The sequence below is a fragment of the Anabrus simplex genome, chromosome 14 (genome assembly GCF_040414725.1).
Source record: "Anabrus simplex isolate iqAnaSimp1 chromosome 14, ASM4041472v1, whole genome shotgun sequence".
NCBI lineage: Eukaryota > Metazoa > Arthropoda > Insecta > Orthoptera > Tettigoniidae > Anabrus > Anabrus simplex.
In genome coordinates, this window is record NC_090278.1 from 49,462,740 (window position 1) to 49,606,918 (window position 144,179).

At 39.3% G+C, this 144,179-nt stretch overlaps 2 protein-coding genes and 1 long non-coding RNA gene across 3 annotated transcripts; all 3 read left to right on the plus strand.

Moving 5' to 3' along the window:
* The first annotated feature begins 5,864 nt into the window (after nucleotides 1–5,864).
* On the plus strand, nucleotides 5,865–7,124 carry LOC136885197 (gamma-secretase subunit Aph-1). Its single transcript, XM_067157614.2, has one exon. The coding sequence runs from the start codon at nucleotides 6,023–6,025 to the stop codon at nucleotides 6,764–6,766; it is 744 nt and encodes a 247-aa protein (XP_067013715.1). The 5' UTR covers nucleotides 5,865–6,022; the 3' UTR covers nucleotides 6,767–7,124.
* Nucleotides 7,125–73,541: 66,417 nt separating this feature from the next.
* LOC136885542 (uncharacterized) lies at nucleotides 73,542–105,960 on the plus strand. The gene is made up of 3 exons (XR_010861555.2): nucleotides 73,542–73,975; nucleotides 97,871–97,937; nucleotides 105,851–105,960. It is a non-coding gene; the product is annotated as an uncharacterized lncRNA (long non-coding RNA).
* A 4,426-nt stretch (nucleotides 105,961–110,386) lies between these two features.
* LOC136885632 (zinc finger protein 716) lies at nucleotides 110,387–119,179 on the plus strand. Its single transcript, XM_067158329.2, has 3 exons — nucleotides 110,387–110,527; nucleotides 114,467–114,555; nucleotides 116,319–119,179. Exons 1-3 carry the CDS (start codon nucleotides 110,387–110,389, stop codon nucleotides 117,019–117,021), a joined length of 933 nt encoding a protein of 310 aa, XP_067014430.2. The 3' UTR covers nucleotides 117,022–119,179.
* Nucleotides 119,180–144,179: the final 25,000 nt, after the last annotated feature.

Here is a 144,179-nt window from a genome sequence, read left to right on the forward strand (position 1 = left end):
AAGGAATCATTTGGGAAGGAGAGAAGAGATTTGTACATGTTAAGAAGGGTAAAATGACCTCAGACCCTGTTTATTATACAAGGGAAATAAGAAAATTAAAAAGAAAATGTAGAATAGTAAACAGGAAAATCAAAGAGGGTAGGGAGAGTCGAGAAACTAGAAAACAGCTAATGAGGGAACTGATTAGAGTGAAAAAGGAAGCAAAAGAGAATTATATGAATGGCATACTTCAAGAGGGTAATGACCAGAAAGGGAAATGGAAAAAGCTGTATTCATATATCAGGAATCAAAAAGGAAAAGGAATCCAAATTCCTACAATGGTGGGAGAAGGGGGTGAACACCATTTAACAGATACTGAGAAAGCAAACCTATTTAGTAGGGAATTTAGAGATTCAGTAGATGATTATCAAGAGTTGGAAACCGAAACAGAAGATAGAGAGGGAGAGAGACAGAGGGAAACAAGAAGCTTCTCATTTACAAATGAAGATATTTTCAGAGAAATCCAACTGCTTCAGCAAGGAAAAGCAGCAGGAAGTGATCAAATTACTGGGGAGGTATTAAAGACAATGGGGTGGTACATAGTGCCTTATTTAAAATTTCTCTTTGACTATGTCATAAATAATAGTGTAATACCAAAGGAATGGAAGGAATCTATAATAATACCAATTTATAAAGGAAAGGGTGATAAAAGGAAACCAGAGAACTACAGACCAATCAGCCTGACCAGTATAGTTTGTAAAATACTGGAGAGTTTAATATCAAAGTACATCAGAGGGATATGTGATGATAAAAATTGGTTCATGAGGAGCCAGTATGGATTTAGAAAGAAATTTTCTTGTGAGGCACAACTGGTGGGATTTCAGCAGGACATATCAGATCAATTGGATTCAGGAGGTCAGTTAGATTGCATAGCCATAGATCTTTCCAAAGCCTTTGATAGAGTGGAACATGGAATATTATTAAAGAAATTGGAGGGAATAGGATTGGATGTAAGGGTTACACGTTGGATAAAAACATTTCTAAATTCAAGGGTTCAGAAAGTCAAAGTAGGAAATAATGTATCTCAGGAAGAGAAAGTTTGGAAGGGAATTGCACAGGGTAGTATAATCGGTCCGTTACTTTTCTTAATATACGCAAATGATTTAGGGAACAATTTAACATCAAAAATAAGATTGTATGCAGATGACATAATTGTTTATAGGGAAATAAACAACATTGAGGATTGTTCAGAATTACAAAGGGACCTTGAAAGTATCCAACAATGGGTTGAAGAAAATAATATGAAGGTTAATGGAGGCAAATCAACTGTTACAACTTTTACAAACAGGAGCTTTAAAACTGAATTTGAATATACTTCGGATGAGGTACCGGTAGTTATCCCAAAAGTTGGCAAGTGCAAATACTTAGGTGTGAGATTTGAAAGTAATTTGCACTGGAAGGGTCATATTGATGACATTGTTGGGAAAGCATACAGATCGTTACATGTCACAATGAGGCTACTAAAAGGATGCAACAAAGAATTAAAAGAAAAAAGTTACTTGAGTATGGTTCGTCCATTATTGGAATATACAAACAGTGTTTGGGATCCTCACCAAGAAGCTATACAAATAAAATTGTTCGTGTCTGTTTGTTTGTTTGTCTGTTTGTTCCACCATCACGTCGAAACGGCTGGATAGATCTCAACCAAACTTCATATTTAGAGTATACTCCTCCCGGGGAAGGTTTCGATATGCATATCATTTTAAAATCTTTGAATACACGGGGGGTTTATAGGAAAACCAGAATGGTTCTTCTACCATCACGCCGAAACGGCTGGATAGATCTCAACCAAACTTCATATTTAGAGTATACTCCTCCCGGGGAAGGTTTCGATATGCATATCATTTTAAAATCTTTGAATACACGGGGGGTTTATAGGAAAACCAGAATGGTTTTTCCACCATCACGTCGAAACGGCTGGATAGATCTCAACCAAATTTCATATTTAGAGTATACTCATCCCGGGGAAGGTTTCGATATGCATATCATTTTAAAATCTTTGAATACACGGGGGGTTTACAGGAAAGCCACAATGGTTTTTCCACCATCACGTCGAAACGGCTGGATAGAACTCAACCAAATTTCATATTTAGAGTAAACTCATCCCGGGGAAGGTTTCGATATGCATATAATTTTAAAATCTTTGAGTACACGGGGGGTTTATAGGAAAACCAGAATGGTTTTTCCACCATCACGTCGAAACGGCTGGATAGATCTCAACCAAATTTCATATTTAGAGTATACTCATCCCGGGGAAGGTTTCGATATGCATATCATTTTAAAATCTTTGAATACACGGGGTTTTATAGGAAAACCAGAATGGTTTTTCCACCATCACATCGAAACGGCTGGATAGATCTCAACCAAATTTCATATTTAGAGTATACTCATCCCGGGGAAGGTTTCGATATGCATATCATTTTAAAATCTTTGAATACACGGGGTTTTATAGGAAAACCAGAATGGTTTTTCCACCATCACGTCGAAACGGCTGGATAGATCTCAACCAAATTTCATATTTGGAGTATACTCATCCCGGGGAAGGTTTCGATATGCATATCATTTTAAAATCTTTGAATACACGGGGGGTTTATAGGAAAACCAGAATGTTTTTTCCACCATCACGTCGAAACGGCTGGATAGATCTCAACCAAACTCCATATTTAGAGTATACTCCTCCCGGGGAAGGTTTCGATATGCGTATCATTTTAAAATCTTTGAATACACGGGGGGTTTATAGGAAAACCAGAATGGTTTTTCCACCATCACGTCGAAACGGCTGGATAGATCTCAACCAAACTTCATATTTAGAGTATACTCCTCCCGGGGAAGGTTTCGATATGCATATCATTTTAAAATCTTTGAATACACGGGGGGTTTATAGGAAACCCAGAATGGTTTTTCCACCATCACGTCGAAACGGCTGGATAGATCTCAACCAAACTTCATATTTAGAGTATACTCCTCCCGGGGAAGGTTTCGATATGCATATCATTGTAAAATCTTTGAATACACGGGGGGTTTATAGGAAAACCAGAATGGTTTTTCCACCATCACGTCGAAACGTTTTACGTTTGATTTTTCTCTATTAATGGATGTTAAATCAATTTGGAATTTTCACATGCATAATTCATACCTTCGATTACTTATATGAAATACAGAATCATCAAACTCTTCACGAAAATTGGCCCACCCAGTAGCCATATATGAGCCAAATGCTATGTATGTAGCTGTCACATAATTATCCGAAAAGTAATGTAATGTGAGATAATCTTACAAGAACGTTACCCTGTTCCACGTTTCTAACTCAATCTGACCCAAGAATAGATGACATATCATAGGACCAGCCATTTAGGCCACTAAATCCGGCGTGTCTTATGGTATAATCCTTTGTCGATATGACGTACGTTTAGTAGCAGTTAATCTGTAAATGAAGGTCTTCAATATTGTAAACACGCATATACTTTCGTATGTCGATCTATATATATTCACTGATGTCGATTTGTAGCGATCGAGAAAGGGTGGGTCTGCTATTGTAATCAGTACTCCCCACACTGACTTTGACTGGCAGTATGAAAGGGTTCCTTCTCCAACTCCTGTGTAACTCTCATTAGTAAGGAAGGTCTACAATTGTAATGAATAGTTCACTTCTCGATTTGACTTGCAGAAGGCAAGTGAGCATGCAGTTTTGTTTAAAACTCCCCTACCCGATTGTGTTTGGCAGTAGGCAAGGGTGCCCGCCATTATAAAGAAATGTCCTCATCTAAAATGTGACTGGCATTTGGCATAGTGGCCTGCTATTTTGATGGAAACTCACCAACTTGGTGTGACTGGCAGTAAGCTGGCTGGCAGTAGGAAAATGGGCCTGGCATTATAATGATAACTGCACAACTCAATTTCGAGTGATAGTAGGGTAATTGCCTGCCATTATAATAGAAACTCCTCAACTGTAATCTCTCTGGAAGTAGGAAAGGGGGCTGCCATTTTAACGAAAACTCCCCAAATCGATTCTGTCCGCATAGTAGGCAATGGGGCTTGCAATTATAATGTAAACTTCCCAACTCGATTGTGAATGGCAGTAGGCAAGTGAGCCTGCCGTTATATCACAAATCCATACCAAACACTTTACATTGGAAACAACGTACGGGGACCTCCCCATGCTCTTCCTCGGATAACGCTAAGAGACTTGCAATTTTAAAACAATCTTATTTACTGCATGCACACTATTTACTTCGATATTCGAATACAATGTAGAATACCGTAGCGAAGCACGGGTACATTCGCTAGTACCTAATAAAAGAAATAGATAGTGTGCAGAGGAAAGCAGCAATATTTGTAACAGGGAATTTCAGGAGAAACAGTAGTGTATCAGAAATGTTAGAGGAACTTGGGTGGGAAACTTTAAGTAAGAGAAGGGAGAAAACTAGACTTATAGGATTATATAGAGCCTATACAGGAGAAGAAGCATGGGGAGATATCCGTGAGAGGCTTCAGTTGGAAAATAATTATATCGGCAGGACTGACCACAAATATAAAATTAGAAGGAATTTTAGCAGAAGCGATTGGGGTAAATTTTCATTCATTGGGAAGGGTGTGAAGGAGTGGAACAGTTTACCAGGGGTAGTGTTTGATCCTTTTCCAAAATCTTTACAGATATTCAAAAAGAGAATAAACAGCAACAGAGAAAATAAATGAAGTGTTAGAGGGCATTCGACCAGTGCAGGTTATTGTAAATTAAAAAAATGTGTGTGAATAAATTAATTCCATCCCCTGGTCTAAGGAGTTTGGACAGCCAAAGTAGAGGACTGCCTGTAGGGGTGAAGTACAGTGGGGACTTTGAGGGCCCTGGGACCGCTACGGTAGCTGTGAAGGCCCTTCAGGAACTCTGAAAAGTGGTGGCAAAAGGGGCTTTGGTTAAGACGCAGCAGGTCGTTATGCTACTTAGGATCCAGAATCGGTAAAAAAAAGAAAAAGAAAAAGTAAATAAATAAATGCAATGTAAATATTAATCTTATACCAGTTGTATACTATCATTTGAAGTAATTCTACATACTGTATATCAGTTGTCTATATTTGTAAGTAGTACAGGAGAGATTATAAGTAGAGTTTTGTAAACAATATAAATTTATTAAGGATGAGCTGTGTGTTTAATAGAAAACATTGTTAGCGTAAATTGTATAATATTGTATTATAGGAAAATTTTCTTCTCTTGTTAATTTAATATTTAGTGCTTGACAATAATGTATTTTAGTGTACCATTTGCCAGCGAGGTAGACACCTCATTTGCAAATAGAGAGATTTTGATTTTATTTGATATTATCGATTCAATTCAGATTTCATTTCCATTCAGTTGGCAGTACTACTGGAACCGGAATTACTCCCTCCTTACTCCTCAAACCCGTACACAAATCTATCGATAAAAAGTGCGCAGATAATAAGTGCAAAAAAAAAAGGAACAAGATCAATCAACGAATACAGTAAAGACAATTAACTATTAAACTCTTTGCACATTTGTGCGCATTTTACTTATTATTAATATACAGTATATATATTACACGGTATAAGCAAAATAAATGCTATCTTAAAACAATGAACTACCGGTATTATATTCTTTATTGAATCTTTCATCTTCCAGCTGATTGAGTACTTGGTTAAAACATGGCTCCTGAACTGGACTTGGCTACACTGTCTTTATATAGTCATTAAACATGTAAACATACAAGCAGTGACCTCTAGTGGCTTTTGTTACACTTAGCTCTAGCGGACAAATGTGAAACCATATACTTTATTCCTCGTATGATGGTGACGTATCTGTTCGTAAAACTCACTGCACGCGACATATCTATGAAAGATGAGATAAACAAGAACAGCTGACTATTTGACATGTTTGATGTTGTGAAGTAGACGAGTTCCGTTGTATTCATCTCGCGGGAGTGGCCAGTTTTTTTAAAAGTAGTACATTGGATAGTGTGTCGCTCTCATCATGACGTACAAGGAATTTTTTGGCTGTACATTTCTGGCCTTCGGGCCTCCACTAGCAATGTTTAGTTTTACCATCGCGAAAGACCCTATAAGAATCATTATCTTGATTGCGAGTGCTTTCTTTTGGTTGTTATCTCTTTTAATATCATCGCTGCTGTGGTTTGCGGTAGTGCCTTTAAAGAACACTCTAGCATTTGGTCTCGTTTTCTCGGTTCTTTTCCAAGAACTGTTTCGCTATTTCATGTATAAACTTCTTCGCAAAGCAGAAGGTGGTTTGAAGAAAGTAACTGATGTGGAGACTGAGATTTCGTCCAATAAACATATTTTGGCTTATGTGTCCGGCTTGGGATTCGGCATTATGAGTGGTGCTTTTGCATTAGTCAATGTATTGGCTGCTGCAGTTGGACCAGGGACAATGGGACTTAAAGGTGATTCAGATCTTTTCTTTTTCACCTCTGCTGCAACAACTTTGGTTTTTATTTTGCTGAATACGTTTTGGGGAGTGATAGCATTCTCTGCACTTGATAATACTAATTATCTTCAGTTGATATGGGTCGTTGGAAGTCACATGATTGTATCTTGTCTTACCCTCCTTAATAATAATGTAATGTATGCTGAAACACTCGTGCCAGCTTATATCATATTGGCTATCACTGCTCTGTTGGCATATTATGTCGCTGGCGGAACCTTCCGGAGTTTTAAGGCCAGTTTATCTTGTGGAACTCTTTGTCATTCCAGGATGTAAACCACGTCTAAGTATTAACAAATGATTTGAGTCATGAAACAGTGTATAATGTGAGCTTCATGAAGAGTCAGTGCTTTTTTTAAATAACTTTTATATTCACTGTTCATTGCGATATTCCATATTAACAGTGTATCATAATAGTAGTAACAAGTTCATGACATTCTTGCTGAAATATTTTTTATTGTGAAACTTATCAATGTTCAGTGCTTCTTAAGTAATTTTTATATTTGACTGCCATATTGCATAATCATTATTTAATGCCTCATGACTTTCAGTACTTACCGTACAGTGTTTGACTGCAAGTTAATTGATCTCATTTTCTTTATTTTTCATTAAAAATATAACCTCATGAACTGTATACCTCTACGTGTTTTGAATTTAATTCTTTATAGGAAATTGTCTCAAGGTAAGTGTACACTACGTGATTATTCAGATCTTTATTTCAAACATCTTTATACATGTTCAGACAGTGATGGTAGGGTATGAATCTTGGTGGAAAAATAACATGACTGGACTTGTCTTGTAGTGAAATCTCAGGTGTGTAGCCAGGTGAGGAGGGGGGTGTAGGGTGGGGGTTAGTACACCTCCCTTCCATAGAATTTTTACAAAAGGAAAATAAAGAGAAACTGACAATAAACTAAATAAAAATTCAGAGACATAATTGTAGGACCAACAGGTCTAGTGAATCTATTTTCTAGGGACCCTTAAGAGTTGGATTTTAGATTGTAAAGTGAATATACCATTCACTGTAAAACTGTTGACCTTGATCATACTGTTCTTGTTCTGTATTTTAATGTAAGATTTTGTAGTGTACTGCAATCTGAATATCAACATAATTCACTTGTATCAGTGTCCTTATAATGACAAGTCTTAACTGTACGCACCAGATGCACAAGCATCTTCGTGTTCTATGATCATTTTGTAACTATAAAACTATAACCCCCACCTTATTGGCCCATCCTGGCTACGCAACTGTGAGAGCAAACCAAAATTATTGAAAGGATTCAAGCATTGAAGGTTTTTTCTTTTCTTTTTTTTTCTTCCAGTTGTGAGATAACCTGCATTTTGCCTCATTATGACAGTGGGCTCATCAGTTGGAGTGCCACATGGTTGAAGCAGGCTAAACAAAAAACTTGAATATTAATAATGTTATTGGTTTTATACTTGAATACTTTCAGTTTCTGTTGAGATGACTATTTAGGGTTGCCACTTGTCCTGTGTTTCAGGCAAAATAATGTGTCCCATGTTATACATTTTCCTTTATTTTTCAGTTTCAAAATTTAAAGAATAAGTAATTCGAAAGAAGAAAATTAGAGGTAAGTTCAAGCAATTGTATGATCAAGCTTTTAAGTTATCTCCTCCAGTAGTATGACAATTTTGCAGCAAAGCTAAAAGTGTTCAGTTTCAAGAAAAGCATTCATTTTGCTTGCCTGAAAGGTACAGTCAAATGTATTCAGTTAACTTAAGAGATTGGAATGGAAGAGTTCTGCATTTTTAGAGATATCCCCTTGGATATACTGGAAAGTGATGAAGTGTTTACAAAGTATAATGAAGCGATTGTAAAATGGGGATAATCCCACCTAATCAATACTGCTTATTAAAAGTACAGTGTATTTATATTTGAAAATACACTAATTTGCAGTACCAATTTCGATCTGTATAGATCCTCAGCTGCCTTAAGAACATGAGATAAAACGTGTACAAATCATTGGACATTACTTAGATTAAGAATGTGATTAAAAAGCATGATGATCATCAATAACAAGTTGAAATCAATTTTAACGACAAATTATAATCAATAAAATTTTAATTGTGTTCATAGGTCCCTTATAGTGCCCGTTACACCTTTTGTAGTTCTGTCTTCTTCATAATTGAGATGCACTTAAATGTCCTGGTGTGTTGCTGGTTGAACACTTCATATCTTGTGTGAGGTTTGTAGCGTCATAATTCCGCTGTCTTGTGAGGTGTGGGCTTATCAAATATGGTGCTGAGGTGAGTTACTTTTTGTGCTGGCAGGGCTGTCTTGAAGTTAAATGAGTTAAGCTGGTGTTGACTTATCTTCAAATTCGCCTTGGAGATTGATGTTAGTAAAAGAAACACACCTCAGCACTATATTTGATAAGCCCACACCTACCAGAATAAGTATCACACAAAATATGAAGTATTCATCTAGCAACACACGAGGACTTTTAACCCTCCAAGTGGCAAACTCCTGATATCAGGCATTTCGATAATCAAATTATTATTTATCGAAATGTGCTAATTACGAATCAATTAAAGGAGAAATGTTCTGTCATGAAATAATTTGTATAATAGAATCTTGCACTAATCTGGTGTAAATCGTTGCCAAAGTAGCGTCATAATTCCGCTCTCTTGTGCTAGCTGCGACATACTCAGCGGCTGGCCACACGTATGTCTCAGCTCAGCCAGCTATATTTAGTCACCAGTTTTCCTTCTGATATCAATCTGAAGTGTTGATATGCACTCATGTCGGCAATACTGAATCATTTCCTCACAGGAACAGTGAATAAATTGTCAAAGGTACTGTCTCTAGGTACAAAACTTGAACCTAGGCAAACCATTTACTTTAGACAAGGTGACGTTCTACTGATTGCGTGTAAAGAGACGAAAACATGGAAACCAGTTTATTGTCTCACATATGGATGTCACGCTGAGGACAATGTTGTAAGGAGTCGAAAGGGAAACGAAGGGTTGAAACCACTACTGATTCATAAGTACAATATTTTCATGGGAGGTGTAGATAATAAAGATAAGTGCATTTTCCATGCCACTTGTTCCAGACCCACCAGAAGGTACTGGAAGCAAAATTTTTTCAAATCTTCTAGATATCACATTATTTATAACAATAATGTTATTTGCTTTACGTCCAACTATCTAAGCTTTTACGATTTTCGGAGACGCCGAGGTGCCGGAATTTAGTCCCACGGGAGTTCTTTTACGTGCCAGTAAATTTACCAACACAAGGCTGACGTATTTGAGCACCTTCAAATAACACCAGACTGAGCCAGGATTGAACCTGCCAAGTTGGGGTCAGAAGGCCAGCACCTTAACTGTTTGAGCCACAGTGACATTATTTGACGCATACATCCTGTACATAAAGAACACTGATAAGAATTTAGCAAGACGAGACTTCATGGTTAGTATAGGTACAGGATTGCTAAATGAATAGTTCCCAATTCCAGTTGTGAGGCCAACAGGTCATGCAGGAGGCTCCTCTCATGCTCTCGAAAATTTGCCACAGAATAACAATCGCCTATGTGTTGTGTGCTTGCTAGAAAAGAAGAATTCTACATGCTGGTGTTCAGGATGTAATGGTGGTATTCACCAGGGGTGTTATAAACTAATGCACTTCTGGATGCCTGTCAACCGTGGAATTAAGAACAGTATTATAAACTATATACTGGTACACAACTATTTACTATGAACTGGTGCTCCTTCTGTATATGTCATTTTTTAAAATTTACCTAAATATAAACATATTATATATAGTAAAACTTTTGCAAAAAGAAATAATATAAACAAATTCAAAATATTTTTGTTCTTACACTTTTTGGATGATAAATAACAGCTTTAGTACCATCATCATCATCATCTTATTCCTTGCACTTTTGAGGATAAAACGGTGCGCTGTTTATGTATGTATAACATGTCAACGATTTTTTACACTTTATATTAAGAGTCTGCAATACCGGTAAAATATCGCTGCCACTAAAGGATAAATGACCGCCACTTCGAGGGTTAAGGGCATCTCAATTAAGAACATAGAACTGTAACAGGTGCTATATGGGACCTATGGACACAATTCAAATTTTCTTGATTTTAACTCCTTATTAATGTTGTTCATCACACTTTTTAATAACATTCTAAACTAAGAAATGTCCATTGATTTGTACATGTTGTTTTATCTCATGTTCTTAAGGTAGCTGAGTGGGGCTGTAGAATAACACCCACGGTATCCCCTATCCTCGCCGCTAGATGAGGGTTTCATTCATTCCATTTCTGACCCAGTCGAATGACTGGAAACAGGCTGTGGATTTTCATTTATTTTACAGGGTTGTAGTTCTTACCCATACGCTTTGGTTCGCAGTTGATCTATTGTTGACATGCTGTTATTATACCGAGAATAAATTTTATTGAAACAACTATCTAACATGTCTTTCCTTTCACTCGCAACTACCACTCAGATCCCACGATGTGTCACGAAACCCCAGCAGGACAGTCCCTCACCTGTTCCCACCTGTTTTCTTTCTATCTTCAAATATGCCTCAACACATTGTACCGGAAACACCGCTACGAGAAAGCAAGTTCGAAGTATGGGATTTTAACTTTGCGCGAGGTGAAGGATAGGCAAGCCCGGCAAACTCCACTGACGTACACAGCAGTGACGTGGCCGTCGTAGTCATATTATTTGCCTGCCCTTTTCAATGGTTTTATGAACATTTAATAAACATGTTATGGTATACCACAGTTTGTAGTCAGAATTCATCCATTCTGACGTCATCATGTCGCCTGTTTGGTAAAAACAAAAAAACCTATCCATATATTTACTTTTTTTTTAAAATCCTGCAGTTCTTGATGTAAAACTTGGTATTATGTCATAGAAGGCAATGTTAATTTTAATTGCAGTTCTTCTATATAAAATGGTTGTCTTGTGAGCTTATAGGTTAGTCTCGAAGAAGCGTATCAATTTATACAGTCAATAGCATTGTTTTGCTTACCAATTCCTTTTTGTACTGTATGTGAAAGACATTTCATATTTCGAAACCAACTTTCAACCTATTAGGTCGTGTTACGAACATTTAGTACGTGTTGAAGAGGTGTTAAGTACAGAACAAAAATGGCCAACCAGACACCAGTGGGATTCGAACCCACAACCTCCCGATTTCGTGTCGGTTGCTCTACCAATTGGTGTCTGGTTGGCCATTTTTGTTCTGTACTTAACATCTCTTCAACACGTACTAAATGTACGTAACACGACCTAATAGGTTGAAAGTTGGTTTCGATTACAATGAGGTCGTGAAATTTCAATATTCATTGACTTGGCCCTCAACGGGCAACTTAAACGCACTCTACAGTGTGATGGTAGTAGTACCAGACCTGTAGCTCAAATCCTTTCCAACAGAACAAAGATGGCCTAGGCCACCATAGCTCAATTGGTAGAGCAACAGACGCAAAATCGGGAGGTTGTGGGTTCGGATCCCACTGGTGTCTGGTTGGCCATTTTTGTTCTGTACTTAACATCTCTTCAACACGTACTAAATGTACGTAACATGACCTAATAGGTTGAAAGTTGGTTTCGATTACAATGCGATCGTGAAATTTCAATATTCATTTCATATTTATTTATTTACTAGCTGATGTACCCATGCTTCGCTACGGAATTCTAGATTGTATACAGAATTGTAGGTTAGGTAGAGTACATGTTGTGAGCAAGACTGTATTAAATTGCATAGATCTTTCTGTTCCCCTCGAAACGTGACGGATAAGTCACCAAACGTCTTTTCTCATATGAAGACTGCGTTAGGGAATTTTCATTGTAATGGTAGGCCCGCTTGCCTACCATCATTAACAATCAGTTGGGGTTTTCTCTATAACGGCAGACACTCCGTCTCCATCTGCCTTTTTACATCCTCAGAAAGACTGTCTTACTGGTTTCTCCAACTGAAATGAACATAGGTCATTAGAACGACGTCAGTAGGAATGGCATGAGTAAAAGCAATGATTTCACATGAAATACTCGATCAAATGTTAAACCACACATTTTCTCACTTTTAACGAACAATACTACGCTGCCGATCTTACAGTCCAAAGTTCCAGAGCTGGAATGTGAACACACTTAGTTTTTTCCTTGGGGGGAGGCGGGGAATAGTGAAGATTCCCAGGGCAAAATCTATGCCCTTTTACTAATCTGTTTCCTAGGAGTACCCAATGAGTCTGAAAATCTAAATTCACTACACTGGCGGCAGAAAAATATATCTGACTTGGAGGCAAATTCTTCCTCCAAGCCAGAGGAGAAACCCCCTCTTCACTGCTAATTTTGAATAAGATGAATGTAGAATTTAATAAAAGTGAAGAGGAATAGCCCTTTTTAAGAAACAGCTCTTTTCAGGGTTGAATTTTGAGTTACTTAGTGAATTGTGGTGCTATAATTTGGAATATGCCTAAATTGTAATTTTAGACCAGGTACTACTACTACTACTACTACTACTACTACTAAGTGAACCTTTGCCTTAACAGGGCACACAGCTCATTCAAACCAGCACGTCAGAGTAGGGATCGAATAACTGGAATACTATGATGAAGCAGTGAGTTACATACCAGCAGACCGGTATCAGAAAATGTATGAACCAGAGGAATGACATGCTAAAGAAGAAAGTTATCTAACTCCCCAGCTGTTTCCCGCCAATATTCCGTCAGGCTGTTATACTTGGTACGCAGCAGTAATCCCATGTATCCGAGTTGAGCAGCAGCATAAGAGACGAAGAACATCACCACAAACAATGGTCAATATAATGTTATTGTTGATCAATGTTATGCACTTTCAATATTTTTTTATTTTTTTTATTTTTTTTTTTTTTTTGCTAGGAGCTTTACGTCGCACCGACACAGACAGGTCTTATGGCGACGATGGGATAGGAAAGGCCTAGGAGTTGGAAGGAATCAGCCGTGGCCTTAATTAAGGTGTGGTGTGAAAATGGGAAACCACGGAAAACCATCTTCAGAGCTGCCGATAGTGGGATTCGAACCTACTATCTCCCGGATGCAAGCTCACAGCCACACTTTCAATATTGTAGGCCTTCACATTTAGTTTTCTTCCAACTTTCAAATACCACTCTTATCATAGTCGGTACGGTGAAATTGAATAAAACATAAATGGTCGGAAATTGTATTCTCTATAACCTGTTATGCAGTACTTTTTGATAGGACCAATAACATAGGTATTTAAAAATTAGTTTTTAGGTGCCTTCCCATAAACTACAATTTCATACAGTACAAATAAAATTGTTTATAACTTAGCCTGTATTCTCTTATTCCCCAACTCTATATACCGACTTTCATTAAATTCTGTTAACCCATTTTCTCGTGGCTCGGAGTTGATATGGACTTGCCAACAAAAACACAAATCCATGAATATCTGTGTTATCAAAGCTGGTACGGTAACAATGTTTGACATAAATGATCGGAAATTTAATTCTATATAACTAGTTATGTAGTATTTATTGATAGGACCACTAATAATATAAATATTTGAGAATTAAATTTTAGGCCTTCCCCTAAACTACCATTTCACTCAGCGTGAGTAAGATGATTTATAGCCTAGATTGTAGCGGCACATCCCCCGGCTTCACATACCGATTTTCATTAAATTCTCTTCAGCCGTTTTCTCGTGATGCGTGTACATACATACACACATACATACATTATCATTATAGACTGTTATGCCTTTCAGCGTTCAGTCTGCAAGCCTCTGAGAATTTACTAAACGTCGCCACAATCCTCGATTTGCAACTAGTGTTGTGGCCTCATTTAGTTCTATACCTCTTGTCTTTAAATTGTTAGAAACCGAGTCTAACCATCGTCATCTTGGTCTCCCTCTACTTCTCTTACCCTCCATAACAGAGTCCATTATTCTCCTAGGTAACCTATCCTCCTCCATTCGCCTCACATGACCCCACCACTGAAGCCGGTTTATGCATACAGCTTCATCCATCGAGTTCATTCCTAAATTAGCTTTTATCTCCTCATTCCGAGTACCCTCCTGCCATTGTTCCCACCTGTTTGTACCAACAATCATCTTGCTACTTTCATGTCTGTTACTTCTAACTTATGAATAAGATATCCTGAGTCCACCCAGCTTTCGCTCCCGTAAAGCAAAGTTGGTCTGAAAACAGACCGATGTAAAGATAGTTTCGTATGGGAGCTCACTTCCTTCTTACAGAATACTGCTGATCGCAACTGCGAGCTCACTGCATTAGCTTTACTACACCTTGATTCAATCTCACTTAGTATATTACCATCCTGGTAGAACACACAACCTAAATACTTGAAATTATCGACCTGTTCTAGCTTTGTATCACCAATCTGACATTCAATTCTGTTGAATTTCTTACCTACTGACATCAATTTAGTCTTCGAGAGGCTAATTTTCATACCATACTCATTGCACCTATTTTCAAGTTCCAAGATATTAGACTGCAGGCTTTCGGCACAGTCTGCCATTAAAACCAAGTCGTCAGCATAGGCCAAACTGCTTACTACATTTCCACCTAAGTGATTCCCTCCCTGCCATTTTATACCTTTCAGCAGATGATCCATGTAAACTACGAACAGCAAAGGTGAAAGATTACAGCCTTGTCTAACTCCTGTAAGTACCCTGAACCAAGAACTCATTCTACCATCAATTCTCACTGAAGCCCAATTGTCAACATAAATGCCTTTGATTGATTTTAATAATCTACCTTTAATTCCATAGTCCCCCAGTATGGCGAACATCTTTTCCCTCGGTACCCTGTCATATGCTTTCTCTAGATCTACGAAACATAAACACAACTGCCTATTCCTCTCGTAGCATTTTTCAATTACCTGGTGCATACTGAAAATCTGATCCTGACAGCCTCTCTGTGGTCTGAAACCACACTGGTTTTCATCCAACTTCCTCTCAACGACTGATCGCACCCTCCCTTCCAAAATGCCAGTGAATACTTTGCCTGGTATACTAATCAATGACATACCTCGATAGTTGTTGCAATCCTTCCTGTTCCCTTGCTTATAGATAGGTGCAACTATTGCTTTTGTCCAATCTGAAGGTACCTTACCAACACTCCACGCTAATTTTACTACTCTGTGAAGCCATTTCATCCCTGCCTTCCCACTATACTTCACCATTTCAGGTCTAATTTCATCTATTCCTGCTGCCTTATGACAATGGAGTTTATTTACTATCCTCTCCACTTCCTCAAGCATAATTTCACCAACATCATTTTCCTCCTCCCCATGAGCTTGGCTGTTTGCAACACCCCCATGATGCTTTCCTTGTACATTGAGAAGATGTTCAAAATATACCCTCCACCTCTCCAGTGATTCCCTGGGATCTATTATGAGTTCACCTGAATTACTCAAAACACTGTTCATTTCTTATTTTCCTCCCTTCCTAAGATTCTTTATTACTGTCCAGAAAGGTTTCCCTGCTGCTTGACCTAGCCTTTCCAGGTTGTTACCAAAATCTTCCCATGACTTCTTTTTGGATTCAACAAATATTTGTTTCGCTCTGTTTCTTTCATCTGCGTACAAATCCTTGTCTGCCTCGGCCTTTGTTTGGAGCCATTTCTGATAAGCCTTCTTTTTATGTTTACAGGCTGCTCTCACTTCATCATTCCACCATGATGTTCGTCTTTTCCCATCTTTACACACAGTTGTTCCTAACCATTCCCTTGCTGTTTCTACTACAGCATCCCTGTATGGCACCCATTCACTTTCTATATCCTGAACCTGCTAACTGTCTACTGTTCGAAACTTCTCACTAATCATATCCATGTACTTCTGTCTAATTTCCTCGTCCTGGAGATTTTCTACCCTTATTCGTTTGCAGACAGATTTCACTTTCTTTACCCTAGGCCTAGAGATACTTAGTTCACTACAGATCAGATAGTGGTCTGTATCATCGAAAAATCCCCGGAAAACTCGTACAATCCTAACATTTCCTGAATTCGAAGTCGGTTAAGATATAGTCTATTATGGATCTGCTTTCCCTAGCCTCCCATGTGTAGCGGTGAATAGCCTTATGCTTGAAGAATGTATTCGTAACAGCTATACCCTCTAATTTTACAAGAATTGTCCGCATGTGGGGGTGGTTGCTAAGGTTTATACGCAATAGCCGCTTACCTACAGATCTGCGTCAGAGAAGTGAATTAACTGTGGAAGAGTATGCCACTGCAGAAAGAAGAGTTGTTCGGTTTATTCAAGAGGACTCCTTTTCTGGGTTAAGGGACGACAGACTGCGAACGCTCAGAGTGTTTCAAGACCATGAAGGAATAATTAGGCTGAAAACTAAGATCACCTACCGAGATGACCATGAAGACTTTCGTCAGCCTGCAGTACTTCCATCACAACACGAGGTAGTGAAGAGGTTAATCATGACGGAACACAAGATACAAGGACATGTAGGATTGCAAATGCTGCTAAATAATCTCAGGGAACGCTATTCGATTTTAAATGGTCGGAAAGCTATCAGGTCGGTTTTGTCCAAGTGCGTCATATGCAAGAGACACAGTGAAAGACATCTTGAAGTTATTTCACCTCCACTTCCATCCAGTCGAGTACAGGATGCTGCCGAGTTCGAGATTGTTGGACTGGATTTAACTGGGCCCTTATATCTACAAGGTGGGATTAAAATGTCGGTGTGCCTCTTTACTTGCGCAGTGTTTAGAGCTGTCCATCTGGAATTGGTATCATCAGTCTCGACAGAAGCATTCTTGCAAGCACTCCGTCGATTTGTGGCTCGCAGAGGAAGATGTTCTGTTATCTACAGTGATAATGGGACGAACTTCACTGGGGCTTCTAATTTGCTTCAAACTCTGAACTGGGAGGATATATCTAAGTACAGCACTGCTAGGTGTATTGAATGGCGTTTCAATCCCCCCAGTGCACCTTGGTGGGGTGGATGCTGGGAGCGCTTGATACGCCTACTCAAAGATTTATTGAAGAAGATATTGGGTAGGTCATGTCTTACTTATGAGGAGATGACTACATTATGTGATTGTGAGAGTTTGATGAATTCTCGACCTTTGACTTATATCATGGAAGAAGGTTCTGAGCTAGTGCCTCTCTCCCCTTCTTTATTCCTGCAAGATATAAGGGAGATTGGTGTTCCTGATCTCGATACGATAGACACTCAGAGCCTCAAAAGGAGGTATAGGTACCGACAAACTTTGAAAAGGGATTTGAGGAAAAGATTCAGAAGTGAATATTTGGGGCAGTTAGTGTTACATCGTGAAAAAGAGGGCACCCGTACTGTAGCTGTGGGGGACGTTGTGTTGATTGGGTGTGACAATCTCAAGCGTATAGACTGGCCATTGGGATACATAGTTGAAGTTATACCAGGTAAGGATGGTGTCATCCGAATAGTGAAGCTCAGAACTGGTCAGGGCGAGTTATTACGTCCAATACAAAGGATTTATCCCTTGGAAGTGTCTGCTGATGACCCTATTGTGCTCTCTAGAAACAGTGATTCTTCAGGTGTACCAAAGGATGACAACAGTGGTGATCCAGTTGTTACTCGAAGTGGTCGAGCGGTGAGAGTTCCTGACAGACTTGATTTGTAAGCAGCAGATTTGTATTTGTTGGTATTGTTGAGTAGCCTTCTGCTACTCAAGGTGGGAGTATGTTGCATCAGGCTTTGCTGTCAATACTGTCAGCCATTTGCTGGCAGTGCCACATGCTGGACAAAAAAAACAGTGGAAGCGAGTAATGGCCGCTATGTTTTTGTAAAGTGATGTGAGCTGTATAAAGAAATGTTTTTTAACATTAAATTCAGTGCAAACCAATTGTAAGACTTAAACATTAAATTCAGTGCAAACCAATTGTAAGACTTCCTTAAATGTGTTCCTGCGTGTAATGGTATTACACAACAGATAGGTCCCCATCGAAATCCATTTCGTTCGTCAAGTTGTTTCCAAGGAGTCCCTCGCCTGTCAAATGGGAGTGGGACTCCATTACTCCCATAGGTCCGAGGCTTGCTTAAAGTGTTCTGAGTTCGGTAAATTCATGAAGCAGGATGCTGCCCTACTTGCACATTGTCCAAGTGAGGATCTCTCCTCTAACGGGTTATGGACCACAGGTGAATTGTGTAGTCCTAGCCGCCTGAGCACAAGAAGGGCCACGACTCAGAATATGTCCGAGATGCCCACTCCCATTCCATAGCAACTGGTATCCCAACTGTCAGGACCACTTACTAGGCCACTCAGCCGTTGCCCATGGTTCACGAACTAGGACATGATTACAGTAACCCATAAACAGACAGAAATTACAGAAAAGTAAAAAGTGCATTTCCTTCTTACTATGGACATGACTGATACAAAAATACCATTCCTTTCAAATTCTGAGCAATGTACAGACAAAACTCTTATTTTATATATATATACAGATAGATTTATTTAAGTATTATTGTGAACATTACAGGTTTCCCGAATTACACCGTTCACTACTTTTTAAATATTATCAGCAAGTAATACAGAAAATTAATAGTTTGAACTAATAATAGAACTTAATTACAAAATAAAGTGATATAGGAAGAGCAAACAGCATTAATGTTGGTTACATTTAGTTGCATCAAGTAGCAGGATGTAGCAAACTGGTGTTCCGCCATGCAAAAGATGTCTATATCGAGATGATGTACTAGAGTATACTGAGTCATAATTCTGTATAAAGGGGAGTTCTGGTGTGAGTCTGTGTTCGTTTTCGGTATGAAGAATATGTAAGAAGTTCGTAAATTGTACTAATGAAGAATATGTTCCAGAATCTACTGAGATTTACTTTTCTTTCTCTGATTTTACTATCGTCAATTTTGTTATTTATTACTTTATGAAGGAAATACATACCCTGACAATTTCTTCTGTGAGATAGTTCCCTAGCAACAATGCTTTGAGTATTAGGGCATACGATTCGTAGTAGCGATAATAAACAGACATCTTGTAATAAACATATCTGAGAATATTTTTATTACTTTCTCAATTAGATTGACACATTCCACTGTGTATGGTTTCCAAATAGTCTAGGCAAATTCTAGTCTTGATCTTACAAGAGCATTATACAATATTATCAAGGTCCTATAAGAAAAGCTTAAGGAATTCTTGATAAGCTTAAGGAATTCTTGATAACAAATCCCATACATTTGTGAGCTTTGCTGACAAAATTTTCGATATGAGTTTTATTTAGGTCACAGGTAAATGTAATACCTAGACCACATACTTCACTAACTACACGTAGTGCTTTACCATCGATTTCGTACTGATGTTTGTTGCTAGATTTTTGCCGAGTAAAACTCTGTGTTTTACATTTCGTCGCTGCCGGGACAAAACCTCCTATGTGAAATATTTTAGCTTAGAACTTTGGCCAGTAAGATTCTGTCATCTAAGGTGCAATATTGTGTGAATATTGCCAAGGCATTCTCGCTCTTCATAATATATGTGCTGCGGGTCAATATATCTCCAAAAATATTATCACATAGGAGGTTTTGTCCCGGCAACGACGATTTATTAATAAAGTATTGAAAGGTAGGTTATTATTTCTGTCCACTGATTTAGTTCGTTCAAGTCCTTTTGAAGTTCAGTGAAGTCATAATTACTTTTGATCGATTTAAATAACTTTACATCATCGGCAAACAACATAACTTCGGAAAATTTTACTCTTTCGGGGAGGTGGTTCAAAAACAATAAAAATAATAATTATAATATGATTTATTACATAGTATTTTTTTTATAACCTGGTAGGTTTTTATTGAAAAATGAAGTCTATTTCATCCTAGTGGAAGCCCTATAATTGGGGAAGTTATAAAATAAAAAAATAGCAGCTGTGTGCATATTGGCGATGGCCATTCATAATGGTTTATAGTCCCATTAAAACAACGTGTGTGTTCCAACAGCTCGCAGCACGTGGCGCTGAGCAAAGGAGTGGGATCGCTATGTTTCCACATGATCTGGCTGGAGTTACAACTACAATGAAAGCCTCTCGCTCTGTGCTAGGCACTGCGGAAAATAATATTCATGTACTGGGATCATGAGAGTGTTAGAATAATATTAAATATCGTTGCTATTATTCCAAGGTGGCTCAGTAATAATTTTATCAGCTCACATACCAATAAGACATGCTCATAATTCCCCTCCCTCACAGGTTTTTGTCAGTCTATCTCCGGACGATTAATTTCATTTTTAGGTACATTTCAACAGCAGAATGGCACTTTGAGTGGCCTGCTCAACATTCTGGGTTCAAATCTGGGTAAACATGGAGGAAATACCTAAGAGTTTTTGTATACATAAAGAAGGAAAATTGTTCAGACCCTGCTATAGGCATCAGCACAATGCCAGCTGTAATTGAAATGTGAGTTGTGATAGGTAAAAGTCCACCTTTCACCTTGTCATTTCGAGTGCCTTTAAACTTGCGATCATTCGTTATGGGACCACTTTTTATTGAAATCCGAAGCAGAAACAAAATCTTAGGTATTCTAACCACAGCTCGTGATTCTTAATTTCTAAAATCTCACATGCTTTGTCCAAAATTCCAAAAACTGAAGCCCATCCACCTTAATGAGAAGGAAGCAAAGAAGAAGAATATTGTATGATTATTATTTTAAGAAACCAAAAATAATAAATATTATTATTATAATTTTGAAGGGTGCTGGTAACACCTGTTGTACTTCAATTCAAATATTAACTTTTCAAGGCATTTTCCAGTTTTGCTGACGTAATGCTAGAACTGGAAAACCTGCATTAATGTACCAATTTTTGAGAAAAATCTGAAATTACATTTTATGAATATTATACTAGCCTATGTAAAATTTACACTGCACTAAAATACTAGTCTTAATAACAATACACTTAGTCTATTGTTAGTACCTATAAATGTAAACACAATACAACTATAAATATTTAGCTGATTTCAAAAACGCACTAATACAGATAATGATATCACTTAATATTATATAGCCTGGCCACATTGACTACGGTAAACCAATTGGCAACATGCTACTTGCACCGGCCTCCTCACGGAGCTTTAAGACAGAGAGGATAGGAAAATGGAGAGCGCTTACCTAGCTGGGATTGGCTTAAACGGGAGGCATGTAATGGTTGCCATAATAACTGACATCCCCTACTACCATGCTGGGAGCTGTCACAACTTGCACATTGTTTTAATAGCACTATAATACCACACAGAGTGTCCAACAAGGGAGTGCACTCCCACCATTGCTATTCATTACAGTCATGGACAATAAACCTGAAAAGAGAACAAAATGGAGAACTGTACATGTTGGTGTTTGCTGATGATGTAGCCATCTGGGGAGAGACAGAGGAAGAGGTGCAAACTAGGTTGGATGAGTGGTAGCCAAGTTCAAACAATATCAGAAGAAAGTTAGCACAACAAAAACTGTTGCCCTGTGGCTATACCGAATAGCTCTGCTTAACGCCATCACGGGGAAACGGTGGCACATAAATTTGTGAAATTCAGTATTTAACTTCAAGACAAAAAGCGGAAAAAACTAAGCTACAAATTATTTTTATGAATTAAAGGGGACAGGGGATTTACAGGTGCTACTTTGGATTGTACAGAATCAGAGGTAAACACAATTATAAAGAATGAGAACGTTCCACTTAATCAATACTTTATTGGTATGTGGTTACTAAAACATATCTGATCCAGTGATGCTTTAATTATACATTATGTTAATGTCATGTTCTATGATCAGCTGAGGATGATCTGTTTAGTGGTCGAAACCGGTCCTGTATATTAATAAGATACAGATATGTTTTTTTAACCACATACCAATAAAGTATTGATTAGGTGGAAGGTTCTAATTCTTTATAATTGTGTATATTAACTATCAATACGGACATAAAACTAATATATTACAAAATCAGAGGTAAACTATGGTACATAAAAAAACTTAGCATTGAAGTGTAAGGCAAATTGGGGGAGAAAATAGACAAGTGATTTTATGGGCTCAAGGGCTGAGAGATTCATTTAATTGCAACTAAATTTTTTCAGATAATAAAGGCTACAAAACAGACACAACAAATAAATACTGCAGCTGACTACAAAAGATCATATTATTAATGTTAAAGAAAGAAATCACACACGTAGATTTATCGTATAACTCTCGCTTAACACAAGTCAATTATGCACTGACTTAAAGCCTAGATACACAAACGCAACAAATAAATACTGTTGTCATGTCGAAAAATGAGGGTGTCAATAGTAATGCAGATATTGACTGAAAGACAACACTTGATCATCCAGAATGTTTAAACATGCTGGTTCATGTTAGTAATCACCTTAGTTGGGTGCACCCAATCCATGTCACGAAAAACATCGCAGACCCACTTCTGGCTTGAACCTGACCTTGCATACATCCGGGATGAATTACTTAATTTGGTCTTTGGTGCACTACACAACGTGCATCATTGGAATACAGGCAAAAATGTGATTTGTCAGATCACATTACAGAAGTGAGCTGCTGGTGGTTCACACAACGAGGGACTACACGAGGCTTGCACCAGAGCGACACAGAAGAAGGAAAATGAAGGAAGGCAACGAAGCAATGGCTGTTACAAGTAACTATTCTATTCCGCCATTATGCTTCCTCCCTACAAAGGTTTTTATGAAAAAGAAAATGTTATGTTAGTTATTTTAATAATTTGCTGGCTAAAATGCCTCATCCTCTTTATCTATCTTTCATAATAAATTATGAAGTACAGTACAATATCCTTTAATCACGAGGAATTACGGGTGTCTCAGAGGGGGTGTGTTCTCTCTGTGTAGGTCCATAAGAGAAATACTGTTTCCTTAACATGGAATGAGCTATAGGCAGCATGATTTCCAGCAGGGGTACTGCAGATAAAGAAATAGTAAGCAGAGTGGCTAGTTGTTACAACTTCAACAAAACCCTCGTAAGACATCTACGTAGGCAAATCAATAAGTATCTACAATTTGCTCTAATTGTCTTTAGGTTGGTTCTATGGCGTTGTGTGCCCACCAGTCGCTAGATGCTTATAATGATTTCTCCAGGGGGTGAATAATTTTTTGTCCAGTGACCTTATGCATTATGTAGATAATCCCATATAATTCTGTATCATAATTGTACCACAATATTGTATACAGTAACAACCAATAACATAATTGTAATCCAATCACTAGAACCAACCAGAATGATTGCAATTATTTTATCACCAAGAACCAGTTGTAATATTTAATTAATAGACTAACTGTATAAAAAGTCCGGCCCCGCGGTGTAGGGGGCAACGCGTCCACCTGTCTCCCGGCAGCCCAGGGTTCGATCCCGGCCGGGTCAGGGGTTTTTAATTGTAAATGATTAATATCCCTAGCCTGGGGACTAGGTGTTTGTGTCATCCTTAACGTTCCTTTCCTCACATTCAACACTTTACACTTTTGCAATTCCAATTACACAGAGGTTCATATCATGCGGTGCAAGTAGGGGCAAAAGATCTCTATAGGTCGATGCCCTAAACAAATAGCATTTTTCATATTTAAAAAGAAAAGTATAACAACATGTAATGACTGTTTCACCTCTATATCCACAATAGCATCACAGAATGTAACAAAGAGCGCTACAAGAAACACGAATATATAAAGGAGCAATGCAACGGAATAATCCATGTAAGAATGTAACTTTATGTTAACACGCGAGAGGTCGCACAAAGGCAAATTGCTCACGCTTAATATTTTAATGAGCTGCTATTTTCCTTTTGCAGTGAATGCTCTGATAAAAATATAAATGTAAGACATTAATGTAACTTTTTGATGTACAGTACATAAATAATGTAAATAATCTAAAATTAAAAGGTAAAATTAGGCTTAACGCTGATGATACAAATGTATTCTATACTGGTGACAAAGTGGACTTGGTAATCAATAATATGCAAGAAGACATAATCGCAATAAGCAAGTGGCTCATTATCAATATATTAACTATGGACATCCAGAAAACAAATATATGATAATACCTATGCCAAGTATAAAAAAAGTTAACCATTCAAAGATATACACTGCCTGACAAAAATAGTTAAGCACCCAGAAGGAGTGGTTGAAAGTGAATGAAACTATATATGCTGAAAGAACATGTGCCTTTATTGAACTGATTACAATATGGGATGAAAGAGACAAGGTCAGTGGCGGTTACAGGTGAAATGTTGGCACCAAGTCAATAGGGTGTCGAACCTCCCCTGGCTGCAGTTCGGAATGGTGTCAACAGCCTTTCGATGCTCTCCTGAGGCAAGTTCGTCCACAGTTGTTGCAGCTGTCCCTCCAGATCCTGCAGGTTGCTACTGCGACAGAGTCCCCTTCCAATGTCATCCCACACGTGTTCAATGATGGAGAAGTCTGGGGATCTTGCTGGCCACGGGAGGACCTCATCATGGTCTAGGCAGTCCATAGACACGTGCTGTGTGTAGACGTGCATTATCTTTTTGGAACACTGTGCCATAAGGGGTAGGATGTGCGGTCACAGAATGTCTGTGACATATCGCTGTGCTGTCAAAGTCTGCCGAGGCATTATTAGGGGTGATTTGAATGCATATCTTATGGCTCCCCACACAGTGATACCATGCATTACGCCTATGTGTCTTTCTACAATATGGGCAGTATCTGCTCTCTGCCCTTGACACACGATGGTCATCAGAGGTTATGGAGAAGCGGGACTCATCACCGAACATGATGTAATGCCATTCGTCCTCTGTCCATACCTCCTGGGAAAGGCACCATTCCAAATGCAGGTATTGGTGTTCTCATGTCAATGGCAACCGATGCATGGAGCGGTAGGACCCCAATCCAGCAGATGCGAGTTGTCGAGACACTGTGCGGGAACTCACAGGATGTTGTAGAGTCTCCAGTACATGTTTGCGGATGGCGGGTGCTGAAGTTGTGGGATTCCACAATGCTAGACGCACCATACGACGGTCCTCCCTCGGGGTGGTGTTTCTTGGTCGACCCGAACCTGCACGACATGATTGAGTGCCCTCGTGTACCCACTGAGTCCAACATCGGGCCACTGTGATATCTGAATGGACCGCATACCTGGAAATTGTACGATATGACCAACCAGCCTCCTGCAGTCCCACAATACGGCTTTTGTCAAATGCTGTCTGTTGGTGGATAGGCTGTCTAACGTGTCTGCGAGGCATATGGGTGCTCTGCGTATTGTATGTAGTCCTCTCCGCACGTATTGCTTAACTGTCCGACTCACAGCAGTTGACTGGTAACTACTTATCAACAACACGACGGTACCATCACAAATGCACTCTGGTGGGCGTTCTGCACATTACAGATCCTTGTAAATCTAATCATTACCGGGCAAGTTGGCCGTGCGTGTAGAGGCGCGTGGCTGTGAGCTTGCATCCGGGAGATAGTAGGTTCGAATCCCACTATCGGCAGCCCTGAAAATGGTTTTCTGTGGTTTCCCATTTTCACACCAGGCTGTACCTTAATTAAGGCCATGGCCGCTTCCTTCCAACTCCTAAGCTTTTCCTATCCCATCGTCGCCATAAGACCTATCTGTGTCGGTGCGACGTAAAGCCCCTAGCAAAAAAAAAAAAAAATCTAATCATTCACTCACACATGAATGGTATGCATGTATACCAAAATGGGATAATATGATCCACTCCTTCTGGGTGCTTTTTTTTTTTTTTCTGTCAGGCAGTGTAATAAATAAGACAGAAATAACTGACACTGATCACTTTCAATATTTGTGTCTAATAATAGGTAAACATTTAAGCTGGGTAGAGCATGTTGATCACATTGCAAAAAAGGTAGCTCCAGTACTTGAACTGTTGAGAAGATTAACATCAAGGGTTTGACAGCGGCATAGGTCCTACCCTACCGAGGGCCCGGCTCAGACTGAATACTTTCACCCTCCACTCGCGTGGGCGCGCTGTTGTACATCACGTCACTCACCCTAAGCCCACATGACGAATACGGCAGCTCCTATTGGTAGAAACATCTCCCGATTGCTATTGGTCGATTTGAGTTTGACAACTTGGACCACGTGGGACGACCATGTTTTTGACGTTTGTGACATTTTGCTTCACTTTGATTTATATGCGTATATCTGTTATCTTCATTTGCGTGTTTGAAGAAAAAGTGCAAGATATTTGAGGTAAGCATCCTTACTGTTCTTGTTTTACTAATCTCCTGAGGCCAGAACATGAAAACATACCACACCAAGGCAAATGAATTTTGGATAATTTGAAACATAAGTGCGGCCAGTATCCAGTATTCGGGAGATAGTAGGTTCGAACCCCACTATCGGCAGCCCTGAAGATGGTTTTCTGTGGTTTCCCATTTTCAAACCAGGCAAATGCTGGGGCTGTACCTTAATTAAGGCCACGGACGCTTCCTTCCCAGTCCTAGCCCTTTCCTGTCCCATCGTTGCCGTAAGACATATCTGTGTCGGTGCAACGTAAAGCCAATAGAAAAAAAAAATTGAAACATAATCGCATAGGCCAAAATTTTCTGTTTATTTTATCGTTTTGTTTGAATAATGTTTGCGGATATTCCATTCTATTTTTAAATAAAATCATATTAAAAGGATACTAGGCTGCAGGAGGTTAAGTAAGTTAATAAGTTAATGATTGATAGTTGCTATTATTTTTGGCTGTCACCTTTTTATTACCTTTTTGCATGGTGGTTGATATGATAGTTACATAAGCCTACTTGAAACAGACACCTTAAAATTCAGTTGATGTAATGTTTTATTTATCGTTTTGATAGTATTGATATTAGCAGTAAAAATATAAACTTATTACAGTGTCCTTAATTATTTTCTTCTATTTCTTTTCATGTCTCAGACCATGCACGAAAAGTGTCAGATCTGTGGAATTTACACAGATAGCGAGAAGAAGGCCGGCAACAGGGAATCTTATTTCATCATTTCCCTGTTGCTAGACCTAACATTTGCAGAGAGTGGTTGGACGTTGTGGGAGTCGAACGGTTGCGGCAGCTTCCTCCGAAGCAGCTGAGGAACTGCACTGTGTGTTCAAGGCACTTTCGTCACTCCAGCTATCCAGGACCCCTATCAAGGATGCTGTATAAAGATGCTGCCCACATGTCCACAGCAACCGATTGGGAGGCCTAAGTCCACTGTAACATGATTTGGAAGGAGCAATAGAACACTAGAAGTTCAACGTACTCTGTTATAACTTGTTTGTGATAATAACATTCAAATAGTTCAATTGTGCAGTTAATATTTACCGGTCTGATATTATTGTTAACGCCCTGAGGGGAACGAATTGAAATTTATATTCATATTGAAGTTTTACGTAGTATTCCCCGCCCGGCTACTCATTCTTGCCACCCGCCTGACAAACATTTCTGGGGAGAACACTGGTGCTAATGTTATTAATGTTAATTTTACATTCAAATTAAACAATTTCAGTTTATGAATGCTAATGATTGTTTATCAATATATTTAATTTTGTATTACAAAACACCCAACAAGTAGGCTGTGCAGTGTGGTCATGTATCTATGAAATTGCGCTTGGGCAGTGGTGGGTTCGAACCCCGCTGTCAGCTATCTTGAAGTTGGTTTCCCTTCTTTGCAATAGGCAGCCAGATACTAAGGCCATACCTTAATTAAGGCCACAGTTGCATCCTTCTGAGGCCCATTCCATCGTTGCCATGAATCGATGATACATGAGCCTCATAGGCAAAAAAATAAGATCATTATGAAGCCCAGAACGTCATTATAATTGTTCATAAAGGTGGAAAACAAGTATGTTCAGTTCATGTTCAGTGAGTAATTCAAAATATGCCATTCATCTGCATGCTTCAGACTCCCATTTGTCTTAATTGCATTAATGACTTTTATAAATTCCTGCCCTACAGTTGTTATATAATCAAACACTTTATTTAAACTTCATGGGACATGTATTATTATCATTAATATTATTATAGGGAGATTAAGTACAGCATGAAGCATATCTGCTAAATGGGAAGTGAAAAACTGTAATGTGGAGTTATTTTCAAGAGCAATGAACCTTTCAAACACGTGGTTTACTGTACTCATAGTGTGTTCCTTTATATGAGATCATCATTTGTGTATAATTGTATGATAATAATCAAATACTGAAATGGAAGTGTCGTGTGATATTGTGTGAATGATTTGTGTAAAGAAGTCATAGTTTTGGTTAAGCATCCATTTCTACCAAAGGAGGTTTCACTGAAAATCTCGTAGTTTGGAGAAAATTTCTCATCAGAACACAGGAAATATATTATGCTCTCTCCTTTCTTATTTGCAGTTTGTAGTTGCTGGCAAGCTGTAGTGTTTACTGTGCACTATGTCTTCTGGTATGGGCTAGAATAAAATTGTTACTTTCATTGATCTGTCTCAGTCTTATACTTGGCTTTGACAATATGAAAGTGACTGAGGTATGAGTGACGCTAGTAATGCCATTCCTTATGCAGCCAGTCCTTGCTATGAATGGTGTGAAAATGTCGCTCATAGGGTCGGTTGGTGCACGCATTTCAGTGGGCTTGGCAGACTGATGTGCAATAGCAACTTCTGGCTCAGTGAGGAAAGCAACGGGAAACTACCTCACTCCTCATTCCCTAGTACTCCTCTTCAGTGATGCCTAGGCCATCTATGATGGCTAATGGTGAAGCTGTTGAGGATCCTACCAGCCTTTGGGCTGAATACCCAACATACACACTAGCACATCCTCCTATACAAAAGTATGTACTGATATGTATGCAATGTCCAAGTAACTAAATTAATATTTGTGAATTTTGTGATGTTGGTAACCCATTCATTTGATGTGATGGTAACAGTTGTACAAACATTCCTTATCATAGTACTGGGCGAGTTGGCCGTGCGGTTAGGAGCGCACAGCTGTGCACTCGCATCCGGGAGATAGTGGTTTCGAACCCCACTGTCGGCAGCCCTGAAAATGGTTTTCTGTGGTTTCCCATTTTCACACCTTTTCCTTCTTTTCTGTACCTTAATTAAGGCCACGGCTGCTTCCTTCCCATTCCTAGGCCTTTCCTGTCCCATCATCGCCATAAGACCTATCTGTGTCGGTGCAACGTAAAGCAACTAGCCTTATCATAGTTGTCCCCCTGTGGGTAGGGGCAGTAGAATAACAGCCACAGCATCCTCTGCCTGCTGTAAGAGACGACTAAAATGGGTCCCATGTGGGCTCTGCACTTGGGAGCTTGGGTAGGCGACCACAGAGCCCTTAATTGAATTTTGGCATTGCTTCCGCTTACTTGTGCCAGGCTCCCTACTTTCATCTATCCTATCTGATCTACCTCGATCACCACCTGTTCTTTTCTGCCCCCGATTGTATTATGTATGGAGGCCTAGGGAGTCTTATTTTCCCTCCATGGCCCTGGTCTTCCTTAGCTGATACCATCATTTTTCCTAGTGCCGGCCCCCTTCCATTTCTTCTCTCCGATTACTAATATATATAGGGGATGGTTGCCTAGTTGTACTTTCTCTTAAAACAATGACCTAGATGTTAGGCCCTTTTAATCAACAAGCATCATCATCTTAAGCAAGGAGATTTGTGGTGAGGGCGAGATGTTTGGTGGCCATGACATATACTAGGAACTGTCCCATCATTCGCTTTACTGCAGGCGAAAGGAAAACCATTCTCAGGACAGCCAGTGGTAGGGGAGCAGCCCGTTTCTGTGTCCCAAATGCAGAGGTGTAGAAACACGGTGGAACCATAGTTGGAGTGCATGCTGTCAGACCACAGATCAGCCTACTCTGCAACCACCCACATAGATTTCTGCCTTCGATATACAGTAGGTACAAATGGCACTGTCTGAAGTGAGTTTCCACTGTCTTCAACTGGCATTTCATCTAGGTCACAGCAAAGTCCCTTGCACACCGTAATGTTGTGGAAGTAGCAGCATATCGTTCATAATACTGTACTAAATTAGCAAACAATTTCTTGGACATAGCTCTTAATAGGTGGAGCTATGTTGTGACTTGGCATGGGAATGTTTTGTGCTGGATCAGCTGCCATATTATTGTATGTAGATCCTGATGCTACATACTTCTGTCAATTTATTGGAACTCCTCTCCTGCAGATGGACTGAAGGAAGCATTAATTGTACCTCCTGCATGTTGTAAGAGGGAACAATGACAGAATCTGTAAGCGCTCTCTTGTCTTTCAAACTCTCAAATATATTCATGATTCCATCCTTTTCCATGTAGCAGAAAAATTTAGATATATCCTACTGTCACATAAAATAGAACATTTTTTATTGTAAATAGTGTAGATCAATGAATACAAGGGATGCATACAATTTTGTAGCTTGACATTGTTTATCATCTAAATGCAGATGACTGATTGAATGATATGTTGTGTTTTCGTGCAGTATGTAGGAACAGAGTATGTGCTATCATGTCTTGGTTTCTTCAAACACTACTCTGCCAGAGGTTTGCCATCCTCTAGTAGATGCAAAAGAAGTACAAATTTCAATATTTCTCAGTGTGTGGCCCTAGGTGCCTCTTTTGACAGACTGAAAGATGTATCATATAGTAAGTTCGTTGGGAAAATACAAATGGTGTTGCTGAAAACTGTTGCAATGTCAGCGCAACGTTAGACTGCAATAAGAGAGAAAAGTATTATGTTGTAACTTGTCGGTTCCAGTCTTTCTTTCATAAATGAATGATTTTGTATTTATGATGTATTGAATAGTTTTCTGGCTGATGAATATTAATTGACGATTAACACTGCTGAATGTAATGTCATGAGATTATGATATACTATGATCACTAAAACTTTTGTGCAAATTTCTACACAATTTTATACCTGTAACACTGTGGATAGTAGGTAGAATATAGAATATGGATCATGTTTCATTTCAATTTACCTTTGAATCCTACAAACTCCCTCCTTGGCATATGAGTTTTCTTTCATCATTGTGGTTCCTGTGTATGGTTTTCTTTCTTACATTGTATTTATATTTTATCTCCTGCATAAGTGGCATATCTTATACTATTGACTGTTACAGTTGGCTTAAGTAGTGTTAAAGAGGACTGATGTACGAGGGGATGTTAGTGTCTATTTCTGTCATAGGTCTTAATCTGAGATAAGGATTGCCAATCCCACTCACCTTCTGGTCACTTCCTCCCTCCCTTTGTGAGTTAGCTTCCTTTTTCCTCAGCAGAAACAAACAAAAGCAGCACAGGCAAGGCCAGTCACTCCCATATTTCATGGCTTTGTGAATTAGTAAAAATAAAATATAGCTCCATAAATCAAATAATTATAACAAGCAGCACAAGCTGGTAAGCTTCTTTTCTCGAGCAAAAACATTATTAATAATAATAATAAAGCACAGGCCAACCTCCAGGTGTATTGTTGTTCAGAATGCAGTAGTTCAGAAAAAGGTAACAGAAAGAAGGAAAGAAAGAAAAGAAAAAATATAAGAGAAAGAAAAAAAAGAAGAAAAATATTTAATATAATATTTAAGAGTGGAGGGGGGGCGAGAACCTGGGGACCCTCCGTGCGCTAAATGATTTAAATCACCCGCCCAGTAATTTTAGTTCAGCCCTGTTTACACTAGAGGCGCTAGTGTGCAATTCCTGGCGATCTTTGCGCAGCCGTTGCGTACAGAAGTGAAAAATAACGTTGAGAGTCATCTCTTACTCGTTCTCTTTGATTTAACATATTTAGTCCGTAGAAAAGTTCTACTCACAGTATATTACTCATTCACAGTCACTTACAATACCAAACCAAACCCCATGGCACTACAGCCCTTGAAGGACCTTGGCCTACCAAGCGACCGCTGCTCAGCCCGAAGGCCTGCACATTACGAGGTGTCGTGTGGTTAGCATGACTAATCCCACAGTTAAAATTGAAATAATTGATAAAGAGATTCAACCTATTCAATACAAAAGAATAAGAAATGTAGTGAATTACATTCCCATTTAATAATTAGAAATGGTACCGGTTTCGACCCTAGTCCAGGTCATCATCATCCGATTAAGACGAAAAACAATGCATAGGATCAGTAGAAGAGGCGATATAAAAATGAAATGCGGGTAGACACTGCAAAACTTAGAAGAAGTAAAATGCAAATCACTCAAAAGAAAACAGTGCGCAATTCTCTGAGCGGTAGCATAGCACACGCAGCACTAGACAAAGTCCCACAATGTTTACGAATAGTGGAGAATGGTTAAATGAGCCAGTTTTTAAATACTGTCAGACATAAAGTCACATCACAATCGAACGCGTACGAAGATCCATAATCGTGCAGGAGTTAAAGATGAGTAGACCCATTGAAGCAACTTGCCAGCTCCCGGTGATCAGCGTGATGCACTGTGGTTTCAAATGCCCACAGTAAAATGGAGAATAGCTTGACGGTCTAGTAATTTTCCTCGGTCACGGGAATGTAAGTATATAGATAAATATAATACAATTCAATATAATTGAATAAGTAATTGTGCTCCTATAGAATTCTTAGAACTTTAAATGACGAATCCTCTCGGCCGTTATTGTTGGCTTTCCAGACCGGGAGTCACTTACAATATCTAAACATAATTTGGTTGATAAGGTTGAGGATAAAGTCGAGGGTTGAAAATCAGATGCAAGAAAATCAGTTTAGTTTCAGAATTGGAAGGTCAACAATAGAGCCCATTTTCATTATGAGACAATGGAAAAGCAAGGGGAGTATTGGGAATGATATGGTGATGACATTCATTGACATTGAAAAGGCATATGACAGTATCACCAGGAATGAAGTTTGGGACAGTCTGGTGCAAAAAGGAATTGGACAGGGATTAATAAAAATAATCATGGCAATGTACAATGTACAATGTTGTAGTTGCAGACAAACACAAGTTAGCAGGACAAGTTGGTTCAAAATCACTAGTGGGCTGAGACAGGGAAGTGTTCTATCGCCAATCCCGTTTGCAATAGTAATGGATGACATCGTGAGAACAGCCAAAGCAGCATATGGAGGAAGAGAAATGAACATGGTTTTATTTGCAGATGACGTTGTGAATTGGGGAGAAGAGGACATGAATGTTCAAGTACAGTTGGATGTGGTGAATGGAAAGATCTAAGAATGTGGAATGAAAATAAGTACAGAAAAGAGTAAAATTCTTCTTATTACTAGAGGGGAAAAGGAAGCGAAAGGTAAGATTAGACTTGCAGACAAGCCCCTGGAAGTAGTGGAGATGTTGAAATACCTGGGGAGTGAATTAATGGAGAATGCTCGACTGGATGCTTAAATTAGTAAGAGGATTCAAGCTAGAAGCTGTTTCTATCATAGTGTAAGAAACATGTTATGTGGAAAAAGATGTGCCAATGGAAGCAAAGGAAACTATGTACAAGATGTATTATGTACCCATAACAACTTACGGAGCAGAAACTTGGACAATGACAAAGAAGGATGAGAGTTGAATACAGGCAGCCGATATGAAGTTCTTGAAGCGTATGATATAGAAAAGTAGAAGAGACAAAATGAGGAATGAGAAAATCCGGGAAGAATTTGAAGTGGAAAAAATGAATGGTAGAATAGAGAAGAGCCGACTAAGGTGGTTTGAGCACATAAAGCGAATGAGTGATGAAAGAATGCAAAAATCAGTGATGGAAATGCCAATGCAAGCAAGGAGAGGCCGCAGACGACCACGACTGAGATGGAAGGGCACAATCCAATGCCGTATTAGAGAAAGAAATCTGGACTGGGACACAGTGTTGGAGGAGGAGTGGTGGAAAGACCGAAGAAAGTGGAGAGGAGCCATATTTGCCCCTACTCGGCTACAGTTGGGTAATGGGAAATGATAATGATGATGATGATAATTTGATCTCGTAAGAAGACAGTCCTTTATGAACTTATGGTAATACATAATAGAACAATTAAGATTATCTATAACCTTCCTTTTGACACACCCAATCACGTTCTAAATGCTAATAGTAAATTTAAGCCCCTATCTATGTGCGCTGATTTTAGATCAGCAATATTAATATACAAACTTCAACTAAACAATGTCCTGCACCCTAAATTCCGACATTCATAATTATAAAACATGACAAGCAGGTGACATAGCTCCTTTCCACTCATATAAGTGTGGCAGCTGCAGTTTTCAGTTCTCAGCCATTCAATCATATACTCATCTTAAAATCAATTTCAAATCTGTCAGTTTTCAAAACCGAATTAAAGAAAGTTCTATGGAATCAGTATCGAAGTAAGATGACTAATTTTTTTGAGAAGCGTTTGTAGGATTGAAATGTAAAATAAATATTAGAATTTTTAGATTAGCCTACATATCATTATAATATAATTAACTTATTTGCAACTAATGTATATGTATTATAGAATTTGTAGACACTTCCAAATTGTATTGTGCAATTCCTGTATATGAGCCTTTGGCTCGTTGGAATTAATTAATGAATTCATAAAAATAAAATTGTAAAATGTAACTGTATAATCTAACTATTTGTCAGAAAGAGCATCATGAAATGTAACAGAAGAAAATCCTCAAAACAACGTGAAGAATGTAATTGTACAATCTATGTAAAGCTGAAAAGGAAAAATAAAGCACTTTGCCAAGAGGTAAGGAATCCCCTCCCTCCTGCTCTTTCACCGTTTCTAAATCACACTTCTGTACTACTTCACAACACTCCAATGAGCCAAATCTCCTACCCAGAGAGAAGGCTTAACCTTTTGGGCGGCCCGCTCCTCCCCCTCAGGGAAGGGAATAAAAACTTTTACTCAGCTCAACTACAGCAAATTACAGTTTCAATCGGTGACGCTTCGTAATCGTACACTCATATTTTCACAGAAATATACTAGTACTGACTTTTTAATTGAAAATCCTAACCTGAACGGATCAAGCAAAAGTTAGAAGGTATTTTACCGGAGCCGAAGTTTTATCAAATACAGTAGAGACAATACGCGACACTAACGGATTTAGCCTGGTTAAATTGGGAGACCATTCGACGGTGGCGCTCCTAGTGACTTGACCTGAAAAGTCGCGCTAAATTCAAATATCAATGGAAATGTATATACGAAAATGGATAAATAAACTACCGTACGTCTAGAAAGAAAGTGTTATTGAGATATTAACTTCGAAGTTGCTAAAGCAATTCTGGATAAACGAATGAAGAATTATTTAAAAGGTTATTATTTAAAGATTGAAATAAGACTTATAAACAAGAGGTGATATGGACTGCTGTGAAATGGGTTGATCTTTCATTTATGCATTCTTTTTTTGCTTTAGCATTCCTGCCTGAACTTTTACGGTTAGATTTGTTTTGTTCTCATTTAAAAAAACACTGTATCATCACATTAAGACACTTGTCAATAAAAATATCGGCACATTCCTTACACACATGATGCAATGACAATTTTCTTCTTAACATGAAGCAGAAAGAAAATATATAAAATATAAAATATATATAAAATATATATAAAATCCCGGCTTTAATCTGAGAAGAGGGATAAAAGAAAGAAAACTATGAGAATGTTGTCGATAGTGATGCTTTGAGGAATATTTACGTACAATTAGAGTAAAAATGTAACATACCCTTGGCTGTATAGTCGAGGATTTTTAAAGTCGCTGGCCTGGAAATGATCTGAACAGATCTTATAATTATTATATAAGCGTAACGTCCCTTCTTTCTTGTACACCTTATCCAAATCACTTCTGTGACATTTCAAAACCCACAGTTCACACCTACAACAACACATCGGTATTGAAGGTTAACTGCTGCACTATAGACCTCGTGCGCATGGATGTTGCTGCGCTCTGGCGGCAAGTTGCTCGAATAGTTCATGTGACTTGTTCTCGTCAGTGAAGTGAAGTAACGCGATTATCAGGCTGCATTTGTTGAGATACAAAATCAAGTTCGAGATGGAAGAAAGTTCTGCAAAGAGTAGAACAAATTGTTCTGTGGTTGGATGTAACTATTCCTGTAGAAATTGTTCCCCTTTGACGAAATTCCTCGTGTTCCCAAACAATAAGCACACATTTGGTACCTAACTCATTTAGACAAAATTGTTCGTATCATAGGTGTCTTAGTGAACTTCAGTCCTCCGATCATTAAAGCAGACGACTAGTATATTTTAGGTAAAGGCCTAAACTTAAACATGATTATATAATTATTAAATTGTACATGATTCCATCAATTTAGTTCACTGTTTTTTTAATTTTTTTTTTTTACTTCTAACTCAAGTAGAAATTATATCATGTTTGAAATGTCTGAATAGTGGTAAAATCTATGCATGAGTATGGTAACAATGTAACACTATGCATAACGCTTGAAAATTAGCGGAAGGTAATGTTCGAAGTAAAACCTCCGTGCCGTGAGAATAATATTTGAAAGGAATTCTTTTCTGGAGACACCCACTTTCACACTTTTCTTTGGAGAATATACAAAAAAGTCACGGGAGTTGAGGTTCAAAATATACAATGATGCCTGGTGTAATATACGTGAGTTTCCTTAACTGTATATCACCATCAATGTCAATATACAAATTTGGAACATTACACATGTTCTCATCAATCACGGGCTTTTTCCAACACGAGTAAGGGAACTTAATCTCCAAAAGAGAGGATCAGTCCTGACCTAGCACTATCCCATCCAGGCTACTAGGGTTGCTCTTCGTTTATTAACAAACCCAGCTGTGACACGCAACATTGGGACGATAAACAGAACTCCTGAAGTGGCCTCTGCTCATTATCTCTGCCAGGACTGTTTATGTCCTTAGAAATAAGAAGTTGAGTTGCCAGTTTATTAAAATCTCCACTCTGCAGTGTCATGATGTTGTGTACACACTGGCTGGCAGATATGTGTAATTTTCTTTGATCGAACCACGCAGGATTTTGAGACTGAACCCTAGTCTCAATCGCAATAGCATACGTCTACGATTTTGTGACTTTTACGCTGTCATAATAAACATTCAGGACGTCATTTTGCAACGTGCACTCATAATAATTGTTTGGCACTATTGATATCTTGCCACTTGATAAGTAATTTATTCCATAGCATCTAAACAGTTTATTAACGTTTTGAAGGTCTAATTGCTGAAGACACTGAAGTAAAAGTCTTGTTTCGCTCTGTTCTACAGCATCATCCACGATAGCTTCAACAGTGGAATTGGAGATAATTAAGGATTCGCCTTCACACTCTGCCTTCAAAATTCTTGTAAAAGCACAGTCTATAAATTTAATTTTCTCATATAGTTCAGTGTTGCTGAATGTTTCAAATCCCTCACTTTCCAGTACTCTACAAACTAGCCGCTTACTGAATCTGTCCTTGAACATTTCTCCTAAATGTTCACCTTTAGAATATTCTGCGGCAACATTTTTAGGTTTTTCCCATTGTTGCAGAAAAGAAATCTTCGAAGTATCTCTTTCTGTATTAATACAAGTGCAAAGCGCAGCAATGTGCTTACAGGATTTGGAAAGTCCTGCTTTGTATTCACACTCGGCTGACTGAACATTCCTGTTGCAATCGATCTCTTAAATGTTAAAACAAGACTTGCATTAATTAATGAAAAAATAATTTACAACGGCAATGGACACAGAAAATGTGTACTTTATATTGAAGTTATATTTGAAATTAGTAGTCTGTAAATACATATGACTTATGGTGCAAAAAGAAAAGGTAACTATTACTGTAAGTTTAACTGCATAAGGCGTTTGATTAATGCTCGTTTCTCTCACACAGAAGCTGGATATTTCTTCTCCCAATCGTTCTTTCACCTGGAATATGTGATTACTGAAATATGAATTATTCCAACGAATATTCTGAAAGTCCACACAAATCTCTATGGTCGAAGACAGTTCAGCTTTAAATAGCTTCCTTCACTGTCACACTTGATTCTCCCGCACAAGCCACTACACACAGTCGTCACATGAATGTTCTGAGCGAGTTGCCGCTAGGAGCGCCAGCAGGTAAAATATCGCCATTCGCACGAGGTCTATACAATAAAATATGCGTATTATATTTTAAGCCAGTTAAAATATGGGTCGAGCAGGTCAGAAGATTATGAAGTACTATAAAAATATCTTTGTCACTGGAAGAATATATATGCAAACACAATATTACCTACTTACATTTTCTTGTCACGAGGGTAGCGAAAGAAAGACCACGCATTCTTCTCTATTTCATAGTTACTGCAGCCAAACACAGCACATACCTTTCCCCCTATGTTGAGAGGAGATCTCAAGGAATGACACAAGCTACTATTTAATTATGTCAACTCACTGAAAACGCATAAATAACACCAAAAACTTCACACACAAATACACGTGCTCTTATGACAGAATCAGGTAGTTCTCAGGTCTACCCGCTAGAGAGAGCTCTAATAGCTGTCCCTCGATATCTGGCTGAGTGTCGCGTATTGTCTCTACTGTATTTAGTTTTATTGTTTCGCTCAATTACTGCGTGTATGTACAGCGACGACAGATGTAGGAAAGTACCTATTCCTTAAACACAGTTATATTCGCGGAGAATGCCACAGAACTCCCGGAAACTCCACCAATAATCCAAGGGAAACTACAAAAATTCACAGTTCCTACCACCATGATCCTTGGGCAAACTCACGTGTACACAGCAACAAAATTATTGTACCGGTACTTCGCACTTATCTCTGTGTTCATGCTGGGAAACTTAACTATTTTTCAGCGTGTATTGTTAAATCCTTTACACGTGTAATCAATAAATAGACCCCGAAACTGTACATCTCAGAATCCAAAAATAAAGTGAATGTCGTAACTTGTATTAGGCTACCCACAATATTATTAACTTCATGAAATAGCTCTATTTGTATTAGCAAGACGATATGCAAATGGCTATACAGTTAACATACCGTATTGTTATTTTCTTGTAGCCTCTTGTGTGTGGCGCTAAACACACGGTAGAGGAAATGGTAATTATGTACGTACGATAATTATGATATAATTTCACGTTGTGAAAACAGTCTTACAGGGAAGTCGTTATCGGTAGGCGATTTGTAACACCTTTTCCAGGTGTACGCCCTCCACATGGAGAGACCGTGCAGAAATTTCGTAAACAAATTGAGAGGAACTTGCTCTGTACTCGAAAAGAAGCGAAGTGTTAAAAAAATGTGTAGGCTACGTAACGAGGAAAAAGTAAATGAAATTGCAGAAAGATTAGAATACACGCCTACAAAATCCCTTAGACGACTTGGGCAAGAAGGCGTGGTTTCGAAGAAGAATATGGTACTTTCCCACGTTTGTCGTCGCTGTACCTACGAAAATCGTAAAACTGAAACCTCCATCGCATATACGAAGTTCCTCTACATGACGAACGGATCGGAGTATGGTGCGCAGTGAATGGATACAGAATTATAGGACCCTTCTTTTTTCAGGGCACAAATACAGGAATAATAACCATTTTTTGACGTACTGAGACACTGACTGTCGAAATAGATATTTTCAGCAAGACTCTGCCACTGCGCATACCGTAGGCTACATTAAACTTAATTGAGAAAAATTTTGAAGACCGTGTTATTAGTGCGGACTTACGGCCGTCACGGTCCACAGATTTAGGCTAACTGTTTGTGACTTTTATTTATGGGGGAACTTAAAATGCCAGAAATGTGTGGACGCGGAAGGAGAAGTCATTTCCAACATCTCCTGCCATAAGGCACGAGCTTATTTTCTTAATTTCTTAATTTTAATGGTTATCTCATGTCTTGCACGGATAAAGTGAGTGAAGTGCTGTCCTTGCTGCTATGCCGCAAAGCGGGGAGTGATGAGTCAATGGGTGTCAGATAAGCTGGGCGCGCCTGCCGCCCAACCGATAGAGAGAAATTCACCGTATTTTTCCGGAACAGGAACAACAAAAACTGTTTCACAAAAAAACAAAGAACAACTTCGCCCATCTTTATACTGATTGCGTGTGGCATTCAATCAATCACCATTGATCTGCTTTCAGGGCAGTTGACCTGGTGGCAGATTCCCTATTAGTTTTTTACGTAGTCTTTTCTTAAATAATTTCAGAGAATTTGGAAATTCATCACACACCTATTCTCGTAAGTTATTAATTCCTCGTAAATTATTTTCCTAGCTTATCTTCCTATAAATGAATATTTGCCCCAATCTGTCCTCTTGAATTCCAACTTTGTCTTCATAATTGTAATCTTTTCTACATTTAAAAACACCACTCAAACTTATTTGTCTACTAATGTCATTCTAGGCCATCTCCCCGCTGACCGCTCGAAACATACCACTTACCTCAGAGTGAAAAGACTGGAGGCTTCCACCTTTTACCTTTTCATTATATTTTTCACGGCGGTTTACAAGATCCACATCATTAACTGCAACCTTCATTTCTACCTTAAGAAGTCCCGTCTTCTATGCAATTTAGATTAATCACTACCTCAATTATCACTTTGCAAGATCATTATGAACAATGGATTCGAACCAAGACAAATTTTACAAGGATGACTCTATCTCATAGACTTTTTAGAAAGTGTATTTTTAAATCTAGTAAGAATACGTGTATGTCTATCTTTAAAGACTTCTAATCAGCGTTTCTTACGCACTATTTTTCTGATTTTAGTGGATATAAGTACATGTTTGTTATTTATAGGAATTACGGGGAGGCCTGGTATAGAAATTTCTATTTGGCAACTAGCGCGTCTGGCAGCGGCGAATAACAGGAGGTAATTTTGACAGGTACGGCCATGAGAACTAATGCGAGAACAACGGAGCACTGCGTTGCGAGATACCTGTCAGTGATTTGTCGTTGAATCTCCAAATGGTATTTCTTCGTCAGTTTTCTTAATGAAACGTAGTTTTCGCTTCTAATAAATATACACTGACTGACAGAGCAAATGCAACACCAAGAAGGAGTGGTCAGAACTTTATGCCAATTGCAGGGTAGACTGACGTCACTGAGGTATGCTCATGATGTGAAATGCGCCGCTGTGCTGCGCACGTAATGAACGATAAATGGGACACGGCGTTGGCGAATGGCCCACTTCGTACCGTGATTTCTCAGCCGACAGTCATTGTAGAACGTGTTGTCGTGTGCCACAGGACACGTGTATAGCTAAGAATGCCAGGCCGCCGTCAACGGAGGCATTTCCAGCAGACAGACGACTTTACGAGGGGTATGGTGATCGGGCTGAGAAGGGCAGGTTGGTCGCTTCGTCAAATTGCAGCCGATACCCATAGGGATGTGTCCACGGTGCAGCGCCTGTGGCGAAGATGGTTGGCGCAGGGACATGTGGCACGTGCGAGGGGTCCAGGCGCAGCCCGAGTGACGTCAGCACGCGAGGATCGGCGCATCCGCCGCCAAGCGGTGGCAGCCCCGCACGCCACGTCAACCGCCATTCTTCAGCATGTGCAAGACACCCTGGCTGTTCCAATATCGACCAGAACAATTTCCCGTCGATTGGTTGAAGGAGGCCTGCACTCCCGGCATCCGCTCAAAAGACTACCATTGACTCCACAGCATAGACGTGCACGCCTGGCATGGTGCCGGGCTAGAGCGACTTGGATGAGGGAATGGCGGAACGTCGTGTTCTCCGATGAGTCACGCTTCTGTTCTGTCAGTGATAGTCACCGCAGACGAGTGTGGCGTCGGCGTGGAGAAAGGTCAAATCCGGCAGTAACTGTGGAGCGCCCTACCGCTAGACAACGCGGCATCATGGTTTGGGGCGCTATTGCGTATGATTCCACGTCACCTCTAGTGCGTATTCAAGGCACGTTAAATGCCCACCGCTACGTGCAGCATGTGCTGCGGCCGGTGGCACTCCCGTACCTTCAGGGGCTGCCCAATGCTCTGTTTCAGCAGGATAATGCCCGCCCACACACTGCTCGCATCTCCCAACAGGCTCTACGAGGTATACAGATGCTTCCGTGGCCAGCGTACTCTCCGGATCTCTCACCAATCGAACACGTGTGGGATCTCATTGGACGCCGTTTGCAAACTCTGCCCCAGCCTCGTACGGACGACCAACTGTGGCAAATGGTTGACAGAGAATGGAGAACCATCCCTCAGGACACCATCCCTCAGGACACCATCCGCACTCTTATTGACTCTGTACCTCGACGTGTTTCTGCGTGCATCGCAGCTCGCGGTGGTCCTACATCCTACTGAGTCGATGCCGTGCGCATTGTGTAACCTGCATATCGGTTTGAAATAAACATCAATTATTCTTCCGTGCCGACTCTGTTTTTTTCCCAACTTTCATCCCTTTCGAACCACTCCTCCTTGGTGTTGCATTTGCTCTGTCAGTCAGTGTATCTAAGCTACGAAATTCATAGTTTCGACCAACCGACAGCATCAATTCGCAGCTAATTTCGAAAGGAAATCAAAATCTAAGGATAGGAAATAAAAAATCGGAGATTTTCCGAAGATATTGTTATTTTATCTGAGTCTACAGAAGATCTGAAGAAATTGCTGAATGGTATGGACAGTCTTGCAGAAGGAGTCAAAGATGAAAAACAACCCTTAGGCCTAAATGCACAGCATTGCATGTGTTCAAAGTAGACTTTACTTGCTTGTTGTTATCTGCTTCACGATTTTACAAGTGAGCATTTATTTCTACTTTGCAGACGAACTCGCTAGGGGTCGTTTGTATATTAAAAAGTGAACAATATTTTATTTTAAGACTTTTCCCTTTCTAATCAGCTGGAGTGACGTGTAAACAAATAAAATATTGTTTAGCTCAGATAATTCGCGAGCAACGACATCCCTAAGATTGAAGTGTGGCAGTAGCTACAGTAATTGCAGAGCTTTGCATGTATCGGTACATTTCCAACATCCCCTGTCATAAAATACGAGGTTATTTTCTTAATTTTAATTGTTATTTCATGTCATGTACGGATAAAGTGAGCCAAGTGCTGTCTTTGTTGCTATGCCGCAAAGCGGGGAGTGATGAGTCAACGGGAGACAGGTAAGCTGGGCGCGCCTGCCGGTCAACCGATGAGAGAAACTCGCTGTATTTTTTTCGGAAGAGGAACAACAAGATCTGTTGCAGAAAATAAAACGAACAACTGTGCCTATCTTTATACTGATTGCGTGTGGCCTTCGGGGAGGCCTGGTACATATCTTTCTGTTGGGCATTTTGACTGATCCAAATAAATAAATAAATAAATAAATAAATAAATAAATAAATAAATAAATAAATAAATAAATAAATAAATAAATAAATAAATAAATAAATAAATAAATCTGACAAATATTTTAAAGTATTTTTTCTGATAATATATTACTGTTGGATTGAGAAAATAATCGTATTTAAAAGAAGTAATAGATTGCACTTTTAAGGGATAAGTAAGTCCAAACAATATTAGAAGTGCCTAGTATCAAACATGGACAAAAGCCATTTTGTTAATTTTTCAGTAGAGCCACATTTTTGTTTTTCTATGTTAAATCCCCGTTACATGTGTGAAAATTTTTGTGTGTCATATTTCCAGCCTTATGAACAAGAAAATCATGGTCGACACTTAGGAATTTCAGACTAAGTCAATGTAAAACACGTTCAAATATGATGATGTCCATTTCTGAAACCGAGATTGGCTTTTGTCCATTTTTGATACAAACATCCATGTAATTGTCCACTTTTGAAACGAACTATCCCAATATTTGGAAAAGAAGTTGCAGGATGACACGGAAGTAAACTTCCATTTTAAAAGAAGTATAATTAAAATATGAAAGAAATAAGGCTATTCTTATACTTTGGTAACATTTTTAACATATATTTCAGTTCTTGCTTCACTGTATTTCTGGGCAAATAACCTCTGGTTCATCACAAGGGTCTTCAAAACAATCACATTCATAAATAATCATTAACAGCTTGTTCATTTTCGCTACAAATGTTCTTTTTGATGACTTCGACATACCACTTAAGAGAGGCATTAATTTCCAATCTTGTCCGAAGTGCTTTACTAGTAATTTGTCAACATCTTTAAGTTTCTATGGGTTTACATTCATGCCAATATCAGTAGGTAAAGGATTCATTAACATTAGACTTACCTGTCATGCTTTCGTGATCTTACGCTCAATACCTGTTTCCAAATACCAAGCTCGACAGCTGCAGTCGCTTAAGTGCGGCCAGTATCCAGTATTCGGGAGAGAGCGAGTTCGAACCCCACTGTCAGCAGCCCTGAAGATGGTTTTCCGTGGTTTCCCATTTTCACACTAGGCAAATCCTATTGCTGTACCTTAATTAAGGCCACGGCCGCTTCCTCCCCATTCCCACTCCTAGTCCTTTCCTGTCCCGTCGTCGCTATAAGACCTATCTGAGTCGGTACGACGTAAAGCAACTTGAAAAAAAAAGTTTCCAAATAGTAGCCTACCTCACCTTTAACTACAAAATTGCCTCTTTTAGTGCTCCTCAGTACAATTCCTTTACACTGTGAAATCTTGAAATGAAGTTGACTAGCAGATTTTAGAGAAATCTGTGCTTGTTCTTTCCAATTCAGTGGTTCCAAGGTTTGTCCAATCACTTTCACTGTGCCGTACATTATGAACACCTCAAGATATTCATCAGAACTTACTATGGTCGTCATCTTCTTAAGGTCTTTCTCAATGAGTCCAAAAATCCTATCTGGAGGCAAATATGAGTGTCCAGTAACTGGAAATACCAGTTTTAATTTGTCAACAGAGGATGGTGCATACGTTGTAAGCCACTCTGCACACATCGTCAACATATTAATGTTTTTATTTTGGCCGGCGCAGCAATCAACTTGACTGAAGTGAAACCTTGTAAATCATTAGATCGTAACTCATTGACAACCACTGATGCTATTTCGTTTCATGATTTCTTTCCCTCATTCTCCAGCCACGTATAAATGGACACATTGTCAGGCGCAGTTTGCTTTGAGATGTGCCTATTACACAACAGACAGATTTAACAGTAGAGTTGTCTGGAATAATAAGCCGACTGATCACTTAATTTTTGCAAAACGAGGTTCTTTTGGCAATCATAGGGCATTAAATACAGTCCTCCTCTTTTTTTCTTTAAGATGTCGATAAAAATTCTTGTTCTGCGGAGAAAAGAAAGACGACTAAAACTTTAAGTAAGCAAAGTCAACGGCTGGTATGAAACGCATACGAATACGTTATGATTTTTGCTGTGACTTGGTGAAACGCGAGGTATATACATTCTTTACTAAAGGTAAGTCACCAACCGTACAGGGACTGTTAAAACATTTGAAAAATGTGTGTGGCTTTCCTTATGAAAAATCTACTCTACGACAGCTGTTGATAAAACTTGGGCTTTGTTTCCGTATTCTGAGGAATAAACAGATTGTAATGGAATCTGCTAGAATAGTAGCTTGGCGATATAAAATCATAGACCGTCTCCGCAAGTTGCGTTCCGAGGGGTGCAGAGTTGTCTATCTAGATGAAGCTTGGTACGATACTCATGACATTGTGAAGAAAGGGTGGGATGATGGAACTTGTAATTGCATACTGAAAGCACCAACATCGCGAGGCAAGCGTATTATGGTATCGCATGCTGGAGGCAGTGAGGACTGGGTTGAGAATTGCCTTTATATATCGGCTAAAAACACTGGAGACTGCAAAGCTAATAGCCATGACGAAATGACAGCTCAAGTTTTCGAAAACTGGTTTAGGTCTCATCTTCTAGAGAACCTACCACGTGACCGAAAATGTATAATCGTGATGGACAACGCAAGCTATCATTCGCGGCAGCTGATTAGGTTTCCTTCCATAAACACTAATATTAAGGGCATTATTAAGTTTATGGAGTACAATAACATTCCAGTGCCCAAACCTGTACTCATCAAGGCAGTTATGTTGCAGGAAAGCAAATCAGCCAATATCAGTAAAAGGTACGCTGTAGAGGAGATCGCAGCCTCATGTGGACACGAAGTTTTGCGACTCCCTCCATATCACTGTATTTCAAACCCCATAGAAATGATCTGGTCTCAGCTGAAGGCGTATGTTAGGAAAAATAATGTTACGCCTACTTTGAGTGCTAGTGTGTGTCAACTTCTGCGTGAAAGAGCTGGAACGATCGGTCCTGAGAGGTGGTCTGCTTGTGTTCGAAGCACCATTAAGACAGAAGAGAAGTATCTACATGAAACACGACACGGATAACAACCAAGATAGATTTGTAATTCACCTAGCAGACAATGACGAGGATGACGAATACAGGTAAGGTAAATACTGCATTTGTTTTAAAAGTAGCTAAGTTTGCTGGCTATTTTATGTCGGAACTACATACTCCGATTTATTATTATTATTATTATTATTATTATTATTTTCTTTCTTAATCTGCTTACCCTCCAGAGTTGGTTTTTCTCTCTGACTCAGCAAGGGATCCTACCTCTACCGCCTCAAGGGCAGTGTCCTGGAGCGTGAGACATTGGGTCGGGGATACAACTGGGGAGAATGACCAGTACCTCGCCCAGGCGGCCTCACCTGCTATGCTGAACAGGGGCCTTGGTGGGGGATGAGAAGATTGGAAAGGATAGGCAAGGAAGAGGGAAGGAAGCGGCCGTGGCCTTAAGTTAGGTACCATTCCGGCATTTGCCTGGAGGAGAAGAGGGAAAACACGGAAATCACTTCCAGGATGGCTGAGATGGGAATCGAACCGACCTCTACTCAGTTGACCTCCCGAGGCTGAGTGGACCCCATCCAGCCTTCTTACCACTTTTTAAATTTCGTGGCAGAGCCGGAATCGAACCCGGGCCTCCGGGGGTGGCAGCTAATCACACTAACCACTACACCACAGAGGCGGACAATTATTATTATTATTATTATTATTATTATTATTATTATTATTATTATTATTATTATTATTATTATCCCAGTCCCTAGTTCGTGATTTTACTTTTCCTTTGCTGGGCGAGTTGGCCGTGCGGTTAGTGGCGCGCGGCTGTGAGCTTGCAGCGGGGAGATAATGGGTTCAAGCCCCATTGTCGGCAGCTCTGAAGATGGTTCTCCGTGGTTTCCCATTTTCACACCAGGAAAATGCTGGGGAAGTACCTTAATTAAGGCCACGGGCACTTACTTCCCACTCCTAGGCCTTTCCTATCCCTTCGTCGCCATTACACCTATCTGTGTCGGTGCGACATATTCGCGTATTGTCTCTGCCACTGCCGACTTGATGCGTCGCTCTAGCTAGCTCCATACCGGCCTTGACAATCGGGTCCTCGCACTGTAATCGGAGTAGTTACATAACTTGACCGCTGACGGCCTATCTATTTGCGGTAGAAATGCATACTTCTTTAAGGAAAAGATATTGACTTTGATTGCCGATTTATTGTCATTTAGAGTCATGGAGAATGTTACATAGGTTAATACTGTTAAAATAATTAATTTTAAAGGTTACTTTCGTTGATATGTGCCAAAATAACGTCGTGAAATGAAACTGCGGAGAGATGGAGTAGTCCAACTGACGTTCCTTAACTGTGAGGAATAATAGTAATCACTTTTATTATCATGGCATTTAGATACATAGCAGAACTTACCACAATACTTTTGTCTTCTGATGTTAACCTTGAGATTAAGAGTCATTGTTCAAGTAGAGTTTTAAAATTCTTCAAGCGCTGCTCTCAGGAAAAGGGCTGGACAAAACATAAAAATCCTACCTTTTTCTATATTCGTTGTATGGATAACATAAATATTTTGACTCAAACATGTGTAACTTTTAATTTCAATATATATGTAGTTTCAGAATACATTTCATTCATATCTAAAATTTTAAATACCGGGCGAGTTGGCTGTGCAGTTAGAGGGGCACGCAGCTATCAGCTTGCATCCGGGAGATGCCCTGAAAATGGTTTTTCGTAGTTTCCCATTTTCACACCAGGCAACAACAATTAAGGCCACGGCTGATTCCTTCCCACTCGTAGCTACTTCCTATCCCACCGTCGCCATAAGACCTATCTGTGTCGGTGCGACGTAAAACAAACAGCAAGAAAAAGAAGAAGAAAATTTTAAAATAAAAATTCAGTGAGAGAAAAGTATTTTGAGTAAATACATTGTAAACTGTTCATTGCTCAGGTAACAACACCTCATACGTTGGCTTTACTGTCATCACAGTAATGGTCCTTACTTGTCAGTGTTTAAATGTTAATATTCAGATTATCTTGGATAAAAATGTGTTGTGTTGCTGTCATATGGCAGATACGACCCCGCCTAAAGGATTATTCAACGAAAGAAAATTTAGGGGTAACAAATACCCGATTAGCGTGATTAGCTGCCACCCCCGGAGGCACGGATTCGATTCCTAGCCCTGCCACGACATTTCAAAAGTGGTACAAGGGCTGAAACGGGATCCACTCAGCCTTGGGAGGTCAATTGAGTAGAAGGGGGATCAATTCCCACCTCAGCCATCTTCGAAGTAGTTTTCCATACTTTCCCACTTCTCCTCCAGGCAAATGCGGGGATGGTACCTGACTTAAGGCCATGGCCGCTTCCTCCCCTCTTCCTTGTCTATCCCTTCCAATCTTCCCATCCCCGACACAAGGCACCTGCGTAGCAGTTGCGGCCGCCTGGGCGAGGTACTGGTCATCCTTCCCAGTTGTATCCCCCGATTCGAAGTCTCACGCTCCAGGGCACTACCCTTGAGGTGGTAGAGGTGGGATCTCTCGTTGAGTCCGAGGGAAAAGCCAACCCTGGAGTGGTAAACATATTAAGAAAGAAAGAAAGAAAGAAGCTAAATACCCAAAATAGAAACGGAAAACTAAGATGAATGTGCTAACTGCTTTGAGCCACTCCGTAGTTTTGTCCTGGTCTACAGAGAATTCGTGAAATGATAGGGTCCCTTTGTTCTTTTTCCTTGTTCAAAATACAAAATGGCACACAACAATACATATTCGAATATTTCCAAACACAGTTAAAGAAAAGCAAAACATTACACCAGTAAGAAAAAAGAAAGAAAAACGAATTAGCGCATAAATTAAAATTCTTGTTTAGGGCGAAGTTATAGCGAGAAAGCACTTTGAGCCACTCATTACATTTGTTCTTGCTTGCAGAAAATGTCTGCTCGAAGTACAAAAAGGTGCACAATAATGTCACAGATTCCAAGAATTTAAACACAATTTAAAAAAAATAATCACCACACGGCCACGGCCGCTTCCTCCCTACTCCTAGTCCTTTCCTATCCCATCGTCGCCGTAAGACCTATCTATGTCGGTGCAAACCTAAAACAAATTGTAATTATGTCTAGTGACTGTATACCACCACATCTCCTACCTTGACACCCAGCGTTCTGACGGAGAAATTTCCTTCCATCAGTGGGAGTCAAACTTAATTAAACTTAAACTAGCGCATAACTATCAGCTCAAATTATCAAACCAACAAGCACCTCATTGCGAACACATTGCCAACATTTACGACAGCAAAACAATATAAATAAAACTGGAAATGCGGCAATTTGCGGTATACAGCTTCCTGTCAGTGAGTAGGAGGCCAGCGCTCCAGCGGCATTATGGTGAAACTTACCAATTACAGCTTTATGCTGGGCTTCACAAGCGATTGGCAAGGCCCGTGTATGGAGCGCAGCGAGGGATCCAGTCGGTGGTGGACGAACAAACGGACGTATGTTTCAAATTCGTACGCTGCGTACTGTTCGCTGGCGCCATCTCTTAGTGAACCCGGAAAAAAACTTATACATACACCTGGTAAGTGGTATGTTTTGAGCTGTCAGTGGAGGTATAACATGGAATGACTTTAGTAGAGGAATATGCTTGAGTGAAGCTTTCAAAAGTAGGAAAGATCGTAATATGAAAATAAAGTTGGAATTCAAGAGGACAAATTGGGGCAAATATGAATTTATAGGATGAGGAGTAAGAGATTGGAATAAAATTATAAAGGAAAATGTTTGATACATTAAGTTATTTGAATACGTTTAAGAAAAAGCTAGATAGACAATTGGTAGGGAATCTGCCATCTGGGCGACACCCTAAATACAATTAATTGATGATTGATTGATTGATTGATTGATTTAAATACTCCAAAGGAACACTAGCACCCAATCTAGTAATTATACCGAGTGAGTTCAGGTCGCCTACGGTCATCAAATCAAAAGACCTGCACTTGGCGAGTCGAACATGTTCTCGGACACTCCCGGCACTAAAAGCCACACTCATTTCACCGAGTGAGTTCGCCGTGCGGTTAGGGGCGCGCAGCTGTGATCTTGTATTCGGGAAATAGTGGGTTCGAACCCTACTGTCGGCAGGCCTGAAGATGGCTTTCCGTTTCCCATTTTCACACCAGAGAAATGCCGGGGGTGTACTTTAATGAAGGCCACGGCCGCTTTCTTCCTACTCCTAGTCCTTTCCTATCCCATCGTCGCCGTAAGACCTATCTGTGCGGTGCAACGTAAAACAAATTGTAATTATGTCTAGTGACTGTATAGCACCGCCTCTCCTACCTTGACACTCAGCGTTCTGAGGTGGCAAACAGATTAGTTAACCTGACAAGAAAACCAGTCGGCACAAATAAGAAAGAGTCAAAAAGAATTCAACAAGAGCTAAAATCGAGGATAACCCAGGCCAAAGCAGTCTCTCAGTTTTCCTCTGATTTCACAGCTGCTGAGATCTCAACTGCGCTAAAAGAAATAAAGTCAGGAAAAGCAGCCGGATTGGATGGAATATACCCAGAATTCCTTATACATTGTGGCCCCCGAACAACCGAATGGCTTGCCAAATTTTACAGCAATATCTTACATGTTGGACAACTACCATCAATACTCAAAAGAACAAAAATAGTAGCAATCCTTAAACCAGGGAAAAGTGGAGACAATGCAGAAGATTACAGACCCATATCCCTTTTAAGTGTCTGCTACAAACTACTGGAGAGAGTAATATACAACAGAATCTCAGCCAAAATCCTAGAGCACATACCACTTGAACAAGCTGGCTTCAGACCAAGCCGCAGCTGTACCGACCAGGTGTTAGCCCTAACCACCCATATTGAGAGGGGATTTCAAGATCGAAAGAAGACCGTAGCAGTGTTCGTAGATCTGTCATCAGCATATGACACAGTCTGGCGAAAAGGAATGATCCTCAAATTCCTGAAGTTAATCCCTTGTAAGACGCTTGCCACCCTGCTGAATAATATGTTGGCTAATAGAATGTTTGAAGTACACCTACATGGCAACATAAATAAAACTTACAAACTGAGTGACGGATTACCACAGGGATCGGTATTGGCCCCATTACTCTTCAACGTATATACAGCAGATCTACCTTCAACTAATGCTAGGAAGTTTATATACGCTGACGACATCTGTTTGGCAGCCCAGTCTAGTGATTTTGCTGGAGCAGAAACCACACTCACTAAAGATCTCTGCAGAATTGATAATTATTTTAAAACCTGGCGACTGAAACCAAACATAACAAAAACAGAGGTCAGCTGCTTTCATTTGAGCAATAGACAAGCTAATTATGCCCCTCAGGTTCAATTCAGAGGTCATATACTGAAGTTCAATCCTCATCCAAAATATCTAGGCGTTACCTTGGATCGATCTTTGACTTACAGCGAACATGTACGCAAAACATCTGCCAAGATCAAAACCCGCAATAACATCCTGCACAAACTCGCAGGAACAAGCTGGGGCCCATCTGCATCCACCCTCCGAACTACAGCACTTGCGTTAGTATACCCAGTAGCCGAATACTGCTGCCCAGTATGGCTCAACAGTGCCCATACAAAGAAGATAGACACTCAGTTAAACGATACAATGAGGGCTATATCAGGAACCATCCAATCCACACCTTTGGAGTGGTTACCAGTTCTTTCAAATATTCCACCTCCTCATCTCCGAAGACAAATGGCACTGAAGAAAGAATGGGTTAAATGCTGTGACAATCCTCTTCTACCAATACATCAAGACTGCCTACGTGAAGATCTCAGGCTGAAATCTAGGAAACCTTCTTGGTTACTAGGAAAGAGGCTAGTCCAAGATGAATTTCATACTAACACTGCCTGGCGCTATGGGTGGGCAGCTTCAAACCCTGACAGATTAGGTCTAATTTCGGATCCAGTTATGCAACCTCCTGGTTTCAACTTACCCAGAAAAATCTGGTCATCACTTAATCGGATCAGAACTCAACATGGCAGATGCAACTTCTGGAAACACAAGTGGAAGATTACCAGCGATCCTTATTGCGACTGCTCTGATGTGCCTCAGACCGTTCAACATATCGTCACAGAGTGCCCACTCCGAAGATTCAGTGGGACAATAAAGGATATCCACGAGGCCAGTGATGAAGCTGTGAGTTGGCTAACAAAACTGGACATTCAGCTTTAGCAGCAATGCAGATATTGATGAGCTCAAATGTATAAATATAGTTAATAACCAAATTGTAACAATGTATCCTCATGCCATACGAAATAAATAAAACCGCCTCTCCTACCTTGACACTCAGCGTTCTGACGGAGAAATTCCCTTCCATCAGTGGGAGTCAGATCGGTTAAACGCGGTGTCAGACCACAAAGACTCGACGCCTGAATGATAGTGGCTTCTAGGCGAAATATCATTTTTTTAAAAATATTTTTCTTTTATCCTTCTTTTGTGTCAGTTATATTGATGGAAAGTCAGCCTCTATGGTATATTGGTTAGTGTGATTAGCTGCCACTCCCGGAGGCCCGGGTTCGATTCCCACCTCAGCGATCCTCAAAGTGGTTTTCCATGGTTTCTCACTTCTTCTCCAGGAAAATGCCGGGATGGTACCTAACTTAAGGCCACAGCCACTTCTTTCTCTCTTCCTTGCCTATCCCATCCAATCTCCCCATCCCCCACACGATCCCTGTCCAATATAGCAGGTGAGGCCCACCTGGATCAGGTACTGGTTCTCCTCGCCAGTTGTATCCCCGACCAAATGTTTCACGCTCCAGGACACTGCCCTTGAGGCAGTAGAGGTGAGATCCTTCACTGAGTCCGAGGGAACAATCAATCAATCAATCAATCAATCAATCAATCAATCAATCAATCAATCAATCAATCAATCAATCAATCAATCAATCAATCAATACTGATCTGCATTTAGGGCAGTCGCCCAGGTGGCACATTCCCTATTTCTTGTTTTCCTAGCCTTTTCTTAAATGATTTCAAAGAAATTGGAAATTTATTGAACGTCTCCCTTGATAAGTTCCAATCCCTAACTCCCCTTCCTATAAACGAATATTTGCCCCAGTTTGTCCTCTTGAATTCCAACTTTATCTTCATATTGTGATCTTTCCTACTTTTATAAACACCACTCAAACTTATTCGTCTACTACTGTCATTCCACGCCATCTCTCCGCTGACAGCTCGGAACATACCACTTAGTCGAGCAGCTCTTCTTCTTTCTCTCAATTCTTCCCAACCCAAACTTTGCAACATTTTTGTAACGCTACTCTTTTGTCGGAGATCACTCAGAACAAATCGAGCTGCTTTTCTTTGGATTTTTTCCAATTCTTGAATCAGGTAATCCTAGTGAGGGTCCCATACACTGGAACCATACTCTAGTTGGAGTCTTACCAGAGACTTATATGCCCTCTCCTTTACGTCCTTACTACAACCCCTAAACACCCTCATAACCATGTGCAGAGATCTGTACCCTTTATTTACAATCCCATTTATGTGATTACCCCAATGAAGGTCTTTCCTTATATTAACACCTAGATACTTACAATGATCCCCAACAGGAACTTTCACCCCATCAACGCAGTAATTAAAACTGAGAGGACTTTTCCTATTTGTGAAACTCACAACCTGACTTTTAACCCCGTTTATCAACATACCATTGCCTGCTGTCCATCTTACAACATTTTCGAGGTCACGTTGCAGTTGCTCACAATCTTGTAACTTATTTATCACTGCATAGAGAATAACATCATCCGCAAAAAGTCTTACCTCCGATTCCACTCCTTTACTCATATCATTTATATATATAAGAAAACATAAAGGTCCGATAATACTGCCTTGAGGAATTCCCCTCTTAATTATTACAGGGTCAGATAGAGCTTCACCTACTCTAATTCTCTGAGATCTATTTTCTAGAAATACAGTAACCCATTCAGTCACTCTTTTGTCTAGTCCAATTGCACTCATTTTTTCCAGTAGTCTCCCATGATCCACCCTATCAAATGCTTTAGACGGGTCAATCGCGATACAGTCCATTTGACCTCCAGAATCCATGATATCTGCTATATCTTACTGGAATCCTACAAGTTGAGCTTCAGTGGAATAACCTTTCCTAAAACCGAACTGCCTTCTATCGAACCAGTCATTAATTTCACAAACATGTCTACTACAATCAGAAAGAATGCCTTCCCAAAGCTTACATACAATGCATGTCAAACTTACTGGCCTGTAATTTTCAGCTTTATGTCTATCACCCTTTCCTTTATACACAGGGGCTACAATGAACCAATTGGGCTTCATTGTTGGATGCGCTTGTGAACGGTTGGCTGTTGAGAGAGCTTTTGCATTATTGTAGTGAAAAAGTAGTAAAAACCTATTGAAATTATTTAAATTTTGTGTGTGTGCATTCCATTTAGTGCTATTTGTATATTGGTGTTTAGTGCTTGTTGGTAGAAATTGGGAGTGTTATTTATTTATTTATTTATTTATTTATTTATTTATTTATTTATTTATTTATTTATTTATTTATTTATTTATTTATTTATTTATTTATTCATTTATTTATTTATTTATTTATTTATTTATTTATTTATTTATTTATTTATTTATTTGAATTTATTTGAAATTTATAACAAGTAATTCATTCGGTGTTCAGTAGATTACGTTTTCTAGGTTAAGTAGGCTAGCTGGGTGTACTTTGTTTCGAATTTAGGCTTAGGAATTGCTTTAGGTGTTAATATTAACTTTTAAAACAATATTTTTAAATATCTGTAGGTTCGTTGGTATTATACTTACAAAGGCAGATTATCATAAGGCGTTGTAACTCATTGAAATTTCCGCCGCTACTTTTCCGATATTTCGTACTGATATCCGTTCAAACTATCACGGACGTAATAATGTATTACATTAAATAACACGATAAGCCTGTAAACATCGATTTAAAGAGAAGTTAAAGAGAATTCACGGTAATTTCACTGGAAAATTACGGAACTGAACAGTTTCTTGGATTGTTGACGATTGTTGCTACAAGCACATGATAGGACTCTGCCATTCCAGCTGATGAGTCCAAATGGCACGTCTGGACGAAACTCTGCATAATGCACACGGCCTAACCACCCAAAAGCTGGTTCTATTCCTGTGATTTTAAGATCTGCGGCCGTGAAAGCCCTTTTTTGATATAGAATTAAGTAATTTAATAGATATATATTTACCAAATATTGTAATAGGAGTTGAATCATGGCTGAGAAATGATATAATGGATGCAGAAATTTTCTCACGGCACTGGAGTGTGTATCGTAGAGATAGGATAGGAATGGTGGGAGGGGGAGTATTCATTCTGGTGAAAGAAGAATTTGTAAGCTACGAAAATGTTAAAGATGAGACACACGAAATTCTAGGTGTAAGGCTCATTTCTAAAGATAATAGGCAACTTGATATATTTGGAGTGTACAGATCGGGAAAGGGTAGCACTGACGCGGATTCGGAATTATTTGATAGGATAGTCGGCTATGTGGGAAACGACATGGAAAGAAATGTGATTGTAGCGGGAGATCTGAATTTGCCAGATGTCAATTGGGAAGGAAATGCGAACGACAGGAAGCATAACCAACAAATGGCAAATAAGTTAATATGGGAAGGACAGCTAATTCAGAAAGTGATGGAACCAACCAGAGGGAAAAATATCCTGGATGTGGTGCTGATAAAACCAGATGAGCTCTATAGGGAAACTGAAGTAATAGATGGTATTAGTGATCATGAAGCTGTTTTTGTCGTAGTCAAAAATAAATGTGATAGAAAGGAAGGTCTTAAAAGTAGGACTATTAGGCAGTACCATATGGCTGATAAAGCAGGCATGAGACAGTTTCTAAAAAGTAACTATGATCGGTGGAAAACGGTAAATAAAAATGTAAACAGACTCTGGGATGGGTTTAAAGAAATTGTTGAGGAATGCAATAATTTGTACCTTTAAGGGAGGTAAGGAATGGTAAAGACCCACCTTATTATAATAGAGAAATAAAGAGACTAAGAAGGAGGTGCAGACTGGAAAGAAATAGAGTTAGAAATGGCTGTGGAAGTAAGGAGAAATTGAAGGAACTTCCTAGAAAATTGAATCTAGCAAAGAAGACAGCTAAGGATAACATGATGGCAAGCATAATTGGCAGTCATACAAATTTTAGTGAAAAATGGAAGGGTATGTATAGGTATTTTAAGGCAGAAACAGGTTCCAAAAAGGACATTCCAGGAATAATTAATGAACAAGGGGAGTGTGTATGTGAGGATCTTCAAAAGGCAGAAGTATTCAGTCAGCAGTATGTAAAGATTGTTGGTTACAAGGAAAATGTCGAGATAGAGGACTAAGGCCAATGAGGTATTAAAATTTACATATGATAACAATGACATTTACAATAAGATACAAAAGTTGAAAACTAGAAAAGCGGCTGGAATTGATCAGATTTCTGGGGATATAAGTTACTAAAGACAATGGGTTGGTATATAGTACCATATCTGAGGTACTTATTTGATTATTGTTTGGTCAGAGGAGCTATACCAGATGAATGGAGAGTTGCTATGAACCAATCCTGAAGGGTAAACAGATTAAATAATAATAATAATAATAATAATAATAATAATAATAATAATAATAATAATAATAATAATAATAATAATAATAATAATAATAATAATAATAATAATAATAATAATAATAATAATAATAATCTTCCGCTTTTCCTACACCTGTGGGGTCGCGGGTGCGAACTGTGTCGCACATATGAATTTGGCCCTGTTTTTGGGCCGGATGCCCGATGTAATCACTATTGCGCGTTTCTTTAATGATTGGTAGTGTGGTGTGTTGTTTGAATATGAATAGGAAACTGTTGGGAAAACACAAACACTCAGTCCACTCTCCGAGCCAGAAGAATTAATCAGACGCGATTAAAATCCTAGATCCTGTCGGGAATCGAATCCGGGACTCTTTGGGCCAAAGCCCATCATGCTAACCATTTCGCCATGGAGCCGGACAATAATAATAATAATAATACACTGGCGGAGAAAACATCCAAATACCAAGAAGGGGTTGTGCTAGATTAACGAACGTTGGTAGGCGTGTTTATACATCTGAAAGATGAAGTTGATTCAAATTTCTCGCAAATCGTATTGCGTGGCACTAATAGCGGTTCCATGATGTTGCACATCAGGTTGGCTTGTACTGTGCGATAGCGTTAGGAACTGCCAGAATTGTCAGGAAGCACTTTTCAGTGCAATTTCTCTCGTTTCAGGCGGGGGATACCGTGGGTGTTATTCTATCGTCCAGAGGAGGTTTTATGAGAGAGCGAACCGCTCGGGTTACGAGAGACAACTGTCAGACTCAACACTATAACAATAATTTGCAGGCAGATGAAACCATCTGACAACTAGAGGAATTCCCACTAATTTGGACCTGCGTGTAATTTGGACCGATGGTATTTTTGGTACTTGCAAGTTTGGTCGCCGTTGTCTGAGGCAAGGTCTTCTTTGTTTTGTTAAATGACTTAAGGTTGAAGGAGGAAGAGGAAAACAGTCTTAATACTCACATTCCTTGTTCCCCCTGTGAGTGGGCGCGGTAGAATAAAGCTTGTTTCACACCTACCCGGCTGCCGGGTAACCAGTAGCCGGCTCCGGCAAGAATGGGAATCCTTTTCACATTTACCCGGCAAGAACACGGCAGCAGTTGTTTATACATCGCGAGTTGGAATGGATCGCAATAAATTACTAGCGTTTGTGGTCTTGTATAGGCGTTTGAAGAAAAGGAGAAAAAATCGACTACTAAGGGTGCATCCAGTCACTATCAGAAGAGACGAGGTTGGGGCATTCTTTATACTTTTTGAAGACTTAAGAAATGACAGCGACAAATTTTTCAACTATTTTAGGATGAGTGTGCCAACTTTCTGTGTCAATTTCCGCCATAAGAACAAATACGTAATACACTAGAGCGTAAAATCAAGGAAACACAACACTCGAGAATACTGTAGACAGCTGCCGTGCTGGCTAGATGTGTAAAATTCCACTGACTCACAGCCCCCACTACCCTCCCAATCTGGTTTTGTTCGCCCGGCAGCCGGGTGCCGTTTATAAGGCAACGACTTTTACCGGGCAAGTGTGAAACGTCTCGTTCACTTCTCTCCCTGACAACCGTGTACCCGGCAGCCGGGTAGGTGTGAAACTAGCCATAGTAGGAAGCCGGCAGCCCCCACTGTACGGGCCGGCTGCCGGGCGAACAAAACCAGATTGGGAGGGTAGTGGGGGCTGTGAGTCAGTGGAAGTTGACACATAGGGATGGGTCCAGTCAGTTCATTTGCTTGAACTAGTTCATTCGATACCGTTCATCGCCTTGAGTCGTTCAAATGAACTAGTTTAAATGAACGAGGTAGTTCATAAGCAGGTGAGAAATGTGCTGTCACGTGACCATTAACATGGCACGCCATTGGCCATTTTTGAACGAGCTTATTTTGTCGTTCAAATGAACGAGGTAGTTCATTTGTGCTCTCGCGGCATTTCGTTCAAATAAACGAAGTCGTTCAAACGAACGAAGTCGTTGAAATGAACAAGGTAGTTCATTTGTGCTGTCTTCGTGGAAACGCTCTCGTGGCACGTCGTTCAAATGAACATAGCCGACTGGATACCTCGCTGCGCTCCTTATACCGGCCTTGACAATCGCTTGTGAAGCCCAGCATAAAGCTGTAATTGGAAAGTTTCACCATAATGCCGCTGGAGCGCTGCCTACTACCCACTGACAGGAAGCTGTATATCGCAAATTGTCGCATTTCCAGTTTTATATTTTGGTTTTTCTGTCGTAAATGTTGGCAATGTGTTCGCAATGAGGTACTTGTTGGCTTGATAATGAGATCTGATAGTTATGCGCTAGTGAGTTTATTTTTTATTGTATAGTGTGGTGATTATATTTTTTAAATTGTGTTTAAAAATCTTGGAATTTATGACATTCTTGTGCGCCTTTTCGTACTTCGAGCGGAAATTTTATGGAAACAAGAACAAAGTGACTTCTCGCTGTAACTTCGTCCTGAACAAGGATTTTAATTTATGTGTTAATTCGTTTTTTAATGGTGTGTTGATTTGCTTTTCTTTAACTGTGTTAGGAAATATTCGAATACATATTGTTGTGTGCCTTTTTTTGTATTCCGAACAGGAAAAAAAAAAAGCAAAGTGACACTATCATTTCACGAATTCTCTGTAGACCACGACAAAACTACGGAGTGGCTAAAAGCAGGTAATACTCTCGTCTTAGTTTTCCGTTTCTATGTCGGGTATTTACCTTCGTACTTTCTTTCTTTATTCTTACTCTGTTTACCCCTCCAGCGTTGGCTTTTCTCTCGGACTCAGCCTTCGTACCACTTTTGAAATTTCGTGGCAGGGCCAGGAATCGAACCCGGGCTTTCGGGAGTGGCAGCTAATCACGCTAATCAGGTATTTTTACCCATGAATTTTCTTTCATAGAATAATCCTTTAGGCGGTGTCGTATTTGCCATATGACAGCAATACAACACATTTTTATCCAAGATAATCTGAACTTTAACATTTAAACATTGACAAGTAAGAATCACTACTGCTATGTCGGTAAGGCCAACGTATGAAGTGTTGTTACCTGAGCAATGGGGCCGAAGACCTAGATGTTAGACCCCTTTAGATAACAAGCATCATCATCATCGAGCAGAGAACAGTTTACAATTTATTTACTCAAAATACTTTTCTCTCACTGAATTTTTATTTTAAAATCTTCTTCTTCTTTCGCTATTTGTTTTACGTCGCACCGACACAGATAGGTCTTATGACGCCGGTGGAAGGGCTAGCAGGGGGAAGGAATCGGCCGTGGCTTTAATTGAGGTACAGCCTGATGTGAAAATGGGAAACCACGGAAAACCATCTCCAGAGCTGCCGACAGTGGGATTCAAACCCACTATCTCCCGGATGCAAACTCACAGCTCACAGCTGCACGCCGCGCGGCCAACTTGTTCCACCCTACTGCATTTCAAGTAAAATTTATTTTCTGAATTTAGCACGGCCAGCTTGCCCGGTATTTAATATGAATGAAATGTAATCTGAAACTATGTATATTGAAATTATCATTTAAACATGTTTGAGTCAAAATATTTATGTCCTGCATACAACGAATATGGAAAAAGTAAGACTCCTTTGTTTTGTCCAGCCCCCTTCCCGGTATTTAATATGAATGAAATGTAGTCTGAAACTATATATATTGAAATTATCATTTAAACATGTTTGAGTCAAAATATTTATGTTCTGCATACAACGAATGGAAAAAGTAAGACTCTTATGTTTTGTCCAGCCCCCTTCCTGAGAGCAGCGCTTGAAGAATTTTAAAACTCTAATTGAACAGTGACTCTTAATCTCAATATTAACATCAGAAGACAAAAGCATTGTGGTAAGTTCTGCTATGTATGTAAATGCCATGATAATAAAAACGATTACTATTATTCCTCACAATTAAGGAACGTCAGTTGGACTACTCCATCCTCCGCAGTTTCATTTCACTACGTTGTTTTGGCACATATCAATGAAAGTAGCCTTTAGGATTAATCATTTTAACAATATTAGTCAATGTAACATACTATTTTATTCCCTAAATTAAGATACATGGGCAATCAGAGTCAATATCAGAACGTCAGCTGGACTAAGTCATCTCCCCGCAGTTTCATTTCACGACATCATTTTGGCAAATATCAACGAAAGTAACCTTTAGGATTAATCATTTTAACAGTATTAACCCATGTAAAATTCTCCATAGCTCTAAATTACGATAAATCGGCAACCAAAGTCAATATATTTTCCATAAAGAAGTATGCGTTTCTACCGCAAATAGGTCGGCCGCCAGCGCCACGTGTCGAGCTGTGTAACTACTCCGATTACAGTGCGTGGACCCGATTGTCAAGGCCGGTAAGGAGCTAGCTAGAGCGACGCATCAAGTCGGCCGTGAAATGAATGAGGTAGTTTATTATGAGCTCTCTTGGCAACAGCACAAGCGGCGTGAGGAGAGGTAGTTTACCGTACCGCACGCGAGCTAGTAAGTAAATTTTACAACAGATGGTACTTGCGTACGTCTTCGTCTTCCTTTAATTGAATGGCAAACCATACAGCCTTGACCCCACCCCACCTCCTACGTTGTTTACAGCTCGGTGGTTTTAAGGGGCGTATGAATCAGCTGTTTGAGAGAGAAGAAGCTACTGTGTTTACTGCCTTTATACGTTGCACTAAGGTGATAACTGTTCTTTTTATCTGTTAAAGAGCTGGGAGGACGAACCGTATGAAACGTCCTGTTAATAAGGGATGTTCCTGAATAGCTAACTAATAAAATGTCAGATGTAAGTCCTTTAAGGCGTTTGCTGTATAAAACTAGAGTTTCGTCTTATGCCTGACATTACACTCATCAGAGTGGAATGCGTCAGGTCCTATCCACTGACGATGGTAGGGTGTTTGCACGTGAATTTATCAGAAGCCCATTAACTTTTGATATACTCTATTGGTATGAAAAATCTAATTCCCTCATCGATAAACATTCCCCATTAATATTACAACATATTACAGTGAGTTGTGACTGACATTATGAACTTGAAATGCGGTCAGCTGATTCTTAACCCAGACGTAATTAATAGTTTCGTTGTCAGGGAAGAAATGTAGGAGATACACAATTTCAATTTGTCTTTATCACACCATTGTTAGAGCGTAGTTCTTTGCTCTATTCACTTGATCATAAGAATGTAGGGTAATTTCGAAGGAATATGATAGAAAAACATTTTGTATGCGACAAAGTGACAATAAATACGTACATAGGTTAATGGGAATGCAAAACTCCCTCTGTAGATCAGTAGTCTACTTCCGATCCGCAAGATTGGGGGTTCAAACCCGGCAGAAGTACTCGGATGTTTGAAGGGCGGAAAGAAATCCGTTCGAAACTATATCGTGCGATATCGGCACGTAAAAGATCTCTGGTAACACATATGGTGTTTACCTTAAGTCAGTCAGATCACCCTCCTGGTGAAATAAAGCAGAACGTCAAATCAAAATGCCTGTACATGGTAGCTGAAGCGTACTTAAAATAATAATAATAAATTTATTTATTTATCTGTTTACCCTCCAGGGTTGGTTTTCCCCTCGGACTCAGCGAGGGATCCCACCTCTACCGCCTCAGGGCAGAGTTCCAGAGCTTGAGACTTTTGGTCGGGGATACAACTGGGGAGGAGGACTAGACCTCGCCTAGGCGGCTTCACCTGTTATGCTGAACAGGGGCCTAGTAGGGGGGAGGGATCAAAAGGGATAGACAAGGAGGAGGGAAGGAAGCGGCCGTGGCCTTAAGTTAGATACCATCCCGGCATTTGCCTGGAGGAGAAGTGGGGAAACCACGGAAAACCACTTCGAGGATAGCTGAGGTGGGAATCGAACTCACCTCTACTCAGCTGACCTCCCGAGGCTGAGTGGACTCCGTTCCAGCCCTCGTACCACTCTTCAAATTTCGTGGCAGAGCAGGGAATCGAATCCGGGCCTCCGGGAATGGCAGCTAATCACGTTAAGCACCACACCTCAAAGGTGGACATTATTATTATTATTATTATTATTATTATTATTATTATTATTATTATTATTATTATTATTATTATTATATTTTTGCTAGTTGCTTTACGTTGCACCGACACACATAGGTCTTATGGCGACGATGAGACAGGAAAGGACTAGGAGTAGGAAGGAAGCGGTCGTTGCCTTAATTAAGTTACAGCCCCAGCATTTGCCTGGTGTGAAAATGGGAAACCACGGAAAACGATCTTCAGGGCTACCGACAGTGGGGTTCGAACCTACTATCTCCCGAATACTGGATACTGGCCACACTTATGTGACTGCAGCTATCGAGCTCGGTATTATTATTATAATACAGCAATTGAATGAGTGCACTTGTTACACACATGCCCACTTCCTTTTAAAATTTAAAATTTGGGCTTGGAGCTGTAAAAACGGTGGTAGGGTGATAGTAATTACATTTTTATACAGGAAAAACTGAACAGTTTTTAAAGCCCGAAACTGAAATATTGATAGGCCTATTTGAACGGAAATACCCAAATTTTCACTCCTGATTCACCTTAGCGTAGTTTACGGTATTATTTGCTTAAGATGTATTTGTTTAGAGAAAATATTCTTAAGGTGTAATTTTTATGCGGTTTATGATGTTGGAAATGATGAAAACTTTCGCGTATTCTGTGTCAATCGCATCTTAAGATAGCTTATGTGTACTGATGTCTTGTATCTGTTACCATGTGCTAGCATGGCTTTGCTACTCCGCTCCAAATGCGTGTGATTTCGTTGTTGACATTGTTTATTTTGTGTGCAGACAGAGTATTTATTTACCGGTGGCCGTGTATTATTCCCCAGAACTGTCGTGTATGATAGAACGCTTACGTAAGTTCCAGACAGTGAACACGTTTTTTTTTCGTAATGGAATTCTGAGGGATATCGTTGTTATAAGAGGTAAACCAGCGACATTATCACCCCATCGTGTGTTTCGTGGACCGTATCTTGCATAGGACCGGACTCGAACCAACATGCGCTCAGTTACAAAGCTAGGCGACTAGTACGACATTCTGTGAACTTGGTACTTCATCGTCTTGCGGAGCGCCTAGCACGAGCAGAAAACAGCTGCCCAGTGTCCAGCGGGGCCGCCAGCCTGCCTAGGTGGAGAAAAGTCATCTACGAGAGACAGAGAAACAGGCAAACTTTCTAATTTTTTATAACTCTGCTCCCTGCTCCATCACCAGTTGAGAAATGTGCTGTCATGTGATCATTAACACGGCACGCCATTGGCCATTTTCGTGCGTGCTTATTTTGTCGTTCAAATGAACGAGGTAGTTCATTTGTGCTCTCGCGGCATTTCGTTCAAATGAACGAGGTAGTTCATTTGTGCTGTCTTCATGCAAGCAGTCCTCGCGGCATTTCGTTCAAATTAGAGGCGGAAAACTATCGACAGCGCTATCGATAGTTATCGATAGTGACCACTATCGTCATACATCGATAGTCCGTTGCCTATCATCGATAGTCAACGATAGGTTTTTTTCCCTCATTGGCTTATTTTTCACGCTAACAGAAATTGTACAGCTGTTTGCACTTCACTGGTGAGGAGTTTGTTCCAATTCATAGGTGTGCATTTAAGTATCTCTGCGTACCTGCGACTTCAGTGCCGGCAGAAAGACTATTTAGCATTTTAGAAGGTGGGATTCTTCATTCAACCTAACCGTAGTTGAGATGATGCCAATACGGGACAAAAAATGATATTTATATGTTGTCAGAGACTGTATGTAGGCGAGAGAAGATAAGGCACATTTTAGGTCAAAGACTTCATGAAAGCAACTGAAAACTCTCCTGCCGTCTGTTGAGAATGCTTTAAAACATTTTTCCAAATATATTTACAATACCCAAGAAAATGTCGGGTGATCGCATAATGAACACTGCAGCTGAACGGGATTTCTCGAGCGGTCACGTTATGGATAAGCGTGTGCAGCCGGAGAATGTCTCGACGTGCCACTGAAGAGATTTATGAGCGATTCCGATTTGAATTACAGAAATTACAAAGCATTAAATAGTTGTGCTCTCTACTGATTTTTTGTGGATTGTGTTTAATAAATGTTCTATTTTCGGTTATAATGATATGATTCGTTCCACTTTTTGAAAACTATCGATTACTATCGATATTAGAGCTCATAATATCGGGAAATATCGATGGCGATTACTATCGATAGTTTGCCGCCCCTAGTTCAAATGAACTAAGTCAAGCTATCTTAGCAACAGCACCAGCGGCGCAAGAGAGATAGTATTCCGTGCTGGACGTGAGCTAGTACGTAAGTTTTACAATAGATGGTGCTTGCTTACGTCTTCGTTCTCCTTTAATATGCTGTATGCTCGCGTGAACGACTCGTTCAAAATATTTGAACAAGTTCAAATAAACGAGTCGTTCAAATGAACTAGTTAGTTCATGAACGACCAACGAGATAGAATAACATAGAGGGGCTGTATACCTGACATCAGCGCTCCCTGCTTGAAGCAAGTTGATAAGGGGCAGCCATGTTAACGGTTGTCAAAACAAAGCGAATTGGCGCGAGAGCATATGTTGAGGTGACAGGGAGATCGTGCATGCCAATTTAATTCCCTAAGTTTTAAGAAGTGAAAAGATAGTTTCTCGCTTTCAAGAATGCCAGCCGTAAGCTCAGCGTATGGTTGTACTAATCGGAGTAATAAAACCAAGGATATAACGTACTTTAGGTAAGTATTACTGAATTATAGCCGAGATTCCTTTTTGTAATTTCTGTTTGTAATTAAATCCATTTTATTGTTTACTTAGCGAAAGTACGGATAGCCACGGTAATTATTTGTCGAATTTTGTTTCAGATTTCGTTTAAAGAACAAGGAATTAACTGAACAATGCGTTGTGAGAGCGAAAAGAGATAAATGGTATCCCACTCAATTCAGTTGCTTATGCTCTGTACATTTCCAGCCCTATTTAATTTTCATTCACATTTACAAATAAAGGAAATGGAACGCCCATCACCAAGAAAACGTAACCACAAAAAAATCACTTATTTCGTTCAAACGTACACCAAGTATGATAAATACAGCATTTTACTGCTATTTTTGAAATGCATACAGCCTTTATTGTAGATGCCTGTTGCCTTGGTTTTTAAAACTATGCCACACTTCATAATGGATAACTTTCAAGCTAGTAATCCCAGTATGATATGGTAATGGGAGAAACATGATATCCCCCCTATATTATAATAAATAATTACACTAAACGATTATTGTGGTAAAGTATTCATGGGCCGCCTCTGTGGTACACTGGTTAGCGTGAGCAGCTGCCACCCCTGGAAGCCCGGATTCGATTCCCAGCTCCGCCACGAAATTTGAAAAGGGGCACGAGGGCTGTAACGGGATTCTATCAGCCTGGGGAGGTCAACTGAGTAGAAGTGGGTTCGACTCCCACCTCAGCCATCCTCGAAGTGATTTTCCGTGGTTTCCCACTTCTCCTCCAGGCAAATGCCGGGATGGTACCTAACTTAAGGCCACGGCCGCTTCCTTCTCCCCCCCCCCACAAGGCCCCTGTTCAGCATAGCAGGTGCAGCCCTCCCTCACAGTTGTATCCCCCGACCTAATGTCTCACTCCAGAACACTGTCCTTGAGGTGGTAGAGGTGGGATCCGTCCCTGAGTCCGTGGGAAAAACCAACCCGGGAGAGTAAACAGATTAAGAAAGGAACGTAGTACTCATGAGGATGTAATAATTTTAAAAATATTAACAGAATGAGGTTGTAACCTACTATAGGTCCCTATGATTTTAAGGTTTCCTGTCATAAATATTTATGTCCATCGTTTTTATTCTAATTTACGCTTAACCACAACAGCCAAGCAGGGTAACGCTCTTGTTCCGATTTCGAGGCCTATTCGTATGTCACTGTGCGATGATTTCGAACTACCCTACAATCAACTGATTGTGATGTTGGCCTCGTGCCGCAATATGATGAAGTGGCGGTATTCGCTTTCATGCTTGAAGCTTTTGGCAACGGACTTTAATTCTCCCCCAGCGATTCTAAAATGCGCATTTTCTACACTTTTCGTCATTTAAAGGCCATGCCCCCTTGCTTGTGTGACAACAGGAAACATGGCGGACGTTCGTTCTATTAGGTTCACCCAGGCAGCGCTTCCGCCTCTCTATGTTATTCTAGCTCGTTGTGAACGACCCAAGTCTATTGACACATCTAGCCAGCACGGCAGCTGTCTACAGTCTTCTCGAGTGTTGTGTTTCCTTGATTTTACACTCTACAGTGTATTACGTACTTGTTCTTATGGCAGAAATTGACACAGAAAGTTTGCACACTCATCCTAAAATCGTTGAAAAATTTGTCGCTGTCATTTCTTAAGTCTTCAAAAAGTAGGTATAAAGAATGCCCCAACCTCGTCTCTTCTGATAGTGACTGGATGCACCCTTAGCAGTCTATTTTTTCTCCTTTTCTTCAAACGCCTATACAAGACCACAAACGCTAGTAATTTATTGCGATCCATTCCAACCCGCGATGTGTACACAACTGCTGCCGTGTTCTTGCCGGGTATATGTGAAAAGGATTCCCATTCTTGCCGGAGCCGGCTACTGGTTACCCGGCAGCCGGGTAGGTGTGAAACGAGCCTAACACCTACGGAATCCGCGGCCTGTCGTAAAAGGTGACTAAAAGGGGCTCTGAACTTGGGAGCGTAGCTTGGCGACCACGGGACCCTTAGCTGAGTTCTGTCATTGCTTCCACTTACTTTCGCCAGGCTCTTCAATTTCATCTATCCTATCCGTCCTTCCTTGGTCAACTCTTGTTCTTTTCCGACCCCGGCGGTAATAGAGCACTCGAGGCCTAGCGAGTCCTTCATTTTCACGCCCTTCGTGGCCCTTGCCTTTCTTTGGCTGATACTTCATTTTTCGAAATGTCGGATCCCATCCATTTTTTCTCTCTGATTAGTGTTATATAGAGGATGGTTGCTTAGTCCGACTCATTGGCTGAATGGTTAGCGTTGAGGCCTTCGGTTCAGAGAGTCCCGGGTTCGATTCCCGGCCGGGTCGGGGATTTTAATCGCATCTGATTAATTCTTCTGGCCCGATACTCTCCTCTTGACATTCGAACAACATGCCACACTACCAACCACCACCAAAACTCGCAATAGTAATTACATCCTTCCATATAGGGTTGGCGTCAGGAAGGGCATCCGGCCGTAAAACATGGCCAAATCCACATATGTGCGACACAGCTCGCACCCGCGACCTCACAGATGTGGGAAAAGCGGAGGAGGAAGAGGAGAAGAAGAATAAGAAAAATAATAATAATAAGAGGATGGTTGCTTAGTTGTACTTCCTCTTAAAACAATTACTGCTTTTACATGCAGGATTCAGATCGATCTCAGTACACTTCCCGTATTGAAAACGCCATGTAAACGGGGACTCAGTTCGGATTGAGTCTCAGGGTCGATACGGTAAAATCTGGGAACGTATCGTACTCAGTTCGAATTGAGTTCCATCAAATACAGTAGAGACAATACGCGACACTGAGCGAGATATCGAGGGACAGCTATTGGAGCTCACTCTAGCGGATAGTCCTGAACGGTACTGATTCTCTCATAAGAGCACGTGTATTTTTGTGTGAAGTTTTTTGGTGTTATTTTTGCGTTTCCAGTGAGCTGACATAATTAAATAGTAGCGTGTGTCATTCCTTGATATCTCCTCTCAACATGAGGGGAAAGGTATGTGCTGTGTTTGGCTGCAGTAATTACGAAGTAGAGAAAAATGCACGGTCGTTCTTCGAGTTCCCTCGTGACAAGAACATGTAAGTAATATTGTGTTTGCATATATATTCTTCCAGTGACAGAGATTTTTATAGTACTTCATAATCTTCTGACCTGCTCGACCCATATTTTAACTGGCATAAAATGTAATACGCATATTTTATTGTATAGTGCAGCAGTTAACCTTCAATACCGATGTGTAGTTGTAGGTGTGATCTGTGGGTTTTGAAATGTCACAGAAGTGATTTGGATAAGGTTTACAAGAAAGAAGGAACGTTACGCTTATATAAGAATTATAAGATCTGTTCAGATCATTTCCATGCCAGCGACTTTAGAAATCCTCGACTATACAGCCAAGGGTATGTTACATTTTTACTCTAATTGTACGCAAATATTCCTCAAAGCATCACTATCGACAACATTTTCATACTTTTCTTTCTTTAATCCCTCTTCTCAGATTAAAGCCGGAATTTTATAGTTTTTCTTTCTGTTAGTAGGCTTCATGTTAAGAGGAAAATTGTCCAGCTTTTAAATGTTAATTCATTGCATCATGTGTGTAAGGAATGTGCCGATATTTTTATTGACAAGTGTCTTAATGTGATCACACAATATTTTTAAATGAGAAAAAAGACAAATCCCGTAAAAGTTCAGGCAGGAATGCTAAAGCTAAAAAAGTAACGCATAAATGAAAGATCAAGCCATTTCACAGCAGCCCATTTCATATCTTGTTTATGTGTCTAATTTCAGTCTTTGAATAATAACCTTTTAAATAATTCTTCATTCATTTATCCAGAATTGCTTTAACAACTTCGAAGTTAATATCTCAATACCACTTTCTTTCTAGACGTAATTTATTTATCCACTTCCGTATATACATTTCCATTGATATTTGAATTTAGCGCGATTTGTTCAGGTCAGGTCACTAGGAGCGCCACCGTCGAATTGTCTCCCATTTTAGCAAGGCGAAATCCGTAAGTGTCGCGTATTGTCTCTACTGTATTTGGTTCCATGTAAACGCGGATCGTACTGAGATCGTATTGAAAACGACTGCGCACCCACTCCATGTTTGTTCTGACAAAATCATCATCATTAAAGCTCTGTCGAAATGACAAACATAATAAGCCAGTAAATATATTACCTGTATAAATGATCAGCAACTGCAATCATGTTTATAAGACGACCAGCCCTGGCGATTAAGAAAATCACGATAACCTTCTGTTGGGGGTAAAATTGGAATATGCGTTCTATCTATTGCACCAATTACATTTGGAATACCACACATACTTTTAAAACTGAAAGTTATCTCCTAGGCTTCTACTTCATTTGGCGTTTTTAAATTCTAAGAGGTGATATTGATTTTACAACAATTCTGCATCGTCTGTATACGTCGATGTTGCCAGGCGGATTCAATACGATACTCAAATACCACATGTAAACGGGGATCGTATTCACTACGGTAGGGCCTAAGTGTACTCAAATCGATCTCAATCCCCATGTAAACGTACTAATTGTACCGGGCGGTACACCTCCGCGCCGCTAATTCAAACTTTGCGCCAGTTGAAACTCCTCTACTGGAGGAAGCCTAAACTTTAACTACAGTGCTAATTCTCTAGTTTCTTAGAAGATGTCCCTACTTGTAAATTTTGAAGTGTTCTGAACTGTGTCGTTTTCGATGTATTTTTGTTTTGCCTGTAGTAAGAAGTGTGAACATTCTCTTCTAGATGGCACTACTGAAGGACTACAATGGTGCACCCTAGTGCGAAGTGAAAGAACTGGGTTTTTTTGAGAAATTTTGTGTTCAAAAGTTTGTTCTTTGTTAAATTTCTTTCAGTCATTTTTTAGGTTGGCTGTATAACCCTGCTCTTTCCCCTTGTTTTGAATTTACCAATCCCGAATTTCTCTAATTAATTTTCCACCAATAATGTGTTTCTTCTTCATCTGGTGTAGGGGTTTTCGTTGTTAGCCAATAAAATGATTGTGGGCGGGTGTTATCATTCCTGAAAGGTCTCGAATGTTCCGCGAGGGTATATAAACTGCTGATTTTCGGGTCTCTGCGCCACTTCAGTAACACCTATCGTTGTGTAAATTATGTAGCAGGGGGCGGGAAGCGCCTCTTTCTTCGGGCAGCAGTTCAACCACCAGGTAATGGCCGTCTTATAACTTATTTTCTTGCCAGCTCAGCAGTTTAACCCTCGGGGCGGGTTCGAAACCTTCTACCATGTAACTTCCTCTAAAATGTAAAAGACTCTTGATTTAAATTCTGCCTCTGTAACTACAAATTGGGATAGAGAGTGCCTAACCCTCTCGAGCTCACTTTCATATTGTTTTGAGGTGACTATGTTTTCTCAACCATTTTTCTTCGTTTCGTAATGTAATAGTTTTCCTATCGTGTCACCTCTTTAGTATGGGATTAGCCCTTGCATAAGCGGCCTAAGGCCAAATTAGGTTTTAATTAAGTATATTCGGAGTACCAGTTACGCCTCCACTCAAGTTTGTATTTTGGGGCCTTGTAATTTTCCTGTTTATTTACTAAATCGGCCTCAGTAGGTTGGGTAATTTTACCCCTGTGTTTATGTCCTTAGAGGACAGCTTGAAGGTGGAATTTGGTGTGGCCTTTGATAGGCTGGAACTGTTTCTGTGTGCCTCGAGGAGGCTTTTACTATGTAATTGGGAGCAAGTGCTCTTGAGCATGATTGGGGTCTTCTGCCCCTTGGTTGAATCTTGTATACGAGTAATGTTGGGCTAATTGCTCAAGAATTGTGTGTCTGGCTCTCGGAGCCCAAATCCTGTAACACTGTAATTGTACATTCTCGATTTGTTGCTAGGCTACTGAGTACCTGTTCTATTTGTTATTTCTTGATCTTGAAAAGAAAATATAACCTTGTGAAATTTTAAATTAACTTTAATTTCGTAGATTGAGACCTATTCATCCCAGCACCTTCTTTCACCTCTAACTACCACGGATAACTCCGTAACACTAATAATGATCACCACCACCACCACTCACATTCCTTGTAAGCTTATACGGTGACAAGTATACTTGGAGACGAAATATGACGACTTCGCCTCACACCACAACTCTCCAGCGGCATCCCGGTGGCTACTCTAGCCGGCTTTGCCAAATCGTCTGCTGTACTCGACACAAAGAAAGGGTAAAGACAAAAGATAGAGTGGAAGAAAGTGGTTTGGCGACCTTTCTACACCAAACAAGGATCACTTAGAACTCGGTAACTCAGCAGGGTGTGATTGACTGCTGGCTTCTAAGAACTGAGGCCGTCATGTTTTGTCCCCCTAGCCTACTGTGAAGTAGGTAGTTATTTCAACCAAGAGGGTGTTTAGCTTTTACAAGTACAGTACTGATGAGTCCGCCTCTGTGGTATAGTGGTTAGTGTGATTAGCTGCCACCCCCAGAGGCCCGGGTTCGATTACCGGCTCTGCCACGGAATTTGAAAAGTGGCACGAGGGCTGGAACGGGGTCCACTCAGCCTCGGGAGGTCAACTGAGTAAAGGGGGTTCGATTCCCTCCTCAGCCATCCTCGAAGTGGTTTTCCCTGGTTTCCCACTTCTCCTCCAGGCACATGCTTAAGGCCATGGCCGCTTCCTTCCCTCTTCCTTGTCTATCCCTTCCAATCTTGCCATCCCCCCGCAAGGCCCCTGTTCAGCATAGCAGGTGAGGCCGCTTGGGGGAGGTACTTAGTTTGGTAACGTTCTACGAGAAAACTAGACTGTTACCGTATGTCTTTTTCCCTTAATATTTTAGACACAATTTATATGTCTTTGGTTTCCTTCCATTTAATTAATGTAATGGTATTTAAAATATAAAATCACTTTCTTTTTCAAGATTATGTCAATAGTCATTTTATGTCAATAGTATGTGGATTTATGTGGACTCTCGTTTTGTACCTACTATTTCATTGTTGGAAAGGTGCACAATAAAACAATAGCTTGTTTTCCATCAAGTATTGCTCATTAAAAACACCTACAACTGCATTTTCATGAGGATTAAATTCCGAGATTTTCCGGAATTCCACCTTTTTGGACTGCGAGTTTTTACAATTTACTTCACGACGTACCGGGGCAGATAGGTCTTACGGCGATTGGGTAGGTCTAGAAGTGGGAAGTAAGCGACCGTGGCCTTAATTAAGGTACAACCCCAGCATTTGCATGGTGTGAAAATAGGAAACGACGGAAAACCATCTTCAGAGCTGCCGACAGTTGGGTTCGAACCCACTATCTTCCGAATGCAAGCTGATAACTACGTGACTCAAACTGAGCAGTCACTTGCTCGGTTGACTGGGAATATCAGAGCCACTACCCACTTATTTTCAAAATCCTGCGCCCCTGTCTACGGGCAACCCCTTGGTACCTATGATACCGTTAATTTTTTTTGTATTTCTTTTATTTTTTCCAGCCTATCTATCCCAAATTGTAGGTATTTTAAAAGAAAAATGCAACAAAAATGGTCAAGAGGAGAGGGGTTCTTGGTAGAGAATCGTGAGGCGCTCAGTTATCTTCGCCAAAGAACGTAAGTAAAACGGTCTCCTACCTGACGTGACGTCATTAATTCCCTGTTCATTGTCCTTGTTTCTTGGAGCATTGACCCGCTGCCTCAAGTACGGTAACAATCAGCTGGTGGTGTTCGTGCAACATTTACGTCACCACTTCGCCAAAAGTGGAATTTCTGACGCATAACAAGCCATTGATAATCAAGCCAATGCCGCAAAACGTCAGACTTTGTTTTTGTGATAATAAATACGACAGAGACCTTTTAATCAGATGATTTTTCCGAAAAAGAAAACACATTTGAAAGGAGTTTCGTCAAAAGATTAAAACACCGGTGGTGTGCCACACTCTCAAAATAAATGAATCCTGTGTTGAAATATTGTGGATATAAGCTGTGCTATTTTTTGATTTTATTTTTTAAATTTATCTCACAGACGTCTTATCAGGTATCCCGCCAACCGCCACTTTTCACATAGGCTGGTACCTCAAAAATTGCATGCAACCCTCCGGAATTTCTATTTTCATGAATGTGGGCACCATCATTCGATATTTGGGTAAGTGTTCTAACATTTATATTACATTAGTTGTTTTATAATTTCAAATTGGACAGTTTCTTATTGTATCGCGCACCTTGATCTGTTTTCCATCATTTTGGGTTGACCAGATGATCTACTTTAAGTTAACTTTTATGTACATTGCTATTTTGAAGTTTGATCGGATAAAATATGTTTTCGAATATACGTATGTTAGTTTTATTCGGTTTGAGGCTTCAAATAGCTGTTGTTAACGATTGTATAGTTAATCGTAATGAGTAAATTTTTTTATTGAAGTGTACGATTTGAAATTAAGCGCTTATGTGCGAAATCGCGATTTGACTAGAGTAGCTTGACCTGTCATGTCCTAAGGGCATCGTTATTTTTATAATGAACATATCCTACACTGTTGTTTCCCCGTCTCCAGGATTTTTGTTTTGTTTTGAGAGACTATTTTGTCTTGGGAGATAGAAGGGTTGAAAAAAACAGAAGGGAGGAATGGCGTCCCACTGCGCTGGGAAAAGCGTGAAAGTTGATGGTTTTGCATGACACTTAATGTTGACAGATTTCATACTTGTTAAGAATGACTTTGAGAGAAGTTAATAAATTCGTGAAATGATTTACATTATTATTATTATTATTATTATTATTATTATTTCATCGTTTTCGCCAACTGAGGAGCACGATTGAACTTATTTATATGATGTGTTTTCTTACTTCTTTTCCCAAAACCTCTCCGTCTTCTTGCTGAAATTATTCTTGCATTCTTATGTCCAGGTTTTATTCGTTTTATTTTTGGGGTTGTCTATAAATTGGTGATCATCAACTAGTGTTCTGAATGAAGATCTATCCTACTGCACAGTTTTGCCCATTATGCCGATTTCCTTCAGCTGTCTTTCAGTTAGCCAACTCTTCTTGACTTTCAGCAAGAGGGTCAGATTGAGAATTCTTCTCGTCAGTCTATCTTGGCTATGGTTGGAAAGAAATTAGTAGGTCTGAGAGACAGCAGATGGAATTTGTTTCTGACTAATCTGCCAATGGTCATTATTTTAATCCTTTTATTATTATTATTATTATTATTATTATTATTATTATTATTATTATTATTATTATTATTATTATTATTATTATTATTCCTTTGCTGGAGAGACCTAGGCCTATTGTTTACAGTGCAGTATATCTTCTGGTGTGGGCTTGAGCAATTTTGTTACGGTACTTTAATTGATCTGTCTCAGACAATATGAAAGTGACTGAGGTATGAGTGATGTTAGTAATACCACTCCTTATGCAGCCACTCCCTGCTATGAATGATGTGAAAATGTCGCTCATAGGGTATGTTGGTGCATGCATTTCATTGGGCTTGGCAGACTGATATGTAGTAGCAACTTCTGGCTCAGCGAGGAAAGCAATGGGATACTACATCATTTCTCTAGTACACCTCTTCATTGATGTCTAGGCCATCTGTGACAGCTAATGGTGGAACTGTTGAGGATCCAACCAGCCTTCAGGCTGGGGATTGAACATACATTATTATTATTATTATTATTATTATTATTATTATTATTATTATTTGTTTATTTACATGGCTATGAAACCATGTCTCATAATGTACATACAGTTTAACAATATATTATGTATAATACTTAACTATACCCTTAGTTATAAAAGCACATTAAAGGAAAAAAGGAATATATATATATATATAATCCAGAGTAAAGAAAATTGTCCTAATGCATCAATAAAAGCAAATTTTGTAAAACTTACTGACACATGGAATGAAATATGTGTGTAAATGACACATCTTCTCCTAAACCACTGGAGTAATTTCAGTCAAATTTTGAATACTTATTATTTGCTACCCCCTGTGGGTGGGGGACGCATATGAAGAATACACCCACTGTATCCCCTGCCTGTCATAACAGGTGACTAAAAGTGGTCCCAGGGGCTCTCAACTTGGGAGCGTGTGTTGGTGACCACAGGTCCCTTAGCTGAATTCTGGCATTACTTCCACTTACTTGTGCCAGGCTTCCCACTTCCACCTATCCTGTCCGACCTCCGTTGGTCAACTCTTGCTCTTTTCCAACACCGATGGTATTAGAGCATTCGAGGCCTAGGGAGTCTTTCATTTTCACGCTCTTCATGGTCCTTGTCTTTCTTCATCCGTTACTTCATTTTTTGAAGAGACGAATCCCTTCTTTTCTTCTTTTTTCTCTCTCTATCCCCTGTGGGGTGGGGGATGCAGATGAAGAATACACCCACATTAACCCCTGCCTGTCGTAAGAGGCAATTAAAAGGGGCAACCAAGGGATGATTGAATTAGAATCATGAAACTACTTGTGATTGGTACCATCATGCAGGGAAAGCTGTGGGTTGCCTTTACTTGCGAGTAGTATCACTATGTAGGTACACAATAGGTTTGTGATTAGTAGTAGCAGAGAGCGGTTTACTGTGGGTTTCCAATACCTGTGATTAGTACCACTATATGCGGAACATTATGGTCTTATGTTGCCTGTGATTTGTACCATTATGTGGGAAATACCACAGGTGCCTGTTATTAGTACCACTATATGAGTGACACTGTTGGTCTGTGTTGCCTGTGATTTGTACGCTTTGCTGGGGCTGTACCTTAATTAAGACCATGGCCGCTTCCTTCCAACTCCTAGGCCTTTCCTATCCTATCATCGCCATAAGACCTATCTGTGTTGGTGCGACGTAAAGCCCATAGAAAAAAAAAAGGGTTGTACCCACTATGTGAGGAACACCACGGGATAGTACGAGTCCCTGTGATTAGTACACCTATGTGAGGTACACCATGGGTTTGCGTTGCCTACGAGTGGTGCCATTATTTGAGAAACACGATAGGTGTGTGTTTACTGTATGATGTACAATACTTGTGAGTAGTACCATAATGTTTGGAACACCGTGACTTTACGCTACCTTTGATTAGTACTACTACTACTACTTTAGTAGCGACAAGTGCCATTGTGAGGGACTGTTGACCTGGATATTGAACCCCTTTATACAAGAAGCATCATCAGTTCAGGATTGTGCTTTGGAAGCTGTCCCTTGGGCAGTAATATTGTTTCTGGGAAGGTGAGGCATTGCGGGTCAGATCCCTTGATTGTTTTAAATTCATATTCATCCATTCATTCTTCATCATCACGTCTGAATTATGGTCAGTGCATGAATTTTGTACCTTTAAATTGTCATTGCATTTCATCTCATTTCGTACCATGAGGGGCTGATGACCTTTAGGCCCCTTTAAACAACAGGCATCATCATGTCTGTCTGTCTATATCGGTTTCTCAATCCTGAGGATCATGATATCTGAAGATATTTCTTTGTATCCGTTTCCATCCTCCATGGTCTTCTGCTATACGGGTAAATTGTATGAACGATGTCTTTGCGTCCCCCACCCACAGGGGTCCTGTTTTGTTATTTAATTCTGTGTGTCACTAAGTTTTACTATGTTTTTATTGATGCATTAGGGCAATTTTCTTTATTCTGGATTATATATATATGTCCAATGTATAGGTGCTCACTCACGCTCCCTCTTTCCAGGCACATTTCCCAAGATTATGTGCTTTTCAAGGCTTCCTTCTCCATGATGCATAATATGACCAAAGAATTGGAGAATCCTCTGTTGACATTTTGCCGATAACCTTGTACTAATGTCCAGCTCCTTGAGGATGGATTAGTTGGTTTGAAGTGCTGTCCAAGGAATGCGAAGCATTCTTCTCCAGTCATCATCATCAACAAAACAGAATTAATGTATTTACACTCAACTTGATCTGTCTTATACCACTGCCAACATTTCTTTTTAAATACCGGTCCAGATAGATTGTCCCTTAGGTCATTGGGCAACGAATTCCATGTTCGAATCATTATTATTATTATTATTATTATTATTATTATTATTATTATTATTATTATTATTATTATTATTAGAGAATTCTCATTCCTAGTCTGCAGTGTTCTCCCTACAACCTTTTTAATGGGCGCACCACCCTACCAGTTTTACAGACTGCCCGATTAACATAACTTAGAGATATGTTAGTTACATAATATTAATATATATTTGAGTCGTTGGGTGTTCTAAATTAAAACGTAAATACTATAAAACATTTATTTAATAATCCTCATTATTGTCAGCAAAATTGCATCAATTACATCGGAGTTTAAATGTTTAGCTTGACTACCGCATAGTGTCGTGTGCGAGTGGCATCTGGATTAATATGGAATCGCATACGAACACTCAGTTCTGCATTACGCTACAAACCTGTATGGCACTCCACACTAACCGAGTAATAAGCCACGGAGTTATACGACTATGAATGAGCAGTAGAACACTACAAGTTCAGAATAATCTTATGTCTTGTTCTTGATAATAACAAAAAATTAGTTCGATTTTGCATTTAATATTTTTCTGTCTGCTATTGTTTATGCCCTGGGGAGGATAAATAGAGATTTTATAATAATTTTTTTCGTAGAATTCCCTGCCCGGCTACTTATTCCTGCCACCCGGCTGATGAAAATTTCTGGGGAGATCACTGGTTTGCGAGATTGATCTGGCTTAGTTGGTGCGATGATCTCTCTTTGGATTTCCAGGCAACTTGTAATTTTATTCCCTATCAGAAATGTGGTTCGAGATTAGCTCTTGTTTAAGGTGGGTACCTGATGAACCCCCTCATCATTGTTTCCAGGTTTGCCAGATTCCTAAAATTAAAATAAGGAACAAACTTATGACTACAGTGGACAGAAAGTTATTAGCTGATTACAGATAGTGGAATCACGCACCGCTGCCTCCTGTCCACAATATTTTCAACTATAACTTTTCCTTTAGTTGTATACTAATTTCATTCTTTTAACTGCTAATGGCACCTCAGAATAACATATAAATGAACAATCTTTATAATAGTTTGCTATTTAATATACAGGCTGTGAAACGATGACATAATGTACACACAGTTTGTTTACTTTCCTTCGTTAATCAAAAAAAGGCAAAAATGCTTTGGCAAGAAGTATTCTTAATTCACCAAGCGAACTGGCTGTGCGGTTAGGGCCACGCAGCTGTGAGTTTGCATTTGTGAGATAGTGGGTTCGAATCCTACTGTTGGCAGCTTTAAATTTTCTGTGATTTCCCATTTTCACACCAGGGAAATGCTGGGGCTGTACCTTAATTAAGGCCGTGGCCAATACCTTTCTAATCCTAGCCTTTTCCCATTCTTCCATTGCCAAAAACCTTTGATTGTGTTAGTACGACCCCAACTTGGCAGGTTCAGTCCTGGCTCAGTCCAGTGGTATTCGAAGGTGCTCAAATACATCAGCCTTATGTCGGTAGATTTACTAGGACATAAAAGAACTCATGCGGGACTATATTCCGGCACCTCGGCATCTCTGAAAACCATAAAAGTAGTTAGTGGGACGTAAAGCCAATAACATTACTATTAGTATAATGTTAAACAAGTACCAAAATAAATAAATAAATAAATAAATAAATAAATAAATAAATAAATAAATAAATAAATAATAAATAATAAATAATAAATAAATAAATAAATAAATAAATAAATTCATTCATTCATTCATTCATTCTAGGAAAGCTCAGGGTGTATTGTTTGTTTGGTATAATCCTGAGTGGTGGTGTTGTTCTCAATATTTTGTTTTAATTATTATTATTCAGGCCTCTTTATTTATTTATTCACTCAAGACTTCTATGAGCCAAGTCTCATGCAAAAGAGGCAGTATAACTTACATATAAGAACACAGACAACATAATAATTTTACACACAAAATATAATATAAAATTATGTATTTATTGTACTAACCACACACACAGATTAAATGATAAAATAATGAGCGAGTTGGGTGTGCAGTTATGGGCGTGCAGCTGTGAGCTTGCATTTGGGAGATAGTAGGTTTGAACCCCACTATTGGCAGTCCTGATGTTGGTTTTCGCTGGTTTCCCATTTTCACACTAGGTAGTTGCTTGGGCTGCACCTTAATCAAGGCCATGGTCGCTTCCTTCCCACTCCTACCCCTTTCCTATTCCATTGTTGCCACAAGACCTATCTGTGTTGGAGCATCATCAAGCAACTGGAAAAAAAAAAAAAAAAAAAAAAAATTGAAAAATTTATAAAATTAATTTTTACAAGTAGCATGCTGGAGATTATACTATTTATAATATTATGATTGCACTATCAAGGCGTGAGGCACCGTGGATAAAAGGTGCACGAAGAAATTCACTGCGTCTCTACTGATGACTCAACGAGAAGATTGGACATCATGGCCACCATTAAGAAAGACAATAAAGTGATGATGTTAGATCCTACTATTTGCTTTGAGAGGGACTTGCAACAGGCTCAGGATGTTAATCTGAAAAAAAAAAAAACAAAAAAAAAAACAACAAGCAATTTATATGCCATATCTATCAACCAAATATCATATTCCTCTTGGTCAGTGGGTTGTCAGATGCCTCTTCAGAGGCCAAATAACACAGCCACTACCCTCCAAAATTTGAAAATTACTTTTTATGGTGTAGAGAAAATCTTATTACAGATTATAAGAGATTCTCTGCAAATTATAGTTGCATTTATACCTGAAATTGTAATCTCATTACAATGAATTTTCCAGCAAAAATAATTTCATAATTATAATTATATACTATAGGTCTAAGTTATGTATTCCGGATCTTTATGGTCATCCTCACTGGAGGATGGATTATTTATTTCTTACAATTTACTTTACGTCGCACCAACACAGATAGGTCTTAAAGGCAACGATGGGATAGGGAAAGCCTAGGAGTGGGAAGGAAGTGGCTGTAGCCTTAATTAAGGTACAGCCCCAGCATTTGCCTGGTGTGAAAATGGGAAATAATGGAAACCATCTTCAGGGCTGCCGACAGTGGGGTTTGAACCCACTGCCTCCCAGATGCAAGTTCATTGCTGCGCGACCAACTCGCCCGGTGATTTATTTCTAATAAATCTTACTGTTATTTGAGTCATCAGTCCATAGACTGGTTTGATGCAGCTCTCCATGGCAGCCTATCCTGTGCTAATCTTTTCATTTCTATGTAACTAGTGCATCTTACATCTGTTCTAATCTGCATGTCATAATCATACCTTGGTTTACCCCTACTATTCTTACCCCATATACTTCCCTCAAAAAACTAACTGAACAAGTCCTGGATGTCTTGAGATGTCTCCTATCATTCTATCTCTCCTTCTTGTCAAATTTAGCCATATCAATCTCCACTCACCAACTTGATTCAGTATCTCTTCATTTGTGATTCGATCTATCCATTTCACCTTCAGCATTCTGTAACACCACATTTCAAAAGCTTCTATTCTCTTTCTTTCTGAGCTAGGTATTGTCCATGTCTCACATCCATACATTGCCACGCTCCAGACGAAAGTCTTCAGAAGCATCATTCTAATTCCTATATCAGTTTTTGAAGAGAGCAAATTTCTTTTCTTAAGAAAGCTCTTCTGTGCTTGTGCTAGCCTACATTTTATATCGTCCTTACTTCTGCCATTTTACTACCAAAGTAACAATATTCATCTCCTTCCTTTAACCCCTTAACTGGCCACTAAGTTTTCCACATGTGTGTCCTTCCCTGGGTACATTTCCCCACTTTGATATGTAAATATTTTCTGTAAAAATGTGTACACAATTAGTTTAATGTAATATGATAGTATTATATACTTCAACAAACTTCAACTAACATTATTTACGTTATATACGTGGTTATATGTTCCGATGGTTGCAGGTTTTGTAGAGTGCTAGCTGTGTGATATACGCAGAAACAAGGTCATCTATGAACACACTGAAATGTCCTTCAACAAACACTGTTTATATCACTAAAATTATATTTATCACATTTACCTCTGTAAAAGCAATTGTTGGTCTTGGGGAACTATAAGCAATGAACTGAGGTGGATGTCATATTCTGAACCTCTTCCTTGTCATTTGGTTCATCTGGAACCACTTTACTTTTATTTTCAGGATCACTTTCACTGTCATCTTCTTCAGGATATATCCACACGTCACCACTTGCTAAAAAAAATCTCATCTTTACCCTCCGCTTCTAGAATTGTCAAAATACCAGTACAATCAAGCTGATTTACTTTACTTTCAGAAGCCATGCACCTTGACATAAACAACTGTGTGGAAGTGTCATGCAAGGCCATTCGAAACAAATCCATTTTAAGAGACTGATAGCTATATAATATAATATGCAGCGTGATATAATCTATATATATATATATAAAAGAATATGTCCTGACTGACTGACTGACTGACTGACTGACTGACTGACTGACTGACTGACTGACTGACTGACTGATTCATCATCGCCGAGCCAAAACTACTGGATAGTTGAAAGAAATGCAATTTTGAGGATACATGTATATTACAATGTAGGTGCTCGCTAAGGGAGGATTTTTGGATATTCCGTCGCTAAGGGGGGTGGAAAAGGGGGAGAATTTTTAAAATGAGTGTATCCATATCTCAAAACTTTAAAAGTTTACAGATGTAAAAATTAGTATTTAGAATCTCCTTTACAAAAGAAACACATATTTTTTTGTTTTTTGGAAAATCCCACTAGGAGGGATGAAAAAGGGGTTGATTGCCTTTAATGAGAATACTTATATTTCAGAAACTGAAGATATCACAGACCTTAAAATTGGTATTTGGAATCTCCTTTAAAAGTAAAAAAACACGTTTATTTTTTTTTTCTTCAGAAAATCCAATTAATGGGGGTTAAACAGGAGTGACAATTGGGGAGAATTTTTAGAAAGACTATATCTACAGTACAAAGTATATCTCAGAAACGTAAAATGTTACAGACATAAAAATTAATATTTGGATCTCCTGTAAAAGTAAAGAATCATAGGTGATTTGTTTTTGGAAACTCCATTTCAGGGGAACTAAAAAGGGGGTGAAACTTTAAAAATGAGCATGTCTACAGTATATCTCAAAAACTTAACATGTTACAGAAGTGAAGAATGGTGTTCTCTTACCTCTATTAAAAATAAAGAAACATGTATTTTTTTGTTTTTGGAAAAACTACTCAGGTGGGGGGTAAAAATGACTGAAAATGGGGTTGAATTCTTTTTATTAGGATACTGATATCTCAAAAACTGAAGATGTTACAGACGTGAAATTTGGTATTTGGAATCTCCTTAAAAAATAAAGAAATATATATTTCTTGTTTTTGAAAATCCACTTTATGTGGGGGAGGGGGGGAAAATTGAAAAATTAGTTGAATTATTTGTATGAAGATACTATTATCTCCAAAATGAAAGATGTTGGAGACGTGAAAATTGGTATTTAGAATCTGTTTTAAAAGTAAAGAAACATGTATTCCTTTGATTTTGGAAAATCCAATGGGGGGTGAAAGAATTGAAAAATTAAATTGTATGAGGATACTTACATCTAATAAAAACTAAAGTTGTTACAGATGTGAAAAGGTATTTGATTCTTCTTTAAAAACAAAAACAAAAAAACAAAAAATGCATTTTGGGGGAAAAATCATCTTGGGGTGCAGGGGTGAAAAGGAGTTGAATTCCTTTTATGAGGACACATATCACAAAAACTGAAGATGTTACAGTCACGATAATTGGTATTTAGAAGATCCTTTACTAAAAAAGAAACAAGTATTTTTTCTGGAAAATTCACTTAAGGGGAGGGAGTGTGAAAGGAGGGTGAAAAAAGTGAATTCTTTTATGGGGGTATTTATATCACAAAACTGAAGGTAACAGACGTGAACATTGGTATTTGGAATCTCCTTTAAACATAAAGAAACATGCCTTTGGGGGAGGGGGAGGGGGGGGAGGGGAGGAGAAATCAACTTAATGGCAGTGGGGTGAAAAAGGAGTTGAGACCAATTGATTTTAGTGTTCATAATGTAGTTGATTCTGATCATAAACCAATCATTTTAAATCTTTCCTGGGTTCATTTTTAAGAGCCATCTTTTTCTCTGGAGAACTTACAGTTAGATTACAGTAGATTCTCCTGGCATATAAATGAAAATTTAAACACATTTGAAATAAACGATAGGAATGATATTAATCATGCAATTGTTCATCTTTTAAGGTCAATACTGCACGGAAGTATAACATTCGTATCGCCAAAAATTCCGCGGACTTGCCTACGCGTGACAATGATGCTGGTCACATTGTCAGCAATGACAATGGCAGCAGATGTTATTTACTGCCAAGTAGCAGTCTTACATCTTGCTGAGGGGTCCAGATCAATAATAATAATAATAATAATAATAATAATAATAATAATAATAATAATAATAATAATAATATAAATTCAACTAATATCACCCACCCTAATAATAATAATAATAATAATAATAATAATATTCTGGACCGTCGTCAAAATGTGCGGACCGCGCTGGAAACGGGTCCTGGCTGGGTAATAATAATTTCGTGTGGCTATTTCTAGCCGAGTGCAGCCCTTGTAAGGCAGACCCTCCGATGAGGGTGGGCGGTATCTGCCATGTGTAGGTAACTGCGTGTTATTGTGGTGGAGGATAGTGTTATGTGTGGTGTGTGAGTTGCAGGGATGTTGGGGACAGCACAAACACCCAGCCCCCGGGCCACTGGAATTAACCAATGAAGGTTAAAATCCCCGACCCGACCGGGAATCGAACCCGGGACCCTCTGAACCGAAGGCCAGTACGCTGACCATTCAGCCAACGAGTCGGACCTGGCTGGGTAATGACTATGAATGAAGTCCGGCCGCGGGTTCAGTACCGCCAAGGCACCCAAGACGACACCATGCCGGATCTCCTCAAGGATTTGATCCATTAAAAAAATGCTTATAGGAAAAGATGGCAAAGAGTTAGACCCAACTGACTGGATGGAATACCTGGAGCTAGCTCGGGAAGTACGAAATCGATTGCTGCAAAGAAAGATTGAAAAATGGGAGGAACTTTGCCATCAGATTGCGAATTTTGGTGGATTATATATAAAATGTTAAGCATTCAGTTATAAATTTCAGTATAATACCATAGCGAAGCACGGGTATCTTGCTAGTAGAAAATATGTCAACTAATACTGTAGACTTGATGGTGATGTCATGTACCGTCACCCCCAAAAGAAATAAGCAGTAAATTTTACTGTGGTCTTATGCCATCATACCCACCATAGAAAGCCCAGTGCAAAGTTGTCTAAAGACGTCATGCCCATTTAAGGGGTTAATACTTCATTTCGTAATCTAATATTACCTGCGTCACCAGACTTCATTTGACTGCACTCAGTTACTTTTGTTTTTTGACTTATTTATTTTCATCTTGTACGCCTTACCCAAGACTCCATTCGTACCATTCAGCAATGTCTTGAAATCTTCTGCAGCATCAGATAAAATAACAAAATCATCAGCCAATCTCAGAGTTTTGATTTCCTCTCCTTGGATTGTGAATCCCTTTCCAAATTCTTCTTCACTCCTTTCTGGATTGCTGCTTCTTTTCCAAAGCCCTCTATTCTTATCACTGCAGACTGATTTCTATACAAATTATAAATAATTCTTTGTTTTGGTATCTGATCTCTATCACCTTCAGAATCTCAAATAGCTTGGTCCAAGACACATTATTGAATGCCTTTTCTGGGATTGTCTCTTAATTCGATCCTCTAAGATCAGACATAAAATCAGAATTGCTTCACATGTTCCTACATTTTTCTGAAGCCAAATTGATCTTCTATCAACTCAGTCTCAACTTGCCTTTCCATTCTTCTGTAAATAATACGTCTTGAAATATTGCAAGCATGATATACTAAACTAATGGTGTGGTAGTTTTCACACTTGTCAGCACCATTGTGGTTTCTCCTAAGGCAGTCAGTAATTCAGAGGGAATGTAATAAGTTCCAGGTGCCTTGTTCCTATTTTGGTCTCTCACAGCTCTGTTGAATTCTGACCTCAAAATTGGGTCTCCCATTTCATCATCATCAATAGCCTCTTCTTGTTCCAAAACCATACCATCTACTTCTCTACCTTGATACAACTGTTGGATATGTTCCTGCCATCTTTCTGCTTTGTCTTCTTTCCCTAGAAGTTGTTTTGCATTTGAGTTCTTAATATTCATACACGTAGATTTTCTTTCTCCGAAAGGTTTCTTTGGTTTTCCTGTATGCATCTACATTTCCTAGGATGATACAACCTTCAACATTTGTGTATTTCTCCTTCAGCCATTCTTCCTTAGGTGTCCTGCACTTTCCATCCACTTCATTCTTTAATTGCCTGTATTTTTTTCTGCCTTCATTTTTTGCATTCTTGTATTTTCCTTGTTCATCAGTAAGTTCTAGTATCTCCTGAGTTATCCATTGATTCTTAGTTAATCTTTCTTTCCTTCCTGACATTTCATCAGCAGCCCTTACTGACCTCATTCTTCACGACTGTCCATTCTTCTTCTGTTGTGTTTCCTTGAGCCTTTTCATTTAGTCCTTGTGCAACAACTTTCATGAAACAATCCCTCACACTCTTTTCCTTCACTTTGTCTAGATCCTATTTCCTTGCATTCCTTTCTTCAACTTCAGATGGCATTTTGTCACCAACAAGTTGTGGTCAGAGTCCACATCAGCTTCTGGGAAAGTTTTGTAATCCAAAACCTGGTATCTGAATCTCTGCCTAATCATAATAAAGTGTATTGGATACCTTCCAGTGTCTCCAGATCTCGTCCACCTACTTCATCTTTCATTCCTTTGTCCCAATACAAGTTCTCCAACTGTATTACCTTCTCTTCCTTGGCCTACCAATGCATTCTGTCTCCCATCACAATTAGATTCTCATCACCTTTGAAATATTGTACATATTAAATCTGCTATCTCTTTATATATTCTTTCAAATTCTTCATTATCCACTGGAATAGTAGGCATATAGACCTCCACTATTGTGGTGGGCATTGGTTTAGTATCTAACTTGATAACAATAATCCTTTCACTATGCTGGTTGTAATAGCTTACCCATGGCCTTATTTTCATATTCATTATTCAACTAACTCCTGCATTTCCCCTGTTTGATTTTGTGTTGATAATTCTGCAATTGCCTGACCAAAGATCGTGTTCTTCCTGCTAACGTACTTCATTTATACCATCTACATTTAACTTTAGTCTATCCATCCCCCTTTTCAGATTCTCTAACCTAACACACTTGGAGATCCAAATGGGGGCTATTTTATCTCCAGAATATTTTACCCAGGCATAAGCCATCATCAATACATCATTCATTCATTCATTTATTCATTCATTCATTCATTCATTCATTCAGAGAGAGCTACATGTCCTTGGGAATTACTTATGGCTGTAGTTTCCCATTGCTTTCAGCTGTGTAGCAGTACCAATATAGTTAAACTATGTTGAGTATTATTACAAGGCCATATCAGTCAATCATCCAGACTGCCACCGTTGCAACTTCCAAAAGGCTGCTACCCCTTTTTGATGAACCATTCATTAGTTTAGTCTCTAGACAGATACCCATCCAATATGGCTGCACCTGCGGCTCGGCTATCTGCTTCATTGGGACACACAAGCCTCCTCACCATGGCAAAGTCATATGGTTTGTAAGGGAGGTAAATCTTATTACTACGTTAAAATACTTAATATTAAGTACTAATAAAACTCACTGGCCAGTTGGCTGTGCAGTTAGGGCCGCACAGCTGTGAGCTTGCATCCGGGAGATAGTGGGTTCGAACCCCACTGTCGGCAGCCCTGAAGATGGTTTTCCATGGTTTCCCATTTTCATACCAGGTAAATGCTGGGGCTGTATCTTAATTAAGGCCATGGCCACTTCGTTCCCACTCCTAGCCCTTTCCTATCCCATCGTCGTCATAAGACGGTGCGATATAAAACAAATTGTAAAAAAAAAAAAAAAAAAAAAAAAAAAAAAAAAAAAAAAAAAAAAAAAAAAAAACAGAATACTCCCATCCCCCAGTTCCAGATTGCCTGAAACTGGAGAGAGTGCATTCATGTATTTTTATCTTTTTTTTTTTTTGTTCATTTAAATTTTCCTTGATATAATAAAATCTATTACTACTCATACACTACATTTGACTTAAAACCAATAGTGTTCATTGCCTCTTCTACTCACTTTTTTGTCCTAGATATTATACAGTGTTAGACACTGAGTTGCCAAAAGTCATGGGAAGACACTGAATGTAATGTTAATAACGAGTTACTCCGCGAGCCCTCAAAATTGCAGCAGTAAGGTGAGGCATCGACTCTACAAGGTGTTGGAATTGTTCTGGATGGATCTGGACCCATGTATCTTGCACCGTTACCCATAATTGGTCTTGTGTAGTTGGAGTGGGGTTCATGGAGTGTACACCAGCATCGACAGCATCCCATAAATGCTCGATTCGATTAAGAATGGGGGTCTGGAGAGCCAATCCATGGTCATAACTTCACTGGAGTGCTGCTCCAACCACCTGCATGCCACCACACAATGGTAACACGGTGCATTGTCCTGTTGTAACATGGCATCGCCATCAGGGTATTCTAGGGCCAGAAAGGGATGCAGATGATCTGAAAGCAGAACTGAGCCACCACCCACTTGGACATGACCTTGTTGACGCACAGGATCCAATGCTTCATGGGTTATACGCCACACTCTTACGTGCCCATCAGCTCGATACAACTGAAACCAGATTCATCGGATCATACCACATGCCACCACTCTTCCTTGGACCTTTGCCGATGTTCATAGGCCCATGTACATTGTTGAGCTCTGTGTCGAGGTGTCAGCAAAGCGACCCGATTTGGTCGTCAGCTGGTGAAGCGTATGCAGTGCAGTTGCCTCCTTACAGTCCTGGTAGAAATGGGTTCCTAACTCCCAGCATTCAACTGGGCAGTGACATGACTCACAGTATGCAGTTGAGCGCTCGGTATGGTTCTGCAGAGGCAACCAGATGTCCGTTTATTAAACATCTGTGGTCTTCCTGCGCGGCAGTTTATGCAGGTGGTAACATTCTCTCTGTGATCCACCCTCGACACTGTTGACCCCAGAAAACGGAATTCGCATGTAATCCCCGCAATGCTATGACCCATGTGCCATGTGCCGATGATCATCCCACGTTCAAAGTCGGTTAACTCGCAACATGTTGCCATCTTCATGACAGTGGTGTCTGTGATAGACTTCTCAGCTGCATCGTAGCTAGCTGCAATACTTAGCGGTCATATACAGCACATTTTCTAATGGGACACCTCTTCTTGTGACTTTTGGCCACTCAGTATATATTCCAGGACAAACCTGTTTTCTGCCTCCACTGGTTAAGTTAGTGCTTGTTCTGGGTACAAAACTAGTGTAGGCACTCCAGCATAAGTTTGTGAGGAAATATATATGAATCTTAGTTTTAAATCCTTTTAGGAGATAGATGTGTTCATTAGGAATGTCAGCGACCCATCTGCCCGCCTAAAAAAGGTAAATTTACTTTTATAACCTATTGAAACATAAGGTACTTTTTTCTTTTATAACCTAATGAAATATTTCATGCACCATTGTCCATTAGCCAACCTGCTACTAGCTCTGCCATTGGCCAATATGATGTCATTCCCAGAATTCATAACTTGCAGCTTCTGTTACCAACCCGTGCAGAATAAAAGCAGAAGAAAGGCTTTGTTAGTGGATATAACCTATCTTTGCAAATCCGGACCAATCTCTGTCATGAGAACAGTGGCCCTCCTGGGGTCAAACTGCCTTTGAGATTTTTTCCTATCACTGCAGTGCATACTGTGCACACGGCAAGAAAAAAGGTAATTCAGTAGCTATAACCTATGTTTGCAAATCCAGGTCAATAACTTTGTAACTGTTGGTAACAGTTCGTAGCTCATAAAGACTCTCCTGTCGGCAATCCTGTGAACTAAACAGAACAGATAAAAGACCATCACCCTCCGCTGAGTCCTCGTGCAGTAAGTGGAGTGCCTTCACGAGGCTTGTGCCTTTTTTCTGATTTCTCTAATTTTCTTTAGCCACACATTTTTGATAACACGGAAAATATTTGCTATTCTTCATGGTACAATCCATTCTCTATTTCATACTTTTATAGTTGTATGGAATTCTTCCTCTTTGTTTATTTTTTCTTTATACAAGGTATATCTGTGATGATTTTACAAACTTTCAGGGATGATGGACGATGGCAAGTGGATCAATTTGAGATAAGGAACCATATTCCAGAAATGATCAAGGGAAATTTAAGCAAAATTTTACTCATTTAAATCCATTTACCTGCACAGTTTCACAAGCTGCTCCGTTTACAACAAATGTTCGAAATGGCATCCACTTGTGTCAATGCAGGCATGGCATTGTTGCACAAAGTTCTATCCTACCCATTCGAATATTCCTGGTGTCGTTTGAACAGCATTGCAGGCAGCGAGAATTCTCACCAAGAGATCCTCTTCAGTTTTGACAGGTGTCTTATAGATAAGGCTTTTCACATGGCCCTACAAGAAGAAATCTAGTGGGGTGAGATCATGTGAACGAGTGGGCCACAGAACAGGACCTCTTCTTCCTATTCACTTTGCAGGGAATGCCTGATCCAGCTGTTCATGAACCCTCAGTCCAAATCAAGGTGGGGCTCTATCATGTTGGACGAAGGGCAAGTGGGATGTGTTCCAGGAATGTGGATAGTAAATCTCTGAGCACCACAGTGTACACTACTGCTATTAAGAATGGGCGGATGTTAAACAACTTTGATTATTAACAACTTTTGACTCAAACGTTTGCGGACTACGGTTCCTTATGCCAAGGTGATGCATTTTCCACCCTCCATCATCCTTGAAATTTTGTAACGTCATCACGTATACACCCTGTATTTGCTACCCAGATTTTTAATCCTAAGTAAATCGGTGTCCTTACATACTCTGAATAAATAAGCCTGTTCCATTAATTCACTGCGGAGGAAACAACAATTTTTATCATGTTTCTCTCATAAACCCTTATTCTTATGAGAGTGATCCCAAAAATAAGGTCTCCTATTTTTTTTATAAATACAGAACTCTGTTCACGTGGCTGTTGGTCACAATATTGTGAAGAGTGTTTCCCGCGTTTGCATATAAAGATGCGCTCGCCATGCTGAGGCACTCGGTCTTGGCTTGGAAGGCGCTGAGAATGGAGCTCTCGTTGGATGTTACCCTCAAGTGCGAAGTGCGAGCAGTTATTCAGGTTTTGAACGCAAAGGTACTGAACCGATTGAAATCCATCGCCAATTGATGGAAGTGTATGGTGAGTCGTGCATGTATGTCAAAAACGTTCATAAGTGGTGTAGAGAGTTTGCAGCCGGTCGGACTGAAATTCATGATGAACAAAGGAGCGGGAGACAGTCAATTTCTGTCGAGACGGTTGTGAAGGTTGAGCAAATCTTGCGTGAAGATCAGTGGATCACCTTGGATGATCTCTGCAGTTTGGTTCCTGAGGTTTCCCGAAGCGCTGCTCACAGAATTTTAACGGAAAAGTTGAAATACCAGAAGGTGTGCACAAGATGGGTGCCACGCATGCTTACTGAAGACCACATGCGGCAACGAGTTGATTCTTCCCGTGCATTTCTTCAACGCTTTGCTGCCAAACAGGACTACTTTTTGGACTCAGTTGTCACAGGTGACGATACCAAAGCCGTGGACATTGAAGCAAACACAGTCTGCCGGTAAAGTGTTTTGGGATCGAAAAGGGGTATTGTTGATCGACTTTGACCGCTGAGACCACAATTAATGCTGACAGGTACTGTGAGACCCTGAAAAAACTCAGATGGGTAATTCAGAACCAGAGAAGAGGAATGTTGAGCAAGGGCATAAACATTCTCTATGACAACGCTCGGCCGTACGTCGCCCGGCAAACTGTGGCTCTCCTGCAACAGTTTAAGTGGAACATCATCACTCACCCACCCTATAGTCCCAATTTGGCACCCAATGACTATCACTTGTTCCTTAACACATTGTTGTCTGGTTGCGCGCTACTCCATTCTTTCCTGTGGACTGGTAACAGATGCACACCTAGCTTGAGAAGTAGAATGAAATATAAATACATGTAACTTTTAAATGACACGAAATAAATTATTGAAACCTGGTGAGAGCACTTACCAGTGATTCTAGTACTTGATTTTAGTGTGGTATGCATGAAGCAGCTGCCCTTGTGCAAAGGAAGTTGACAAACCAAGCAGATGTACCTTGTGCCCTTGTGTTTCTTGTTTGCAGTGCATAATCTGCAGGGCTTCTGAGGGTACTTTTTCCTTTCACCACATTTATATTTTTTGTTTCTGTGATGTGGGAGAGGTTTTATACCTCCCACAATTTTGTTCATAATAGAGATTTGATTGTTCCACAAGAAGCTGAAGCAAGTCCGCCTAGGGAACGATCTACCTCCGGGATACTCGCGGAATTACTGGCCATAAAAGTGAGGCCTGTAAAACATATAAATGGTTCTAGGACTCTGTTTTCATCCTTATTTGTCCATCCATCAACCTCACTCTCACTATTGTCACTGGCATCTTCACTTGTATTATTGTCACCGTCAACAGACTCGTCTGAACTGAATGTCGCACTTTCACTTACGCGCATATATTTTGATGTTGACGGACACACATCTTCACAATCACTAATACTTACATTTTTGCAATCAATATGAACATCAGATAAACTATCACCATGCGATTCTCCAAATATTTCTTCATCGTTCAAGCTGTCTTTGCCACGGCGCACCATGCTCACACCTGACAGTACATGTGGTCACGCGGTACTGAGAGTTATGAAACCACTCTTCCCGTGCTGAAAGCATAGTCAGGGAAAGAATATATCTATCTGCATTCCGATCAAGAAAGACTTTAGTTTCTAAACACGAAATATTTCGATTAATAAACTGCGGAGGGGATAAAATCACATAAGAATGAAGCCACGTGAGAAAACGTTAATTTACGTAGCCGGTCACCCACGTACCAATGCGAAACTACGTTAATTAACATAGCCCGTCATTAATGTGTTAAGTTGAAAGAACATATGGCTGGGAAGCGACTGATGACGAGGTGAAAGGTGAGGTTCTCAACTTCCTGAACAGTATGGCAGTGAGCTGGTATGACATGGGCATACAAAAACTGTCACAGCGTCTACAAAAATGCATCGACCAAAATGGTGATTATGTAGAAAAATAGCTAAGTGTTCAAGCTGTAAAATGATGTAAGCCATTGTAGAAATAAACAGGTCTATGTATTTATAAACAAAATAGGAGACCTGGAATTACCTTCGTACATATATCCATTAACTGTCGCATTTTACCTCTTATTTCTCTATTTGTCAGCCTTTCTTTCTTTATTGACAGCATTTGGATAATTTTGCAGAATTGTAATAATTTTCTTTAGGTCTTATATTCTGCCATGAACATCTGTTTCTCAATATCATTCACTGTAATAATTACTTTGTTACTCAACTTCGTATCTTTGTTCTTAATCTCTGTATCCCAACAGCCTCCCATTTCTATTCTGTCTAGCATCCTATTTACTTTGCTCAGCCAGTAATCACCTTTTAACTGTGCCATTTTGACCTGTAAGAATGCTGGGAAGAACAACTTGCAAGTTAAATTTCATATGTTTCGTAAAAAAAAAAAAAAAAAAAAAAAAAAAATTGAAGTTAATCGGTTGTGAGATGTAAATGCAATGACGACATCATTGTTGACACGATATGGGCTTCTGGGCTTATACTGTGTCAAGAAAACAAGGTGAAACTCTTTTTATTTCACAGGGAACTTTGATCTCGACTGTTCACGAGGAAGTCTTCTACAATAATGAGGGTTTGAATTTAAGAATGCTTGCCGTTGGAGCTGTACTGGTACGCTCATTTGTCACCAGGTGACTCGCTGTATGCTGGCATAGCACTAGTATTCCAAGCGGGAGTGGACGACAACATTAAGCTCCAGTTAAGATGTTCTATCACACTGTGTGCGCGTTGTTTTGTTCTGGTGTTTTCCAAATTAATACGTTCGTCATCACCAGTTGGTTTATTCCAAGCTATGTGTTATGTGTTAATTCATTCTTTCATAATGTGAGTGTACCGGTTATGCCCCTCCCCTTTCACACCATCTCACATCATTATCCTCTGGTTTCCTCCACATACTTTCTTTCTGTTCTTCAGTTCTGTTCTACTGTATTCTATCCTGCTGTCTTTCAATGTATTTTATTTTGTTAGTTTCTATTTATTTCTTCTACCACATTTGTCCCTGATTCGTCTGATGTCCTGTCTGATATTCCTCATGCACACACGGTGTGATAGAACATCTTAATTGGAGCTCAATGTTATCATCAGCTGCCACTTGGAGCACTGTGCCAGCCATTCACAGACTTTATGGAAATCAGGAATTTTACTTCCAACACGATAGTGCACCACAACATTATCCCAAGAAGTCCATGTGTGCCTTGATGACAATCTTTCAAGGCACTGGATAGGACGAAGAGATCCGATTGAGTTTCCACCATGTTCTCCGGATCTAACTCTGTTGGACTGATACCTATGGGGACCTCTTACCATAGAAAACACTGGCATGTGCCGCATTCGCTCAGCACACTTCAGCAAACGTTTGATCAGCAGTTAAACATACTCAGAAGTGTATCGATGCCGATGGTGGGCATTTTGAGCAACTGTGATAACTGGAAAACTGGAGAAGTCAAAGATGATTAGTTGTTCATCATTTTCTGTTTGTGTGAATTCAGCTTCGATATGTTAAGAGTTTTTTCTTTGCTTGAAATGTGTATTAATTTTACTGGCACCCTCTGGCTGTACGAAATATACCCCTCCAGGGCTTATATTTTGTGCTACTGTTGTTGCCTGTGGAGTGTTCCATGGCCTATACCATTCTTTAGCCAATAGTTTCACACTCATCCTTGGTGTTTCACTTTCATCCCTATTTTGTATTCTTTGAACAATTGGGAACATGCATCATTTTCAAAAATATTTTTTTTGAAAAGTACACCAATGAAATAGTACGTAAACGTATTACATTGTGGTATGTTGCCTTGTTTTTTACCATTAAAAAATTATTTAATAGTGCCTTTCCGCAAGGCGAGTGAAACGGCCTCTGACGTAAGCGGCGCGCTGTGACGTCACGATCCAGTACCGCATGGAGCTCTACCAGCCGTTGTGCATCAGCCGTTGCTAAAAGCCGATTGTTTATTATTCATGATCGCGAATAACTTCGAAATGACAGAAGAAAGGTTCAAAACAGCACAGTCAGACAATCTACCATGTGACTTTTGTGGCCGCAGAAATTAGCGGATAACAAGCAAGTTTGTAAGTGGCGTCTTTTATATATGTGCAATGTACTGTAACCCATAGTATTAGGATAACAACGAACCTGGATAGATATCACATCACTTTCAATATTTCTTTCTAGACTGATTCCCCTATTAAAGAATAACATTACATTTTCGGGCTTTCAGCATTAGTAAAGTAAGAAATCGGATTTCAGCACTAACATAAACATATAGGTAGCATTATAGTACTAGTCCGCTTCTGTGGTGTAGTGGTTAATGTGTGCCACTTCCGGAGGCCCGGTTTCGATTCCCGGCTCTGCCATGAAAGTTGAAAACAAATAGTACGAGGGCTGGAACGGGGTCTACTTAGCCTCGGGAGGTCAACTGAGTAGAAGGGTTTCGAATCCCACCTCAGCCATCCTCGAAGTGGTTTTTCGTATTTTCCTACTTCTCCTCCAGGCACCTAAGGCCACGGCCGTTTCCTTCCCTCTTCCTTGTCTATCCCTTCCGATCCTCCCATCCTCCAACAAGGCCCCTGTTGAGCATAACAGGTGAGGCCGCCTGGGCGAGGTAATGGCCCTCCTCACCAGTTTCATCACCATACTCAAAGTCTCACGTTCCAGGACACTGCCCTTGAAGTGGTAGAGGTGAAATCCCTCGCTGAGTCCGAGAGAAAACCAACCCTGACGGATAAACTGATTAAGAAAGAAAGAAAGAAGGAAAGAAAGAAAGATCATAGTACTGTAGGTCTATAACCTATCATTTCTAAAAAAATATATATTTATGGTTGGGGCAACTGGCCTACCCACTTCCGGGGCCCATGAAAGAGAATTAAATATCTTTGTGGAGGGGAAAAGTTAAACATGATAAAGATAAATATGACTTCATCTAGTTTTCACAAGTTGGGCTGAGTGGTTCAGACGGTTGAGGTGCTGGCCTTCTGACCCCAACTTGGCAGGTTCGATCCTGGTTCAGTCCGGTGGTAGTTGAAGGTGCTCAAATACGTCAGCCTCGTGTCGGTAGATTTACTGGCACGTAAAAGAACTCCTGCAGGACTAAATTCCTGCACATCGGCGTCTCCGAAAATCGTAGAAGTAGTTAGTGGGGCATGAAGCCAATAACATTAATTACATTTGGCTTTTAACAAGCTGAGCATATCAGGAAAGAAAAGTGTCCTGGTGACATTTTAGTCGCTCAATACAGGAATGTCTTTGGGTGCTGTGACTTTTACTTTTTTTTGTTTTTTTGTTTTTGCTGTTTGCTTTACGTCACACCGTCACATATAGGTCTTATGGCGACGATGGGACAGGAAAGGCCTAGGAATGGGAACAAAGCGGCCGTGGCCTTAGGTACAGCCTCAGCATTTGCCTGGTGTGAAAATGGGAAACCACGGAAAACCATCTTCAGGGCTGCCAGCAGTGGGGTTCAAAACCTTCTATCTCCCGGATGCGAGCTCACAGCTGCGCGCTCCTAACCGCACGGCCAACTCGTGCGGTATTTTTACCCTTCGGTTTATTGACTTGGCTTGTATAACCTAAAACTTAGGCTAAGTTGGATAATATTTTAAACACCTACATCACTATTTTCACCTGTGTGCAATTATGTTATTTATTTCATTAATATTATGATAATTATTATAATTGAGCATTGTTAACTTATAAGACCCCAACAAACAAGCATTGGTTTTGTGTAGAGTTATACATTTGTTAAATTCACGTTGTTTCCTTTCATGATGTACACGCCTATTCTTTGTTACATTATAGAGTATTTAGATATAGCCTAAATTTCTTTACCAATTAAGCTCTTCAATAAAGACATACATAACTGCCCCATGCCAAGATATATTGGTAGAATTAGAGCTGTCAAAATGGTTCATAACCCCTTTGATTTATTATCTTGACATGGATCACCCAAAACATAGGTTAGGTTTGGAGAATACTTTAATAATCCGCATTATTTAATGCACTGTTTATTACTTTCATATTCCAAGATGTAATTGAAGCATTTAAATAAAGCATCATACATTAAAATTTAAAGTTTTACCACTAGAACAGCTGACATGGAAAAATTATTTGAAAATTCAAACAAATTCATCTTACGTTAAAATCTTAAAAAAAATAAACTGTAGACTTTTCCGATATATCACCAGCATTTTTTCGGCTCGCCAAAATCCATTTCTCCCTAGTTTTAGAGTCTTTGGAACATGTATAAACAATTTGTTTGGTATGGTATGCGATGTACTAGTGCACATCGGAACTCTACACCATTTATAAGTTTTCTGCCTCACTGTCTGCGCAGGATTCATTTTAAGTCTAAAATATACCACTCAGATTATTATCCGATGTATAGACCTCGAATTTAATCATACTAGACACTAACGTAAAGTAGAAATACGCGAAGTGTATCCTGCTTCTCACAGCGCACTATGTGTTATTTCGTCTGCTAATTCAGTCAACCTGTACGATGACGTCAGACCAATGAGATCGCGTACTTTCGTGACGTGACATTTTCGTAGATTTTTATCATGTTTGGAGTTATTATTTGTACATTCTGATCACATTTTTGAATACTGCACGAAATTTTGAATCAGATTAGCATATTTTTAATTAAAACCCCGGAGCATGCATGTTCCCTATTCTGTGGGTCATTTCATCACTAAAATCTCCTGGCCTTTACGATTGTTGCAGATCTCGACGAAGTATGGAAGACAAGGTGATCATTGAGACCGAGTCAACATGGATAGAGGAAACGGAGGTTAGTCACTATAGTGACGATATTAATATATTTTCTTTGTAATTTTATTATATTTATGTTTTGTGCTGAAATTATTGGAAGCTTTGTGGCTGCTAGATGCATAAGATGTAAACTTGAGCAGATCAAAGTTCACTAAATGAAGTACTGATTTGCAACAACAACAACAACAACAACAACAACAACAACAACAACAACAACAACAACAACAACAACAACAACAACAACAACAACAACAACAACAACAACAACAACAACAACAACAACAACAACAACAACAACAACAACAACAACAACAACAACAACAACAACAACAACAACAACAACAACAACAACAACAACAACAACAACAACAACAACAACAACAACAACAACAACAACAACAACAACAACAACAACAACAACAACAACAACAACAACAACAACAACAACAACAACAACAACAACAACAACAACAACAACAACAACAACAACAACAACAACTGAATGACCTAAGCTATGGAGTAGCAGACATTATTCCAAATTGTGCCGTCCAGGCAGTCTTCATATCATTTTCTGATTTACTGCTGTTGAGCAACAAAAGTGGAATTCTACTGGATGGTTATTGTATCTTCATCACCCTCTTTTCCGTCTCCTTGGCTGAATGGTCAGCTTGGTGCTCTTCATTTCAGAGGGCCTTTGCTTCAATTCATGGTCAGATTAGGGATTTTAATCCCTTGACTTGGAGACTGGGTAATGGTTTTATTAGCAATATCTCTACAATGCCCATACCACACCCAACATTGTTCTCCTCCACAATAACATGCAGTTTCCTATTTGGCAGATGCCGCCTAGCCTTGTTGGATGGTCTGCATTGTTTATGCTGAATCATTAACTGCATATTCATACCCAAATTCATTAATTATAATTAAATGCCAAATTAAATTCATTTCTCAGAAAACCAAACATCTTACAAAACAACTAACATTTTAGTAAAAATCCCTGCTATATGATAGTATAGTATGATTTTATGTATGCATGTGTCCAGCTCATCAGCTGAATGGTCAGCCTGTTGGCCTTTGATTCAGAGGGCCCCAGGTTCGATTCCCGGTGGAGGCGGAGATTTCAACTTCTTCTTTTTCTTCCTGATACGTTCCTGCTTGTGCAGGTCGTTCACAGAGCCTCTTCCAATCTTCTCTTTATTCCCCACAGTCTATCATTCATCCCTGTCTCCCATTGTAGTTCTCTCTGCTTTACGTCCTCCTCCACCTGATCCCTTCATCTTATTCGTGGTCTTCCAGTTAGTTTTCTTCTGGATTCTGTCCGTTCCAGAGCTTTTCTTGGTAATTTTTCTTGTCCCATTCTTTTGACATGGCCGAACCATTTTAGCCTATTTCTCTCCACAGCTCCTTTTAGGGGTTGATCTGTGGCATGTTTTGTATTATTTCATTTCTTATCTTGTTCCTCCTCATTTTACCCAAGATCCCTTGCAGAAAACGCATCTCTGTTGCTTATGAAGTACTCAGGTCTTTTTCTGTCCAAGTCCACCATTCTGATCCATAAGTCAATTTTTGCTTTGGTAGGTAATTTCCAATTTCCAATTATGTCTGATATACAGTAATCAAATTTTGAGCAATTTCCTCCTCTCCAAAATTTCTTCCTTGATGTTTCCTTTCCCAGTTAGCTTACTTCCTAGGTATTTAAAAGAATCTACTTCTTTAAGAACTTTTCCATTACACCTAACATCCTTCATTTTGCTGTTTTTACTGATTTTCATTACCTTACTTTTTGTTAAACTTATTTCCATGCCTGCTTCTTCAATTGCCCTCTGCCAGGTATTTAGTTGTTCTTCCAATTTTTGTTCATTTTCTTCCCATGTCATCACATCCGCTGCACATGCTATGACTTTCATATCATTTGCTGTTGAGTCTTGGAGAACTTTTGCTATGCATGGTTAATTCCTATGGTTCTGGGACTGGGTGTTTGTGTTTGTCCCACCACATTCCTCTTCACATTCACACAACACACCACATTACCACCGTAAAAAAGCCAGATCAGCATGTGCGATGCAGTTCGCAGCCACGACCATACCAGTGTGGGAAAAGCAGTAGTAGTAGTAGTAGTAGTAGTAGTAGTAGTAGTAGTAGTAGTAGTAGTAGTAGTAGAAGAAGAAGAAGATCTACTTATGTTTCTTGACTTGGGATGAGGTGAGACAATATTCTATAGAATGTTTTTATGGCCGGATGTCCTTTCTGATGCCAACGTCAGTTGAGAAGGACGAAGAGGAAATGAATGATGATGGAAGGAATCGGCTGTGACCTATGAATAGGAACTGTCTTGGGATTTGCCTGGAAATGAACGTGAGAAACCACAGAAAACCATTCTCATGACAGCTGATGGTGGTCATATGTAAGAATTTCATTTTGATCTGTATTGGAAATTGATCACAAATTTATAAAAGGGAGTCGGTCGACCTATGATGATGTGACTGTTTTTTATTCATAGAGTATTCATTAATGGGACACATTTTGACTTCTGTGTTGTGAGGTCGTTCTCAGCCATAACATAAGGACCATAATCAGTATAATTTCCAAATAACTGAAGCACAAAAGACTAAAGTATAAAGACAAAACACTTAAAAATCTTGACTTTATGTTGTCATTAACCCATTCACATCATATGATGAGCTGTGGTTGCGTGCAATGTTTTGGCGCATGAATCAAATGATGAGCTCAGCTCGCAATGATGCAGTGCCTCGCTTATTTTTGTACATTGTAAGACACTAGAGGCATGTGCTGTTGGTAAACAATGCTGTCTGTATTTCTGTGTGACACTGGAATTGTTGAACAACAATTTAATTACGTCAGGACCAGGCAAGTTATCCGTGCGGTTAGGGGCACACAGCTGTGAGCTCACATCCGGGAGATAGTGGGTTCGAATCCCACTGTCAGCAACCCTGAAGATGATTTTCTGTGGTTTCAGATTTTCACACCAGGCAAATACTGGGGCTGTACCTTAATTAAGGTCACAGCTGCTTCCTTCTCATTCCTAGGCCATCGTCGCCATAAGAACTATCTGTGTCGGTGCGATGTAAAGCAAATAGCAAAAAATTACGTCAGTATTCATTATGCAGTAGAAGCGGTTTCGTGGCAATTTGAACAAGAGATTGAAAGCGCATGTAGACATTGTTTTAGATGGCAATTATGGCAATAGTCGCCTTTTGGTAAATGAATCTGAGTTCGAGGCTAGTGATAGCAACAGTGAAAGCTACTGAAGTGATCAGAATATTGAAGAAAGTGAGAGTGAAAGTGCCACGCCAGGTTGTACCAAACGTGCATGGCCGGTGACACAAAAGAACCCAAGTGATTGGAAATTGGAGAAAAAAGATGATAATCTCGATATATACATTTCGAGGATAGACTAGTGTTTAGTCCACCCACCCTCTGAAATTGCAATGTTTTTAGAGTACACAGTTCCGGTCTTTTTGAAATTATTTCAAATTAAACATTTGTACCACAGCCAGCAGTCACCCAAGGAACGAAGAATGGGTAAGTCATAACCTTCAATGGCATGAATGCAAAATTTGAGTGAATTATCTGCATTAGATTTATTTTATGAATGTTTTTGTGTGACAGGTACGCTCAAACTACGGTCGGGAAAATTAAATCTGATTCCACAGTCAACAATGTGGCCATTTATTGGGACTTTAATAGGTTAAAGATGAAAGCTGTAAAGCATTGCCCATCTATTCTTAGGGTTCTTGTAATGGTGAAAATGATTTGGTAATTCATGCTAATGTTCTATAAGTAAAACATTGTCGTATTCAATAGGTGGACCCACTCCTACTTAAGGACGGTGGGTTTTGAACCGATGTGTCTTCCAAAAACAGAGCTTGGCTCCATAGCTATAGCTTGCTGATGCACTGCCGTTTCGCTTGGTATAATATGATTTTATAATAGAGTGTTTTCCTTATAAAACCTGACTGCTCGCATACAGCTGAGCGGAGGCTGACCGGCTAATTTCCCCCCACACCTACAGCCCATCTGGCCACACTCGGCCTGCACTCAGTCTCTGCTTCTTAAATCTGTAAGTCTACACATACAGTATAATAAACTAAATTTAATTCTTAGTTAAATGGTGGAAATGTTGTCCTCCTGCAGCTAAACAGGCAGTGTACCGGGTAAACACATTTTGATGTAGCTTGGCCACTGTAATGTTTCTGGTTTCATTTCATATGTTTTTGTTGCTTTCATTAATCTGTTTCAGTATTATCCTTGGCTTTGACAATATGAAAGTCACTGAGGTATGAGCGATGCTAGTAATGCCATTCCTTATGCAGCCAGTCCCTGCTATCAATGGTGTGAAAATAGGGTCGGAAAGCTACAGGAATCTACTTGACTCCTCATTTCACTGCTATGCCTCTTCAGTGATGCATAGGCCATCTATGACAGTTAATGGTGGAGCTGTTGAGGATCCAGCCAGCCTTTGGTGCTGGTGATGGTGATTATCGTTTTAAGAGGAAGTATAACTAGGCAACCATCCTCTATATAACACTAATCAGAGAAAAAAGAAATGCAAGGGATCGGACACTTCAAAAATGAAGGCATTGACCAAAGGAAGACAAGGGCCATTAAGGGTGTAAAAATGAGACTCCCTAGGCCTCGAGTACTCTAATACCTTTGGGGTCGGAAAAGAACAAGAGTTGACCAAGGAAGGTTGGATAGGATAGATGAAAGTGAAGACCCTGGCACAAATAAGGGGAAGTAATGCTAGGACTCAGCTGAGGGCCCTGTGGTTGCCATCACATGCTCCCAAGTTAAGAGCCCCTGGAGCCCCTTTTAGTCACCTCTTATGTCAGGCAGGTGTTACCATGGATCCATTGTACTGCCCTCATCTACAGGGGTGTAACCAGCCTTTGGGCTGAGGATTGAACATATGCATGTTATTGTATGTTCCTCCAGTGTGCATGGATTTGTTTGGTATACATTGCCCTTCAGGGTAACTAACTAACTAACTAACCTAACCCCATGGCACTACAGCCCTGAAGAGCCCTGGCCTACCAAGCGACCGCTGATCAGCCGGAAGGCCTACAGGTTGTGAGGTGTCATGTGGTCAGCACAACTAATCCTCTCCGCTATTATTCTTGGCTTTCCAGACTGGGGCCGCTATCTCATTGTCAGATAGCTTCTCAGTTCTAATCACGTAGGCTGAGTGGACCTCGAACCAGCCCTCAGATTCAGCTAAAAATCCCTGACCTGACCGGGAATCGGACCCGGGGCTTGCGGGTAAGAGGTAGGCATGCTACCCCTACACCACAGGGCTGGCATTGGCTTTCAGGTTACCCCACAAATAAAAATCATGGACTGTTATATTTGGGCAGCAGGAGAGCCATAAACCAATACTAACCACTGTATCTTCTAATACTTCCGTTATTGTATCTGTGCATTCCTTTGCTTAGATTTGGAAACTTGGTGAAACCAAAAATATGATTCTTCTTCTTCTCCTTTTTCTGTTAGCTGATTAAAAGATGAGGTGAGAATGGCATTTCAGCACTGCTTTCCATTCACTGTAGCCTTGTAAAAAAAAAAAAAAAAATAAAAAATAAAAAAAAATGGACTGATTATGCATGTTGCACCAATCGCACACCAAACTCCGATTTTCCTATCATAAAGAGGAATTTCCTGTATACACTCTGAGTTTTCAGAACACCAATAGGGTGTGTTGTGAGAGTTGATTTGCCAGTTAGGTCGAACCACGCCTCGTCTGTAAAGAACACAAGATGAGGGTCGATTGATCTTTCAGCCACTGAATACTAGAAACAGCTGCAATAACGCACACATGCTGCTTGATCAGCTGGTTATAAATTATGAATACTTATTTGTAAGGTTTGAATTTTAATAATTTTGTTGCTGAACTCGTTTGTTCAGAAGTTGCTGAAACCCCATCTGAGCATGAAGGTCATGAGGTGTGCCAGACAGCTGTCCAGCCGGCCTTGGCTCAGCTATGTGTGAGCGGTCAGGTTTTATATGGAAAACCCTGCTGTTACTTCACCCATATAATTATTAGTGTTTCTTTTTTTATTTGCTTTATGTCACACAGACACAGATAGGTCTTATGGCGACGATGACACAGGAAAGGCCTAGGAGTGGGAAGGAAGCGGCTGTGGCATTAATTAAGGTTCAGCCCCAGCATTTGCCTGATTGATTATTTTATTTAGGGGTTTTAATATGGATGTAAAGGAGAGGGTGTATAGGTCACTGGTAAGACCCCAATTGTAGTACGGTTCCATGATATGGATCCCTCACCAGAATTACTCGATTCGATATGTGAAAAAGATCCTAAGGACAGCAGCATGGTTTATCCTGCATGATTTCCGAGAAAAGAATAGTGTTACGAGAATGTTGCAAACTTTGGGTTGGGATGAATTGGGAGCAAGGAGACGAGCTGCTCAACTAAGTGGTATGTTCTGAGCTCTAAGTAGAGAGATGGTATAGTATTTACAGTACCTTAATAGGCAAATTAGGTGGAATGAAGTATTTAAAAGGAGGAAAGAACATAATACAAAGGTAAAGTTAGAATTCAAGTGTACATATTGGTGCCTGTATTAGTTTATGGAAAAGAGAATTGGGGACCAGAGTTATTTACCAAGGGAGATGTTTGGTAAATTTCCAACTTCATTGAATAAGACAAGACTAGTCAAACAATTCTCGACAGCTGCAGTCGCTTAAGAGCGGCCACTGTCCAGTATTCGGAAGATAGTGGCTTCGAGCCTCACTGTTGGCAGCCCTGAAGATGGTTTTCCATGGTTTCCAATTTTCATACCAGACAAATTCTGGGGCTTTACCTTCCCACTTCCTTCCCACTTCCTAGCCTTTTCCTGTCCCATCATCGCCATAAGACCAATCTGTGTCGGTGCGAAATAAATCAAATTTAAAAAAATACACTAATAATTATATGGGTGAAGTAACAATAGGGTTTTTCCATATAAAACTTGACCAATCACATGCAGCTGTGCCAAGGCCGGCTGGACAGCTGTCTGGCACACTTCGTGACTTTCATGCTCAGATGGGGTTTTAGCGACTTCTGAACAGATGAGTTCAGCAAGAAAATTATTAAAATCATACCTTACAAATACATATTGATAATTTATAACCAGCTGATCAAGCAGCATCTGTGTGTTATTGCAGTTGGTTTCTGGTATTCAGTAACCTGAAAGATCAATCGACCCTCATCTTCTGTTCTTTACAGACAAGGCGTGGTTCCACCTAACTGGTGAATCAACTCTCACAACACACCCTATTGGTGTTCTGAAAACTCAGTGTATACAGGAAATTCATCTTTATGATAGGAAAAATCAGAATTTGGTGTGCAATTTGTGCAACATGCAGAATCGGTCCGATTTCTTTTTTACGAGGCAACTTGATGATAATGAGTGAGTCAAACAATTGATAGGGGTTCTGCCAACTGGGCGACAGTCCTAAATGCAGATTTGATGGTGACTGATGATTGAAAAATTCCCAGTCCTGCCCTTAGCCCGCATTTTGGTGATTCATTTCATGCTGGTATGCTATCCTTAGGATTTCACATCCTGCCCTTAGCCCGCATTTTGGTGATTCATTTCATGCTGGTATGCTATCCTTAGGATTTCACATCCTGCCCCATTTTTAGCCTTAACCAATAAGTAACGGTTCATTTAACAATATCTGACCGTATACTCATCTGTCCTTTGCACATTATTCTAATCCCACTGTTTGCAGTACAGCTTGGCAGCCATTGCGAATGGTTGAATGAAACATTGCATAAGAAACTGGCACGGTAAGTTTCTCTTTTAGAAGTTAGCCTTGTCCATTCCATGTTAGTGCCTTTTAGTGGCAGTTTAACCCTTTATTTGCCATCAATGTTGGTGATTCTGTATGGTACTTCAATGCATGTTTCAGGACCAGCATGAATTTCTCCTGTCTGTGGAGCATGTCAAGGTTGAGTGCAAACCTGAGATATCTGCTCTCCTTATCTCAGAGAATGACTACGATGAAGAAATGCCACGGGTAAGTGCAGGCTGCCAAAGTGATGAAAAGTGTGCATATTGTGTATTCAATGAAAAATTGATATTTTTATAGGAAAATTATTTTTAGCAGCAGAGTCCCTCTATTTAGTTATTTCAGAATAGGAAAGTTAACACTCTTGCTACCAAGCCTGTAGATTTTACAGGCTGTGTTTTTTGCCAAAAATCACCAAGCTCGTAGTTTCCATGGCATTGCTTATTTAAATGAAAATTATCCAGCCTCCATGGCTCAGGCGGCAGCTTGCTGGCCTCTGACTGCTGGATACCGTGGTTCAAATCCCGATCACTCCATGTAAGATTTGTGTTGGACAAAGCAGAGGCAGGACAGGTTTTTCTCTGGGTACTCTGGTTTTCCCTTTCATCTTTACTTCCAGCAGCACTCTTTCATTAACATTTCATCTGTCATCATTTATCATTGCCCCAGAGGAGTGCGATAGGCTTCAGCAGCTGGCACATTTCCTATCCTCACCGCTAGATTGGGGCTTCATTCATTCCATTCCTGATCTGGTCAAATGACTGGAAACAGGCTGTGGATTTTCATTTTGCTAAGCAGTGTTTCTATGGGTCTGGACATCGGGGGTTTATGCCCTTTACCATTAGTAACAATACTGAGCAAGAGATGACACTCCAGTTGACGTATTTTCAAGGCTATGCCTTTCTCATGATAGTGTCATTGCGCCACTTCCTCCGCGCATATATGAGCGGAAATGGAGGCCTGCCAAAGTTTATCATGGCATGATATTGAGGATTGTTTAACTAATATAGATGGCGGTGTGTATGATTTGGAAGATGAGGAATTAGATGCTGGTATATTTGAAGGTATGTACTTGAAAAAAAACTATACAATAATCACAGTATAACAGAATACTGAGCATTGACAAAAAGGTACAATTTCCTCCGCCATTTCACAGTTCTCTGTTCAAACAGGTTATAATGAATGCGCTGATCACTCAAATCAATGCCAGAGTTACACATATTGTAGTCCAAAATAGTGGTTTGAGTAGTTTTGTGCCAGTCCTTGTTGTGTGTTCATCGAAGTATGCTCAATGCTCCTTGCTATGTCCAGTGCTGTACAGTTCAGTGCACAGGAAGAAAATAACTACACACCTTGCAGAACAGCTGTTTCTAACACAATCACATCAACTGGAAGTGTAGAAAGGCTAACAGAATGGCATTTTATACAAGACATTCCTTCTACAACTAAGAAGTATGGTGCTAGGATATGCCACGTTTGGAGCACGAGAATTAAGAAATCAAGTGGGAAAGCTTCTCGAATGGAGACCTGCTACCACTGTGAACAGTGCGCATACCTGCCAACCCTTCTGATTTACCCGGAAACTTTCCGTTTTTTAACTTGTCTTCTGATTTTCCGATTTATTTTTTTACTTCTTCCTATTTTTGAGCAATATAACCTCCAGTAAGGTCAATACTCTTCCCCTAGGATAGATTGTGTGCTTGTGTAATTTACGCAACCTCATTTTCAAGTACACTTATTTGATTCTTTATTTTGCGAGTGTATCGCCTGTCGCCTTTGTGTACCTTGTTTCCCGCTCACTACAGCATCGTGTGTGTTTTACAGCTGGGAATTTGTGATGCCAATCTTCCTAAAAGTGAGAGAAGCTAGCACGTGCTAGCGAATCCGTTTATTGAGAAGAATGATTGAGTTCTTTATTGTGTGGTTCGCGCGCTGTTAACATCGTTTCTGTGCATAGTTTCGTTAGAGTTGTGGGCCACGTCTGGTTTTCTTTTCTTCCTTTGCAGTTCGGTGCTTTCCCCCTGTCGAAGTCTCGTGTTAATAATGTATGAGATATATTGATCTATTTTGTATGTGGTAGTTTAGCATATTTCAGCGCATTTGTGTTCATTCTTAGTTCATAATTTTAATAAGTTGAATGTATTTCAGAGAGTTGTGCGGGTGATAGTTTCTGCTGTTTTCTGTTCACACTATGGCAACAAAACATAACACACATTATCTCCATGTGTTCAGATATACCTATAAAATTAAATTTTGAATTTTTATGTAACAAATAATAAAGGAAACTAGTATGCATTTTGTTCCATGCTTGTTACATTTTCTTGTAACCATTTGTATGTTTTCTCAGTATAAAATTTTAAATTTAATGGTCGATTCACCTTGTAACTGTATATATGGATGCCTTTTATGTTATCCTTTTTTCAAGATCATGGTGCAATATACGCGATGAAATCCAAGAATTAAAAGAGTCTTCCTATTTTTGATTTCTATAAGTTGGTAGGTACGAGTGCTTCAATCTTTAATACATGAAGAAGCAATATAATTCCATGTAATAATGCATACATGATGTATCAGAACTATACGGCAAAAAAAAATCAGGGATGGTCTTCATATTATGTTCGGAATGTTGGTGCAATCGGATTGGTGGTGACAATTTTTCTTTTTGAGAAATTGAGGTTCCTTTGTTACTGCCAGGCGCGTGATTCAAATTGACGAACTCTCCGTATTTGCCATGTCAGAGCACAAGTCACTGCCATGCTTCAGGGAAGAGAAGGCGAGGGCAAGTAGTGTGTGTGATGAAGACAGAGATAATGCACAAGTTTCCCCATTCAACTTGCACAGGAGATTGTCCTCGTCTCTTACAGGCAATATCCACAGTTCGTTTATTAAACAGACGCAATTGCACACACAGTACAAGAACACACTGTAATTAGGACACACTTGTCTGTCAAGGAATGCACCATATTTTTTCTCCTCTCGTCTGTTGGTCGCAGTAACGTTCTATATTATTTAACATGTTCGAAGATGCAACGCTGCCGCACCACAATTGTGAATTCCCTCGCTCACAACATTGTAAATGGAATGAAATGCTGAACGAAGGATTACAGTAGATGTTCAATATGCCCCCCTCCTACTTTGATACACAGTTCAGAACAGTGTAGCAGTGACCTTTGGACTCTCTCCAGTGTGTGTGGTGTGTCGCAAATGACCTGGAAAGCTGTCTGTATCCTTGGTACAAGTTGATCTTCTCTTTCTATGGGGTTTGTGTAGCAGTCAGTTTGTGCTGAACAAACTATACTGTACTCTGCCTACTGGGACTGGGAAGTGACTGTGAAACGGACGAGAAACTTGTGCAATTGCACTGAGTATTACCTCTGTCTCCTTCTTTCCTCGTCCCCTCCCTTCCCTTCCCTCCGTTGACACACAGCAACAGGGAGCAGCTGGCTCTCTGGCATAGCAATCACGGCAAGTTCATAAATTTGAATCGCGCATCCGGAAGTAACAACGTAAACTAGTTTTCTCGAAAAGAAAAATATTCCCTGCCAATCCGATTGGACCATCATCTTTAACGTTACATGAAGAATATTCCTGAATTTTTTGTCAATATTATTCTGATACACCCTGTATAAAACTAATAATAATGGTGTAAAACAGGGCCTCTCAGGGTGCATGCGCGTGGTGCATGCACTGTGCACGGTGCAAAAGACGACTTGGCTTGGTTGACCAGAGTGCAGACCCCCACTCCTCGATTTGGAGCAATAGCGCTTACTCTCTCTTTCCTCACGCCTTTCTCGCTCGCTCCGCCTGTCTCCCTCTGCCCCACTTGCGCCGTAGCGCTCCAAATCCGGGCTGAGTTGAGCCGAGTATAGCCGAGTAGAGCCGAGCTTAGCCGAGTAGCCAAGAGACGAAGCGTTGATCCGAGCTATAACGAGCGGCACCGATGCACAGTGCACGGAGCTCTTGCACCTCGCTCTGCACGCGTGACATTTTGGGCGTTTGAGAGGCCCTGGTGTAAAACATGCTATAAATTCAATCCATAGAGATAATAAGTGAAATGATACAATTTTATGAACAGTGATCCTTTGTTTGACTTTTTTGTGTGTGACATTTATGTGGTTGAAAAATGCTCTGTTAGATTTATTGGAAATAATTGTGTTTTTTAATTTAAGTGTTATTTAAACCAAAAATAAATATAAAGAAAACAACATTCATGATAGTAGACAAAAAGAAGCCTACAGGTAGAAAACACTTAAAATCAAATAATACACCAATCAAACAAGTCACAGAATTCTCCTATTTGGGTAGTGTAATTACCTCCGATAATGGATCCCTTTCAGAAATCAAGAAAAGAATGGTGATAGCAAAATAAAAGAAAAAGTTATTGCTAAACAACCATATCTGTTCGGAGACCAGAAAATCATTTCTCAGGACTTTTGTTTGGAGTGTGCTACTGTATCGATGCGAAACCTGGACATTAGGGAAACAGGAAGAAGCAAAACTTCAGGCTGCTGAAATGTGGTTTTGGAGGAGAATTGAAAAAACGAGTAGGATGGACAAAAAAAACAAATGGCCTTGTTTTAAAGAACGTAAAAGAGGATTGATGTTTATTAAATATGATAAAGAGGAAAACAAAGTTCCTTGGACACGTACTGAGACATGACTCTCTTCTCCAAACCACCATTGAAGGTGAAGTCCTTGGAAAGAGACCCAAGGGACCACCAAGGATGTCATACATCAAGAACTCCTTCGGTGAACTGGCATGTGGTTCATATAGCAACACGAAGAGGCCAACAGATCGTGAGATGTGCGTACAACAACAAAGCATTGCTTTTAATAGATGATGATGATTTTATTGCAGAAGAATAGACTTATGTAATGTTTTAACTTTTATTAAAGTTTGGAGCATACGTACAACGAAAAATAAATTTAAATATCCCGGAAAATGCCTGGTTTTCAGGGACACGTACAGGTAATGAGGGTCTTAACACTGTAATTAATTTAATGTATCATTTAGTTTTTGCATTTGGATGTCAGTGGTAATTGGAGAGTGTAGTTTCAGTAAATTAAATTTCTGCATTTGTTGACTATCTCACTGGTATGTGTAGAATATCAATGTTACTAACAGCGGAATAGGATTACTGACTAAATGGCTACTTGAAAACCACCAAAAATCACTAGCCAAACACCCCTCTACCCTCTTCCTATCCTTAACCCTCTTAATGCCAAATTCGCTATGAGCGATCCTCAAAAAATGAACGAAACTTGCCAGCGTCGCTCTGAGAGGTGCTTAGTTTTTTATTATTTGAAAGGCTTCTAGACCGAAAATGGCGCCTAATCTTCGCACGACCTTCAAAGAGAGTTCAAGCTACCATGTTCTGACAACATTCTCTTGTTTTCTGTCTACTGATAATCTTGAGCGATGTTTAAAGTTCCTCGACTTGTTTATGCGCGAATCGTAAAAGCATGACGTCGAAGTGTAAGAAGAGGAGGAAATTAAAGAACTAATGAGTCCCAGATATTTTGTGGAGTCTGTGCAGGATTATACTGATCAACATTCCTTTCTTCCCAGTCACTATACAATCAACACCATCGCTATCACTTGCTTGGTTATGTAGTCACATTCCGTGCAGGTAATTCATTGTCTGAGGCAAAATCGGCATTTGATTCGTTACCAAGTTTGGAATCACAGTACATGATGTCCGAGAAGTCACCAATTTACTCGTCAGTCATCAGCTATACAGCTGTTTATTTTCACTGTCATCATTTAATTGTCTTTATTTGTGTGATTGCCGTTGTTGGTGTATTTTTCCATATGCTAGATTTTAGAATTTCTGATTTTTGACACCCCTGCAGATATTTTTAGAACAAACAAGATGTGTTTCTCGGTTCTTGTATTATGTATGTGCACCCTCTGGTGTTCGTTTTTACTCCATTTGTAAGCGTGTGGTAATAGGAATTAACAAATTTTTTATTTTTTTTATTTTCCTTAATAAATTATTTTAATTAATTAATAACATGAGGAATAAATTGTGTCATGATCTGAAAGTAATCCTGAATTTAGATGACTATGTTTTTCACTCCCTGATTCAGTTTCGTTTTCATATCTTTAAAAACAGAGGAGTTACGTTCCTTTTTATGAAAGCCGACATTATACATTAAAATGGGCTGATACTTGTAGACCTCATCTTTACATTTGTAATGGGCACTGAAAGGGTTGAGCTGTGTTGAATTACAAAAATACTATACCTGCATGAAAATTAAGTATATCTTTGTAGTTTAAAGATTAAAAGTATTCAAAATATATTTCAGAGAAAACTTATCTAATAATCCAGGATCATTAAGGACTTTTTCTAACATTTTGACAGAAGGCACAGAGGAAGATGATATCTGATATATTTTCACAGTCTCTACTTGTTGTAATACTTGGTTTGGTAGCTCATATGGCAATATTGCTTGTTTCTTCTCAATCCTACCAGAATCTATTAAAGTAAATTTATTATTTTGGGTCTCATTCTATTTTTGGCTTCAGTTTTAGCAATGTTGTACTGATTAAAAGTTCTCTCCAATTCTGCATTTGAGCTTGGCAGTACAAGGGGGTACCCAAAAATGACCAGAATAACATTGCCGTGGGCGAAGCTTGTGTAGTACTCATTTCTGCCGCTAGACGTGTATAGCGCACTCATTGCCAGTTCAGTGCCGTCTGTGTTGTCAACCTGGCTTGTTCTGTTCATCTGCAGTGATTGTTTTTGTTAGTGCTATTTTGTTCTTGTTTACTTTTTTACGATGCCAAGTTTAAGTGAACAATGTGCAAACCTTTTATTGGGAAGTTTTAAGAAGATTGCACAACAGTGTTCGCCAAAAAAGACCCGATTCGTGGCAGACAGGAGACTCGTTCGTCCACCACAACAATGCACCTGCACACACAGCCATCTCTGTTAGACAGTTTTTGGCAAAACATGGCATGGTTCCACTGCCTCATGCCTGACCTGGCTTCGTGCAAGTTTTCCTTATTTCCACGCATGAAAAGGGGGTGATAGAATGCCGATTTGACAACATTGAAGAGTTCAAAAAAAAAAAAAAAGTGAGGGAGGAGCTGTCAGCCATTTCTAAAGATAACTACAAAAATGTTTTGTATAGTGGAAGCACCGTGGGACAAATGTATTAGTTCTAATGGAGAGTATTTTGAAGGGGATAAGGTTGTTTTGTAAAATATTTGAAAATATATAGCTTTTAAAAAACAATTCCATTTTTTTGCTATCCCCTCGTACTAGGCACAGCAGTGCAAATGTTGCTAGTTCCTGAAATGGATTGGTATTACTTGCATCGCAGTATTTCATCGTTTTACACCAGAAATTAACAGTGTCCACGGTTTGAGAGCATTTTACAAAGGAGACATTTTTCCAACTGACATATGAAGTTTTGTGCTGGCGTCCAAGTTACATGATTCAAGACTCCATAATACTCTTAAGTCTATTTGACACTTGAAGAAGTGATACTTTACAGTGAAAGAGAAAGAAAGATGCATTGAAGCATTCTTTGGTTCCTTACTTTTAAAGGCAAACCCTACAGCTCTGTCTGCAGTTTGTGTCATCCCTGGCTCACCTTTTGATGACATAACAACTGTCAATGTCAGGTAGTTAAATTTTTTTTTTTTGCTATTTGTTTTACGTCGCACCGACACAGATAGGTCTTAGGTCTTATGGCGACGATGGGACAGGGAAGGGTTAGGAGTAGGAAGGAAGCGGCCATGGCCTTAATTAAGGTACAGCCCCAGAATTTGCCTGGTGTAAAAATGGGAAACCACAGAAAACCATCTTCAGGGCTGCCGACAGTGGGGTTCGAACCTACTATCTCCCAAATACTGGATACTGGCCGCACTTAAGCGACTGCAGCTATCGAGCTCGGTAGGTAGTTAAATTTGAACTGTTATGTATATATATTTTTTACAAGTTGTTATATGTTGCACCGACACAGATGGCGACAATGGGATAGGGAAGGGCCAGGAGTGGTGAAGGAAGTGGCCGTGGCCTTACTTAAGATACAGCCCCAGCATTTGCCTTGTGTGAAAATGGGAAACCACAGAGAAACATCTTCAGGGCTGCCAACACTGGGGTTCAAACCCACTATCTCCCAAATGCAAGCTCACAGCTGTTGATAAACTTAACCATAATAGGTATTTGTATTAGTTCCTGTATTGACTTGTCTAAAGTTATTAAAAGATATTTAAAATAGTATATGCTTGGTCCACCTTGTCAATAAACTTACTACTCCAGAATGTGACATTAGAACGATTAAAATTTCATCCTCTCCTTGATTGTGTCAGTTCTGAACTGGCATCACCCAGGGAATTCGCACATCATGCCATTGTTATGGTGTGGTATTCATTCCCTAATCACTTCCTACATTTTACTGCCCTGAAAATGTCAGACTTGTGTGTAAATATGATGATATGAACTACTCCTTTTATAATGGTGAATAGTGAGCCATCTAGTGATGAACAAGTGTACCATTTAATCATCAGAGCAACGCTGTAGCTGAATTCCAGCCTACCAGTATTCGGACAGTTGTTTGCTACTGAGGTTACAAAACAATGTCCTGACAAACTGCCAAGTTTCCATACAACATAACCCCAAAAGACATCTCTTCAAACCTATTCATCACATTCATTTATCATTTATTTCTAGCTTGCTTCATTCAAATTTACTTAATTATGAGCAACTTTTTTGTTTCCTCCAGGTGTCTGATGATGATGATGATGATGATGATGACGATGATGAAGAGTCTGCAGAGATCAACTCGAAAATATCGTTTAAGGAACAATATGGGTGAGTTGAGTTTCATAAGCTTTGAATGAGTCACTACCAATAATAATAATAATAATAATAATAATAATAATAATAATAATAATAATAATAATAATAATAATTTGTCTTAAATTGTACATATTGCTTTTATTTGCTCTGGTATAGCTTGCTATAAATGTTTATAGGCCTAAATACATCATTTAAGAGCAAGTCTTATCCGCAAAGTCATGAAAGGTGAATACAGGTCATATAAGATAGAAATTCACATTTAAAATACCAGTGTTGGAGACAATTATAGAGAATTTTAATTTGAGGGGTAAGAGTTAAACCACTAGCAAAATATCAATAATATAAAACAAAAAACCTATGGCACAGCAGCATATAAGCCCTTTTGTCTGTCAAGATGACCGCAGATACTGGGGTAGCACGTGGTCAGCATGATCACATATTCAGCCATGTTGTATGACTTTCGCAACTGAATGTGCTACCTCTTATTATACATCATCTTTTTGCTTGGCTTAGGAGGCTGAATGAACTGTGATCCACCCCTCAGTCCAGAATTACATTCCCTGGAATTTAATACAGGATCTCTTGACAAGAGACAACAATGCTACAATAATAACAACTATAATAATAATAATAATATCAAAATTTGCATTTATTCTGGGTATACGAGGCAGATCCAAAGATTGTAACCACTACAGACATCTTAGGATCTTGCCCATTCGGCGAATGCCTACAAAACACCAGGCACCATCACATCCGGTCTTCCTTGGTCGTTACACTACGTGGAAAAGGGTATCTAATACATGAAGAACTCCATGGTCACACAGTTGATGAGAGAAACGATTCAACTTGATTGCCTTCAAACCTGGAAGCAAAAATTGTTCCGTTCTTGACCCGACAGTCAGATTTGAAGCACATGCACAACAGCCCGTTGAAGTCGATGAAAAAAAAAGGCGATATATATACAACCATTCCGTATTAACTCAATAAGTACAACATTGAGCACATGTAGGTCATAGAGCTCATGCCGGGTACAAGGGGCACAATTTTTAAACTGCTGGTCACCTACTTCCTACACTTTGGTGTGCCAAATGAGACCATTGTGTGCTGGGGCATACATACATTTAAAGCCTTGATATCAATCTTGAGGCATCACCTGTACGCTTCTCCCACTTAATGAAATCAATTAAAGTAATTGATCTGCCGCTTCTTTGTGACTAATTACTGTTTTTTCTACATTATCAATAAATTTTTTAAAAAATATTCTGTACTGTAATTAGATTAGGTACTACATTTATATTTATGATATTCTGTGTCGGTTTGGCAACCTCAATCATTTGAGGAAGAATAAATATATATATTTGGAGTCAGCATGGAATTAGGTCTCAATTTTATGGGCAGATACAGTTTCTAAGGCCAACCCTATATGGAAGATTGATGATGACGGTGATGATGCTATTCTGTGTGGCTTAAGGTGGTGGAGTGCTGAGCCTAAATTGTTAAGTACAATGTCATCTCATTTGAAAGTCCTTTGTTAAACTTAATGATTCTGTGCAGATTTTCTTTTGCAGGGTAAAATCCAAAAATACCCTAATCTATGTTGTGAGAGCATGAATAATATTGTGACGTACTGAGTGAGTTGGCTGCATGTTATGGGCCACATTGATGTGAGCTTGAATTTGATTCCCACTATTGATAGTGCTGGAGGTGGTTTTACAAGTTATTGGGTGTCCTTTGTACATCACATTTTGGTTTAATTTTATATTTTTCTTTTTCAGCATTGAAGGACTACACATCTTGGAGATAAACTCTCATCAGAGAATGGCTGAAAGTGGAACTGAAAGAGGTAAAGATGTTCATTGTGAAGACAAGACTTACGTTCCTCCTAATGGCCTAGAAATTTTCATCAACCCAGACCCTTCAAGAGAGAGAGTTGATAAATGTCCCATCTGCCTCAAAACATTTCCTTTCCCGGGTCATCTCAGGAGACATATGCTGCTCCATTCTAGCGAGTGTCTGAAATGTAACAAGGAAGACGAACACTTGAATGGTGTGAACACCAACCAACAGATTGAAGAGTTGGGCAGTCCTGGCTGTCGCTGTACACATTCATCAACATTAGATGAGGATACCATTGATCGTTCCGTAGCATTCTCGGCTCAGGAGCGGCAACAAAGATCTCTTTCTATGCTAACCAGACGTTCAGCAAAATACAGAAATCCTGATAAACATACCTGCAGTATTTGTCATACAGAATTCAATTGTCCATACAGTTTAAAGAAACACTTGATTGCTCACAGAGGTGACAGGCGGTTAGCTTGCCAGTTTTGTAACAAGAGGTTTGCGGAAAGGGCTGTACTTAACAGACACTTGGTTGTTCACACAGGTCAGAAGAAGTACACTTGTGATACTTGTAAAAAGGTGTTCTCGTTTCGCTCTAGCTTTAAAAGGCACATCTTGATGCATAGCATGCCTAGTTGATTGTGAATATTGTTCTAGGTTCTCAGTTATGAAACAGAGATGATTTGGTCAATGATTAGTCATCTTTAATAATTTATTTAATTTATTGTAGATTTTAAGTTTGGAAGACAATCAAAGAGTAATATCAATGGTTGTACAGTGTCAGTGGCTGTGAGCTTGCCTTTTTAACAATTTTGAAGTTTGAAGAGTTCGCTTATCAAAAGAACCCATGTTCTAACGTATCGGTGTCAATGATTCTAAAAAATGTTTTTAACATAGTTTTTCCCAGCATAAATATGTTGATCACCAAATGCAGATTTGTCTCTGCTTGAACATAGAGTGTTATTTAGTTATAAGATATTTTAACTATATATACAATTTACAGTTAATGTTGAATGATATAAACTACAGCAAGAGTGAAGGCTCAAAATTCCCCAGGAATGGAACAATACACGACAAAATTGGATGAACCATTTAAGTGCAAATAATGGTTGAAATAGTAAGTAGAAAATAGTGTTGTCATCATCCTACTTTCCCCTTATTAAGCTCCTGCTGGGTCAGGGCATGTATGGCACTTCTCCATGTTTCTCCTTCCACCATTCCTCTTCCATTATTTTGTCCCATTCCAGGTTTCTTCTTGCACTTTGCTTTATTGAATAGATCCACCTTTTTCTAGGTCTTCCTCTTGTTACCTTTCTCTCGAACTTCATCTCCATCTGTGTTGGTATTCGTTTCTCCTGCATCCTCTTTACATGTCCAAACCATCTTCGTTTATTTCTTTCAATTCTCTCATTTAGGTTTTCTATTCCAACTTCGTTTCTCACTCTGTCTTGTCTTTCCTCTCATACCTCTTTGGTATTTAATTTTGCTTGCTTGAATTCTACTCTCATCCCTACTTTGTCATTGTCCAGGTCTCAGCTGCATAAGTCAATGTGGTGTATAATACATTTTATACATTATCTCTTTACACTTCCTTTCTCCAGAGAAGGTTTCTTGCACTCTGGTAGAATGCATTGCCCTGTTGCACCCTCCTGCTAATCTCCATCTTCAGTTGTGTATTCTGCATTAATTCAGTCCCTAGGTATTTGAAACGGTCCACAATTTTAAGGCTTTGACCACCAATTTTGACATGCCTTTTCCTTGTCTTTTTCTTGATATCATCATGGTCTTGCTTTTCTCTGCACTGATTTTAATATCATACTTTTCAATTTTCTCGTTCAGCACATCAATTAGTTCTTGTTTGCTGCTCATTCTGCAGACCACAACATTGTCTGCAAATAATAATAATTTAATTTGGCTATTTCCATATCTTTCCTTTGTCTCATTTACAATTTTGTCCATAACCATTCAAAACAAGTGAGGTATCAGCACACTCTGTGTTGTATTTTGGTAAAATCAAACTCAAGTGAATGTTGAATGATGCATTTAGAGAAGGATAGGATAAATAGGGAATTCCTTATGGAAAAAGAATTTGTCAGCATTAAATATTTATTCTAGAATTAGAGTGTTACTGAGCTGCAAGAGGATGGCATGAGAATGTGAAACATGATCCACCTGCTCAGCAACGGTAAGGAAATTAAGAGTACATAGAAGAGCATTTAATTTGTTTCAATTTTGTTAAATGTAACATTAATAGAGGAGCAGTCTGGTCTAAAAAACGTTTGTCAGTATGATTGTCTTAAAAAATGGAAGCAAAAATTACAATGAATGCATTTCTTGTCTAAACTTGCAGCAACAAGAAGCGAAGATAATGGAGTTTGATAAAATACTTGCTGTGTTACTTACTCCAATCTCCTTCATCTATCTATGTATTCTTTGAGTGTTAAAAACATACCGGTGAAACACAATTGGCTCTTGAAATTTGACTAATGGATGTACAAAATTTATATTATTTACTCATTCTTCTAAACAGCAGCTTAGGCTGATAGGATATTCTCAGTAGCCTAAATCGTTGATAAATTTCATCAGGTTCAGAAAACCTGGTATGTTATCTGATTCACTACATATGGTGTTGTAACAACACAGGTTTTACAACCTATTGTAGTCTGTTAATTATCTTACAAATTGCTTATATGCCAAGATTCTGCAAGTTTTAATAATGAGTACCTCCCGGGTTAAATCACGTTTTTTTCAGATATGTTTGGCTTTGCATTTAAGTTGTGACTTTTACGTGAAGATTCTCTGTTGTAATAAGCTTCTCTGTATCGATTTTCCCATTGAATAAAAACACTGTTTTCTGTTGAAAGTTTATTTTAAGCAAATTTACCGAGATAAATTGTCGAACATATTGCTATGTAACCAAGGGGTTGCATTTTGTACCTTGTTTGCGATACCCAGATATTTATATGGCCATTTTGATATGCCAACTTGACTGTTATTGAAGCTCGAAAATTTGACTTAACACTCTAGTTAGGGATGGAGTATATATTCTTCATATTCGAAGTAATAATATATAAGTTACAAAGCTGAGAGCACACTATGAACACATTACATCTCTATCAGCAGTTATGGCTGCGTTTTCTTCAGGTATTTCCTCTTCAGTTTAGGTCTATGTATCCAGGTCCAATGACCTTTCTTTGCTTACATCCTCTATGGTTCATGAAAATTCCCTTCCCATCTTGTATTGAATCAATTGATTATTTTCCATACATTCAGCAGTAGTTTCTGTAATATCCATAACAGTTTCAAGATTATATTTATTTGAACCTGGTACTACCTCTGCAACAATCTGTTTTCTCAGACACTGATTTCAGATTTAGACTTAATAGGTCAGAAGATTTACCTTGTGGATAAAGAATTGGCATTGCTCTTCTTTTCAATGCAGCCTAAAATGCACAATCTTTCATTACAATCTGCTTTAATGAAGTCGTGATATCATCCGTTGTGAAGTGTTTTGAACTCACTGCAATCGTTTGAGAGAGTTTAAAGTTCTTTCTAGCTATTTCAATTTTGCAGGATTTAAAACGTTTTGATAACTTTTCACAATTAGGAAAGTGATGAAAAGAGAGATTTTTTAATTATTAGAATTGCAACCAAAGACACGAAGATGAAGATCTTGTAACTGCCACCAGTATATTTAATGCTGTGTTTATCATGTTGTGCACATGTTTTTTCTTGATGCTTGACCAGCGAATGGTAGAAGTGACATTATCTTGTTCGACCCTGAATCGATTATCTCCGAGATGAAAGATCGGATTCTTATGTACAAAACATGGTTATATTCTATATTCAGGCATTTTATTTTCAGCTTTTTAAAACTGTACACCAGACTGCTCCTTTAAGTTGGATATTTTATTTTGAGGTGGCAATAACGGACCCACATATCAGATTGCTGTTATTCTCATATTGTGTTCTTACCAACAAAACTACTATTAAATTTTAATGAAAATTTGTAGGCTACACATAGATAATCTCACTTCACAAGATACAGTGTTGAAAATCTTGAAGAAAAGTGCCTCTAAATTATACATGAATGAATTGCTAAGCCAGAAATTTTAAACAAAATAGTACATTTATGTGAAAATCTACGGCATCAATTAACTTGGAATTATTGGACTATGTTTATAAGTTCTTGTGCATAGAAATAGGAATAGGAAGAAAAGGATTTTTTTCTTGGTTATGACATTTTTGGAAACAATTTTTTTTAATGGGAATCTTGAACTCTTTTGATACTAGACTATAAGGTAGTTGTTGCACTATGAATACCAAGACAATTTTAATAAAGATGCATGCACTAAGGAAAAACATTCTCCTATTTTCATTTTTGATGGTAAATCCCTGTTTTTTTTCCATAGCACACAGGTGAATAGAGAACATGTCAGTGTCACTATAACTACAACAGAGTTTCATTTTCTTCATTTAAAAATGTATTAGGTTTTTAATTCTTTCTGAAAAAGTTAGACCTAATTTTTATTTTTATAGATTATTTTTATCGTGTGTATGATGCCTTTGTGAGAAAATTCCATTAATTTTGAATAAAAACCTAAAGTTTTAAGCAATTCTTGATAGTTTTTTTTGAGAATTACAAATGTTTGCAAAATAATGCACACGCAAGTGACACAGTGACTTCTTTACTTTGATCACTTATAAGTCGATAAATTTTTCTAATGAATCACTTGAAGTTAAAACATTGCATATTTCATCATCTTTCATATCCCTCAAACACACGCGTATGGGGTGGAATCCACCCCAGGTCATTTTATTTCCTAGTGAAATGTACAAATAACTCTCTTGTGCTCTGCCCGCTCTTATATCTTTCTGGCTGGATCCCCGCATAAAGAGTGATTCTTATATAATCTATCTTAAAATCTCCAAATAATACAGTAATTCATATTTTACAACACAATGATATGCGGGGTGGAAAGCACCCCCACGCGTGTGTCTGCGTCCTAAAATTTGGTGCGTGTGCTTGAGGGATATACAGTAGAGTCTCATTAATCTGAACTAATTGGGACCGGAGTCTGTTCGGATTACGAAATTTTCGGATTGAATAGGTGGATGAATAATAAAACATTCAAGTGTTATTTAACACACATGTAATATTTTTGGATTAACCAGAAAATATTTTCTAATGATAGTTATTGTTTAACGTCCTGCTAACAACTTTTACGGTTTACGGAGACTCCTAGGTGCCGGGATTTTCTCCCGCAGGAGTTCATTTACGTGCCAGTAAATCTACTTGCACGAGGCTGACGTTTTTGAGCACCTTCAAATACCACCGGACTGAGCCAGGATCAAACCTGCCAAGTTGGGGTCAGAAGGCCAGTGCCTCAACCATCTGAGGAAAATAGTTTCTACAATACAGTACAGTACATACTCTAATTTGAAAAGTCCAATCTTTAGCAGTTAAATTAATAAAATACTTTATAAAATTACAGTAGGGTAGTTAATAACCCGTAGAGGAGAAAACAAGAATGAAAATGACATTAGCGAGTGGATGGAAGCTGACTGTCATCAATATTACAAACAGACCAAGAAATTGTAGCTATGGTGGAGAAAGAATCTGGAGTTGATGAGGAACAGAGTGACGGCAAAGAGGACCGTAATGAATAACTAGTCACATTCAGATGCCGCGGCCACCTTGGAACTTGCCGTATGTTACGTCAAGCAACACTCCGCTACTAGGCCCACTGATGTGATGCCTATGAGACACTGGTTTAACACTGCATCTTCGAATAGGTTCCAATCACTGCGGCAAAAGAAACTAACAGACTTTGTAAAGAAAAAACAAGCAGTGATTGATGGTTTATGATGTGTAATTATGCTTACATTAAGTTACTCAAGTAAAATATGACTAATAAATCTTCATTCTATAATATGTTCTGTCATTTCAATAAGGAGAATTTTTTTAAGAATTGAATATTTCAGTTCGGATTAACCTGATTTTCGGATTAATGGGGTTCGGATTAGCAGGACTCTAGTGTATTTATATATCTTAACACTATTGGAGGTAACTAAAGAAGCATATAAACAAGCGAGATAACAAGTTCGTGATGTGAAGCGGCAGATTGCAGGACAACTTGTAATGTGTTGAAAGAATGCTTTTGTAAAACTTCACTGATATCGAGATCACATGTTATTAATAATTCCAGAGAGTAAAAGCTTCAGTATTTCCGGCAGTATTACTTATCCGCCATCATGCAGCAGGGATTGAAGGTAGAGGCGAAAGAAAAACATGGCCAACAGATCGGCCCCTAGCATTATGAGAGTTAAACACTCGGTCAACAATGGATCATTTGCTTGTGGTGTGTGCCTTCTCTGTGTGTGTGCTTAATATGAAATCTCTCCCTTAAATAGATAGCCCATAAATTTTCATTTTGTTAAAAGTTTAAGGGTTAGGAGTTCATTCATTTATAATATACAGAAGTTTTCTTTTAGGATTTCACCAGCTGTCTTGTAAGAGAGAAAACCCACTATGGATAGCTGTCGTAATGTTAGGGAAACCACAAAATTCAGCGTACTGATAAAGACAATAGAAATTAAAATACATTCATTTTCATTGGAATTTAAAAAATTGCAGTATTCATTATTTTTGGGATTCTACTTATACAGACTACCTTAAGTTATACAAATGATTTTGTACAATTTGGAGTGAATCTTTAAAAATTGCAGTTGACATCTTGCAGAACATTAGTAGAGAGCCAAACCATTTTAGAAATATTCATAGAGAAATAGTGATTGTTCTCTGCACTCCAAAAAATTCCCAGTTGTGTCCCAAGTCTTGAAAGCAAGGCTCATAGTGCCTCCTCTTTCCTGTATCTACGCCTTTGAATGTTTTTCATCTCTCTCAATTCTGATTGTTGGATTGTTAATGATGCCTTTGTGTGATTTCTTATCGATTACTGTAATATCTGTTCATTTAATTGAACCATCATTTGACATACAGGTTATGTCTTCAACTACTTCAAACTGTTCTGGATTTCTAAACCACTCATCTATCCTTCTGAGCCTATGGTGCTTGTTTTTTAAGAGCTCCCTTTTGTGGCAGAAATCAAGAATGTGGGGAAGGGTTCAAATCATGGTGGTGGTGGTGATGGTCATTATTGTTTTAAGAGGAAATACAACTGGCAACCATCCTGTATTAACACAAATCAGATGTAGAAACAGAAGGGATCCGACAAAGAATGAAGGTATCAGCCATAGAAAGACAAGGGCGAGAAATGGCATGAAAATGAAAGACTCCCTAGGCCTTCAATGCTCTAATACCATCAGGGTCTGAAAAGAACAAGAGAACATGATACGTCAAAGTAAGGAATCTGGCACGAGTAAGTGAAAGCAATGCTTCAGGACTCAGCTAAGGGCCCTGTGGTGACCAAACCCACACTCTCAAGTTAAGAGCCCCCGGGGACACTTTTATTCACGTCTTACAACAGGCAGGAGATACCGTGGATGCATTCTACCACTCCCACCCACAGGGGGATTCAGTCTCATTGCACTCATGCCAGTGGGAAGCTAGGCTTCTGCTAGGAACACAACAAACTGCAACAACATTATAGTCCATTTTTATGGTGTTCGTCCTTTGAGAAGAAGATAGTCCATTGTTTTTGTCAATATCCAACTGTTAGATTTTTCCTGCCAGGTGGCCATGATTGTTAAGACGTGAAGGTGGTGAGCTGGTTTGTGTCCCGTTTGGTCAAAAAAAATTCAGCGTCAGAATGTTATCAGTAGATTGCAAGGCAAAAGCATGGATTAAATTCCAAACCTCTCTGCTGTGTTCATATAAGGAATGAGGACATATGCTCCTGTTGATGGTGATTCGTTCATCGGATGGAGACATAAAGTCTTGAGCAGACCTCATTCAGCTATTCAACAGGAGTAGGCTATATATCAGCTCCAATTTTCACCCTCTCCCTTCCTACTTTCATATGACGTCATTCATTTCATCTCATTAACTCCTCTGATGAGGTTGGTGTTAGGAAGAGCATCCAATCATAAATGCTCGCCATACTCACTTCATACCCAATCCCGTACAGAAACAGGACAAATCCAACTGTAAGATTTCTTTGAGAAGAGAGACACACCTCTGCCACTATGGGGTAAGCTTTTTGACTTTTCAAATTCCTGATTGCAAAGTTTTTTTCTAATTTCATTTCCTTTGAGCTCATCATCAATTTCTAGGCTGTTGTGAATTCCTTGCTTGAAATTTTTGGAAAATTGTAAAGGTATATTAGGACTACACTGGAGGCAGTTGCATATACTCTGTTGAAGAAATGTTTCCGATGAAGCCTTCATAACACCCAAAGCATGGTTGTCTATGGTTTATTAATTCACGTTTCAATTGAATTAATGGCTCTGATTGTAGGAACACAATACTGGAAGAGAAGTAATTTAATACGTTTGTCAGAGGGAGAGAGTTTGACATGGTGTGTTAGCATACTGTTCAAACCTGTGTATATGTGAAGTAATTGCCTTAGGATGAAGTGTGTGGAGCGCTACCAAAGGACACACTGCGAACAAATTAATATGTGAGTATTATGGAGAAAAATTTGTTTAAGAAGTTTACATTAGTGTCTTATCAAAGTGCTCAAAGACTGAAAAAATGGATTTTCTTCTCACTTTCACTTAGTGAATCTATTATTAACCCTGGAATGGAAACATGGGGCATACAGTACCCCAGTGAAATTTCCTTTTGCTAGTATTTTATATTGATACTATCTGTGAATGCCTATGACATGACGTTTCTTTAAATATAATGATTTGCTAGTGGGCAGAACTCAACCTCCATGCTTTCTGGTAGCTTTGGGACATGCAACATCCCATGTTTCAGTTCATGTTTGTTTGTTGTTCTTCCCAGTATTTTATTGTTTCTCTGGCAAGGAACATAATGGGTTTCTTCTCTGATTCTCTTCAATAATTATAGGTTAATCAGTTCACCTTGAGCCACCGGCGAGTGCAGACGTACGGAGTGGAGGGTCCCTGGAGTGGGAGAAGGTAGTGTAAGTGCAGAGTGCAGGAAGGCAGCGAGGTACTTACAGGCAATGATTGGTGTAGAACAGTACAGGGTGAGCATAGGAGGTTGGGAGGGAAGAAAGAAGAAGTGAAGACAAGAGGATGCAAAATAGAACTGGATAAAATAGGAGAATTAATGCTTTCTGCAGCGGTGATTTTGATATTGCTTTGGATCGGTGGTGTAGAACTGAACCCAGGTCCGACTTCCAGGGGAAATATGAGCTGGGAGGACATGGAAACAATAAAAAAAATCGTAAAAGATGTAGTTGCGGAGGCATGTCCCTTCGAACAAATCAAAAACATGATCAAGGAACAAACGAGGGAGTTTGAAAAAATGAAGGGGTGGATTGAAGAAGAGGCAGAAGACACAGCTTCACAGGTGAGAAAAAATGGCGCAGAAGTCTCAGCTTTAAGAGAGGAGATAGGGAGATTAGAAGAGGAGATGTCGAAACTGAAAGCCGAAGTAGTTGCTGACACTCGAAATCGCAGAAATAAATGCCTATTTATATATGGAGTGCAAGAGGAGAAGAAGGAAGATAAGACGAGTGTAATTTATAAAGTAGTGGACATAATTCAGGGGTTATTGAAAATAAATTTCTGTGAAGTGGACATAGATGATGTGACAAGAGTGGGAAGATTTAGGGGTAATAGGCCTATCAAAGTGCAACTATTTTCTACATTGATGGCTGATACAGTGGTGCGTAATGCAGGTAACGTGCAGAGGGAAAAAATATGGATAAGGAGGGACATGGGAACTGAAGCGTGGAGGAATGAAGGAATTCTTAAAAAACACATGATACGAGCCAGGCAGCAGGGGTTGAATGCAATCATCAGAGGACAGGAATTAGTGGTGTCAGGCAACAACTGGAGGAGAATATGGTCGGTGAATAGACTGATGAACCTGGAACGGAGGATGAAACACGACGAAGAGGCAAAGAGAAGTGTAGAGAATAATGGGGAAGATAATAGGCAAATGAAAGATAACCAGGGTAGAAGTGTAATTATCGGAAGTATTACTGAAAAGTGTCAAGAGAGTCAGAGAGAGGTGCTAAGTGGAAGTGAGTGTATGAACAATGACAAGGAAAGAGCAGTGGACGGACAGTGCAGTGGAGAGGCTGAAGAACAAACGGGTGATGGGGGCAAGGAGAGTGAGCAACAAGAAGCTGGGAGAGCTGAGTGTAGTGGTGTAGTGAGCAACAGAGGTGCCGAGAAGATTGATCAGCAGGAAGGTAAAACAATCATAAATAAAGGAAGAAATAAGAACTTAAATGACTTCTGGGGAATAAATACAAGGAGCAAGAACAGAGGGGGAGACTTAGAAGAGAGAGAGGGAAAGTTATAACTATATTGGAAAATAGGATGTGTGAATATTGAGAGGGTAATGAATAAATTAGGGAATAGAAAGGTACGGGAAGTAATAGAAAGTTTCGATATTGTGGCACTCTTGGAGACGTGGCTGGATTCAGGGAGGGAGATTTCATGGAAGGGGTTTGTGATTAAATATAAATATAGAAGAAAAGAGAAGAATAAGGGCCGCACCCTAGGAGGGATGATAGTTTTGATAAGGGAAGAAATTAGTGATTTGGTAGAGGATATAGAGACGGATATGAAAGAAACTATATGGCTGAGATTGAATATGGAAGGGGATGAGGGAGAAAGGAAGAATATAAATCTAGCTTTCGTTTACTGTCATCCTAGTAGTTCAGCATATACAAATAAAGGCTTTTTTGAAGAGTTATTGGTGGACATTAGTAGAATAAGAGGAAAGTTCCCAGGAGAAGAGGATATGGTGTTATTCGGGGATTGGAATGCAAGAATAGGAGAGCAGAGCCCTGTATATAGTAGGGAGGATGGATTGTGTATGCGGAAGAGTAGAAAGAGTGAGGATAAAATTATAAACAGTTATGGGGAAAAGCTCCTTGAGATGTGCGCTGTGGGGAATTTGTTTATTCTGAATGGATGGATGGTGGGTGACAGTGGGGGGAAATTGACATATGTTACTGAGAAGGGTGGTAGTGTGATAGACATGATCTTAAGTTCGGAAGGAGTGATTGAGGATATTGTGAGAATGGAAGTAGGAGACTGGATTCAGTCACACCATTTCCCAGTGTGGGTTATGTTGAAAAGAGGGGAAGAGAAGGGTACAAGGAAGAAAGGTGGGACGAAGGATAATCACGGGAGTAGATATAATAAGTACAAATGGACTGAGGAAGTTGGACGGGATTGGGATAGGGTAGTAAAGGAGGAAGTACAACTTCTGAAATATGGGTGGGAAGGTGCGTTAGAAGAGAATAAGAATGATAAAGCCTTAGAATTGCTACTACATCTGATAATGATGATTGCGCAGAAGGTGCCAAGTGGAAAGAGGGAGAAGCATGGTTTAATAGAGAGTGTGAAGAAATGAGGAGAAAGGTGATGAGTGCGTTAGGAGAATACAGAAAGAAAGGTGGGGGCCAGGAAAGGGAGACTTTCTGCTATTTGAGGAAGAAGTATAAAAAGAAAATTTGTGAGGTAAAAATGGCGTGGTTGAAGGAACAAATCGAAACCATTAATAACGAGTGTAAGTCTAACAACCTTGAGAGAGTATGGGATAAGATTAATAGAATAAGTAAGGGTGGAAGGAATATAGAGAGAGTGAGTATTGAGGAAGTTCAATGGGTTAGGCACTTTGAGGAATTACTGGGGGAGAAGGGGGAAGGAAGATGGAGAAGGGCAGGGGAAGAAGTAATCTGGAGGTATAGGAGAGTGGCAATATATGAACTGGACAAGGAAATTACAAGAGAGGAAATCCTGGGAGTTATAAGTAGAGTTAGAGGAAAATCGGCCGGAGGATGTAATGGGATAAATAACAAGTTCTGGAAAGAAATTAGCAAAAATGAAACTATGATAGAGGGTATAGTTAAACTATTTAACAAGATCTATGAGGGAGGTAAGTACCCGAAGGAATGGGAAATAGGAATTGTATGCCCAATATATAAAGGCAAGGGTAGTAGGAACAGTGTGAATAATTATAGAGGAATATCTCTGTTAGACTCCTTAAGTAAAATATACACTGGGGTGTTAGCGAACAGATTAAGTGGGTGGGCGGAAGAAAATGAATTATTGACAGATTTCCAAGGGGGATTTAGGAAAAAAAAGAGAACAGTGGATAATATAATGATAGTGACGACTGTCTTATTAAAGTACAAGAATATGGCTAGAAGTACGGTTTATGTGGCAGCAATAGATTTTGAGAAAGCATTTGATAAGGTGAATAGAGAGGCTCTAATACAGAAATTAGGCAGGTTGGGGATTTCAGACAAGATGTTGAAGGCAATAGAGGGTATATATAAGGTTGTCAGGTTTTGTGTAAAATTGGGAGATGAGAGGCTGAGTAGACCCTTGGAGTCCAGGGTGGGTTTAAAGCAAGGTTGCAAGTTATCACCTATATTATTTATTTTATTTGTTAACGATATTTTGGAGGGGCATGGGGCAAACAACTGGGCTGTGCCGGTAATTAATGGCCTGGAGGTACCGGGTCTGATATTTGCTGATGACGTGATATTGATGACTCTAACTTTAGGGGGGATGAATAGGGCTCTAAGTGCAGTGTTGATGTTTGCGAGGAAATGGGGCTTGATAATTAATGGTAATAAATCTAAAATATTAGTAGTTCAGGGAAACAAAGGAAGAAAGATTGAAGGGAAATGGATACTACAGGGAGAAAGATTGGAACAAGTTAATAAGTTGGAATACTTAGGTGTTATTTTTAACAGTAAAGGAACGTGGAAAGACCAGATTACAAGGATGAAAAACAGAGGTTTGGAAGCCCTAGCCTCAGTCAGAAACTTGATAGCCAAATACCCGAGTATTAGTTACAATACTTTGAGGCTAGTGTTAAGATCGGTTATTTATGGGAGGGTATTGTATGGCGTAGAAGTATGGGGGTTAGATGAGAGAAGAGGGGAATTAAGAAGTATTATCAGTAGTTTTGGAAAGATAATAATGGGTTTACCAAGGTGCACAGCTAATATAGGGGCAGAATTGATGTGTGGAGAGGATTTAGAATCAGAGGGTGTGAAAAGAATAGTTAAATACTGGATGAATTTAAAAAGACAGGGAGGTGGGAGGGTATTACAGGCAGCGTATGAACAACAAAGGAAGAGCTTGTATAAGGGTGGATGGCTAGATAAAATTAAGGGATATTTGGAGATGATAGTATTAGGGCACCTGTGGGGGGAGGTATGGACGAAGACAGAAGTTAGAGGGGTGAAGATCCTTGTGAGGAGTATCAGAGATATAAATAGGCAGAAATTAATAGGAGAAAGTAGACTGAGAAATTCGTTGAATGTTTTGACGAAAATAGAGGAGATAGTAGGGATGAATATTAGATTCCATGATAGGTCAAAAAGGTATGGGATGATTTGGTGGATTTTAGGTCAAAAAGATATAGGATAATTTGGTGGATTTTAGGATTGCATAGGAATAGGGGGTGGCTGCAAGGGAGGGACAAGACTGTGTGTATACTCTGCGGGGCAGTAAATGATGATTTTCACTTATTAAGTGATTGTGAAGAAACGAGTAAGATAAGGCAAAAATTACTGAGTGCTGAGCAGAAGGAACTATTGGGAAAGGGGGATGAGCAATCAATTCTGAGATGGATTATTCAGCAGTGGGAAAGAGGGGGTGAGTTCAACAGGTATTTATGCGCGGTAAAAAAGTTATGTGAGAGCAGATTGAAGGAGGGTGAGTTAGAGTGATGACAGAAGTTGAAAAGGCATGTACAATGTGTAGCTGGTGGAGTGTTATGTATTGATGAAATATATGAGTGTTATGAGGGAGTAGAGTTAGGTGTGTGGAGGTTGAAATGTGGTGATAGAGAAGTGATGTAATTGGAAGTATAATGAAAAATAACCTGTGGAGTGTTATTTGTATTGAATGGTAGTTGGTAATAACTTTTGTGTTTGGTATGTTGTTTATTGGAGAAGTGGTGGTATAAGATGGTTGAAATGTGGTGATGGAGAAGTGATATGTAGAGTTATTGAGGGCTTGGTATTTATGATTATGTGTTATGATTAAGTTATGATGTGTCATATTGCTGAAATGAGGTGTTGGAGAAGTGGTGGTATAAAATGGTTGAAGTTATTGAGGACTGTGTTATATTGCTGAAATGGGGTGTTGGAAGTTATTGAGGGCTTGGTATTTATGATTATGTGTTATGATTAAGTTAGGAGGTGTTATATTATTTGAATGTGGTGTTGGAGAAGTGGGGATATAAGATGGTGGATGGTAGAAGGTGAGTGTTATTGTAGAAGAAGTAGAGGTGGTATATGTCTAAATGTGTTGTTGGAGAAGTATGGAGAAGTGGTGGTTTACTCATGAGTAAGTTGTAAGTGAAGGCGGTTTGGTATTTAATCTGATTATTTATTACTGAATTTTTTTGGATATTGCTGAAATGTGGTCTTGGAAAGGGTGGGGATGGATAAGTTATTGAGGGCTATTGCTGAAATGTGGTATTGGAGAAGTGGTGGTATAAGATGGTTGAAATGTGGTGATGGAGAAGTGATAGGCAGAGTTATTGAGGGCTTGGTATTTATGTGTTATGATTAAAGTTATGATGTGTCATATTGCTGAAATGAGGTGTTGGAGAAGTGGTGGTATAAAATGGTTGAAGTTATTGAGGACTGTTGTTGAAATGTGGTGAGAAGTGGTGTTATTTTGCAAATTTTAGAGTTTGTAAATTTTGATTTGGTGGTGTATCTGAAATGGAAACTGTGTCAAGTATTTAGTTAAGTATGTGGAGTTGGGTAATGATTTGGGATTGCATGAAGGCAAGGTCTTTCTGTTTGTGTTAGAGTTGGTTGGAATGCAAGTGCTGAAATGCTGAGTGTCGTTGTTTGGAGTATTGATTAGGTGTAGGTCAGGAACAATAATGTGACGCAAGTGCAGTACGCAATAAGGACACTTGATGAGTATGTTTGAACATTGAGTAAGTGACTGCTACAGCAAATGACTGCTAGGAATAATGCTATCATATATATTATTATTATTATTGTTATTATCCTTATCATTATTTTCTCTTGATTCTGGGGTTTTAATTCAACGGAATGAGGGGCATGGCACGAGGTTCTGAGGATGACTGCTGTGGTGACTCTATTTTGGGGGTTGTAAGTTTCCAGAGTATCCAACGAACCTCATGGCATGCCCAGGGGATACAGCAATTTCTTTCCTTACCCTTTTTTGTGATAGGAGTTGTCCATTATTATTATTATTATTATTATTATTATTATTATTATTATTATTATTGAGATTTGATTATTCTATTTATTGTTGTGAACGTGGTGGCTTACGATTAGGAGTGGAATGGTGAGAGGGAAAACATTGTAATCTGGTTGGATCTTGGGGCCTTCAGGAGGTCTCCACGGGAAGGGCCAGTTGAGTCATCATTGGGTTGGCGGCCTTCTTCTCACCAGGGGTGATGACTCGGCCAGTAGGTTATTATGTGGTGTTTGTTCTGTTTGTTTATATGGTGGAGTGTGGTGGCTTAGGTTGGATTATTTTATTGTGAACATGTATTTGGGGCTGAACGCCTGTTATGTTCATGAATAAATGAATAAATGAATAAATGAATAAATGAATAATTATAGGTTAATAATATGGCTGAAAAAAAATTATTGCTGGGAAAGATGATGACTAAATTGGATATGAGGTGATGAAGTCAGACCAAGGGGACAGTATAGATGGAACATCACTCACTTCAGATGACAAAGAGGGCTGTAAGGAAGAAGTCTGCATGTTGTTCCAGGGGCATGTTCACACCCTTGCTCTTGTAGAGGAGTGAGGTTGTTTATAAGCATGCCGTCTTCTATGGTTCATAGAGGAGTAAAGTCATTTAGCATTTGTTCAATGTAGATGATATAGATGTTGATTCCCATACGGAATCTGAAATATTTGTCCCAAATGAGTAAATTTATAATATCAATATAAATGGTCCATTATTGGACATAACAGACCATTTATAGTGGTATTATTGGTCAGTGTAGTGCTCTCTGATATGCATATGTTTTTGGAGACTAGAAGAGTTCTACTTAGAAGTTTGTTTTTCTTCCAGTAGATGACTTGAGTGTCCCATTTTCTAGACACTGTACAACCCTCCCTTTGTGTTCTTTTACTCATTGTTTACAAGCCAATTTTGGCACTTCTGAAACTGAGTGAGACAGCAAGTGAGAGTAGTTGTATAGAAGACAAAGCTTCAAACATGAGAAAGTTTTGTACTATTATTATTATTATTATTATTATTATTATTATTATTATTATTATTATTATTATTATTATTTATTTTTCATTATTTAATATCCAAAAACAATACAGAAACCCTATTTGAACAAAGGTATATTATGATTATAGTTTAAAATCAAAACAAAAATAATTCTTATACATTTCTTTTACAAAAAAAATTGTTAATGAATGTGAGAAACTGCCCATAACAACATAGTCTCTTGAGTACATTATATAGTGGTTTAGAAAGTTCCTGGTTACAACCATTCAAGTGGCACTGTAAAAATATCTTCTCATTTCAAACACTGGACACTCAAATATCAAATGATTCACTGTCTGAATTGATCCATAAAAGCCGCCTGCACAGTAATGATTCAGGTGATGATCTGATAACTTCAATTGTGAAAGTGAGTATGATTATGTGCTTAGTGAATGTGCTGGAAGGGTGAATAGTAATCCAGACGGGAACAATGTTTCCTTACTATCGTCCATCAGCTCCAATATTTCACATACGTATAGGTGTAAATAAAAATAAGTGAGGAAAACTACAGTATGTTATGTCTCTCATAGATATATTTTGCAGTAATGATTTCTATAATATGTAGTATGCAGAACTCAGCTGTTAAGTGGATGCCATTGTAAAAGTTGCTGGGCCGTAGCAGTGGAAACTGCTCGGGCAGCTGGTAGTGAAAGTGTTAAATGAAAGGAAAGAACGATCATCGAAGGTTATCCAAACCTCATATGAAAGCTGGAAGAACACCGAGGCGTGACATTGTGTTCATTAGTCCTGTTCCTACAGGCACATTATACAGTATATATCTTATCAGACAAAAATAGCGACACACATGGGTAAGGTCAGTGACATGTTACAACCCAGCATCACAATCGTTATCTTGCCTTAAGTGCCCGAAGATGTCCAACCAGCACAACATCTTTACTGGCTAGAGATCTTGCAGCAGCCTCTGGGTCCCATATTTCCAGTTAAACTGTGTACTGTCTCAGCTCAGCTCGTGAAAGCAACATTCAATGCTTTGGGATTGTTTATCAGTGCTGGCATGCTGGACAATAGTCAATTTCCCTAATAAAGAAAACATTGCATGGGGTTAAACACAAAGCTAGCAAACAATATAATGTAGAACCTAAATAGATTTTGTTTTATTGTTGTTGAAAGTATGACTTTCAAAAAATATATTTTGTGTATGTTCATTAAGAAGTACTTCCATAAGTATTACCTTGTGTTTTAGTTGTAATACAGCAGGATGCTTTACACAAACTATTGTTTAAGGCAACACTCCAGAGATAAAAATTGATATTTTGGTCATTTTGGTGATTTTTTTTATGACTGAAATCGAAAGGATTGTGTTTCTTTCTTTTTTTTTTTTGTCACAAAGTTATTCTGCTGAATTCCAACAATTTATTACTGTAATAATACATTTAAATCCCATTTTCTCCCATAATATTCTGCCAAATGTAACAAAATTTGAATGGTATATGTATCACAGCTATATTAAAAAACCTGCATGTGGAATTTTTGGTTAATTACATTTCTAGAAAAAATGGAATTAAAAATTTCAAAAGAAAACAATTTATTTTGGAAAAACTATTAATTGTATATGAAAGAAATGTTCGTGATATCTCTGCTTTTATATAGATGAAATTCCCACAAAGTTTCATGAAAGTCCATGCATTAGGTAAAAATATCTTTTTTCCCTGGAGTGTCGCCCCAAAATATGGGGTACGCAGTGCCCCAAGTTTCAATTTATGTCGAAAAAACTCATGTTTCCAGTCCAGGGTTAAGTGTTATCTTTTTAAGGTGTTGTCTAATTTTATTAATCCTGCAATGGTTTGTCAAACTGAAAAATTTTGCAGCTCTAAATATGGACATTCTTGACCTCTGTTTTTGTGTGTGTTGTAATCAAGGTTTGAGCATTTGAAAATGATGTTGGATAGATGATAAAAGGCACATTTGAGTGACAAATGCTAATTATGTGAAATAATATGTTAATTATAATAGTTATTATGTAAAGTCAATCAGTACGCAGACAACTACAATGCATTTTAATTGTGATATATTCTCAATGTTCGGAGCACATTGTGATCTTACATTTTTTCTTGACACAGTATTTTAATTGTATGCATTTTTTACTTTTAGAAGAATTCCTTAATAGGTGGAAGTGATTATTGATTTAAGAGGAAGTGCAATTGGGCATCCATCCTCAATTAACACTAATCAGAGGGAAAGAAATGGATGGGATCCAACACTTTGAAAAATGAAGGTATGAGCCAAAGAAAGACAAGGGGGCACAAAGGGTGTGAAAATGAAAGACTCCCTAGACTTCGAATATGCTAATACCCAATTTATGAAATTCATTTTATGGCTCCATATTGACAATAATTCAGTTGTAATTGAGAGAATTTTCCACCTTTCAGTACATTTTTTTCATACATCTAAGACAAAAACATAATAGGACTAGGATAATTAAGACATGTTTCATCTCTTGTTTGAGACATCTTCAGCTATAACAGAATATATCTTATCAGATAAAAATAGTGACACACATGGGCAAGGTCAGCGACATGTTACAACTCTATTACATACTATCCAATTCATTCCGTATCGAAACTTACCTTTCCCTGATCACTGGCCAACCTTCTGTTCTGATGTTCCCATGCAAGTGTCTCATTGGTCGGTTAGGACTTAAAGAACTACAACTCTGTAGCTAGTCCTTCCTTGAAGAATTACTCATCTCGCCTCTCATTGGTCGGTTGGGACTTAAAGAACTACAACTCTGTAGCTAGTCCTTCCTTGAAGAATTACTCATCTCGCCTCTCATTGGTCGGTTGGGACTAATAGACTACAGCTCTGTAGCCGGCCTCCCGACCCGAAAATGTAAAATATTATGTCGACACTAACATAAATAAACTCCAAATTTTATTGTTTCACAACTGGTATCAAATAATACAATCAATCTACATAAGTTAAATTTTCATTTCACTATTCATTGGCCAACCTTCTGTTCTAGTTAGTCTTACTCATCACGGCCGACTGGATCCCTCGCTGCGCTGAGCTAGCTAGAGCGATGCATCAAGTCGGCCGTGTACTCCTACTCTTAGTTCCATCATGCCCTGCTCATATCGCATGCAAGCGTCTCATTGGTCGGTTGGGACTTAAAGAACTACAACTCCATAGCTAGTCCTTCCTTGAAGACTTACTCATCCCGACGAGCAGTTCTTTAGGAGTAGTTCAGTTAGGAACGACACATCTCTAATTCAGGGGCACAGCAGAGCGAAAACCTACCTGTCATAAGAAGGTGAAGGAACAGCTCAGAACTAAAATGCAGCACATACCTGGGTTGCTTGGTTAGTGACGCATCTGAATAGAAGTTGTGGGCACAACTGATTGGCGAACAGAGCAAATTTCTCAACACGTACTTAAAAACTTTGTAGGTGTTTTGAAAAGTTCTCTGAATGTACTAAAATTAAGTATCTTACTTCGGTGGAACTGCTTTTATTTTTCAACATAGTCTCCCTGTAGACTAATGCATTTGGTCCAGTGATGTTCCAATGCCTTAATCCCATCTCGAAAATGAGATTCCTCCAGGCCTGCAAAATACCTCTCCAATTCGGCTGTCAGTTCTTCCCTTGTAGAAAATCTCCATCCACCAAGGAAAATTTTCAGCTTGGGGAATAGATGAAAGTCTGATGGTGCCAAATCAGGTGGATGTGGCAACAATTCGTACCCCAGTTCATGAAGTTTTACCATGACAATAACACATGTGTGCGGCGGAGCGTTGTCCTGATGAAAGATGACCTTTTACCTTGCCAAACCAGGCCTTGTTTCGCGTATCTTTTCCTGTAGTTGGTCTAGGAGGTTTGCATAGTATTGCCCCATAATTGTTTGGCCAGTAGGAAGATAATGTATCAACTGAATGCCTTTTGCATCCCAGAAAACTGAGGCCATGACCTTTCCAGCCGAACGCACTGCCTTTGCTTTCTTTGGTGGTGGTGAATCAGCATGTTTCCACTGCTTTGACTGCTGTTTTGTCTCTGTGGTATACAGTAGTAGTGGACCCAAGTTTCATCTGTAGTCACAAACCGGCGCAAAAAATCTTGTTGGTTGCACTGAAAACGGGCCAGACTTTGTTCGGACATTTCCAATCTGGTGCGTTTATTGTCCAATGTCAAGAGCCACGGCACCCATCTTGCGGATAATTTTTTCATACCCAATTCTTTGGTTAAAATATAATATACCCATTCAGAAGACATCCCTACAGCTTCAGCAATCTCCTGCACTTTCAGTCGGCAATCCTCCATGACCATTTTATGCACTTTTGCGATAAATTCTGGGGTCGTAACACTTTTTGGCCGTCCACTACGTGGATCATTATCCAAGCTCTCCCGACCAAATTTAAACTCGCTGGTCCACTTGGCAACAGTTAAAAATGAAGGAGCAGAGTCCCCCAGTGTGTTCTGCAAGTCGTCATGAATTTCCTTTGCTTTCATACCTTTCTTTACAAAGTATTTAATTACTGCTCGAATCTCAGTTTTTTCCATTGTCACAAATCACTACGCGGGACGAACAACAAAGAATCGTCACTACCACACTCCTGCAGCTAGAGCACTAACGCGCCACATGTTCACTCACAAAGGATGTGTGATTATTGCACGGGAACCTCGTTGCTCTAGCACCGACATCTAGCGGTGATTCCGAGAACTTTTCAAACCGTCCTTGTATTTAAAATAGTATGTGTTTGGTCCACCTTGTCAATACGCTTTTTATAATGGTATCAAAACATCATCTTGGTAGCTCTCTGCATTTACTGTTATCTTGAAAAAAGTAGGCCCAATTATTCGTCTTGCACTAATAGCACACCAAACACTTCCTATCATAATGAGGGACTTCATAAAACCATTAGGACTTTCCGCACACCAACAGCGAGAGTTATGACTGTTCACATGACCATTAAGACAAAATCAGAATTTTTACATACTAAAATGCAGTGTTGCAATTACAGCTATCTCACCATGTTAGCAGCTGAGATTCAGACGGGTGACTGATGCTTGCCCGGTCGAACACGTACGGGTTGCTTGCAAGGTCAATAACTATTCTCATGCCTCCCATACTGCAGCTGCCGTGGTGCAGAGTAAAAAACACTGTGTGTTCGGTCTGGGTGTATATGAGAGACTCTTTATAAGTGCACGTCCAGGAAACGCAGGTTTTTCTTTAATTTTTAACTTAACTTTTCTGGAAAACTATGATAAATTAATTGTAATTTAGAGAGCTTTAAGGTAAATTTTAAAGGTGATATTAGTTAACTTATTAGGTGTAGATTGTTTATTGTCAGTTCTGGTGAGGGTTTTTTAATTAACAAATTGTAAAACGATGCATTCTTACTGATAGCGAGGATATACGCTGGTGGAAAATAAAATCCAAACACCAGGAAGGAGTTGTGTTAGATAAACAAAATTTGGGAGGCATGTTTGCATGTCAAATTTGTGCGTTAGTCGATGAAGAAATGTGCTAGTAGCACCACAATTACCTTACAAAACAAGTTTGCTTTAAATATGCTGTACACCTCATGAGCGTTAGTCATCGTCCAGTGTTGATTTTGTGAGGTAGGTGTGAGCCAGACATGCCTTTAAGGAGACAAAGAAGGCAGCATAAGCTTTCTGAGTTTGATCGAGGCCATGTAATAAGGCCAGAAGAAGGTGGATATTCTTTCTGTGATATTGCAGAATGACTTGGCAGGGATATGTCCACAGTGCATCGCTGTTGGCAAAAATGGTCATGGGAAGGCACTGCCTCAAGAAGACCGGGGTCCAGCTGCACACAAGCGACTGCAGGAGGGAAAAGACTGCCATATTCACCGCATGGCTACTGTAGCCTTTAGAGCTTCAGTTGCAACCAGAATGATACATCAAAATGTAATGAATTGATTACTTGTGGGACAGCTCCACGTCAGACATCGTGTGGTGTTCATGCCACTAACTGTGAATCACTACCATTTGCCCCTTCAGTGGAGTCAAGGTAGAGCTTGTTGGAGGGTGGAGTGGAGATCTGTTGTGTTCTCAGATGAGAGACATTGTTGTCTTTGTGCCAGTGACTGTAGGTTGGTAAGGAAGAGGTCAGGCGAGTGCTTGGATCTCGGCCTTCTGCAACATCAACACACCAGAAGTTATGGTCTGGGGAGCAATTTCCTTTGACAGTAGGATCACTTTCACCTTTATCCCAAGAACCTTGACAGCAGATTTGTACATCAGACTGCTGAACCAGTTGTGCTGCCATTCATTCGCAGTATGATGCTGATGATGGTGCTTGTAGTTTAAAGGGGCCTAACATCTAGGTCATCGGCCTCTAATGGCACAAAATGAGACGAAATGTAAGGACAATTAAAAATCCATAATTCTCCACTGACCAGAATTCAAAATATGAGGACGAAGAATGAATGGATATGAAGTTAAAACAATCAGTGGATCCGACCCGCAATGCCCCACATTCCCAGAAACTAGCGTTAAACAATAGTATTACTGACCAAAGGAGTGCTTCTAAAGCACAATACTGAATCGATGATGCTTGCAGTCTAAAGGGGTCCAAAATCTAGGTCATCGGCCTCTCATAATGGTACTTATCGCTAGGAAAGTAGAACCATGATATTTGTCATGTTGCGGTACTAATCAAAAGTAGCATAGACTCGTGGTATTCCACACATTATGATTCTACTCAAAGGTAATGTAATGCGCACATGTAATACCTCCCTATGGTGTTTCACACATTGTATCGCTATTTATAGGCATTGCAAACCTATACAGGCAACACAAACCTATGGTGTTCTTCACATAAGTGGACTAACCACAGGGACTTGCACTATCCCATGGTGTTCCTCACATAGTGGGTACTAATCATAGGCAAGGCAGGACCGTGATGTCGCTCATTTAGTGGTGCGAATCACAGGTACTGTAAAATGTATCCTGAGCACACACTGTCACTACTAATCACAAACCTATTGTGTACCTAACATAGTGGTACTACGTGCAAGAAAAAGTGACCCATGGTATTATGTGTGTGGTGGTACTAATTACAAGTAGTATCATGCTTCTAATTTGATCATCCCTTGGTTGCCTCTTTTAGACACCTCCTATGACAGGGAGGGGATACCGTGGGTGTATTCTTCATCTGCGTTCTCCATGCACAGGGGTTTGTGTGTTTGATCCACGAGAGGTATTTTATTTCCCTCAAGTCCGCTGGTAAGCCGGTTAGGACCCCCGTATCAGCCACCCGGGACGCACCACGTTGGAGTGTCACCTCTCCCCCTGCTATGCCAGTGTAGTAGGTTCAATGGCCTTTGCAGTATTTAAGGGAGGTTGTTTCAATAGGGTAACGCTTGTTCTCATACTGCCGCTGTCACCCAATGTGCTCTACAGTATGTGAGCCAGTTGCCTTGGCCTGCAAGATCACTCTTACCCATTGACCATGTATGGGATGACAAATCCAGTATCATCCAATACCAGCATTAACCATTGCTGATTTGACTGACTAAGTATAACAGGGGTGGAACTCCATCCCACAAAGTTACGTATGGTGCCTGTACAACACAGTGCATACACATTTACATGCTTGCATTCAAAACCATGGTGATTACAGTAGTTATTAATTGACCTCCATGTTGCACGTCTTCACGCTCATCCTTTAACCTGTGATCTGGAAATTTTCATCAAATAAATATGTTGCTTAGACAGTTTCTTACATAAAATCGCATTCCTCTAAACTAATATCTTCTTGGTATTGGGATTTAATTTTCTGCAAGTGTGTGTTAGGAAGTAAAATATTATATATAAGGTGTATCTGAAATACTCTTAAGGATCTTTAAAATTGATACATTATAACAAATTAAAGGAAAAAAGTTTTTGTATAGCAGTATGGAAAATGTTTAAAGACCATAATACAGAGGAATAACTCTCCTCTAGCACTGACTATGGCTATTTCTTGAGTATTCCTTTAACTATGAACAGAAATATATTTTATTTCATTCTTTGTAAAATATAATATGTTTTACACTGTTCAAAATAACATGGATAGCGGTACTTTACAATTCTGTAGTTACTTGCTGCAATCAGCTTCTGCCAACGTAACATCAGAAACCTTTCAGGTGCATGTAAATTAGTTCCTTAGATACCAGATGGCTATATGGGCAAGGCAATATGTTATTGTCTGATTCTTGAATAATATTATATTATAATATAATATTATATTATAATAATAATAATAATATAATTATTTCAGGCGTGGGTTTTAAATATTTTAATGGTGGGTTGTGAGTTAAGCATCATCATGTGTTAATCTTGAAATCACTTAAATAAGAATAAAGAAATTCAACATATTGTAAAATAAAATATTGTATGTTATAAAGGAGAGGGTGTGTGAATTTTTGTTTTGAAATTCAACATCTCACACCATATGCGAAACCTCACTTGAGGCGTTTGTAATGTAAACAGCTATTGTTTACGACTTAACCCTCTAAGAGTCGCACGGGGTGTTGACAACACCCCACATTCATTTTTTAGGCTAAATCTTGCGATTGAGTTAATTTAGCTTGCTGTAATCACTTATACCTTTCTAAGTGACCTTGACCATGAAGTGTTGAGGGAGTGCTTATAATCAGAATTGCTGTGACAGTCGTTAGCGCTCTTTCTTCACGCAGGGTGTCGTTATAACCCTGCGCGACCACTATCGTAACATTTCCGGCTCAGTACTGAGTTCTCGCTTGAGCGGTGAAAGTCACATTTTCTGTGAATGTGTTTAGCTATGAATGACATGAGGCTAAAATACATGAACTTTTAGAAGAAGATGAAAGTTGTGAAGAAGATTTCGATGAGTCAGATTCAGAAGAAAGCAACAATTGTGAGGAAGTTATCCAAGACAGTAACACGGAGGTTGATAGTGAAGAAGTTAATGATGGACAGAGTGATAATGATTCAGTTCACCATGAAGGAGGAAATCATTGCTTGGGTAAAGATAAACAGACTAAGTGGAAGAAAGATCCCCTCCAAGGAACATTAGGATGCGTCAACAAAACACAGTATTGCATCTCCCTGGTGTCAAGGCACCTGTTTTGGCACCGCTGAGGAAGAGAGTAATTGGCTCTCGAAACATGTACGGGAATTAGGTATAATAAAATATGTAAAGTATTGACAAGGCAGGAATGTATTTTATAGGAATTTGAATATAAGTCAATACGGATAGGAATAACCAACATGGCGAAAATAATCAATTATGCCACTGTTGACGAGCATCTTGTTCCTTTTAGAGGCAGATGTAGTTTTCGAGTATACGTACATCTGAAGCAAACCGGCTAAATATGGTTTGAAAATTATAACATTGTCCAATGCTAAGACATGGTACACTCAGTAAATGGAAATTTATGTTGGCAAACAACCAGAGGGACCATACGTAGTAAATAACTCACCGACAGAAGTTGTAAGGAGGTTAGTTTAACCTATTGAAGGGACTGGGCGTAACATAACTGATAATTGGTTTTGCAGCATTCCTCTTGCAAGAGTACTTGGTGAAAAGAAACTGACTCTAATTGGTACACTTTGTAAGAATAAGAGGGAGTTATCAGTGGAGTTCATGGATGCAAAGGACAGAGATGTAAAAAGTAGCCTGTTTGTGTTCCGGGAAAATATGTCTATTGTCTCTTTATGTCTCAAAGAAGAACAAATGTGTAGTTCTATTTTTGATGCATTTTGATGATGAAATTGATTCTAGTACAGGAGATGAAAAGAAACCTGCAATTGCAACAATGTACAGTATGACTAAAACAGGAGTGGACATAGTGGATCTGGCACATATTCTACATCATGGAAATGCAGATGCTGGCCATTAAGAGTATTCTTAAGAATTCTTGACATTGCTGGAAGGTAACGCTCAGATCATATTCTCTTCAAACAATTCTGAGACAAAACTTGTACGCCGAATGTTCCTGCATGCACTTGGAAGGGAATTAGTGAATCCCACAATATGTAAAAGACTCTATACCGAAAGCCTACCCGAGACCATTCAGGAAAAAGCGGCAAAACTGACTAGTGCTGATGACCCCAGTAAGACGACAAACGTCCAAGAACAAGCTCCGAAACAATCACGGTGCACAGTATGCCCTAGAAACAAAGATGTAATGACTAAATCATACTGTGATTGCTGTTGTAGAATGATGTGTCTGAAACATGAGGAATATGTGTGAAAAATGTTACCAAGATTCAGATGAACCACAAAGTGATACAGACTAATTTTCTGACCTTGTGTTATGTTGAATGCATTCTTACATGTCTTTACTTCAATCTCATAACAGAAACATTGAGTGTAATTCAAAAATATTCTTGTATTACTTTGTTTTGTACTGAAATGCAGAAATTGAGTAATAATTTCAATATTTTCGTATGCTTAGATGTTTGTACATGGATATTGCGCATTTTATGATTTTCATATGCTAGTCTCATTTGTAAATCTCTATTACACATAATAAAATACATTTTTGGAAAAAATGCCATTATGTAGGTTGTACTATGAAATAATAGTGTTGTCAACACCCCGTGCGACTACTAACGTTTCAAATGAGTGCGCGACTCCATGAGGGTTAACATGGACCTGTCAAAATAACATCATCAGTACTTGCATTAGTTCCTTCCTTCAATATAAGCTCATTAATAATGCTTGTTTCTCTGTTGCTCAGGCAACAATACGCCAGGCTCTCACCGCTAGGTTCTATGGTTCACATCCTGTCAGTTCATGTGAAATTTGTAATGGACTAAGTGGAGGTGGGACAGGTTTTCTCCAGGTACTCTGGTTTTCCCTGTCATATTTCATTCCACCAACACTCTGCAATATAATTTCATTTCATCTGTCAGTCATTAATCATTCCTCCAGAGGAGTGCGACAGACTTTGAGAGCTGGCACAGTTCCTATCCTCACCACTAGAGTGACTTCATGTCATTCCATTCCTGACCTGGTCAAATGACTGGAAACAGGCTATGGATTTTCACATAATAATGCTTTTTTTTTTGGCTAGTTGCTTTACGTCACACTGACACAGATAGGTCTTATGGCGACGATAGGATAGGATAGGCCTAGGAGTTGGAAGGAAGTGGCCATGGCCTTAATTAAGGTACAGCCCCAGCATTTGCCTTGTGTGAAAATGGGAAACCATGGAAAACCATCTTCAGGGCTGCCGACAATGGGATTCGAACCCACTATCTTCCGGATGCAAGCTCACAGGCGCGCGCCCATACGTGCACGGCAAACTCGCCTGGTAAAATGCTTGTTTACTGTCTCTGTTCTGAGGCCTCACATCCACACATCACATCAGCCGGTCTTTTATAATTGTAAAATGAGTTGTAGCTGAAGATGGTTCAATGCAGTGAAATGTCTTCTACCTAAAAAAATTAACAAGTATCGGGTTTTCAATAAAATTGTAACATTT

Excerpts from the sequence above, each read along its gene's own strand:
- LOC136885632 (XM_067158329.2), top strand. The coding sequence starts at position 110,387 with ATGACTCTCTTCTCCAAACCACCATTGAAGGTGAAGTCCTTGGAAAGA. Across the intron at positions 110,528-114,466 it reads CACGAAGAGGCCAACAGATC|GTGTCTGATGATGATGATGA; the intron begins GTGAGATGTGCG and ends TGTTTCCTCCAG. Across the intron at positions 114,556-116,318 it reads TCGTTTAAGGAACAATATGG|CATTGAAGGACTACACATCT; the intron begins GTGAGTTGAGTT and ends TTTCTTTTTCAG.
- LOC136885197 (XM_067157614.2), top strand. The coding sequence starts at position 6,023 with ATGACGTACAAGGAATTTTTTGGCTGTACATTTCTGGCCTTCGGGCCT.